The 144179-nt window shown below is 39.4% G+C and overlaps 9 protein-coding genes and 1 long non-coding RNA gene across 10 annotated transcripts; 5 read left to right on the forward strand and 5 right to left on the reverse strand.

Moving 5' to 3' along the window:
* Positions 1–1533: 1533 nt before the first annotated feature.
* On the reverse strand, positions 1534–7745 carry GlcAT-I (Glucuronyltransferase I). The gene is made up of 3 exons (XM_028305507.1): positions 7536–7745; positions 3248–3469; positions 1534–1829 (listed from the first exon to the last, which is right to left on the reverse strand). The coding sequence occupies exons 1-3, from the start codon at positions 7743–7745 to the stop codon at positions 1665–1667; spliced, it is 597 nt and encodes a 198-aa protein (XP_028161308.1). The 3' UTR covers positions 1534–1664.
* Positions 7746–8033: 288 nt separating this feature from the next.
* On the reverse strand, positions 8034–14716 carry LOC114353480 (dnaJ homolog subfamily C member 16-like). Its single transcript, XM_028305508.1, has 7 exons — positions 14100–14716; positions 13608–13784; positions 13159–13248; positions 12390–12670; positions 11103–11283; positions 10311–10512; positions 8034–8288 (listed from the first exon to the last, which is right to left on the reverse strand). The coding sequence occupies exons 1-7, from the start codon at positions 14276–14278 to the stop codon at positions 8034–8036; spliced, it is 1365 nt and encodes a 454-aa protein (XP_028161309.1). The 5' UTR covers positions 14279–14716.
* Positions 14717–17522: 2806 nt separating this feature from the next.
* Positions 17523–24478, forward strand: LOC114353490 (sugar transporter SWEET1). The gene is made up of 5 exons (XM_028305518.1): positions 17523–17658; positions 21813–21992; positions 22284–22563; positions 22782–22901; positions 23407–24478. The coding sequence occupies exons 2-5, from the start codon at positions 21823–21825 to the stop codon at positions 23518–23520; spliced, it is 684 nt and encodes a 227-aa protein (XP_028161319.1). The 5' UTR covers positions 17523–17658; positions 21813–21822; the 3' UTR covers positions 23521–24478.
* Positions 24479–24833: 355 nt separating this feature from the next.
* LOC114353493 (2-oxoglutarate dehydrogenase, mitochondrial) lies at positions 24834–32142 on the forward strand. The gene is made up of 21 exons (XM_028305523.1): positions 24834–25027; positions 25157–25273; positions 25495–25579; positions 25679–25767; positions 25862–25997; positions 26075–26153; positions 26302–26478; positions 26559–26707; positions 26789–26874; positions 27026–27205; positions 27519–27699; positions 27971–28189; positions 29760–29953; positions 30061–30189; positions 30269–30390; positions 30484–30596; positions 30696–30883; positions 31000–31096; positions 31227–31419; positions 31639–31935; positions 32025–32142. Exons 1-21 carry the CDS (start codon positions 24959–24961, stop codon positions 32122–32124), a joined length of 3000 nt encoding a protein of 999 aa, XP_028161324.1. The 5' UTR covers positions 24834–24958; the 3' UTR covers positions 32125–32142.
* Positions 32143–32710: 568 nt separating this feature from the next.
* Positions 32711–35583, forward strand: LOC114353475 (SAC3 domain-containing protein 1). Its single transcript, XM_028305502.1, has 7 exons — positions 32711–32820; positions 32909–33070; positions 33188–33349; positions 33465–33737; positions 33807–33944; positions 34367–34556; positions 35347–35583. The coding sequence occupies exons 1-7, from the start codon at positions 32711–32713 to the stop codon at positions 35425–35427; spliced, it is 1116 nt and encodes a 371-aa protein (XP_028161303.1). The 3' UTR covers positions 35428–35583.
* Positions 35584–35739: 156 nt separating this feature from the next.
* On the reverse strand, positions 35740–57746 carry LOC114353476 (transmembrane GTPase Marf-like). Its single transcript, XM_028305504.1, has 8 exons — positions 57739–57746; positions 48995–49119; positions 47840–47947; positions 47458–47547; positions 47218–47298; positions 45828–46024; positions 38624–38831; positions 35740–37154 (listed from the first exon to the last, which is right to left on the reverse strand). Exons 1-7 carry the CDS (start codon positions 57743–57745, stop codon positions 38630–38632), a joined length of 810 nt encoding a protein of 269 aa, XP_028161305.1. The 5' UTR covers position 57746; the 3' UTR covers positions 35740–37154; positions 38624–38629.
* Positions 57747–58630: 884 nt separating this feature from the next.
* Positions 58631–62492, reverse strand: LOC114353481 (uncharacterized). Its single transcript, XM_028305509.1, has 4 exons — positions 62489–62492; positions 61755–61956; positions 59528–59666; positions 58631–59050 (listed from the first exon to the last, which is right to left on the reverse strand). The coding sequence occupies exons 1-4, from the start codon at positions 62490–62492 to the stop codon at positions 58733–58735; spliced, it is 663 nt and encodes a 220-aa protein (XP_028161310.1). The 3' UTR covers positions 58631–58732.
* A 178-nt stretch (positions 62493–62670) lies between these two features.
* Positions 62671–68715, forward strand: LOC114353477 (kelch domain-containing protein 4-like). Its single transcript, XM_028305505.1, has 6 exons — positions 62671–62814; positions 64767–64982; positions 65443–65519; positions 65838–65941; positions 66632–66844; positions 68475–68715. The coding sequence occupies exons 1-6, from the start codon at positions 62794–62796 to the stop codon at positions 68609–68611; spliced, it is 768 nt and encodes a 255-aa protein (XP_028161306.1). The 5' UTR covers positions 62671–62793; the 3' UTR covers positions 68612–68715.
* A 1196-nt stretch (positions 68716–69911) lies between these two features.
* On the reverse strand, positions 69912–78530 carry LOC114353482 (uncharacterized). Its single transcript, XM_028305510.1, has 6 exons — positions 78364–78530; positions 77345–77947; positions 76836–76992; positions 76150–76328; positions 73976–74092; positions 69912–73611 (listed from the first exon to the last, which is right to left on the reverse strand). The coding sequence occupies exons 2-6, from the start codon at positions 77895–77897 to the stop codon at positions 73304–73306; spliced, it is 1314 nt and encodes a 437-aa protein (XP_028161311.1). The 5' UTR covers positions 77898–77947; positions 78364–78530; the 3' UTR covers positions 69912–73303.
* Positions 78531–108590: 30060 nt separating this feature from the next.
* On the forward strand, positions 108591–109398 carry LOC114353489 (uncharacterized). Its single transcript, XR_003655936.1, has 2 exons — positions 108591–108625; positions 109230–109398. It is a non-coding gene; the product is annotated as an uncharacterized LOC114353489 (long non-coding RNA).
* The last annotated feature ends 34781 nt before the right edge of the window (positions 109399–144179 follow it).

Here is a 144179-nt window from a genome sequence, read left to right on the forward strand (position 1 = left end):
AATAATCTCCAGGAAAACCTTAAAAAAATAATCCAAACTTCACCCATAAAGGGGTTAAACTGGGTCCACGCGTAAGAAGTCGCGGGCGGCCGCTAGTATTTTCATAATAACCTTACTTTTCCAAAGACGTAGACCATTCGACTTTACCTGTAAGAAAAGAAAAAATATAGAATTAGAGCTTATTTAACAATAACTTAGTTTTTACATAATTAAAACTGTCTACACAATGTAATACAAAGTAGAAGAGTAAATTAAAATTGAAAATTCATAATTTCTCTTTTATCACCGAAAATCTAATTACTTTTTGATTGGAGAAACTTGTTACAAATGCAAATTTCTGTTTACTCTTAATTTAAAACTAAGAAAGTTTTTTAGTGTGTTGTACTAAGTAGTTGTAGGTAGATGTTAAGTAAAACTCGGATGCCGTAATAAGACTGAGATATTTATTTCCAAAACCAGGGTTCTTATATTATCAAAAATGTATACAGGGTGGTTATACATATGGAACGATAAGTGATCTCACTCGATTATTTCTAAACTATACAAGATATCGAAAAACTAGTTACTGATTCTGAAAGTGCTTCACGAGCTCTTTCAAATGGTACCAATAATAGGTTACAGATTATAGAAGCTGGTAACATTGAATTTTTGGATTTTGTAACTTCTCGTTTCCACCCTGTATAATCCAGGCTGTATATCCAGGTCACCTAGATACATTCCATAGCAGCTGTAATAGACATTTAGGTACATACATTTACCAATTTTGGTGATAAATAGGCATTTTGTATTAGTTTTTGTATAACGCCTGAACAAAAACAATGGGTAATATTTTGGTGTTATACATAGATTTTAAATATAAAAAATATATAATTTAACTAATTAAGACATGACAAAAAAACTGAGGTATGTCTCGTTTCTGTCGGGCCTGGGTCACAGATGACCGTTCTTCTTTATTGAATAAAAACTTAGCCTAGATACAAAAAAAAAACTTTAATGGGACTATGAAATTATTTGGTTAGTAACAATATTTTATGTTAATTAAGGTAGTATACCTAAACTAAGCAAAAATGTTTGCCTGTGTTTTAGGTATCCATACTTATTATGTAAGTTAGTGCTTCGTTTCAGCCAAATGACGTCCACTGCTGGACAAAGGCCTCCCCCAAGGTTTTCCACAATGAACGGTCCTGCGCTGCGCTAGTTAGTGCTTATTAAACAGATATTATAAATAATTACACCAAAGCAATGTCAATGCGCCCTTATCACTAATCAACTCGGGTCGATTGACCGCCTGAACCTCATCATCATCATAACAGCTTTAGTGTGTTGTACTAAGTAGTTGTAGGTAGATGTTAAGTAAAACTCGGATGCCGTAATAAGACTGAGATATTTATTTCCAAAACCAGGGTTCTTATATTATCAAAAATGTATNTATAAGTCAAAAGAAGCTATAACAATAAATTATATGACTAAAATCATTTCGAAATCTGCCAAATTCTCGATTTCTGCATGAAAAATGTGACAACGCTCTTAATACTTCAGAGCCTTTGACGTTTTGACATCAAAATGACATGTCAAATGTCAAGTATTCGATTGTCAAAATTTTCAAATTCCTCAAAAGAGGTTGCAATTTCGATAAACAGTTTATGGCATTATTTATTACCAATTCAAACCTCGATATTGTCGTCCGGAGTGATAGGAGTCTTGAGCTTCTTCGGGTTGAGTATGGACGGCTTCTGAGTTCGAGTGTGCCAGACGTATACCTTGGTGCAGTTGTCAGCTAATGGTTCCAGTTCGCTGTTGGTCGTGAAATACTTTAGTATTTCGCTCTCCTGAAAATAATTTCAAATTGATTAATTACTTTAGTTGTTTTTATTTGAAAAATTGTACCTTTTACAGTCACAAAACAAACGCCTGCATTGTTTATTCCTACAATATGGGGTCTTATAATTTATAGTTGTAATAGATAATAATAGAAGATGACGATTAGGCGACTGCATAAACATATTTTTTTAAATACATATGTGCAAAAACATGTTTTATTGGGCGTAAGTATTCTTAAATCATTAATTTGTAGTAGTCTTCATTCATTGCGCCAAATCAATCGTCTATTTACTAATTATTAGAATAGTGAGTGTATTTTTATCAGTAGTTAACTATGAACATAAAAATACATACAACATAGTTTTAGTGATTTGAATGCTGATTGGGAATGGAACGATAAATAATAAAAAAACATTGTTTATTTAGGCAGTGAGTTTAGAATGTCAGTCAAGGACAGGACGAGATAAGCAATATCGTAGTTAAAATAATTTGGAAGTTAAATACGATCAATATTAGTTCATTATTATTGCAACAATGAGTTTAACGAAGAATGTGCACCTCGCAAAACGAGCATAAAAATAGTGCGCATTTTTCAAAGTGCACAATCTACGTCAAACCCGCAATAAAACAAACAATTCGAAAGTCAGCATATTAATGTTGATAGTCATCAGTGGACTAACAGTACGATTAAAATACAAATTATTATTATCGTGGGCATGTTATGAATATAATAACGTTTGTATTAATGCACGTTATGATAAACTGAATCCATTTTTTACGGTCGCGGTATGTACCTACGGACGACAGCATGTCTAAATACAGTGGCACAAGCCCTACGTTCTACCAAAAAGTTGCATCCAATTGATTCAATCAAATGACGTCCACTGCTGGACAAAGGCCTCTCCCACGGATTCTACAACGTCTGTCCCCAAGCTGCCCTCCTAGACAAGTGCAAAACGTGTCAGTTGCAACTTCGAAAACTATTCTCTTCCTATTGAAACTATTCCTTCGCTCCGTGAAACGATTTAGAAATTATGCGTTTAATTGTTGTCACGTTTTGCCACTTGTCTACGGGGGCACGTGCTTCAGCGATCCTCACCTTAAATACCGGGCTTAGGCGACGTTTCATCCGAGGATGAATTGTCTCCCTTTCAAATTATTAGGTCTCGAATCATCCGCAAAATATGACCTTTCCATTATTAATATTTAATTACATTAATCATATTTCGGATGATCTGACACTTTCAAGCCACAGTTTCACGGCGATCATACGAATATTTGCGGATTTCGATACCTAACAATTTGAAAGGGAGAAAATTTCTTCCTCTGATGAAACGTGACCTAAGTCAAATACCGCAGTGTCTTGGATGGCTAAAAACAAATAATCTTGTGTAAATGAAGTACAGAATACAAAATTCCAACGCACCTGAAATCCGGACTGCACTTTCCTCGAAAACTTGGCATTAGGTACATCCAAAAACAGGGTTGCGTTGATGGCGAACCCTGCCATATCGATAGGGAAGGGTCTGAAGGGCTTCCACGCGGCGTTGTAACCGGTGACCTTCCCATCTTTGACTAAGGGCATCTCCACTCGCATACCACCGACTATGCCTACTGGCCACACGCCGACTTTCTTGACTTTGCGCATCTGAAAAATGTTTAAAAAATATTTTTACTAACTTATTCACTGTTGAAAGTATTTTTTAAAAGTCTTTATTCTGTCCTAGAAATAGAAAAAAATATTACAAAGGCAGTAGGCACCCTATGGCTAATGTGAAGAATCATGGAAGAAAATTCCTATAATAATGTAGTTGTGCGTGAAAGTCAAACAAAAGTTTGTAAAATATTATGTTTCCTAAAAAGATTACTTTGTAATGAAACTACAGAAACCTACAAGAATTTACAGTGACATGTCATAAAATAATAAATCGATATTTTGACTTTTCGATTAATAGAGTTCGATCATTATTTTGATTTTCGATCGATTGGCATTCGATATAGGCGTAAGTAACCCGATGTTTTATCTAAGTAGGATAGTTATAATTAGACATTTCAATGTCTGTCTTTGTTTCCATGGCAAGACTGGTACCTCTGTTATATCAACTGATCCATTGAGAAATTGTTTAGGCATATTACGGTAAATGTATTTACAAATAACATTACAAAAGTAAATGTTTACAAAAGTGTAAATAAATATACGAAACATTTGAAAGAATGACATTTCATGGGTAAAAATAACGCGCAAACGAACACTAAGGTCAGTGCAGTTACTACTAATAAAGTTGCGAAGCGACGCGACTCAATCAGTGTCAAGGTTGATCTCATCTCTATCAATGGCAATTTAAATATTTATTGCAATGCAGAAATATTTTTATAAGTACTTTCCCTGCCTATCTAGCATATTTTAGCAGAACTAAGCTCAGTCAGCTGAATTCTCAATAAATAAATAAAAGTAAAAAAAATCTTTATTCACAGTCTGTTAAATAAAAGTGATGGTGCATGATGGACTCAGGGGGATATTTCTGAATTTACTTCGCATTTTAATGCTATTAGTGATGTCTTTAGGTTAATAATACAAGGAATAATTGTTAATAATTCAAACTCTATTGTCACAAAACCGAAAAACATTAGTTGAGTGACTAATTATGTGCGGCGAACCGAAATTAGTCAATTGTTTTTACGCGTAATAATGTCTTTTTCAGGGAATTCCTCATCATTATATTAATTTGTACTTTATCCTACTAATAATAAATGCGAAAGTTTGTATTGAATGTTTAATACTCTTTTATGCAAAAACTACTAAACGGAACTTGATGAAACTTTACAGTATTGTTGTTTACACAATAATTTATAACAATCTGTGACAAGCTGAATTTCATGCAGGCGAAGCCGTAGGCAAAAGCTAGGAATCCATAAATTATTATGAATAAATGTTCACCAAATCTCGCATTGTACAAGTATCCAGAAATTGGAGAGCATTGTTGTTTTAAGATATTGATAACTTTACAACACATCAATTTGATGTTTGCATTGTTTCACGATGATAATAAACAGTTCTCAAATAAACACAATATTGATAAATTGCTCCGTTTGTAAATAAATGACAAGTGCATCCTGATTTTATATCAAAGGAAGTTTGTTGAACTTGTTGAACTTTAAAATAAAGTTGTAGTTATTTATATACTTACCAGTATAGCTAGAAAGTAAAACTGTGATGTTAGTCAGTAAAAAATATTTTACAGAAGAAATTAGAGGAAGGATGGACTTTAACAAACTTATTAAATACTCAATTACTCAACAGGACTAATCCCACTTTAGTGTGTTGTACTAAGTAGTTGTAGGTAGATGTTAAGTAAAACTCGGATGCCGTAATAAGACTGAGATATTTATTTCCAAAACCAGGGTTCTTATATTATCAAAAATGTATNGACCCCGGTAGTCATAGCTATAGAGTATAGCTAAGACTATGACTACCGGGGTCGTTGAAACACTTTTTCCCATCCACCCCGTTGACGGGGCAGATCCACCGGGGCCGTTGGGACTAACCCAAAATAAAGCATCGCATAGCTCGCTAGTGTAGGTAGGCCGCTGCAGCTGAAATCTACGCCACATAAATACGGCGCGTGCCCGTTGTCTCGCTCAGTGCACGGCAAGGACTCGTACGGGATGGTCACGCCGCTGCTCTTGCGCATGTGACGTCACCCATCGCCGGCGCACGTAAATACCGCGCGCAGCCGCCGTTCGCGCCAGTCAGTCTCAGGCGCGCGGCGCGTGCGGTCAAGCGGTGGAGCAATATTGATGATGCGATGACGTATGAGCTAGGTGGCTACAGTGGGTTAATTTAGACTTCTCTCTTTCGTTTCTTGGACAGTGCTTGATGCGGTAAGCGGACGGCGGGCCACTAAAACGGCATTTTAGGAGCGCGTTCATATTTTCTTAACATTAACGGTTCGCCTTGTAATCTAGTATGATTTCTTTTTAGTTCAATGATCTTTATGGAGGGTGATTGTTACATTGAGTTTCTTCCATCCTTTCCATCAGGTTTTTATTTCTTCACTGTTTCGTGGATATTTTTAATTTCTTTTAGCACTTAAATTATTTTCCGATGTCTTGAAGATATCCATGAATTGTCTTCTCGAGGTAAAAGACAGTGCTAACTGCCTCGTTGGATTAGGTTTTTATGCTCTTGGTGAAAGAATGTATTCTCATTGAAAAGATCTTATTAGATTCAAATTTTCTGGTTGAAATCCGTTTTCCGACGAGGTTATAGAGCAGAGCTTGTTGAGCTGTATTTGTACACTGTAGGTTCACCTTAAATTGCTTGCAATCTGCAGTTTCTTATTGGAATACGTAGTTTCTGCAATCGATTTGAATATTTTGTGGTTCCTATAGAATTTCTTCATTGAATAGTCAATGGCAAGGTTTTGGTTCCAGTTTTTTGAGTTTTCTTGCTATCAAATAAGTTTTTTAGGCGGAGTATCTTTCTTCTGTCTATGATGAAGATCTTTTCCAAAATTCCTTGACCTTCTCTGTGCATATAAGTCTCTTAAAACTGTACTATGTTCGGTTACTCTTTCAATTTTCCGATACCGGTAAGCTGATGTTCTGTTGATAGTATTTGTCTACGCATGTATAAATATGGCAGTAATCCTGATTCTTTTAGGCTCAANAAGAGAGAAGACCTCTCCATTCGCGAAACGAGACATGCAATAACGAAAGGCTATTTATTTTTGGATGCTTCTTTGGTAGCAGTGGGCGGGGCTAGCCTTTAGCAGAAAAGTTTTCGCGTAACGACCACGGAGCGGAACACGTAGTGTAAAGTTTTTATTCGGTTGATTGATGTATCTAGTAGTAATGTACGGGGTTGATGTGTATGTGATTTGATAGTTGATTTGGAATGATAGAAATGTTTATTGTACACTGTATTAACTTGTAAATTTAATTTGTTTTGAGACAAATAAATACTATCTATCTTTAAGGCCGCGGGAAGCACCTGGATGCGGGCAGCACAAGGCCCTATTATTGTGGAAGGCCTTTGTTCGGTCTATTCCACTTTGATCACCTGGCTTTGATGACCCAGGTGATCAAAGTGGACTTCCAGCGACAATTTCACTAAATTGTATTGTAAAGGACACTCCTTTGATCACCTATTAAATAAATTATGCCTCTGAATAGTCACATACATGTCCAATTTGTTTGTTGCGGTTTTTAGAAAATATCACAAATGTTACAAAACAAAATATGTAAGTACAACAACTGGACACGTGACTATTAAGAGGAGGTGTTATTTGTATTAGGTGATCAAAGGACACTAAATTAATTATTTAACTGGAGTTCTAGTGAAATAGACCGCCTCCAGCAGTAGACTGACCTGCGCCGGCGGCGAGCGCGGCCACGAACTGGTGCTGCGCGTGCGCGTACACGTAGGCGTAGGTCAGCCGCTCGGGCGCCGCCGCCGCCAGCCGCCGCAGCGCCACCACCCATGGCCATGCCAACCTTGCGGTTATAACTGGCCGAATCGCGGGAGATGCGCGCGGAACTGCGTCTGCCGTAGCAGGTTGCACTCTGCCGCGCGCAACGCTTGACTCCCTACAAATTCTTTGATCTATTTCCTTGTCCCTATATATGCTACTCTCCCCGTTCTGGGGCTGCGACTATCACGAACGACGTGTGGCACCCTATGGCGCCGAGCTGTTCGGTGCTGCCCTCCTCACATGCCACTTGTACGCAAACGCCTTGAGCCGTTTGAAGTTCGCCTCTGACGCAACTAGATCGGGGTACCAAGCGGGGCCGTGCGTCTCCAGCACGACTTTCTGCAGCAGCTCCTCGCGTGTGTCCCTATATAGGGGACAATCCCGCAGTATGTGGTGACGGTCCTCCTCGAGCTCGCCGCAATCGCAGCTCGCACTGTCCCTCAACCCCATATTGCACAGCCGCTCGTTAAAGCACCCATGCTTGTCGGCCGTTTGGTGTAGTGGTTCAGAACGGACTACTATGCCGAGAGGTCTCGGGTTCGATTCCCGGCCGGGCAGAAATTGAAATGATGAATTTTAATTTCTGTGACGGGTCTGGGTGTTTTCTATGTATGTATTTACAAAAAAAAAAGTATATAAGTATGTTTATCCCGTCGTCTAGTACCCATAGTACAAGCTTTGCTTAGTTCGGGACTAGAGGCGCAGTGTAAAATGTCCAAGGATTATTTATTTATTTATTTATTTATTAAAGCAGCCGTGCCCCGTAAGAACCTGGGAAGCCCGATGATGAGACTGACCTGCGCCGGCGGCGAGCGCGGCCACGAACTGGTGCTGCGCGTGCGCGTACACGTAGGCGTAGGTCAGCCGCTCGGGCGCCGCCGCCGCCAGCCGCCGCAGCGCGCGCAGCCCGCCGCCCGCGCGCGCCACCAGCACGCAGCACAGCCGCCGCCGCGCCGCGCGCCACTCCACAGGGCACACGCGCTCCAGCACGCTCTGGGCAACAAACGAACGTCAGCAAGCGGCCATGAGCGTGCCCATAGCAGAGTAAATACAAATGAGTAGTAGGTCATCTTCATAGAAACGCACCGAGCGCGGATTGTGAGCGCGCCAATACGTATGTGAGCGCGCCAATACGTATGCGGCGCGCACGTACACATTGACAAAATTCGGCGCAACACCCTGCTAATGCACATACAAACCGCGCTCGACGCGTTTCTAAGAAGATGAGCTACTCATTTGTATTTACTCTGGCTCGAAACAGAACGGGGCAACGAAACAGAAGTCAGCAAGGGCCATGGGCGTGCCCATAGTCCTAGCCTAGGGAAGGGCAAGTTATAGCCAGCGTCTTTCAAGGCGAGAGTGAATAGGCACTTGCAGGGCAGATATGTACCATCCTAGACTGCATCTCACTTAACATCAGTTGCGTTTGTGGTCAAATATCTGCCTTGTTACACATAAAAAAAACTGAGGAGTGCAGCAATAAGTCCGCACTCCACCGGGCACACGCGCTCCAGCACGCTCTAGGCAACAAGCGGGAATCAGCAAAGGCATTTACATTAATAAAGCCTAGTCTGGTCCGGGATACGGTTGCCAGGTCCAATATCAATTCATTCATAATTTGGCCGGACATTTTACCCTAAAAGCCGGACATTATTATTATAACACTTTATTGCACAATAAAATATACTCAACATCAAATAAACCGCACCTTCCGCGACGCGAACTTTAAAGATTTTCTTCTGACACAATCATGGTGCCCCAACAATGATTGTGGTGTGAACTGAGTTACGAGCGTTGGAAGTTTGATAATTTACATACTAGATTTGCTTTTTGCGCGCAAGTTTTGTAAGAAATTGCAACAAAATAGTGACATTGTATAATAGTGACACACAAACGCATGCACGTTTGATAAGTGCTTGTCGCGGGGGTGCGATTTATTTGATGCCGAGTGTATTTTAATTGAAATGGAACGCGAAAGTTTGAAATCTTATACAACGAAAAAGAAGTCAGCAAAGTCAAGTGCGTGTCGTGCCACGCGCAGTTTAGGGGTTCCGTACTTGTCCTTCGTTACCACAATATATTTCAGAAGCAATTACTTCATGTAAAGTCAGCAAGGGCCATGGGCGTACCCAGACTGACCTAGGGAGGTAAGTCATTGGATATCCAACTTCTGGCCTAGGGGAGGCAAGTCAGATTTTTATGATCAGATAGTTTGACTTATGCCTATTTTCACCATAAATCCCTAATGTTTAAGTGACCCCTATGAAAAAGAAATGTCTGTTAAATGTTGTCATAGGAGTCACTTGAAAATTAGGGATTGATGGTGAAAACGGGCATTAGTTCCTTCAAAGCAACTTCCAAGGTACGTCCTCTTGCCCCTCCCTTGAACGCCTATGGCTATGACAGGGGAACAACACGAAAACAAGTCCCCACTGGAGCGGAGCCGTGAATATGTGATCACACACTAATCTGAGGAGTGCGGCAATAAGTCCGCACTACAACGTGTACACGCGCTCCAGCACACTCTCTGGGGAACAAGCGAACGTCAGTATGGGCCATGGGCGTGCCCAGTCTCTGGCCTAGGGAAGGGCAAGTCATAGCCAGCTCCCGGACTAGGTGGACAAGTTAGATTTTTAAAGACAGTTTGACTTAGTTCCTTCAAAGCGACTTCCAGAGGGCATCTGANGACAGGGGCACAGCACGAGTCCCCACTAGAGCGGAGCCGTGAGTGTGTGATCACACACTAATCTGAGGAGTGCAGCAATAAGTCCGCACTACAACGCGTACACACGCTCCAGCACGCTCTGGGTAAGAAGCGAATGTCAGTATGGGCCATGGCCGTACCCAGTCTTTCCAAGGGAGGGGCAAGTCATATCCAGCTTCTGGCCTAGGGAGGGAAAATCTGATTTTTAAAGCCAGATTGACTTACTTCATTCAAAGCGACTTCCAGTTTTATGAGTTTTTGTCAAAAATTGGTTATGCATTACAAATACAGTAAAAAAATAAACTACAGACCTGTGAAGACAGTCTAGGCAGAGTCAGCATCTGATTAGCTTCAATCAGCTGGTGCAGCGTCTGCGTTGGAATCTCGGTGGTGCTGACAGTGGCTGCTGGTTCCTCACTGTCTTCTTTAAGGAGAACCATAGTGTCGGTTTGTCTCTGGACCTTGTATCGCGCTGTCACGTTCTGGGTATCGCGAGCCGTCATGTCAACGAAGCTGAGAAAAATGCAATCTTGTAAATGTTGATTTCATTTACTAAACATGATATTCCTTGATTCCTGTTCTTGCCAATGTTTGTGGTAGTTAGCTGATAATAAATAAAGGAAGTACAAAAGTGCCCAGGTTTCTTCCACCACCATTTTTCAGCACCAGTGGTGTTTTGTGTCTCAGGGGTGTATTGTAATATTGGTCCAGTGGTGGCAGGGTAAATGCGCTAATGCAGAATTTGAATTTTATCAGTTTACCTAATACCTGTGCTTTACTGAGAGAGGGCGCCTGTCACTATACCTGATTTTGTTATCATCGTCAAAAAAGTGCCTCTTCTAATTAGACGATTATCACACTGCGCCGCGCTTCGCCGCGGTCCGTGTGATTATTACATATAAAAAATCCCGCGCGCAGACGCGTTGTCAGTGTGTTGTGCCGCGCGTGTTTTCTATACAAACTGAGGTACTTGCATGGAATGATTAAATCTGTCGTCCCGCGTACCGCGGCGGAGCGCGGTGCAGTGTGATAATCGCCTTATAACGTCTGTAATGTAAGATCATGGTAAAGCAATAAAGAATTAGAATTAGAAAGTGTCTCACCCAAAAGCAACTCTGTCTCTATAGTGGAAGGCGGCGATGAGGTACCGCAGACGGATGGTGGCGCGCTCCTCGAAGATCAGCGCCTTCACCTTGTTGTCCTCGAAGTCCGACACGAAGGCTTCCGCGTTGCCGTTGTTAATGCCGCGCACCAGCTTGTACGGGAACTTCCAGCGGATGAACTCTGGAGACGGAGGACAAATATTAATAGTTTTGTAGCGTCAGCGTATACTGCATTTGTTTAGTAGACACAATATAGTAGGTCGCGCGTCACGACTGAGGGAGGACTGACGCACATCAGTTAATAATTAATAAACTGGGCTCTTAATTATCGCACACGCATCCAGCTGTTTCATTTGTCGTCTCCCTGCTTAGGAGCCAAAATTTGTATTGCAAAGATTACTAATAGTCCCGTCTAAGCTAAATATTATATCTGTGTGGATTAACCACAATAGCCCCAGCAGTGACATATTGCGAAATATCTCCCTCTTAACTAATCTGGAACAGGCAGTCCGATACCAAAACCACAGGGCCATTGTTACCTCATTCTAGCCTCACCTCGCCATAGACATTGGCGGAATATTAAGTCCAGAGTGGCGAAAAAATACAAGTTTATCGCCATTCACAAAAGAAGAATGCAAATCCAACAAAAAGTTATGTGGCGATAGAATCTATGACGCCTTGCGACTAGAACTTGCATGTACAGATAGGTACATCTACATATTATACTCACCTAATATCTTCGGCAGTGACGACAGTCCCTCCTTGTAAATGTACACATGTTTATCCAACACCAGTGTGAAACATGGTACGCCATGCACGCCCACGCGACGCGCTAATCCCGCCTCATGACCCGCATGGACTGTCGCTAGCGTCACGCCCAATAGCTACAGTGTACTTATATCTACGTCTACTCATCTAATATCTTCGGCAGCGACGACAGTCCCTCCTTCTAAATGTACACATGTTTATCCAGCACCAGCGTGAGACATGGCACCCCATGCACGCCCACGCGCCGCGCTAATCCCGCTTCGTGGCCCGCGTGAAATGTCGCTAGCGTCACGCCCAATGTCTATATCACACTTAACACCAATATCAACTCACCTAGAATCTTCGGCAGCGACGATAGTCCCTCCTTATAAATGTACACATGTTTATCCAAACACCAGCGTGAGACATGGTACTCCGTGAACGCCCACGCGCCGCGCTAATCCCGCTTCGTGGCCCGCGTGGACTGTGGCTAGCGTCACGGCCAATAGCTACAGTGTACTTATATCTACGTCTACTCACCTAATATCTTCGGCAGCGACGACAGCCCCTCCTTGTAAATGTACACATGTTTATCCAACACCAGCGTGAGACATGGCACTCCATGCACGCCCACGCGCCGCGCTAATCCCGCCTCGTGACCCGCGTGGACTGTCGCTAGCGTCACGCCCAATGGCTGCAACGCATCTACAAGTCGCCGCCACGCCGCCGCCGAGCGGACGCACTCGAAACACCAGTCGGTGTAGAACAGGACGATAGCCGGCGTGTTGACGCTCTTCTCGATTATGTTGTTTTCGAAATGGCTGAAGAAGCCATAACCAATTAAAAATGTATAAAATGGTAAGACCGCCACCACGCCTCGGCAGAGCGAACGTACTACCGAAACAGGACAATAGCCGGCGTGTTCACGATCTTCTCGATTATGTTGTTTTCGAAATGACTGAAGAAGATAGTGGCCAATTTACAATGATGATAATATAGAAGCATGTAAGTAGCATAGCAGTGCTTCAGCGGTGGATTATCAGACACCAAATTTAGTCTCATCAGAGTGGTAAAATAGAGCTAAGTGTGTTTTAATATTTAAAGTATGTATTGAATGGACCACAAGCCTGAGGCAGATAAATAATTTCTACACGTTTACCAATACACACTGTCTTTACCAATACTGAGATTTGCTTGTAGACCATTTTAACTATTACGATTATTTTTAGATGAGAGCTTTATTAGATGCAACAGCAATTTGTTATATTTTAAAATCCTTAATGCAACTCTAAATGTAGAAGTGACTCACCGTGTTGTCACAGACAGTTTGTGAAATAATGTAATATCCTGATCTTGTGTTCTGAAGTGGGTGCCAAAGAATTCCTCAAATGGGTCATTGCTGAAATATGAAAATTTTGAATCATTCATGGAATTCCAATTATTGTAGATCACTAATCATTCTCTTACACAGTAGTAAACACAATTTGAAGTTCTAATGCCTGTAGTCTGCACAATCACATTTTACTTTCTTTCTTTGCAGTTAATGAAACTAAATATTAGGCAAATGGAAGTTTTCTCTTAATTTTTGCATTTACCATTTTAATGAAGAATGAAAATACATTAAAAATTGTATACCTAAACAACAAAAAAATTGTATAAACATACATACTATATAGCTTACTGATAAGAAGATTTAATATTTATAAAATAAAAACATCTAGATTTTATACTTCACATTAATGAATTAAACAAACCAACCTGAATCTAGCATACTGGCTGTAGTCATGCCTTGGTTTGTACATGTGTTCGTCTTCGTTCGTAATGCCATACAGATCATACGCCTGCCGTCTCTCGGTGTCTGACAGAAGCTCATACGCTTGTTTAATCTCCACAAAGCGAGACTCTGCATTCGGATCTTCATTTTTATCTGGGTGCCTAAAACATTGAGGAAATAATAATGTTATCAGCATATTAGCAGTTTAGTTGTTTAGCAGTTTAATATAAATTATTAAAAAATTACAATATGTGTATCTTTTTTATCCACAATGAGGAAGCTCTTGACCTGTATCTCACCTGATGGTATTGATTTTATCACACTCATAATTAAACTTTTCTATTCTATTTATTTTAATAAACAGTAAGAAACTTGTGGGATTTGAGTGACAAACTTCTGTCTTAGAAAACTGTACACAACAGTACAGAAAATATTACTAGGCACAAGGATCTCAAAATTTCATGAACAAAACATACCACTCTTTAGCTAGTTGCCTGTAGGCTTTGCGTATTTCGAACAGGGTGGCCCTGCGGTGTATGCCAAGAATCTTGTACGGGTCACCTATTTTTTGCGCGAGAACCAGTGGGCACAGTGCGATGGCCACCAGGACCCACAGCCATCGCCCTTTCCATCCTTTCTTGCCGTTCCATAGCATATTATCCACTTAAAATCGAGTTCCACCCTTCCAAACGACACTTCGCACTATTCATAGAATTAATTTCATAGCGACATCAAAACAGACGCAGGGCACATGACTGACTGCAAATTAACACAAAATACTAGAAAATGTTATCAGTCATGGATCTTAAAATAGAATAGCTGAAAATTTAAGAATCCTGAAAATTTCACGAAAATTACAAAACGTCAAACGAGCCGAGCAACCATAGTTGAATCAATATGTTTTTTAATTTGTTCTCCACTGCGCAACATGTAATGAAATAATCATTCATACATCTTCAGATTAAATTCTATCCAACCTCTCTTTCACTCTTAACTCGTAATCCCATAGTGTATCTCACTCTAATAATAAATTGTAGCCAGCTTGATGAAGGACATCACTTATTTTGGTTTGATGATCATCAAAATATTACTTAGAATGCATTAAAACCACAGATATGGATTAGAGTAGATACAGCAAGTTGATCGTCAAAGCGTGCCATTCCGATATGTCCAAATGGACATACATGGTCGAGTGATGTTCATGTAATCCGATTACAACAATCGGTTACGATGATTTTACGAGGACAGTAGTACGAACACGGGAGAAAGAAGAAATTATTTACGGATTGAGAATTGTAATTAACAGCACAAGTAACAAATAATTAATTAGAATAAAGTAGCAGTAGAAGAAGTATAAAGTAGCATTGTTTTTAATACATATCCTGCGATGTACTCTTAAGAGTTAAAACCATGGTCCCTGTATGTGGTGCACTCATACCGATCCCAAGGAACCGTACTTACTCATAACAATAAGACACACACTGATGCATGTATTCATGCACTTGACAAATTTATGTTTTGAAACGCTGGTAGGGTAAAAAAAAAAACACGTTGTTAATTGTAAGCCGATTACAACAATCGGTAACGATGATTTTACGAGGACAGTAGTACGAACACGGTAAAATTAATAAATTATTAACGGATTGAGAATTGTAATTAACAACACAAGTAACAAATAATTAATTAGAATAAAGTAGCAGTAGAAGAAGTATAAAGTAGGATTGTTTTTAATACATATCCTGCGATGTACTATTAAGAGTAATGTATGTGGTGCACTCATACCGATCCCAAGGAACCGTACTTACTCATAAGATTATGACACACACAGATTCGTGTATTCATACACCAGACAAGTTTTTGTATTGAATCACTGGTAGGGTGAAAAAAATAATGAGATTTGACGATTTGTAAGAATTAATTTATTTAAAAAGAAAAATAAAGATGTTTTTGGTTTTGTATCGGGCCCCCGGGAAACCCCTAGTGCCAGACTTTTTCAAATAGACAGAGTAGAGGCATCTGCCTAAGGAAGTTCTATAATTTTGCCATTACCTTTTTTATAAATGACGGCGGAAGAACAATTTTATTCAAACCTTTTGATTTGTTTTGATTATTTTATAGGGCTTGTCTAAAGCACAATACTATTCATTGCACTTATAATATAATTATGAAGAAAAATCTTTTGTGTTTCATTTTACTTCCAACGTTTTTTACCACATTGAATTTTGTCGTTTAGAAAAATCTTCAAAACTAGGTACCTGACTTAGCTTTATGAAACAAAACGTATTGGCAAAAATACGCATTTTTACATTTATTAAAAATAAAAAGTTTGAGTGAATAGTCTTTATTTTATGAAACTAGGCCAGGTACTTACTAGGATATTTAAAAGTATGGAATTAAGTATGAATTACTAGTAGAACTATTTAACATAATGGAAAAACGATCATTACTTTCATAAACATTAGGCACAACAAAAATAAATAATGTAGAATAACGTCTACCGCTACAAAATTATTTTAATCCACATTCAGACTAGCTATAAATTTAATAAAATGTCAGTTTTATCGGAATTAATTAATTTTCGAATCGAGTCATACGATATCATTCGATGACTTTGCGAATGCAGTACGTTGATTACGATACTTTTACGTTGCGGCAATCACTAAAATTCGCTAAAATGACACTAATGACGTTTAAAAAGTGGCACGCTCGGCTTCATACAATTTTTGACACATGCTTCATCTATTCATATCTGTGATTAAAACTGTCACTTATTATTTGTATCAACATTCATTCTGCAGTCTTCAATTTTTTTTTATGATTATTGGGTGAAAAGGAAAGGTTTATCTTGGACGGAGTTTTGACGTTGACACTGACAAACATCAGACAGCTGGAGCCAGGGTGAAGAAACTTCCATACAACGGTCATTGAAGTGAAACTTGCTTCCAAACAGCGACATCGGTGAATAAATTCAAATACTTTTTAACTACCCTAAAACGCTCTAGATGTCGCTGCTCCTGTTTCCTTCATATTTTCATTTTTTTCTTAATTAAAATATATTTGAGAATATTGTTAATTACAATGTGAAAACTTTTTTTAAATGAAATTAATTTGTTTTAATTTAAAACTGAACATTGACATTTTTGTTATAATTTACATAATAGAGTAGTAGAAATTACTATTTAACATATGGCAACTTTGTTTTTCCTCCAAAATGGCCGGTGTTGTTTTTGTTAGGTTGAATTGAATGCATTATTGTTTTCTTAGCCATCGTTTATGAGTTCTGTGGCCCTATTAAAGTATTGAAGAGTCGAGTCAAATTCAAGTTCATTCCTTCGTACCTGCTGCTGTTCTGGTTCATCGGAGTTTTGTTCGTTCCTTCGTGAATCGCGAAGAAACTTTCTGTTATGTTCACAAGTGATCTGAGTTTTTTCAATGTGCTGTGTTCTGTGTTTAGTGTTGAAAACTTTGCCAAAAAACGCTTTTGGTGTCTAATATTATGTGTGTTCATAAATAAAGTAAAATTATTAAATTCAAAAGTTTTTGTTAACTTATTTGCATTTCCATGTGCAATGTAGAATTTTTCCAAATACATTGTTTTGAAAATACGTACACCATAAAGATAAATATTTTCAAAATAATGGATTTGAAAAAATTCTACATTGTACATCATAAAAACAATAATTCTTTGAAGGTTATGAGGGCCTATGTGTGCGTGAACTGTGTGTATGTGTGCGTGGACTTTATGTATGTATGTGTGCGTGTACTATGTATGTATGTGAGGGTTACGTACGTAGGTTAAGTACAGGGAATTTAACACCAGGCTATCAATTAGTAGGCTCAAAAATTTGACAGAGAGGGTTCTCTATTTCCTATGTATTACTTTTCTCTATGGCTGGAGCTATTTGACAAAATCGTAATCAAATCAAACAGAAATTCATTCGTTGTGAAATACAGACGTGTATCGTGTAATCGTGAAAGATAAAACATTTAGTTAATTTTTCAATTCATATAGTTTTCAAAGAAAATACAACTCGGGTAAGTTTTTCGAACAATGTCGGTAATTAAGGTTATAATGTAGGGTGGCTAAGTTTTCAGATTGAGATCCAGGACACTACAAATTTTATTTTATTTATAAATTAATTGGCTTATACACGACTGAAATTACTTTGATGTCTTAATGTGGATATTTTCAAGGTTTAGCACATATCCAGAGTTTCATATAATACTTAGAAAAACCCATTAGCCTGTTGCATCATCAAAATGAAAATAAAGTTCTCCTAAGTTTCATTAACAAAGTTACGATGTTCATTACATCATTTTTCGAGTACGATTAAATTACGATGTTTTTTTTAATTTTTAGACAAAAACCCGCATGATGATCAAACAAAATACCTGCGTGAATTCTTGAAATCCAATCACACTTCTATGTGTTATGCTTGTCTCTTGATGTTTCTTATTTAGTTTTATTAATAAAATTTCTAACTAACTTGACATACCTACCGTGGTTGTCTTTTGGAGATAATATTATTGTGATCTAATTATGTTTTTCAAAGTGATTAGGTGTTCATTAGTAGAATACATTTACTAAGAGACAGTATGCCGTGTTATCTGTGCTAGCTAATGTTAATCATCAAGGTTAATGCTTTTTGTTCTTCTTAAATTAGTCGATGCTTCCTTTAATTAAATTTAGGTACTTAGCGATATTTTTATTTAATTCTTGTTTATTTGTAAAGTTTATTTTGATCTTATATTTATATTAAATGTTTTATAAATTATGGGGTAGAATTATTGTGCCAGTAAAACTTTTATTTAATAATAATATTTAAGTCCTACAATCGTCTGCCCTTAAGACTAAGTTTAGTGACTGTCGAAGTAAATTCATAAAGTTTAAAATAAAACAGGATAAAAATAAATGTTATTATTAAGGGTCATCGTCCGTTCTAATTGCTTTAACCGGTTATTCCAACAGATAAGGTAACATTTACTAAATTGGTAACATGTTTTGATACTTAGCATGACAGTTTTTGGCAAAAAAGCACTACATTACTTTTTTGTTTTTTATGTACTTTATTAGGGATTTTTGAGACATTTCGACCGAAATCGCTAAAATGTATTCAATTTGAATCTTTACGTTTTAGCAAATTCTTATACATTTGAGAATAAATGATTAGAACTGCCTTTATTGTTACTCAAATGAATTGCTCCGAAAAATACTTGAGATAACTTTAATTTAAAAGTAAAATTTTAGAAACGGCTCGTTTAAAGATAAGTTTCTTGGTATATCCGACAAGGTAATAATATTAAACGAACTGTGACGCACAGTAATGTCGGTAATTGCGGTGGGTGTGTAAGTGACGCTTTGGAGCCAATTGGAACCACTTACTCTAATACACTCGCGAGCAAAAGTATGGAATCACTTACATGAAGTTGTTTCCACGCGATCTTGTGTACTAACGAATTTGTTAGTAACAAAAAAAGTAGCACCATTTTAAAGATTAAACTTTTAACTTTAAATTGATACCAAATTCATTTAAATCACACCGGTATTTAAAAAGATATCCCGCTTGATGTGAAGAAGTAAGAAAAAAGACATGTACCAACTGTTTGATACGTCGCGAGTTGCGGCCTATTTATCCCCTATAAAAGCACGTGATTTCGGATTTTTGCGTTCACACGTTGATCCATACACATCTCGGCTTCTTTTGACACTTTACCTGGGATTCTACACCTACAGAAGCAGCACAAATTGTTGCACTGTTGCAAGAAGGGCTCAGCCAGCGGGCTATCGCACGTCAGCTCCACATAAGCCAGTCCTGGGTTTCGAAAGTTTTAAGACGCTTTTGGGAGACTGGTGGCTTTATCCCCAGACCAAGTTCTGAACAGCGCCGGTGCACATCGCAGAGGGATGACCGTTTTTTCATGTCAACCTCTCTATGAAATCGTCATTTGACTGGCATCAACGTCCAGCAAGAGCTCAGAAATGTTCGAGGGATAGCTGTTAGCGAGTGGACAGTTCGTCTAAGATATGAGCAATAAAATTTGACTCCAAAAAGGCCTGCCACAGGCTGGAAACTGACGGCAGGTCACCGACAAGCACGCTTTCAATTAGCTTGCACTCGGAAGACGAGTAATGGAGGCGAGTTTTGTTTTCCGATGAATGCAGACTGTTTTTGCAGTGCAGCAGTCGAAGAGGTCGGGTCTATAGACGGCCTGGGGAGCGATTTGTGCAGTGCTGGTTCGCTAAAACATTGGCTTATGGGGGTGGCTTGCTCGACTTCCCATCGAGATGTGTAGGAGCAAATTGAAAGCGTGCTTATCGGTGACCTGCCGTCAGTTTCAAGCCTGTGGCAGGCCTTTTTGGAGTCAAATTCTATTGTTTATATCTTAGACGAACTGTCCACTTGCTAACAGCTATCCTACGAACATTTCTGAGCTCTTGCTGGACGTCGATACCAGTCAAATGACGATTTCGTAGAGAAGTTGACATGAAAAAACGGTTTTCCCTCTGCTATGTGCACCGGCAATGTTCAGAACTTGGTCTCGGGATAAAGCCACCAGTCTCCCGAAAGCGTCTTAAAACTTTCGAAACCCAGGACTGGCTTATGTGGAGCTGACGTGCGACAGCCCGCTGGCTGAGCCCTTCTTGCAATAGTGCAACGATTTGTGCTGCTTCTGAAGGTGTAGAATCCCAGGTAAAGTGTCAAAAGAAGCGGAGATGTGTATGGATCAACGTGTGAAAGCAAAAATCCGAAAACACTTGCTTTTATGGGGGGTAAATAGGCCGCAACTCGCGACGTATCAAACAGTTGATACATGTCTTTTTCCTTACTTCTTCACATCAGCCGGGATATCTTTTTAAATACTGGTGTGATTTAAATGAATTTGGTATCAATTTAAAGTTAAAAGTTTAATCTTTAAAATGGTGCTACTTTTTTTGTTACTAACAAATTGGTTAGTACACAAGATCGCGTGGAAACAACTTCATGTAAGTGATTCCATACTTTTGCTCGCAAGTGTAGATCACAGGAAAGTGATTGTTTCTGATTGTAGATACGCAACTGAAACTATGATTGAACCTTGTGTGAGGTCACTTGTTATTTCCTTTTTATTCCACCCTAAGCGAAATAATTTAATGAAAATAGCTAACTATAGTATCTAACATTAGATTTCGACATTGATTGAATAAATTAGAATGAAAGGGAGGTGTGATAGTGTTGATCGGCCATGGCCGCACTTTACATTATGAAATTGTAAACTCACGTCTTGGCGAAACAATATTTATTAATAAGGGGGATAGTGTATAAGTTACAAGTTAGTTACTTTTAAACGTATAATGCTGGACACTAACTGTATTTATTTTGCTCTGTATTCGTTTACTAGATAGGATAGGCAAACAGATTATTATTATTTACGTCGATAGAGATTTGCATTGTTAAGCTTTAAGTAGGTACTTATGATTCGCAGTTAAAGCATATTTTGCCTAGTGTAATGCCGATTCTTATTTAAATGAATATTGTTATATTGCAAGGTGGAAGTTTCTTAATATGTTTGACCTTCAGTAAACACCTTACTGTAGCTAGCTGTAGGTGTAGGTATGACGTGAATGAACTATTGTTTAATCCGTCACACGTGCACAACATTTATTTTGTCAGGCAGGCGTGTGCATCTGCGACAAGCGACACAAGTAAGTCGCGTTAAATAGTTTTATCAATTAATTTTAAAATGAAAAGTTATGAATGAAAGTTACCTAAATAGATAGTGAGTAATTTTATTCTTTAATAAATATTTTTTATGTATTTAAATGCCGAAATTACACATTACGTTCATGTTCTTGTTTTCGATACCTACATTACAACTACGCGCGCTCAAGAAAAGCTTACGCTCGAGAAACGCCAGTCGCTAGTGTGAATTTTGTGATATACTTGTAGTCTTCATTTCATTACTTATCTATTTCCGTGGCTGTTAGTTATTAGCTACCTAGTGATAATTGATTGATTAAAATTTTACGTTTTACAAACCTTATAATTATCTACATAACCTATCAAATAAATATCTATTATCATCCGATTGAAACTTATGATAGTGTTATAACGTTGATTAAATGAACCGCCGTTTTTACCGCCAATCTCGTAAAGTTTTCCGTATAATGATACCATTATATTAATTAAATATTAATATCCTGACTCCAGAACAAACAAAATGGACGCCCTAGCGGATATCCTGCAGCCCCACAAGGAACTGATCGGCTCCATAGCAGCGATCGTGACCATCGGTCAGATGTTCTCTGGCAGCTTCATGTGCTGGGACATCTACAAGCAGGGGAGCACAAGAGGCGTTACTATCATGCCGTTCATCGGTGGTGTGGTGATGTAAGTATTTCGTACAAATTCCAGTTGGGCAAGAAAACAAACAGTATAGTACCTAATCCTCATCATTTTGAACCTTAATTTATGACGTATAAAAAAACGTTATTGAGATTATGATGCTTACTGATAATCTTATACTTCAACAGAAAGTGTCATCAATAACAAATCTGAGCTAAGTAGATTTGCGATAACTCCAACCAAAGTATGATGAAATCCTTATAACAATGTGCAGCAAAAGTATGATTAATAATGATGAAGCATTTAAATCTAGTAACGACTTGATTTTTTCTTTAGGAGCATCCTCAATTTGAAGTATGGGTACATCCTACGTGACGACACAATGATCCTGGTTAACCTGGTTGGCCTGGCTCTCAATATCATCTACGTGATGATATACTTCCAGTACACTTCGGAGAAGGTTAAAGTATGGGCGCAGATGGGCCTGGCGGGTGCATTATCTGCTGCATTGATTGGATACGCACAGATGGAAGATCCGAAACTAGTGGAAAATAGATTCGGGTTGATTATTACGGCGCTGATGTTTTATTTGATAGCTTCGCCCCTATTTAACTTGGTAAGTCTTCTCATTCCTTTTTGTTACTTGATAAAAACAGATAATACGAGTACATAGCTGTAAAATTTACTATCGTCCTTCAGGAAACAAACTGTTATTGTTACCACGTTAATAACTTAAAAACATCATGTTATTTAGTGACGACTTTTGAATCATTAATATCCTCAAAAGGTTGGATATTGCAGTACGAATTCTAACGTTGTACGGTTGATTTTCAGAGTGAAATAATCAAGAATAAAAGTACGGAAGGCATGCCGTTCCCCATCATTCTTTCGGGTACTGTTGTCACCTTTATGTGGCTGCTCTATGGGATCACGCTGCGCAATTCATTTATTGTGGTGAGTACATCTTTAAAAACGTTCAAGTTATTATATCTGACAATAAATAATAATTAAAATGTCAAATATTGTAATACTCATACATAAATTCCATTATCTTATCAAAGAATGATTGTTATCTTAGTATTGTTTCCTTTATTATTCAATAACGATTAATTATTTATCGAATTTCATTTTCTATTAAATGAGACTTGGAATTTTCAAATGGGTTATTATATTTTTGAAACTACTAACATTTTGTAACCCATTTGTGCACCAAATGTCTCGTAAGACGGGATACTCAATTATTTAAAAATTCTGTATAGCCGTTTCAGTATGGTCTGCGATCTGCATTGAACCTAAATACGCGTCTTAATTTCATACGACACTATATTATTATTATGCTTCTATTAGACACAATTAATGATAACTGCCTCTATCCAGTATGACGGCAGCATTCCTAGACGAACTTAAGAGACTAGATTTACTATTAAGTGTTTTCTAAACCTTATTATATCCTTTTCAGATTCAAAACATCGTCGCATTTGTCCTGTGTGCAGTGCAGCTGTCGCTATTTGTGATCTACCCTTCAAAACCCAAAGAAAAGTCAAAGGCCAAAAAAGCAAAGAAAATTGACTAAATTGTAACTCGAATATTAACCACAATGATGCCTCACTAGTGTGTAGATAACTACGAACTGTGAAAAACATACAGTAATCATGGTATTTATTTTTAAAAGAATAGTGTATTTTTTGGCCATTGTACTAATCGATTCCGATATTTTATTGTACAAAGTAACAAATAGACGCTACAAATTAGCAGTTGGTATAATTGATTTTACTATAAATTACAACAAAATTAAATAATAAACAAACAGGGCAAGCTAAACAAATCCGTTTAGAAATGAATGGGATCTCCTATTAAGACAATTCCATTTAGCATTTTATATTTTAATCTTTATGTAAAATTATTGTGCAGGTATTGCATTCAATAAATTGTAATTAATTTTTAATTAAAACATTAAAAAGAACCTGATTAGTACCCGTAACAGAAGGTACAGTATTTAATTTTAGCCTTATCTGCTAGTTTATAGCTCATCCACATCAAGCGTTATGGTTGCGATTAGATAATATTTTTACGGATGGTTGACTGTTATGAAATGATAATATTTTATTGAGTCGAGATGTACGTAATGAATAGATTTAAGATTAAGTGCCCTGTTACCTATCAACGTAGTATTTTAATCGTTTTCATTTTTTGATATTTTATAATGCTTAACTAAACAATTTTTATTTCCGTATGCATTATTACTTATAGTTTGTTTAATTATCTTATCATACGACATTCCAACTCGATAGTCATTATTGTAACTCGTGTTTAATCTAATGTTCATTTGTTTTTGTTAAAGCATTAACATTTTCATGCTATGAATTTCCTTTTTATTGTATTAATCAACAGTTTATTATGATGATGTATTTATTTTAATCAACCCCTGAGAAATGCTGTTTGTGATAAGATGCAAACGTTGTGATGACATTTGTTAATGAGAATATTGTTAAGCTTACCGGTGAATAAATTTTTATAATGTTTTATTCTTATATTGTTGTTTCTTTTTTAAGTTTTTGTCTTTTGCGTAGATTTTTTGGCATGTTTCTAGGTAAATTTAACCCTATTAGTTAGTAGGTCATTATCGCTCGTTTGGTGAAATAATTTTCAATAGTGTATGAGTTGTTCACTGATTTTTTTGATCATTATAATGCTGTTTATCGTCATCGATAGAACGATATACAATCTTCTTTCTGATCAGTGTCATTGTCGGAAGAGTGATAAGTCATAGGCAGACGGAAAATAAAAAGATATAGCTTTCAGTCAGACAATGTCATTTAGAATTTTTCCAGAAATGACTCTATTAATTTAATATTTTAAAATCTTTATTTTATCTATTATCTAAACTATAATAAGAACAAATGTTACGAAATTCCAAACCACAATCTTACTTTGTTACTGTTTAGTTCTAATACAAGTTTATTTAGGATTTTTGGCTAAAATTCTTGTTCAACTTTAATTGGACCACAAACATGATTTCCTTGGGAAGGTCGTATTTATTAAGATCTGCGAGAAACACTTGGCTATCATGTAATCCCATGGTACGTAAGAATTTACTCTGGAAATCCTGTCAGTATTTTGATGTTTGGTCACCCTAGTCACCGCGGAAAACATTATGTAGTTTAAAGGGAAGTTGTGTTGTTGAAAATTAATGTTTCTAAATATTTCAGTACATTATGAGCCTTCAGGCATCTTCCAAAGCAGAATCTTTCCTCAGCGGCACTAATGCCAATTTTCTTGAAGCCCAATACTTGGACTGGGCGAAGGCTAAAGGAGCCATTGATAACGTAAGCGACAACCACTTAATTTTTGTATTTTTATATCTTAAAAATACTTGATATTATTATTATATCTATAGGAAAATAGAAAATTCCTTGTTGAAGTCGTTTGTGAACTTTTGGACCTTACTTTACCTAACTAAACAGGTGTTATTTTGGGAGGTACCAGGGTTCCAGTCACCTTGCATAGATTTAATTTAAATTATATAATTTTAAACGTGGTGTTACAGTCCTGGGACAATTTTTACGATAGCCTCAACGGGCCAGCACTGAAAATAGAAGAGTTCGAAGATGAATTCAGTCCGAAGACTGTCAGTAAGTTTAACTTAATAAGTAGTAATAGTTATTTAAATTAAACTTGTCGCTTGCATCCAAATTAGTAAATTACCTATTATTACGTTATTTACATTACAGAACCACGCCAAAAAGAGAAAAAGGGTGAAGCCTCGAAAGAAATCATAACTCTTCACCTAGCAGTACAGAATCTTATTAGAAGTTACCAGGTCAGTATCTCGCTGTGACCCTCTTATACCAACTTCAGAATAAAGTTTTTTCAGTTATTTTGGAGAAAAAATGACACTTTTTATATGCTATTAGGCGCGAGGTCACCTGCTTGCTAAAACCGATCCCCTGGGATTGGCCCTGGCGGCAAGGTTCATCAAGAAGCGAACCACGGACGAGACTAAAGGCGTGGATTGCAGGATCGTCTCCAGGGAGCTTGGAACTATATTGTGTATGTAAATACTTGTATACACCTATACCTACTATTTTCAGAGATATAAAGTTTCTAACTGAACCAAAATGTTGCAGGCGAAAAGCACATGGACATGGTGTTCGAACTTCCTGATAGAACATTTATTGGAGGGAAGGAGAAATCTTTGACTCTTCGGTTAGTTAAAATCCTTTCGTTAGCGACATCAGTTAACGTTAGAAAGGTTGAATTATTATTGTTTAACTTGAGTATCATTGCCTGAGTGACTTTAGTCATGTGCTCTTGAGTCGAAGTTTGAGCAATTCAATGGTTTTTCCAATTTCAGAGATATCATCCACAGACTTGAGACAAGTTACTGTGGTCCAATCGGGGTGGAGTACATGCACCTCTATGATTTAGACTGCATCCAGTACATCCGGGAGCGCATGGAGATGCCGGGGGCTTTTGACCGCAGTGTCGAAGAAAAACGGCTCATTATGAGGCGTCTCACCAAAGCGGTCTTGTTAGTTTTCACCATTTTGAAATTTGATAACGATTTTTTACCAATTAACCTACCAATACCTTCCTTCTTCTTTATATTAGCCTAGAAAAGTACTTCGCGACCAAGTGGCCAGCGGAGAAGCGTTTTGGGCTCGAGGGTGGCGAGAGCATGATTGTGCTCCTGGAGGAGATCGTGGACTCCGGCACCAAGCTCGGCGTGCAGTCCATCGTCATGGCGATGCAGCATAGAGGTAATGACAAAGGAGATAGGATACGTAAACATAATTAACAGTATTGTTATTGTCAGCGTACAATACTTTTATTTTTGTCAGGTCGACTAAACATGCTTGTGAACGTTTGCCGCAAGCAGCTGACGGATATCTTCGCACAATTCAAACCTATGGAGCCCAAAGAGCCGGCTAGTATTATCTTTTCTTTCAGTAAACACATAGCATCCATTATTTAGCTCTTGTATTTTTTTTATGCAGCACAAAACAGATATTTGGTATATGATAACTGAATTTAAAAAATACTCCATCCATATTCAAGGAATCACGTTTATGGTACAGGGTTCCGGAGACATCAAGTATCACTTGGGGACCTACATCCACCGGTTCATCAGACGCACCAACAAGTATATCAAGGTCTCCATGAGCGCGAACCCCTCGCATCTGGAGGTGGTCTCGCCTGTCGTCGTCGGGAAAGCTAAAGCAGAGCAGTTTTGGAAGGGAGACAGCAATGGTGATAAGGTGCAAAGTTTCACCATTCTACAGGCTTACTTACATAACTATTGTAGGTATTTTTCTCTCAGTACACAATTATTATCATCGTGAATCATGTCGTCACACTCGTAGATCGCATTTAGTTGTAAATGTGTCTAGTCATGCTTTATAGCGATTCTAAGCTTGCTAACATCGCAAAGTAGGTGAGTAGGTAAGGTATTTACGTTCGCTTAATTATATGACTTGCACAAAGTAGACTTTTTTAGGCATTAAGTAGGTAACTACCTACTCTGTCTAAATTGGTGTTTATTAAAGATTTATGCCTCTGATGCTGATATAGGTGATGGCAATAATAATGCACGGCGACGCGGCGTTCTCTGGCCAAGGCGTGGTCTTCGAGACGATGCACCTCAGCAACCTGCCGGATTTCGACACTCACGGCTCTATCCACATCGTATGCAACAACCAAATCGGGTACACCACGGACCCTCGTTTCGCGAGAAGCTCGCCATATTGCTCAGGTCTTAATGATTGTATTTTATCAGTAGTTGAGCGTTGTAGACTGTAGTGTAACACAAGGCTTTGGATTTAAACTCATAATAAATAAAAGATGACACTGTATAATATCGGATTCAGCTTCAATTTAATGATAAAATTCACTCATCAGGATTCTCGATTAAAAGGGTTCAGATATTAAATTCCTATTTCCAACGTGTTAGTAAAATCTGACACCTCAATTTATGCTATTCAAAGCGCCCTGCTTTCATTTTATTTGCTTCTACCGTCAATCAGACGTGGCCAAATGCGTGGACGCGCCCGTGCTGCACGTGAACGCGGACGACGCGGAGGCGGTGGCGCACGTGGCGCGCATCGCCATCGAGTACCGCTGCAAGTTCAAGAAGGACGTCGTGCTCGACCTCGTGTGCTACCGCCGCTTCGGCCACAGCGAGGAGGACGAGCCCAGCTTCACGCAGCCCTTTATGTACAAGAAGATCCGCAGCATGAGCACCGGTTAGCCCTTCATATCTGCAGCCTTTGAAACTGCTTCATAGGGCCCATAATGTCACCATAGCTACCAAATCGCTACGAGTGCATTACCGCAGCAAAATTTATATAAATGTTGTGCTTTAGAGAGTCGAGAGTATAGCAGATAATTAGTCCATCGTGAGCAGAAATTTGTCCACTAATAGCAAAATTCGTTCAAATTATAGTTTAAAAGTTATTAGGAAAAAACAGATTTTGCTGGGGTAATGTTTCAAACATTACCCCAGCAATTTTTTTTTTTAAAGTCGTTCTATCCCGGAACCAAATACATGGATAGATAGCTTTTGTTGCGAAGTAATTTGTCCACGAATAGCAAAATTTGTTCGTGTTCCGGTTTTCAAGTTATTCAGAATTTTGCTGGGGTAATGTTTTGTGATGTCCTAGATCTCGTAAATGGCTCAACGCAGAAGTTTGAAAAAAATACCACTGATAGACCTTGATATGTCCAAATTAGTTCAAGCATTAGTCATTGATTTGAATGATAAACACCAGTGTAATTAAATGATTTCGAAAATCAGATAAAACGGTTTTGTGAGTAAACCAGTACTCTTACAATCGAATAAAAAAGTGTAGCATGTACCCTTGGTACACCTTTATAACCACAGTAAATATAAATGATGTGGCTTTGCGCAAAAGAGAGATTTCAAGAAATTCAATTTATTTTAACAGTCTTACTTTCGTGGCCGAATACGCAATTCCCTTATAACAAGGGAACATGGCATACAATGGACAAATTAAAATGTTCCTTGAATAAGCTATCCTGTTAATTTCAGCTTTATATTACGGCTTATAAGAAAGTTATCGGACTGCAAAAAAATATCAGGAATTCTTCTATAAGCCGACCAAATTATAAAGGTCACAAAAAAGCGATTTTTATTCGATTGTAAGAGTACTGGTTTACTCACAAATCCGTTTTATCTGATTTTCGAAATCATTTAATTACACTGGTGTTTATCATTCAAATCAATGACTAATGCTTGAACTAATTTGGACATATCAAGGTCTATCATTGGTATTTTTTTCAAACTTCTGCGTTGAGCCATTTACGAGATCTGGGACATCACAAAACATTACCCCCGCAAAATTCTGAATAACTTGAGAACCGGAACACGAACAAATTTTGCTATTCGTGGACAAATTACTACGCAACAAAAGCTATCTATCCATGTATTTGGTTCCGGGATAGAACGACTTTCAAAAAAAAATTTTGCTGGGGTAATGTTTGAAACATTACCCCAGCAAAATTTGTTTTTTCCTAATAACTTTAAAACTATAATTTGAACGAATTTTGCTATTAGTGGACAATTTTCTGCTCACGATGGACTAATTATCTGCTATACTCTCGACTCTCTAAAGCACAACATTTATAAATATTTTGCTGCGGTAATGCACTCAATCGCTACATTTTCGGTTATCAAACTGATACCAGGATTACCAGCTGAGGTAAACCGTTTTAAACATTTTGTAGGTCCCAATAAGATGGCTCTAAGTCTTGCAAAGAGATGACGTCATAATTCTGACTGCATATTTTTTTCAGTGGATAAAATATACGCCGATAAGCTGAAATCAGAAGGGGTAGTGAATGACGGTGACATTAAGCAATGGGAGAAAGAGTACATGGACACCTTAAACAAACATTTTGAACTTGCCAAGAAGGTTACCAAGCTTAGTATCATGGACTGGATCGACACTCCGTGGACTGGCTTCTTCGAGGCCAGGGATCCCAAAAAGGTGAACGTTTTATCTACTTTTTAGATACCTATATTAGATTCAATAAAATACCAATCCATCGCAACAGGTCCTGTACCTATTACAATACCATAATTTTTGTTCCTTAGATCGAGGATACAGGCATTAGTGACGCCACCATATCAACGATTTCGGGACATTTCTGCAAGCCTCCCGAACCATGGGCATTTGAAGTGCATAAAGGTGTCAATAGGATCTTGGCTAATCGAGAAAAAATGGCGAGTCTTTTAATAATTTGCTTGTTGTAAATTATAATCATAGAGTGTTAGAACTTATTGCCATGATTGATTCTTGCAGATTAAGGAAGGTATTGCTGATTGGGCAATGGGTGAGGCGCTGGCAGTGGGCTCCTTACTTCGAGATAAAATACACATTAGGTTTACTGGTGAAGATGTTGAGCGAGGCACTATGGCTCACAGGTAAAATCATCATCGATACTCATAATAATATCATGGATGGTTTTGTATTTTGTGTTTTAAGACCTCTCCATAAATTCTTTTGTTGATGTGTAGGCACCACGTGTATCATCACCAAGCTGTGGATGGTGCAACGTATCGTGTAATGGATCAGCTATATCCAGACCAGGCACATTATAGTCTTCACAACAGCTCACTTTCAGAATTTGGTGAATATTTTTTTGAATAAATTGCTGAACTAGATCTAATTATTTTTCTTCTCAATATTATAGTAGCTCAGCATTTGTCTTAATTATTTTATTTTACAGGAGTACTGGGTTTTGAAGTAGGCTATTCTTACTCGAGCCCTTACCTTCTGACCATCTGGGAGGCGCAGTACGGCGACTTTGCAGACACAGCGCAGCCTGTGTTCGACACCTTTATACAAAACGGGGAGAGCAAGTGGGTGTGTCAGTCTGGCATTGTAGTGCAACTGCCTCATGGAATTGATGGCGCTGTTAGTATAATCAATAGATGTTTTTAGTTACTGTTTCTTCAACTAAAAAGGTACACGAGTTCTTCAGTTTTTCTATAGAATGTTTACTTCTATTAAAGTTAGATGCAACATTTTAGGGCCCGGAGCACTCATCGGGAAGAGTAGAGCGGTACTTGCAGGCAGCTGATGATGACGAAGACATTATTCCTGACCTTGATGACAAGGATATGGCATGTAAGTGACCTAATGCACGTCTGTTATTTTATCAATTGTCTTTATTTTCCTCCACAACTAGTAGGTAATCGTCTTATAAATATTTATTCCAAACTACATAGTACGATCAAAAAAAAATTTTTTTTTTCAGTAAAACAACTCCGCGCCGCCAACTGGATCGTGGCGAATGTGACAACGCCGGCAAACTATTTCCACTTGATACGGCGGCAGGTGGCGCTGCCGTTCCGCAAGCCGCTCATCCTCATGACGCCGAAGGTCGGCCTCAAACATCCTTACTACAGGTCCAAGTTCGCGGATTTCAAGCCGGGGACGTCATTCCAGAGGTAAAAAATCAATAATTACCACTTGGTCTGCGATATAGTTTAGCACACTTCTTGCTATTTGCTTATAAACACCTATGTCATTAACATTATTATAGAATCAGCATTTGCCTAGGGAGTGTGCATGATCCAATTCTCGTAATAGCGTCACTTATCGGATGGTCTGTCGATCAAACATCATCTTTCTTAAAGTGAATAATTCTCTTTTACTTCAATTTACAGAGCAATACCAGAAATGGGACCTGCCTCCCAAAAACCTGAATGCGTGAAGAAGCTCATCTTCTGTTCGGGTAAAGTGGCTATCACGATAGACGAACTGCGCAAAGAGAAGAAAATGGAGGACAAGATCGCTATGTGCCGCATTGAACAGCTCTATCCGTTCCCGTATGATGTGGTTCTGCGGGAGTTTTGCAAGTACGAACAGGCTAAGGTGTTCTTTTGCCAGGAGGAGCACAAGAATCAGGGCCCGTGGGTATTCTGTCGCTTGAGATTGGAAAACTTATTTGGGAAAAAAATTGGGTTAGTTTTTCATCGAAATGTGCTATTAGTAGTCATAATATTAAACAAACTAAAAAATACCTTTATAAAATACTTTATATTGGTTTCAGGTGTATTACTCGACCCTCCAGCCCTGCTTCGGCTACTGGAATCAAGTGGATACACGCAAAAGAACTGAAGGAGCTCAAAGAAAAAATTATTCAAATATAGTTAATTTAATAAAATTATAAAAATGTACAAGTCTTGTCAATAAATCACCAAGTGGAATTTGTAACATTTTGCATTTTATTTCACTTTTCCTTTGAAACAGTCTCCTCGCGGGTTGATTTAAAAATATTTCACTTATAGGTAAGATATATACCTATTTAGTCATCATCATCATAATTATTAATTTCAGCCACAGGACGTCCACTGCTGAAACTATTTAGTGCGCCGTGTTAATTGTATTGTTGACTTAATGCAATGTGGCATTTTCTCCCAGTCAACCTTATTAATGTGTATACTGTATTTGAATAGGAGGTGTTTAGAAAATCAAGCGCATCTTTGACTTCAAACTTATGTTGGTGATTTTCACGTTGTAGGTACTTATTTTGAAATGTCCTGAAAAAATCTGTAGGTATTGTGGTCACCTTGCTGAGTATGTACGAATAAATTCGGACTACAGTTAGTGGAATTCGGACCGGTTTTATAGAAATGTCAATGTCAAAAACATATGGTTCACTTCACTTCATTGCGTACCTGTCAGTCAATCGTTTGAAAACAAACATCGAAAAAGTGTTTTAGACTATACTGAATCATGTCTTACTTCGACTTTTTTTGTAATAATATTGAAAATAGTAAACCAGATAACTCAGAAAAAATCAAAGGAACTTGCTACTCCATGTGTCCGCAAGCTGAAGTAACTTTGTAAGTTTGCAACTTTTCCTAACCTACATTTTGTGAAACTACTTAAAATGTTTATAAAAAATTTGCTCTATTATCTTGTATTTTGTAGACGCGAAAGAGAAAAGCTAGTTCACGTGTTGGAAGTGGTTGGCGACTCTCGAAAACTGGTAAAATGCTACAGTCGGTCAGCGGCAGATTCTAACATGGCAGTACCGCATTTATTGCGCCCTTACAGTGTGCTAAAGGATACTGTGCAATATTTATTGCGTGAGTAAGTAGCAGATTAAAGAATACATTAAATTACTAGTCAAGATTTAATTTACTATTGTTTATTATCATTGGAAAATTTGTGTCTTGTTTATATTATTTAGAGATTCCAATATTTCAGTGTAATAAAACGCAAAGGTATATCTTCACTGGTGATGTACGACTTCCTGAATGACCGTCTGAGAGCTGTTCGACAAGATATAACTATACAAAGGTTACCAGCAGCTGAATGTGCCTGCCTCCTAGAACCTATGGTCAGGTTTTATGTGTATTTTGGATACAAGTGAGTTTGCATTCTACTTCTCAAGATAATTTTGATCATTAAAATAAATTGAGAGTATTTTCAGCGAGAATAATATCTACAAATAGCTTGATTCAACTCTATAATATTTTTTCAGGTTTATCAATCTCAAGCCTGGAGATTTTGACCAAGTGCTCAATAAGAAATACCTTTTGGAAAGCCTGAAATGGTTCCTGTACTGTTGTGATGTCATAGACCAAACATCCAAAGTTGAAGAAGATTCACTCAACAGTTTCATGTCAAAACTAGACATAAACAAACAAAGCCCAGTCTATGACAGGGTATTGATGGAAAGTCTGTACATTTTGTGCAATTTGGATGATATTCATCCACTCTTGAGATACATAGGGCTCCCTAAAGAACTGAAAAGGTAATGGGCATCAGTCATCAATAAAGTTTCTATGTATCTTAAAATTTCATTGAACATTTTCTGTTTCAGGAATCCTACTTTAGAATTAGCTTATAAAACAGCAATTGCTAACTGGAATGGAAACTACATGTTTGTATGTAGTATGATTGAGAAACTATGCCCACTGTCTTTCTGTGCATTGAGCTCTTATCTTCCAAGCATACAAAGGTAACATTCTGAACCCTGTTAATTTCTAACTTATGTATGACAACAACACAGCATTGTTGCATTAACTTATGTAGCTGTAATATGTGGTTTTACAACAAAAGTGTATATTCAAATGGGCTGTCACAGTACATGATCCTACTGTTCTATTTAATCAATGACCCCTACTGTAACTGTACTGTACTTCTCCCTCCACAAGAACCTAGGTATAGATGACCCACGCTGAACTGTCCCACCAAACTCAATTACAGGGGAGGGCTACCATCGTTCAACTATATGGTTTCCAACATGGCAGAAATCGGAACCAGCGATCCGGTATTGACGGTGGCGCCCCACTGTCAATGTCATGGATAGGACAGTTCAGTATTTTGGAACTATATGTACTCAATTATGCTCTATGCCTGTAATTATTACTTTTTTACCAGGCTTGGCCTGCGAGTGATGAGCCATGCCTACAGCAGTAAACAGCTCACGGTGCCCGCGTCAATAGTGCGGCGCTGGCTGTATTTCACCAGCGACCACGAAGCCTTGTCTGTCTGCAGACACTACGGCCTGAAGACCGAGGAGACCCGCGTGAGGTTCAACAAAATGGACTTTAGGACTGATGTGACTTTGGTAAATTTCCAACCTAACACCGTTTTTATTGCTTGCCAGTTACTGTTGTTGTAGATTATGTAGATGTTTCATAGTGTTTTGCATCCTTGATTCTTGCTTTGCCTGCCTAATAGCAGTGGATTGTATCTAAAAATATGCGACGTAAGGCAACAATAAAGGCGTACACAGTAAAAAAAAATCAACGTGACGTGGCAGTCTGTATAAATAACGTACAAAAGACTGATCTGGGGAAGAAAAACAAAAAAATGCACATACCTTTAGCGCCTGGTGACATGTTACCAACAATGCGCAAGAGCACATAGGCGGCCACGGTCAGATGTAAAATACATTACATAGCCCTCTTTTTCAGTACACAATAATCACAAGACACACAAGTTCGATGGATATCAATAGCAATATTACACAAATAACACAAAATATAGTGAAACACAAATAATTTACGGGAGCGGTACCGATACTACCCTCAACTCTGCTTTGCCACCGAAAAACTTAACCACAGATTAACGGAAGAACAGCGACATCTGGCGTCACTGCAAAGCCACTTGTGGCGCCGCCATGTCGATAGGAACAGGAACTCTTTTTATGGATAGGAACAGGATGAGGAAATTCATTCTGTTCACGGATTACAGAATCGAATCAAAATAAATACTTACTTATAAATCGTTCATGTTAGGTATTGGATTGGCGCAAGTGCGCAACCAGTTCACTTATTTGTTTTGCAAAACTATTAAAAATTGTTTAGGTTTTTTTGATATAGTATAAGAACGAAGCCTTCTTTTGTTTGTTTCAGCACCAACTGGAAAAGCATTTACTTCACAATGAGAAACTTAATCTTCATAACATGGAAGAAATCTTTATCACTTGCCAATAAGATTTAAATTTTTTATATTAATATAATAATTCATAGTTGATTATTTTTATTACCTAATTATGTGCAATTCTGATCTCATTTGTGTTAATTAATGTTAGTGTAATTAAGGTTCCTAATTAATATAATTTTATATTGAAATAAAAAAACGAATTTATAAAGGAATCCTTTATTTGTTTATTTACATAAGAAAATTCTCCTAATTATGCGATAACTAATTACAATGGACAACAAAAACTATCTAATATCAAACAGTTGTATGGCGCCCAGCTTCAATTGAAGTTCATTGCCACTGTGCCATGCGGACTGATGTACGTTGCGTATAAAATAACATCGCGTCACAGTTGCCACTAAAAAATTCTTTGTTACTCGAGAATACATAACAATATGTAAAGTGAGAAGCTGAGTCATCTAATTTTATGATAAAGTTGGCGACTTGTATTGCACGTTTGGATTGCTAGAGGAACATTGATGGGCCCTAGAATACCAAATAAATTTTCGAGACCAACTGCAATAAAATGGCATAAATTATCCCAATTTATTATCTAATTTAGGCATCTTGAACCTTGATAGAATAAAGGTAACATGCAATATCAAGTCGCACAACTCTGAAATGTAATGCACAATAATAAATTAAAACTTAGCGAGTTCAACTACACCCCTGCCGACTGTGAGTGTACGTCTGTAGATGAAGGTTAGTACATGAGCTTTCAAGACGAGGTTAGAAAAACAAACAGTATCACAGTTAACTTTCTCTTCCTAGTTTTTTTTGTCCCTGGACGAATAGAATGAGTGTGAATGTAAACTCACAGCCGACAGTGCATTTGGTAACTAAAGAGACAGTAACTTCTGTAGCCCAAGTTTGCTAAAATGCACATTTACCCTAAAATAAATAACCAATATTTGTATTAGAAAACAAGCAGAAACAGCCATGAATACAAATACTGAATGAATAACGCAGGATTAGAAAGTACATCGAACAATTTATAAAGATAACTCCATTACTTTAACAATTTCTATACATCTCCGTATCTAAGAACGAGTTCCAATGTTTGTTCATGAATTTTGCCGTTTTTATACATCCCATTGGTAGCACCACGTTTGTAAAAAGAAGGTAAACATTTTCAAAATTAAAATAAAACAGGAACATTTAATCCATAAAGAAGCAGTAAATTATAATGTCAGACAGTTAATAAGATTTTAGTCGATTCTACTCGTGATTTCATCATTATAGAATACATAAAAAAAGTGATAAATAACTTTAAAACAACAACAACAAAGTACTAATTTACAGGAGGTATATCAACGACTGTACAAGGTCTATACATAATGTTTACCTTCGAAGCTGGCCTCGGCGGGATGTCCCGCGGACTGTCATGTCGCTCAGGAGGCGAGTGGAACGTTTCACTTAAAAATAAAGTACTTCGGCGCCGCCCGTCACTTCCGATACATGTAAGTGTAAAGCGGCAGGGGGCTTTCTTGAACTGAGCTAAAGCCCATTCATTCTTAAAGAACAAATTTGTGAGTAGCGATCTGTATATGAATGAATCGACTTTAGGCCGTGTGAAGCGGCCCACCGCCGCGTCTCTAAGTCCCAATATAGATACAACGATACAATAATAGCTGGCGTATGCCTATGTTCTATTCCAACAGACGGGCGCGCCCGCAAAGGGCCGGCTTCGGACTTCGAAGTTTCGCGTCATTGTATGAAGTAACCGTTGCAAATATTGCTGTGGACAATGAAACAAAAAATATATTTTCACGTTAGTGTCCTCAGTTTATTAATTTATAACTGTTCTGCTACCGTTTTTGCGTTCACTAGTCGGCGCCACTGGCGAGGGAAGAAGGAAGAAACCTAGTCAGCAATTACTGGTGAGCGCAAATACCGTAACCCTTGTTATGTCTTGGTAGACTTCTTGTAACTTTATGGGTTTATCCTTCATCCGGATAGAGTTGAAATACAGCGAGCCAGTCAGATACAAAAGACTCTGCGAGTGGAGACACGGCCCATGCAAACCGCGTTTTTTAGGGACCGTCTCATTGTAAGTTGGGTTACGTTAAGGCACAGAATAATAATAAGTACTACGTACAGAAGTTTTACTTCGCGAAGGTATTTAAAAAAATGTATGCTCAATGTCATTAACAATATGGTGTAATTTAGCCTGTCTCAAGAGTCAAGCACCATTTTGTTGACAAACGTCAGTGATCGGCAATGCACCGAAGCTATAGTTCCAAAATACTGGACTGTCCTGTCGATGACATTGACAGTGGGGCGCCACCGTCAATACCGGATCGCTGGTTCAGATTTTTGCCATGTTGGAAACCATATAGTGGAACGATGGTAGCGCCCCCCTGTCATTGAGTTTGGCGGGACAGTTCAGCGTGGGTCATCTATATAGGGCTGACTTCGGTAAAATGATGTGACGTGAGGTGCCAAACTGCGGAAAATGGCGGAGTAAATACATGATTTAGCATGAATTATCATGAATAATATTAACTACTTATTTACCTCAACCTCTCAGTGTCTTGAGGCAACTTAAAAAAGTACATTCTGTGTTTTTATTATTATTTAGGCAGTTAAATACTGCACAGTATTTAGTACACCATTTTCTTTATTTTCTTCCATCATACACAAGAATACGCGTGCGTGAGTCAATGTTCGATCGTATGTGAGGCCTTGTCGAATATTATCCTGTAGGTGGGCCATCGTGTGTGTTTTGTTTTCGATGTAAACTCGCGGAGATGAACAGGCCTGGTTAAGGCTCCATGCCCACGGCGACTTTTTGTAGTAAATGACGCGCGTTGGTCGCATTTGTAACGCGCTACAAATGTGATGCCAACGCGCTACAGCATCGCGACAGTATCGATGAAAACGCGCGACCGTGTCGGATGATATCGGGGAGAGAACGGACATACAGCTAGCGGCCGCATGGCGACTGTATCGATGCGAACGCGTAACAGAATCACTACTGCATCTTGGCTACAAAAAGTGCTGTGGGCGAGGGGCCTAAGGCGATTATCACACTGCACCGAGCTGAATTGCGACAGATTTAATAATTGTATGCAAATACCTCAGTTTGTATAGAAAACACGCGCACAACACACTGAAAACGCGTCTGCGCGCGGGATTCTTTATATGTAGCCACGCGGACCGCGGCGGAGCGCGGTGCAGTGTGATAATCGTCTAAGTCTCGGTCACCTCTGGCTAGTTGTGCTTGAGGAAGGAGTCGTCGAAGAGCTCGAGCTCGTGCGAGAGGTAGTTGGCCTTGTTGCGCAGCTTCTTGGCGGACGTGGACGCGGCCTCCAGCAGCTTGATGGCGTCCTTCACCTCGCTCAGCTCGCCGTCCATCTCCGTCGTCGCCTCGTCGATCAGCCGGCACAGACGCGCGAACATCGTCGACAGCTCCCTGGGAAGGTACAAAATAGAATGGAGTACTTGTCTACTCACGGACATTGCCCGCGGGCGGCGTGACCGGAGGGAGCGGCGAGCGTTCGGCGAACGAACGAGCAATGTTCGGTTCGCGAGCGAACATCGAAGAAGACGATCCTGACGCACTCTCTTCAACGACTTTGGACTAAACGGTCTCAATATCATTGTTAATTTGTACCGAATAGACAATTAATTGTATACAGTCCACTCTTTCATTTTATTAACTTCCACTATACTCACTATCGAAGTAACAGTACTTGTCAAAACAAAGCCAAGTGCTTACTAAGTTAGCGGCACGGGAGGGTGTTTTTGTGCCGTCAAACATCAGCGAAACTTCAGATTTCGTTCAGATTTGTATGTTCTGTAACATCATAATCCCTGATCTCATTTCTTTTTGTATTTTGTAGACAGCAGTTATGTATCTAGAAAACTGGACCGAAATTGAAAAATTTTACTCGACTTGGCGGTTGCACTACCGTGCCTCCAAATATTTTAGTTTTTCCTTGATTCATACACCAAACACTACTTATATTCCAAATTTGAAGCTTCTAGGTCTGCTAGAAGTGCCTTAGAATTTTGATGATCGGTGAGTTAGTGAGTGACAAAATTAAGAAACTTTGACCCGTTATAATTCTTAAACTACTGGTTCAAATTGAATGAAATTTGAAATATACCGTGTCTTTACAATGCCTGCATAGCTAATGAAAATTCAGCCTTCTAGTTTTATCCACAACGAAGTTACAGGCGGTCGAAAATGGCCTGAATTGCTTCGAGAAAAGAAAAGATAATATGTCAATGCGTTCCGTTCCGCTCCCATACCTCAGGCACTGACTGTGTTAAGCGTCAGGCCCAGAACAGACGGTGAAATGCAACTGCAACGAAACTGCAACTTTATAATGATTCTGATGAATGCAACTGAAGTTGCAAACTGGTCGCGTCGTGTGTGGTCTCTCAACGGACGCTATGGCAGAAAGTTAGATGCAACTCAAAAGTAACTAGCAGTTGCAGTTTCGTTGCAGTTGCGTTTCACCGTCTGTTCTGGGTCTCAGACCTAAAAGTATTTGTGATCTTGAATGGAATTTTGATATAAATACCTACGAATGCAGCAGTTATTTTCTGAAACTGGTACAGTATGGACAACTCTCACTGCTACGCCTTATGTTTGCCAGTGTTTGAACGCAGTCGTATAGCCTAGGGATGTTATGGATATGTGATAGCGCGAATGCGAAATTATACACAAATAAAGAAATATAATAAGTAGTTATTTGTTATAATAATAATTAATTTATAATATTTTCTATTATTATATTAAATTCATTTACTGTAATTAATTATTCACAATATTGTTGATTTGTGAGTCTTAAAACACTACGTAATATTGTAAAGAGAAACAAAACGAGCGGCTTGCTGCAAAACAACACCTGCACTAAAACAAGTTTACGTTGCACGTGCAAGCCCCACCTTGGGGGAGACTCGTTGTAAAAGCGGCAAGCCGGCCGAATTGATTCATTCTTATTACGGACACCGAACTGTGAACATCTAATAAAAGTATCAAAATGAGTCATCGTTTTACTGGCGCCCTACGTCGTTCACGATCTCAGTCACCTTCAGATGGACTTCCATGTACAACCCTCACCAGCTCCATCTGGTTGGACGGATACCCGTCCAGCTCTAACATCAGAAGAGAGGAGTGAAGAACCTACTACCCGCCCATATGCTGAAGTAGGAAACCCTGACCGACGCACACCTGTTCTGATGAAAAATCCAAGTTCCAAGAACTGTAATCAATAAGTGTCACTTCTCCGGACACAAGTGGAATTGCCAGACTGCCGACATACGCAAGATTTTCAAGAGCTCTTCAGAGCGGTCTTCAGCAGTAATATTTCCTCGGGAACCTGACAGGTCTCATCCCTGGTGAAGAATTCACGCATCACAGCCACTCAAGTTCAAGAAAAGAAGATTTTTACCGATCGACCAGCAAGTTGGACTTTGGACCCGTCGACTGTTCAAGGCGAGGAAACGAACTTGGATCGGAAACCGGTTTGAGTATTTTGTGAGTTCGTTCCAATTTATTTCCTTTTCTTTTCGCTACAGAATTGCTAATATTAGTGCATAATTTTCATTTCCTTGCAATTTAATTCTTTTATTTTTTTATTTTATCATTACATAAAAAGTTTATGAACGTCAAAGTGCATCTTCTGAATAAAATACTAAATGTGGCCCAATCAAAGGAACATTAACGATTACCCAAAAAACGTAGCTGTTTAAAATCTAAATTAACCATTTTCAATAACTGGACTGAACTTAGTCAGGAACAATACCTGGAAGGGCGTTTAAACAAATTTGATGCCATATACCCTATTTTTGACGATTTACAGATTGACATCGAGATGCTTACGGACGATTCCGACGCTGAGATGAAGGAACACGAGCTGTTTGAAGACCAGTAGCACAAGCTGGCTGCGGCCGCGCGGGGCTTGCTCAGCGTGCCTCGCTGCCAGCAGCGGGATAACGGTTCCGTTTCGAGCAACAATGATGTTCAGCCACCACCAATTAATTTTAAAACTGTCAAAGCAAGACTGTTCCATAGATTTTGTATGGCAATATTAGACTGTAACGTCACTATTTTGTCCACTCAATCAAACATGTTTTGCAATTGCAATTCAACCCAAAATCTTACTTAATCTTATAATGCAACCTAAAAAACATACAGATAATTTAAGATTAGTTAAGTTTTTAAGACCAGAATTAAGTTTACCTACTTATTTTTTGAAAATGTTGAACTTTAGAATTGTTGATAAATGGTGTCAAATACCCAATTAGCAATTGACAATATCCATACAAAATGTCATTATCAGAATGACCGAACAGTCTTCTAAAGCATAAAAAACGTTTCGGTTCCTTTGCTAAAGTTATTTTACACAGTGGTCTGGTAATAATTTGAGTCCTAAATACTTAGAGCCGTATCAATCAAATCTTAAAAATTATGGACAATGATCGATATAAATAAATAAATAAATCATTTATTTTCTCAGAAACATGGTAACAAAATGGTCGATAGAAAATGTCAAATCCAACATGTTTTGTCCGGGAGAGGCATGCAACTTTTACAAAATTAGAATCTATTAATATTGCATAAATTTAGTCTTGGATACATTATTAAGAGGTTATTACAACTCAGCCATTTTGCAACTTTATCTACCCTATTATTAATGTCAAATTCAAAAATTAATAATGTCATTATAAGTGATAATAATCGAAATGTCATCAGTAAATAATATTGTTCGAAATTCAGTTACATTAGGCAGGTCATTGATGTAATTAGAAACAGAAGTGGCCCTAAAATGCTTCCTTGAGGTACACCGTATGAATTTATCTTTGGACATGACTTAAAGTATTTTAGTTTTTTAGATTTTTGATCGACTTTGAATATTACTATGGTACTTACGGTCGGTAACTACTTAACCATTGCAGTGCACGACTTCTCAGGCCATAAGACTCAACTTCCGCAGAAGTCTCTCATGGCAGACATAATCAAAGGCTTTGGTCATATCAAACAGTACCACCGCTACATGATCTTCTTTATCAATTGTTTCCGTAATAGTTTTGATCAAATTAAATGCAGCTAAGGTTGTTGATTTACCTTTTTGAAAATCATTTTGATTATCTTTTATAACGTGGTGCTTTTGCAAAAATACAAAGAATACGATGCCAAGTACAAAGTCTCCATATACTGTTATATCTCATGATCACGTTAGGATAGTACCGAATCCGAATCTTGAATGAGCCGTGATAGCAAAATAATAAAATGACCATCACAATAATTACTTGTCAAAACAAGCCACAGAATAGCCTCTGAGTTCAGCAGACATTCCTGGAGCGGGAATTTGTCAATCCAAGCCAAGGGCCTCTGAGTTTGACAAAAGTTCCGTATTCCTTAGTGCAGTTGAAACAAGCGATGTGTTTGGCCGCTGAGTTTGACAAACCTTTAGGATAGCAAATTACCTGTCAAAACAAGTCACGGAATAGCCTCTGAGTTCAACAGACACTCCTGGAACGGGAATTTGCCAATCCAAGCCAAGGGCCTCTGAGTTTGACAAAAGTTCCGTATTCCTTAGTGCAGTTGAAACAAGCGATGTGTTTGACCGCTGAGTTTGACAAACCTTTAGAATAGCCTCTGAGTTCAACAAACATTGCTGGAACGGGAATTTGCCAATCCAAGCCAAGAGCCTCTGAGTTTGACAAAAGTTCCGTTTTCCTTAGTGCAGTTGAAACAAGCTATAGCAAATTACCTGTTAAAACAAGTCACGGAATAGCCTCTGAGTTCAACAGACATTCCTGGAACGGGAATTTGCCAATCCAAGCCAAGGGCCTCTGAGTTTGACAAAAGTTCCGTATTCCTTAGTGCAGTTGAAACAAGCGATGTCTTTGACCGCTGAGTTTGACAAACCTTTAGTCAGAAAAAGCTTATGTTAAAACCTCTGAGTCTAGATAAAAATAAAAAATGTTGTCTTTTTAGATTAACGAGACCGCTAGCTCGAGCACGAGCTGCTTGTCAGCATGGCCGTGATAGCGCGAATGCGAAATTATACACAAATAAAGAAATATAATAAGTAGTTATTTGTTATAATAATAATTAATTTATAATATTTTCTATTATTATATTAAATTCATTTACTGTAATTAATTATTCACAATATTGTTGATTTGTGAGTCTTAAAACACTACGTAATATTGTAAAGAGAAACAAAACGAGCGGCTTGCTGCAAAACAACACCTGCACTAAAACAAGTTTACGTTGCACGTGCAAGCCCCACCTTGGGGGAGACTCGTTATAAAAGCGGCAAGCCGGCCGAATTGATTCATTCTTATTACGGACACCGAACTGTGAACATCTAATAAAAGTATCAAAATGAGTCATCGTTTTACTGGCGCCCTACGTCGTTCACGATCTCAGTCACCTTCAGATGGACTTCCATGTACAACCCTCACCAGCTCCATCTGGTTGGACGGATACCCGTCCAGCTCTAACATATGTAGTTTCAGTTATGGATACGGTTACGGATATGGGAATAATATTATACCGGTTTCGGTTACGGTTTTGGATATTTTTTTATTTCGGATATCCGAAAGTTTCGGTTACGGATATCCATAACATCCCTGGTATAGCCAACGCCTTCGCGGCGTCGACACTGCGCAGGGCTGGCGAGACGAGGACATTCGAAGCACGTCAGTGTGGACGACGCCTATCTCTGGCACGACCAGAGCCCCGATTACGGTAATTTTTAACGTCTCCAATCCAGACACGCTTCTCGATTCTGCGATACGATTGGTCGTTCAACAGCGTACGTCAGCTGTTTCGACCAATCGTATCGCAGAATCGATGAAGCGCGTCTGGATTGGAAACGTTAATTTACCGTAATCGGGGCTCAGCTGGGATACTCCATACAAATTATATTTATACTTACTATCACTTACTATCCACTTACATACAAATTATACAGGGTGTTTGGCGCATCGTGTGCCAAAATGATTTGGCGGATAGAATGGGTCATTTCCTATATTTTCAGCCCCCATAACACGTTCCATGTCAGGCGGCTACTTTTATATTAAGTTTTTTTAGTAATTTCACCAAAATACCCAAATCGCATCATTTAATTTCGATTAAAAAAAAACTACTAAGCGTAGCCTCAAAGTAAATATTTTGTTTTGACGTGCATTGACATAGGGTTGCATCAAATCTAAATTTACTGGCAAATATCATCTAGTTTTTTTTAATTCAGCTTTGAACTTTTCCGAAAAGTTAAAAATGGACTGAACATTTAAGTTTACAAGGCTATAATTTTTTTTTTAAAAGAGATAGCGATCTTCGGATTTTATCAAAACTTCTCTAGTCTATCCCCATTCAAACGGTATACTAATCTTGTTTAAATAATAACAACAACTTCACAAATTCCCTAAATTAGTGCATTGACTCTATTCGGACTGATTTGCGAAATTTGTGTTTATAGCCCCTTTTTGTGTGAATAACACGTTAAATACCTACAGGTAAAAAATATTTATCTTATGCAATGTAAAAAACCTTTTCTCTATCGTTTTTCAATGTAGATTTCTTGAAATTAAAGACGAAAATTGAAAAACGATAGAGAAAAGGTTTTTTACATTGCATAAGATAAATATTTTTTACCTGTAGGTATTTAACGTGTTATTCACACAAAAAGGGGCTATAAACACAAATTTCGCAAATCAGTCCGAATAGAGTCAATGCACTAATTTAGGGAATTTGTGAAGTTGTTGTTATTATTTAAACAAGATTAGTATACCGTTTGAATGGGGATAGACTAGAGAAGTTTTGATAAAATCCGAAGATCGCTATCTCTTTTAAAAAAAAATTTATAGCCATGTAAACTTAAATGTTCAGTCCATTTTTAACTTTTCGGAAAAGTTCAAAGCTGAATTAAAAAAAAACTAGATGATATTTGCCAGTAAATTTAGATTTGATGCAACCCTATGTCAATGCACGTCAAAACAAAATATTTACTTTGAGGCTACGCTTAGTAGTTTTTTTTTAAATCGAAATTAAATGATGCGATTTGGGTATTTTGGTGAAATTACTAAAAAACTTAATATAAAAGTAGCCGCCTGACATGGAACGTGTTATGGGGGCTGAAAATATAGGAAATGACCCATTCTATCCGCCAAATCATTTTGGCACACGATGCGCCAAACACCCTGTATTTATACTATAAATAAGTATAAATATAATTTGTATGTAAGTGGATTGTTTATGTATAATAATAATATGTATTTTGCTAATGATAGTTAATTAAAGTATAGTTAAGCCTTTATTTCGCCTGAGATACAGGAATAAATTTCCTAGTTCAGGCACATGGTATAATTTTACCTTTTGTAGCATAAGATTAGCCTAGAGTTTAAACTGTCAAATAAGTTATACAATAAAGAATTTACTCACTGCTGCACCTGGTGGCTGCAGTTGGCGGAGGTGAGGTCGACGATGAGGCGCAGCTTCTTGCTGGCGTGCGCCACGTACTGCTTCTTGAACACGCGCTCCTGCGCCGCCGCCGTCCACGTCAGCCGCTCGTACGCGTACAGCGCGCCGTACAGCACGCCCGTTACTGCTACTATGCGCCAGCCGACGGTTTTTAGGAGCTGTGGAAGTGAATTACAGGTAAGTATGAAATTCAGAAATGAGGAGATCCGCAGGAGAACCAAAGTAACATAGCAGAATTGCTAAAATCAAGTGGCAGTGGGCGGGGCACATAGCTCGTAGAGACGATGGCCGTTGGGGCAGGAAAGTTCTCGAGTGGCGACCACGGACTGGAAGACGTAGCGTGGGCAGGCTTCCTACTAGGTGGACCGACGATCTCGTAAAGGTCGCGGGAAGAGCCTGGATGCGGGCAGCGCAGGACCGTTCATTGTGGAAAACCTTGGGGGAGGCCTTTGTCCAGCAGTGGGCGTCATTTGGCTGAAACGAACGATGAAATTCGCATGCTTTGAGTTTGTACCCACTAACGAAGTGTCTTAACGCCCGTATTCACAAACATTACTATGAGGTCTCATAGTACGCGTGGACGCACCGTACAGCACGCCCGTTACTGCCACGATGCGCCAGCCGACGGTTTTTAGGAGCTGTGGAGGTGAATTATAAGTAAATATAATCTGAACGTTTGCGTGCTCTGGCGCACATTAACGAAGTATCCTAAGTCAGCGACAAGACATGTTCGACTGTCACCCAGCAATAAGGTTAGGACCAAAGAATATTTTTTTCTGCTTTAGGACTGATTTTCCAATCGTCAGATATCTTTTAACTGAAGAATATAATTTTGTCATATTTCCCAAACAAAACTGTCAATGTGCCAAACTTATTCTTCAGTTAAAAGTTATCCGACGATTAAAAATCAGCCCTTATTCAAGTAACGATAAACACAAAAGCTAAATCTAAACGTAAAGTGAAGGGCCAAAAATACTGTGAAATGTTTTAATGTTTACGGTTGTTCACTAATGAGAGGATCAGTTCGAGTTAACGCCCGTATTCACAAACGATACTTGCTTAAGTGAGGCAGCAAATCGAACGCACAGCGTTGCATAGAGCACTGTGACTGATTCGTGTGTCACCCTATGCGTCCACGCGCACTGTGAGACCTCATAGTAATGTTTGTGAATACGGGCGTAAGTTTACTCACCAAGCCAGAGAGCAATAAACCGCCCATGGTTCCCTGCGAGGTGAGCGCGCCGAGAGCGAACTTGGAGATGAAGCCCCACTCCTCGGCGCTGAGCGGGCCACTACTAGCGTCGGCAGCGGCGGGTTGCTCACAGACTGAGGGATCATTACGTGTACTCACCAAGCCAGAGAGCAATAAACCGCCCATGGTTCCCTGCGAGGTGAGCGCGCCGAGAGCGAACTTCGAGATGAAGCCCCACTCCTCGGCGCTGAGCGGGCCACTTCTGGTGTCGACAGCGGCGGGTTGCTCACAGACGGAGGGATCATTACGTGTACTCACCAAGCCGGAGAGCAATAAACCGCCCATGGTTCCCTGCGAGGTGAGCGCGCCGAGAGCGAACTTGGAGATGAAGCCCCACTCCTCAGCACTGAGCGGGCCCACGCCCAGCGGCCCATTGCTGCGGGCCACCTCGAGAGTCGGCAGCGGCGGGTTGCTCACTGAAGGAGGGATCTGGAAATGGAATAACAATAATAAAATATGAGCCTACAGTTTTTGTCGTACACAGCTGGAAAAATGGATCTTCTATAGGTTTCCACAGCGACAGGTCCTGTGCTCTATACATCTAGTTGTTTTCCGTGACATTCATCAGATCATTGGTCTACCCAACGGGAGGCCTACACACACTGTTTTCCGGTCGAGAATTTTTCTGCCTTAATGTCTATCAGTTCTATGGGCTAAGGGCCCGGTCACTGCATTGGGTAACTGCGGGCTATGTCGGTTACTTTAATTCAAGTATTATTACCTGTGTGTAGTTTGGTGGGTTCTTGAGAGCAATCTTGTTTGTGTTTTTACCCTGGAAGCGCTGGATTAGCGCCGTGATGCCGTACGAAAAGCGAAAACTGAGGTCCTCCTGGAAAAAAGTTATCGGGGATTAAATGACTTTCAGACGCTGTCAAAGATACTATAGGAGCGGGTGTGTGTGTGTAAATAGCCAGTGTGAGGAGGCGGAATGAAACAACCGTTTTCGAGTGCGTTCTAAATGCGACTGTCTATTGTATACCTTACATACCCCTACAATACCATTGTAAATAGTCCACTACAATAAGGACTCCACTAAAACGAGAGCGGGCACTCGCACGCGTATCTGTACAGAAAAGTAGTATAAGCACCGCATGCGCGTGACGTTTCCAAACACGTGGAGGCACGCCGCGGGCTTGGGTTTCTATGCGTATACCACAGTGTATAAGTGGACGCACACGCAAGTCTTAACATAGGCTCTACTAAGCCCGTGAAGTATCGTACCGGGATACGGTTATAGCTAAGGCGGCCAACCGTGCCGCATTCTGCGGGACCGTCCCGTAATGACAGTTGCAATTCCGCATTGCAATATTTAATAAAATAGTCCCGCAAATCGTCCGAGGCGTCCCGTATGTCCCGCATTCCTCGTTTCGCATCGTTTTGCTCGCATAAAAGTGTTCCACATCAAAATACAAATGACTTTTGCCTAGCCATCGTCCAGTACCTACTCTGTTTGCCAGGAACAAACGCTCCTACGAAACGAGTTTTTTCCTTAATGAACAGCTTATGGACATCCGAAAAGTCGTCACTAAAAGTAGAAACATTACGTACAATGCCAATTATAAAATTCAATATGGGCAGCTGTGAAAACTTTTTGGACATTCTGAACCAAAACCCAGACCTATTAAAAAAATGCTACTCATGTGAAAAATATGATTTTAAAAATAAATGTTAATTCGGTAGTAGTGTTGTTTGTTTCTAATTTAAGTACACCATTAACAATTCCAACAAATCCTAAGTCTTATTGTGGATAGGGGTGGGTGTCCCGCATTTACTTATTATAAAGTTGGCCGCCTTAGTTATAGCACCTCTCGTTCTCACTGTTCTTGTTCAGCCAGGATATTAAAACAGTTTATTTGAATAAATAAACACAAAGTACCTGGAAGTCAGCGCACAGGTTGTCGCAGTTGAGCCGGTAGAGCACCTCGAAGGGCTGCTGGTGCGGGATGATGTACGAAGCCGCGGCCGCGCGCTTGTGCATCGGCAGGATGTTGTACATACGCTCTGAAACCGGACAGTTTTATATTATGCACATAATCATAATCATTTATTCATTCATAAACATGGGTATTACAGGATGTCACATACAAAATATTCTTAGGTACAGCCACGATTCACCTTTATGGTATATGAATATAAAATTGTCAGTTTGAATATTATACTCTTAGAAATCAGGAGTGGAATTCTTTAAAAAAAAACAAAACTTACAAACCGTTATTTATTAATTTTACTTAAAACAAAAATCACAATTTACACAACCAAAAAATAACAATTTCCTTGATCAGAGAAACAGAATCAACTTATTTTACGTAACTTCTAGTATGCCTAACTATGAACTAAAACACTTCACCACCGATGTGCACGCTCCGAACGCTCGAAAAATAGTGAGCGCGCGGCGGCTTGGCACTCCTTTTATAAGCGGTCAGGCGGGTAGTTCGATCGCCTATAGGGGCGATTGCTTATACGGCCTCTCCTGACATAGTGTCGTCCTCGACACGAGCTTCATGTGTGACGGTTCGGCGCCGTCTAGATGTTCCAGTCTTCGTCCAGTAGGGGCATTGATGGTCCGGGCAAGCCGCTGGGGCCAGCAACGTCAACAGCTTCGAGGTCTGGGTCTGCGTCCAAGGAAGGCATGGACAGACCAACCCCTGAAGGTGGCGTGCCGTCCAGTAGCGGCATTGATGGTCCGGGTAAGCCGCTGGGACCAGCAATGTCAGCAGCTTCGAGGTCTGGGTCTGCATCCAAGGAAGGCATGGGCAGACCAGCCCTCGAAGACGACGTGCTAACCTGAGGCTCACTTTCTTCTAGGTTTTCGTCTGAAAGCGGGATTAGGTTAATAATAATCTAGTCTAGTCTAGATTTCACACATTCAGTCTTACACATCAATCTCTCATCATCTCTCAATCAATTCAAAATTCATCTATCACACATTCTTACACCTAATCACACATACATCACTCATTAAATAGTAACAGAGACGTCTCATAAAATGCATATCAAACCAATCCTAGGCCTTTACGGAACTTCAGTCAGATGACATCTGTAGCGTCGGTCGGTAAACCAACGCGCGGTGAACTGCTCTCATATGTTGCACTGCCTTGTGTGATGCAACATGTAGATACCTGAAACTGAATAGGTTGACGCCAAGGCGAAGTACGCCTGAAGTCTATTACGGAACGCCAAGGCTACGTGGCCTGAAGTTCCTCTAACGAACGCCAAGACAACGTGTCTGTAGTTCAACGAACGCCAAGACAACGTGTCTGAAGTTCAGCTATAGAACGCCAAGGCATCTCTGCCTGAAGTTCAGCTATAGAACGCCAAGGCATCTCTGCCTGAAGTTCAGCTATAGAACGCCAAGGCATCTCTGCCTGAAGTTCAGCTATAGAACGCCAAGGCATCTCTGCCTGAAGTTCAGCTATAGAACGCCAAGGCATCTCTGCCTGAAGTTCAGCTATAGAACGCCAAGGCATCTCTGCCTGAAGTTCAGCTATAGAACGCCAAGGCATCTCTGCCTGAAGTTCAGCTATAGAACGCCAAGGCATCTCTGCCTGAAGTTCAGCTATAGAACGCCAAGGCATCTCTGCCTGAAGTTCAGCTATAGAACGCCAAGGCATCTCTGCCTGAAGTTCAGCTATAGAACGCCAAGGCATCTCTGCCTGAAGTTCAGCTATAGAACGCCAAGGCATCTCTGCCTGAAGTTCAGCTATAGAACGCCAAGGCATCTCTGCCTGAAGTTCAGCTATAGAACGCCAAGGCATCTCTGCCTGAAGTTCAGCTATAGAACGCCAAGGCATCTCTGCCTGAAGTTCAGCTATAGAACGCCAAGGCATCTCTGCCTGAAGTTCAGCTATAGAACGCCAAGGCATCTCTGCCTGAAGTTCAGCTATAGAACGCCAAGGCATCTGCCTGAAGTTCCCATAACGGACGCCAAGGCTACCAGCCTGAAGTCCTGAACAATGAACGCCAAGGCTTTAGTAAGCCTGAAGTTCAAGTAAAAAGAAAAACTCGTACATACCCTCGAAAAAGGCTGCACATGACTCCGGGCACCACTCGCCGCGCCAGGGCACCATGTACTGTGCCGCTGCTTGCGTGGTCTTCCCATAACTGCCACTGAGCAACTTGAGCTCGTACCGTCCATTCGGTAAAACCTTCATGACTCGATAAGGGCCTCGCATCCCCGGATCGAGTTTTCCTGTGGACTGGGAGTACTTGATGACGAACACCAGGTCATCGAGTTTAAACTGGCGAGGTGGGCGCCTAAGTCGGTTAGCATATTCGTCTTGTCGTTGTTTATTGGCAGCCATCAGCTCGCTAGCCCGGCTCCGGCAAAGCTCACGCCACGCTTCTCTGTTAGGGTTTGTACCCTCAACAGCAACATCACGAACCAGGTTTTGGATAAGTGGCGTGGTTCCATCGGTGCCAATCATCAAGTTTAAGGGTGAAGCCTGGGTAGTTTTCTGCTTGGTAATGTTGACAACCAATTGCAGCTTCCACAATGTTTCGGACCAGGAGGAGGCTTTGTGGTTCACCTCAATCCGCAGCATGTTAAGAATGGTGCGGATGTATCGTTCCGCCTGACCGTTCGCGTGGTGCATTTCCGGTGTAATGTAGTGCAAATCACTCCCTAACTCAGTTATCCAGGTCACAAATTCTCCGGACTCAAACATTCGTCCCCTATCGGTAACAATCAACTTTGGGACTCCAAATAACGATACCGCTTGCATAAAAGCCCGTTTAAGCTCACCGACGTCTTGGCGGTAGATTGGGTATAACAGGCAAAATTTAGTGGAGGCATCCACTATAACCAAAATGAACTTGTACCCATTAGACACAGGGAGAGGACCCAAAGCGTCCACGTGAATCGTATGGAAAGGGGAATCGGGTTTTTCCCAAGACGTTATGCTCTGATTTGGGGATCTCGGTACTCGTTTCTTGGAGATGCACACTAAACAGTGCGCCACGTATTTGTTTACGAACTGTCGGAGTCCCGGGAACCAGAAATGTTTAAGGATCAAGTCGAGAGTTTTGTCGGCATTAATATGCCCGTGTTCGTCGTGAAATATTCTTAAAAGACTGAGCCTGTGCCCCTTGGGAATATAACATAGCAGACGAGCATCTTCGCCAACAGGAGAGTATTTGTAATACAAAAGGTCATTTTGCGTAACGTAACGTGTCGAGTCTAATTCGCCATCCCGCAACTGTTGTATCAACCCCTGTGTCTCATTATCCGCGGATTGTGCTATCTGGGCCCAATTACGCGGTCTTGAGACTTGGTTTGCTACAACAACTGAGGGGTTGCGGCTGAGGTAGTCGGCGTGTGGCATCATAATTCCCTTTCGATAGTCGATTGAGAAATTAAAATCTTGGAGGTAAATCCACCAACGCGCGACACGTGGCAGCAAGTCCTTTTTGCGCTCGGTGGCCTTCAAGGCATTACAGTCGGTAACTACTTTAAACTTTAGACCCACGAGGTAGTGTCGGAAGTGCTGCAGTGCCTTGACGACCGCCAGCGTTTCTAACTCGTATGAGTGGTATTTACTCTCGGCACCTTGAGTTGCCTTACTGAAGTATGCTACCACGTGCTTGCTACCGTCGCTGTGTGTTTGTAACAGGACCGCGCCATACCCGACGCTGCTCGCGTCCGTATGGACTTCAGTTGGTAACTGAGGATCGAAGACTGCAAGGACAGGTTTGTTAGTAAGGATGGTAATCAACGTCTGACGGACATTTTCCTGATCTGGGCCCCACTTAAACTCGACATCTTTTTTGGTCAAACGGGCAACACATGCAGTTAGTGAGGCATAGTTTTTAATGTAACGACGGAAGTACCCTGCGAGCCCCAGAAACTGGCGTACTTGTCGTACGTTTTGAGGAACAGGCGAGTTCGCAAGGGCCTCGACCTTTCGTGGACTCGGCCTAACCTGACCCTGACTCACTACTCTCCCAAGATATTCGACCTCTGTTGCCAGAAACGTACACTTCCGCAGATTTATGGAAAATCCAGCGGCAGTGAGCGTCTGCAGAACCTCTTTCAGAAGAGAAATACCCTCGGAGACGGTGGAGCTCATAATCAGTACGTCATCAACATAGACTAGCACTTGACCTGCCTCCACAAAGCGTTGCAAGGTCTTGTTGATGATGCGTTGATACACAATAGGTGAGTTCGTCAATCCGTAAGGCATTTTGACATATTCATAGTGCCCTTCCGGCGTAACGAACCCAGTGAGATGGATTGACTGCTCATTTATCGGTATCTGGTGAAAACCGGTGGCCATGTCTAGGCTGGTGAAGTATTTATAGTTCCCCAGCCGATCAATATGGTCATCGATCAGGGGTAGAGGATACCGATCCTTGAGCGTCAATCGATTCAATGCCCTGAAGTCAACGCACAGACGGTCCGAACCATCCTTTTTCTTTACGAGTATGATCGGACTCGCATACTCAGATTTGGATTCTCTGATGATTCCTTTGTCCAAGAGATCGTCAATTATTTGGCGAACTCGAAGCTTTTCATCGTAGGAAAGTTTATAAGGTCGGTAGACAACCGGCGCGGAGCTTGTCAATTTTATTTCCATCTCACCCGTATTGACCGTGGTGGTGGCGGTACCAGCGATGAAAAACTCCGAGAACTCTCTTATTACTCCCATTAAGGAGTCGTAATCGTTTCCCGTGAGCGGCGTGTTAACTTCGGGAGATGGTTGACTCTGAACCGCGTTAACTTGGACTGAGGAGTCGTCAGACCTTGCCAAAAACTGTCTGTCTTTCGTGCGAATATACACGATGCCGTCACGATTAAGTATATCCGTTCCTACAATTATGGGCGCGTTCATGCATGAAGAAGGAACTACGATTAAGTCTGCTTCGATTGAGACTTGACTAAACTCAAGAGTAACGGTCACGTACGAGTTAGCTATTATCTCCTTGTCACTGACACCTTTTAAAACGCAATGAGTAGGTTTGGGTTGGCAGGAAAGGTATCTCAACACGTCGGATGAAATTAGTGACACGTTAAGCGCACCACTATCAATAATGGTATCCATGGGTATGCCATCGACCACAGCCACGACAACATCACTGGTACTTGAACATTTCAAATCGTTCTCCGCACAAAGGTTGACATTTCGTTCATTTCGTGGTTGAGAACGATTTTTGGCAAAACAACTGTCCTCGAGGTGACCTGACTTCTTACAAAAAGTACAAGTGATGCCGCCAGCAGCGGCCGAAGTGGAGGGCCTCTCCGTATTACGTTTCGCGTGACAGTGACGGCTGATATGACCCTTCCGGCCACATGTAAAGCACTTTTGCTCGTTTCGATTTAGAATAGGTTGGGATTGGCGCTTGCTTGACGTAGAAGCTTGAGCTTCAGGCCTAGTTCGAGTCGGTTTGGTGTAAATTGACAAAAACGATACTATTGTCTCAGGGTTCAAGTTAGCGTTTGCCGCGGCTGCTCTTATTTGGGGGTTATCAATACCACGAATCACTATCAAGGTCATAAGGTCATCACTTAAACCGTTAACTATCCGTAAACGCAATATCGTACGGCGCGCGTATTCTGCGTAAGTTACGTATCTATCCGACGTTGTATTCATCGCCTCAAACAGTATATTGGCGTAGTCCAATTTACGTGGACATAACGGCTTAAATTCGCGCTTAAAATGTGTCCAGGTGCGCTCAGTGGTGACCCACTCGTTTAACCAAATCTTTGCGTCACCCTTGAGGCACGATCCAACACGCGAAAGACACTCGTGATCGCTCCAACCATTAGTCTCCTGGGCACGATCAACCTCTTCGCACCACACATCTATGTTGTGAATAGAGGGATCAAAATTTGAAATAAAATAGTTTTGTTGAGATCGTACTGGTTGCAGCGATCTAAGAGCATCAACAAGAGCCTTGGTTGGGTCGGTCATGCTCGATTCTAATTGATTTACTTGTGGTGTCGAAGTATTTGGCAAACTGTTAGTTGTTCGTGTCTCATGGGTACGTACCTCAGGATCCGGTGTGCAGCACCTCGTCACATTTAATTGGGACGTATTCAACTCGCCCTCGACGGTATTGCTCGTGTTACGGGGATCACAACGCACTATCGTATCACCGGAGATGTCGGTAACGCGACTATTTTCGATTGAAGTTAAACGGTTCATTATTGAATTCAACGTGTTGTGAATCGAAACGTCCGTAACATTTTGCCTATTAGCGGAGCGGGACCTATCATCGCGACGATGACCACGACGTGACCGATCACGTCTTTCATCACGATCACGACTTTTACTGCGTGTCCTGGTACGACGCCGTGATCGTCGTTTTGGCGTTCTCAAACGACTGCGTGAGCGGTATCGCGACCTATCACTAGAGCGACTACGAGAACGGTGTCGCGATCTACGACTGGATCCGCCAGCCATAACCAAAACACACGAAAACTAACCCGTGCACTAGATTCTGTTCCTCTTTTCGTGGGCTTGAGGTTTTATTATCCCACTTCTGATCTTAGAAATCAGGAGTGGAATTCTTTAAAAAAAAACAAAACTTACAAACCGTTATTTATTAATTTTACTTAAAACAAAAATCACAATTTACACAACCAAAAAATAACAATTTCCTTGATCAGAGAAACAGAATCAACTTATTTTACGTAACGCCTAGTATGCCTAACTATGAACTAAAACACTTCACCACCGATGTGCACGCTCCGAACGCTCGAAAAATAGTGAGCGCGCGGCGGCTTGGCACTCCTTTTATAAGCGGTCAGGCGGGTAGTTCGATCGCCTATAGGGGCGATTGCTTATACTATAGTTATTTTGTTCTTGTAGTCTTAAGTATATGGGGGTGGGATGTTATGTATGTAGGTATACTTCGCACCGCTGCGACGGTGCCCGTTGACGTTTGAAATAAACCAGTGTGAAACTAGCTACCGTGTTGTTCGTACGCGCGCCCTTCCTTCGCCTTCCTTACGAATCTAACATCTACATACTAACACTAATCGCAGCCCCTCCCCCAGTATTTTATGGCAAATTCTCGATTTGACAGCTTATGAATATAATTTCATGGTCTACCTCTCCCCAGATGCCTTTATCTTCGAGTAACGTGTAGTTAAACTAAACTAAATTTCAGGTGGTAGCCCCAAACGGTCCGTCGTCGCGCTCCGGCCACCGCATGGCGCTGATAGGGCGTGCCCTTATAGTGTTCGGCGGTTACAACGACGATGGACGCGAATGCCGCTACTTCGACGACTTATATGCGTTCTGTCTGGACACAAGAGTATGGAGCCGTGTCAATGTGGCCGGCAGAGGGCCGTGCGCGCGCTCGGCGTGTCTCATGCTGCCTGGCGCTGATAGTGTGAGTATGATACATTACTAAAGCCTGGTCGCCGAGCACGTAGAATTTCGTCCAATGACCCCAAGCATTACTAAAGTCCGGTCGCCGAGCGCGTAGAATTTCGTCCAATGACCCAAGCTACCCATCCTTATCGCTCGCGCGTAATCATATTTCTGTCGCGCTCGCACACTCACTGCGGCCGCCCGTCGCACATTCGCGGCAGCAATATAATTNTTATAATACAAATTTCTTACAGGAAAAAAACAATGTTTTACATCTTGTCATCAAAAAATGTTCTAATGTCATAGTATACATTTTCAGTGAGGAAGCCATTGAGCGCAATTTTAAACCTTTTAATATCATTAATTGACCTGATATACAATGGGATTTTATTATTAATTTTTGGTGCCATGCAGTTTACACTCATTCTTCGGAGAAGGGTTTTGCATTGATGAGTAAATTTCACAGTATGATTTAAAAAAACACCACAGATTCCGTAAAATCATTTGTGCATCGGCAGGATGTTGTACATGCGCTCTGAAACCAGACAGCTTTATTTTAGGCACGACAAGACATAAAAAGAAATAATTTTTCGCCACAGATTCCACGAAATAATTTGATTTCAAGCGAGGGAGAAGAATAGTAAAGAAATGTTACGAAGCCTGTGAAAGTCGTAATCCCTGTGTAGTCAATGTGGAGGTCCCGCTTTGTGGCGTTCTTTGGGCTTATGTTAAATTACTGGACTTCAATTAGCACTTATCTCGCCAATGACGAGAAAGCGACTAATTATTATCAACTATTTTTTCTAGCTCATGTCAAGTTGTCAAATCAAACAATAAGTATAAGCGACAGCGCACACTGGGCGACAATCGCGGCGACCAGGCGTAGGCGTCTAAAGGCTCGCCAAATACATAGAATGCCTATCTATCGCCGCTTTATAGTGTTAATAGAGTTGCAGAGCGTTGCCTTCTGCTAGCGCCGGCTAACAACACAATGAGGGCTATCGTTTTTATACTTAACAGTTGGCACCCCTGGCGATTGATAGGACCTTACTCTACAGTGGCGCCATCTTGATGAGTGCAAATGCGATAGTCCTCCTACCACTTTGGCGCTCGCCAGTTGGTGCCACTGTCTTCGCTACTAGCAAGTGACAGGACCTTACTCTACAGTGGCGCTAACTGGTGAGCGCTAAAACGATAGCCCTCATTCGTCAATATACCGCGTCTTGTACGCCTCGAGCGCCGCGCGCTCGCTGCGGAACTGTCGAGTACTAGTCCACTAGCGCGGTACTACAGTAGCGCGACATACCAGCCATCTCCTTCNTGTATATCTATATCTGTGATCAATCCCAAATTTTTAAGCGACCCATATGAAAACAAAATTCCTATTATGTGTTACCATATGCGTCACTTATAAATTAAAATTGATGGTGAAAACGGGCATTAGTCTCAAATACAGAAAATCCGATCCTCTAGTCCACTGAAGTCTGCACTCGCTACACTGGCCAGACAAACTGTCGCCCATAGACACCCGTAGTCACATGACAAGAACATTTTTTTTCTTTCATTTGCCTTCTATTAGTAGTACACTTATTTGCATGCCGTGGCAGCCTTTAAGTAAGGCAACACCACATAATGTTTGATGTATTAAGGTTATATTAGATAAGGTGTATGCTTTGTTGGCTGTCCTTAAAATAAATAAATAAATAAACAAACAACATAACTCACCCATATGCAACGCCTTGGGCACGGCACACAAAGCAAGGGTGCGCGCGCTACGCGGCGCCAGCACTCGGCAGCAAAGTGCTCGAGCGCCTACACTCCACACCGCTAAGAAAAACATTTGTTTTTACACACGGTCGCAAGGTTTTATTGAAATAAAGAAAAGTTAGTTTTTATTATCTTAATAGATCGCATTAAACGTTGCACAAAATAATGCAGGAAACCCTTTTAAATAAGTCAGCTAATGCTTTGAATTCGACACAATCATCATCAACATCAACAACATAAGGAGACATGTAAAGTGCCCCATAAGGGCTACCTTTTTCTTTTTTTATTATTTTCTATTGACGTTCATAAGTGCCACTTGTGGTCTAAACTGAATAAATATTTTTGATTTTGATTTTGATTTTGATCACGCTAGGATCTGATAGTCCAGTATTCATCATCATCATTTTAGTCACAGGACGTCCACTGCTGAACATAGGCCTCCTCCCCCAATGATTTCCACATCGCCCGGTAGTCTATCTTTATAATCACCCAAAAGATCACATGCAATTAATTGGTTTTACACTCTACACTCTTTACACTCGAAACTTACCTATAACGAGGGTAGTCAGCACGTCTCCCACGTACAAGCTACCCTCCGCCTCCCTCAATCTCTCGCAACAGTCCACATAAAGCAGCGCTAACGCCGACACCCGCTCTATCGTCCTCGGGCACTGTAACTCGCGCGCTTTCGCATCTCTCTCATCCCCGCTCTGGGAAGCTGTTGTGACATCTTTAACGCTATCATGCGAGCGTCGGAAGCGGGAATGTATGGCGCCCGCTGTGAGAGGGGGCAGCGTGCACAGGGCGGACCACAGGGACGGCCCTAGCGCCGGGATGGGGGCGCGCCCGCACTGGGGACAGTTTGCAAAATACACGACTACCCGCACACATTGACAAAGCATCAACAATGGCACAATTATTTTAACATTGAGTTGGTTTCGACTGCTACACAGACACCCGATAATTTTGCATGCAAATTCACGAGTGAGTACAAATTACAACACAGAAGAAAGTAGCACGTAAGTTAAATTTACGGTTCATCCATCTACAACACTGACATTTTAATTTATGATGCGACGGTCAGCTTCACAAAATGTCACAAGCAGTCTTAACACAACAATTTGGCTTTATTCAGAGTTGAGGCGCGAGCGTTTCAATGTATCGTAAAGTTTATTTTATTAGCGTCTGTTAGGTGACTGGTGATGATTCAAAGCCCGGAACACACCAAAACCCAAGGGCCCGCGCTTCCACTCTGAATGAGGCATGGAAGAAAATGGCACAATAAGCAGTCTTAAAACAACTTAAATGCAACGTCCGAGGGTACTCACAATAACGAACATAGCAGCGGGCGCAGCAACAAGCGACGCGACGTAACTACCCGCCAGCGCCGCCAGCGCCGCGCCCGCGTCGCTACACGCGCTTAAAGACAGCCATGCACAAGGTGCGCCTACGCACGACACCAGCGCTCTGAGGAAAAAGTACCAATGGGTAGTAAAGATACAGTATGAGCGCTTTCACATTTAGGCGATTTAGCAGTGCGACAAACACGCGACAAACGCGCTGCCGAAAATTTCATACTATGTGACAGCGGATGCATGCCTTCACATTATGGTGCGTCCAAATTGACCATGTCTTTCGCAGCTCTGTCTGTACGTGGATTAAAAGACAGAAGCCACTGACCCCTTAATCAGCCTGGAATCCACTCCAGCATCAGCTAAGACCCCCGCGACCAATTTATCGCGCTCACGGCGCCTCAGCAAGAACTTAAAGCAGTGCTAGCAGGTATGAGAGGTAATCTAAAGACAGTGCGTGGAATAACAGGAGCGACTGACCCCACAATCAGTCTCGAATCCACCCCAGCATCAGCTAAGACCCCTGCTCTAACCGCAGCAAGCGCCGGCGCCACTATATGCGCAAGGGCCGCGCTGATGGCGCCCCAACAGGCAATACACGCAGCATAGCAATAAGTATGAGAGGTATTCCATCTTTAGCGACTCTATACGAGGTATAAAAGTAGCCACTGACCCCATAATCAGTCTCGAATCCACCCCAGCATCAGCTAAGACCCCTGCTGTAACCGCAGCAAGCGCCGGCGCCACTATATGCGCGTGCGCAGCGCTCACGGCGCCCCAGCGGGCAGTAATTAAACACAGAAGAGCAGTAAGTATGTGAGGTACTCTGTCTTCAGAAGCTCTGTACTTACAAAGATGAGTCAAAGAAGAAGTCATAATCAGCCACTAGTTGCCAAAGATGATTCAGTTGCTTCTTGCGCTGCTTCTTCTCAACACTCGCCCATTTATTGTCCCGAAGCAATAGTAGGACTAAAGTGGGTATAATGAGACGTGTAGTAGCGCTTTTTAAAAGCCTAGAAGCAAATCACTCTACCAATTACCCCATAATCAGTCTCGAATCCACTCCAGCATCAGCTAAGACCCCTGCGGTCACCGCAGCAAGCGCCGGCGCCACTATATGCGCGTAGGCCGCGCTGATGGCGCCCCAGTGGGCAATACACGAACCATAGCAGTAAATGTGAGAAGTACTCTGTCTTTAGCGGCTAAGCGGAGATGTGTTTAGGTTCCCTGCTGCCTTCTACCCGCGTCTCGCACATCCAAAAGGATCATTTCAGCTGCTTTTGTGAAAACCATGCCTTTAGCGACTATCTACGTGAATGAAGCATAAAGTTAATATTCCTCTTTATGGAATAAAGAGAAGGAACAACAGCTGTGTTGATTAAGAGAAGACACTGACCCCATAATCAGCCTGGAATCCACTCCAGCATCAGCTAAAACCCCTGCGGTAACCGCAGCAAGCGCCGGCGCCACTATATGAGCATGGGCCGCGCTCACGGCGCCCCAGCGCGCTTAGAACTACAACGTAGCTGCAAGGATGAGGGGTACTGTGTCTTCAGAAGCTCTGTACTTACAAAGAAGAAGTCATAATCAGCCACTAGTTGCCAAAGATGATTCAGTTGCTTCTTGCGCTGCTTCTTCTCCACTCCACTGACCCCATAATCAGTCTCGAATCCACTCCAGCATCAGCTAAAACCCCTGCTGTAACCGCAGCGAGAATCGGCGCCACTATATGCGCGTGGGCCGCGCTGATGGCGCCCCAACAGGCAATACACGCAGCATAGCAGTAAATATGCGAGCTACTACATCTTTTAGTGGCTCTATACGAGGTATAAAAGTAGCCACTGACCCCATAATTAGTCTCGAATCCACCCCAGCATCAGCTAAGACCCCAGCTGTAACCGCAGCGAGCGCCGGCGCCACTATATGAGCATGGGCCGCGCTCACGGCGCCCCAGCGCGCTTAGAACTACAACGTAGCTGCAAGGATGAGGGGTACTGTGTCTTCAGAAGCTCTGTACTTACAAAGAAGAAGTCATAATCAGCCACTAGTTGCCAAAGATGATTCAGTTGCTTCTTGCGCTGCTTCTTCTCAACACTCGCCCATTTATTGTCCCGAAACAATAGTAGGTAGGACTAAAGCGGGTATACTGAGACGTGTAGTAGCGCTTTTTAAAAGCCTAGAAGCAAATCACTCTACCACTGACCCCATAATCAGTCTCGAATCCACTCCAGCATCAGCTAAGACCCCTGCTGTGACTGCAGCAAGCGCCGGCGCCACTATATGCGCATGGGCCGCGCTGATGGCGCCCCAACGCGCGGCCTGACGAGGCGCCGTCGCGCGGCGCCCCGCGCAGAAATACACGCAGCATAATGGCAGGTAGGAGAGGTATTCCGTCTTTAGCGGACCTGTATGAGAAATAGGAATATGTAGAAAGCTTATGCACGATCGTGCGGTAGCAGTCTTCAAAACGACCGCGCACGTGCGTGCTTGAACGTCTAAATAAATAAGATTTTTTTCAATATTTTGAGTAGGGTCAGGGAGGCAACAGTGACTCACTTTTTTTTCGAAGCTTAATAAAAATAGTATTAGAGGCCGGTAGATCTATTCTCATAAATAAAACACTGGATACTTAACTTTTACAGTATATTGCCTTATTTTAGATACAATTCATCACTTAGCACAAAAGCGCGCGGAGTCGTCTCCGCGCGTCCCTCTATTCTGACGTTTGATGCTCGTGTGACATTGACGTATTGTCAATGTCACTATGACAGCATCTCATTGGCTATAACGATACCGCTATTTTAACGTTTTATATTTTTCACAATTAACAATAGATATCGCTTTAATATTGGCCTAAAATTTGCTCACATTTTAGATACACTATTGAACTGTAACTGAGCACTCATGATTCTACATTATTTACTACTTANAAGCTACCCATCCTTATCGCTCGCGCGTAATCATATTTCTGTCGCGCTCGCACACTCACTGCGGCCGCCCGTCGCACATTCGCGGCAGCAATATAATTACGCTCGAGCGATAAGGATGGGTATCTTGGGGTCATTGGACGAAATTCTACGCGCTCGGCGACCGGACTTTACAGCTTCCTATAGGGCGGTCACAATGAGGACGGCCGCGAGTGCCGCTACTTCGACGACTTATATGCGTTCTGTCTGGACACAAGAGTATGGAGCCGCGTCAATGTGGCCGGCAGAGGACCGTGTGCGCGCTCGGCGTGTCTCATGCTGCCTGGCGCTGATAGTGTGAGTATGATACATTACTAAAGTCCGGTCGCCGAGCACGTAGAATTTCGTCCAATGACCCCAAGCTACCCATCCTTATCGCTGGCGCATAATCATATTTCTGTCGCGCTCGCACACTCACTGCGGCCGCCCGTCGCACATTCGCTGCAGCAATATAATGAGGGCTATCGTTTTCATACTTAACAGTTGGCACCCCTGGCGATTGACAGGACCTTACTCTACAGTGGCGCCATCTTGATGAGTGCAAATGCGATAGTCCTCCTACCACTTACGCGCTCACCAGTGGTGCCACTGTCTTCGCTACTAGCAAGTGACAGGACAGGACCTTACTCTACCTACAGTGGCGCTAACTGGTGAGCGCTAAAACGATAGCCCTCATTACGCTCGATAGCTTGGTCATTGGACGAAATTCTACGTGTTCGGTGACCGGACTTTACAGCTTACTATAGGGCGGTTACCATGACGACGGCGCGAGTACCGCTACTTCGACGATTTATATGCGTTCTGTCTGGACACGAGAGTATGGAGCCGCGTCAATGTGGCCGGGAGAGGACCGTGCGCACGCTCGGCGTGTCTCATGCTGCCTGGCGCTGATAGTGTGAGTATGATACATTTCTAAAGTCCGGTCGCCGAGCACGTAGAATTTCGTCCAATGACCCCAAGCTACCCATCCTTATCGTTCGCGCGTAATCATATTTCTGTCGCGCTCGCACACTCACTGCGGCCGCCCGTCGCACATTCGCTGCAGCAATATAATTACGCTCGAGCGATAAGGATGGGTTGCTTGGGGTCATTGGACGAAATTCTACGGGCTCGGCGACCGGACTTTACAGCTCACTATAGGGCGGTTACCATGACGACGGTGCGAGTGCCGCTACTTCGACGACTTATATGCGTTCTGTCTGGACACAAGAGTATGGAGCCGCGTCAATGTGGCCGGGAGAGGGCCGTGTGCGCGCTCGGCGTGTCTCATGCTGCCTGGCGCTGATAGTGTGAGTATGATACATTACTACAGCTCATAACATGTCGGAAGGTCTCACTATAGCACATACTAAGGCGGTTGATTTTGGTTACCATGACGACGGCCGCGAGTGCCGCTACTTCGAGGACCGTGCCTGGGGCTGATACGGGACCATTCCCATCTCTCGTTCCCACCACTGCAACTCCTGTGTAGCCAGGAACTACAGCTTGACCGCCATAAAAACCCAACCAATGAAGGTCAAGTTGGGGCTGATAGTGTGAGTATGGTACATTATTATAGCCTACAATAAGATGGTCACTATGTATTAAGGACTTATATTGCACATAATAAGGCGGTTACCATGACGACGGCCGCGAGTGCCGCTACTTCGACGATTTATATGCTTTCTGTCTGGACACGAGAGTATGGAGCCGCGTCTCTGTGGCCGGCAGAGCGCGTGTCTCATGCTGCCTGGCGCTGATAGTGTGAGTATAATACCATTACTAAAGTCCGGTCGCCGAGCACGTAGAATTTCGTCCAATGACGTATTTACAAGCTTTATTTATCCCATACGTTTGTCGTCTAAAATCATTGATAAGATTTTATCACGCATCCTAGCCCGGCTACACGTCCTTTCTGATGAGGGACAAGGAAACCTTTTTGGTTTCGAATTTCGATGTCCCACTGACAACTCATATAATCCCTCTGTCTACCAGTGGGAAGATTTTACCACTGGCAGGCATCGGAAATGGACGAAATATTTGTATATTAATTTTGTGATATTGACTGTGTTTTATAATGTATTTAGTTAAATTAGCCTAGCTAACAATCATCATCATCATCTCAGCCATAGGACGTCCACTGCTGAACATGCTTTCCATGTTGCCCGGTTGGTAGCGGCCTGCGTTCAGCGCCTTCGTCGTCGTCATGATGTCGTCGGTCCACCTTGTGGCACAGTGTGTAGCTAACAATACTCCTTTGTAATCCCCAGCTAATAATCTACGGCGGCTTCTCCCGAGTCAAAGAAGGTCGCACGGAGCGCACTCACACGCACACGGAGTTATTCCGATTGGCCCCCAAGAGTGGGGGCGGCGGCTACACGTGGCGCTCGCTGACGGGGGGGCCGCTGGCACCGCCGGCTAGAGCGGGACAAGCGGCTGCTGTTAACGCACATAGTGGGAGGGCTTATGTCTTTGGAGGAGTCAGTGTGAGTATCATGTTCTAGTTTTCATATTTTTTAGCTATAGACTACAAGGATGACTGTAGGGAAAAAACAAGTTTGATTTAGGACTGATTTTTCAATCGTCGAATCACTTTTAACTGAAGAATATGTATGTTTGGCACATTGACAATTTCAGTATGTGAATGTATTTGACAAGTTTATTCTTCAGTTAAAAGATATCCGACGATTGAAAAAACAACTCTTATTTAGTTAACTTAATGAAAATTGACAGAGATAAGCACACCAAAGCTGTGGAAATGGAAGCCAGTGTCGTCACTACGTAGTAAAAGTGTAGCACGATGTGACGCACATTATCAAATAAAAAAATTAATGTGAAGGAATTTTATTTGACAAAATGTAAACAATAGCCAAGCAGAACTAATACCCAGCTCTAAAGTTACAATTTAAAATGTTATAAATAAATAAATTAATTATGTTACTTTAGGACGTAGAAGAAACAGAAGAAGAGCTTCGCGGTGAAATGAGTGACGAGCTGCTCATGCTAGACCTTGAAAGCGGCAAGTGGCACAGCGTCACGCTACGGACCGAAAAGCAAGCCGCGCCCGCGTCAAGCTCGCAGGAACAAGGCGCGGAGACTGTTGAAGAGGCGAAAGAAATTGTCACTGGTAAGTAACTATACATTTATCATTTCAGCTAAAAGACGTCCCCTGCTAGATAAGTCTCCCCAAGGATTTACATAAAAAACGGTCATACGCTGCCCGCGATCGTCGGTCTACAGTCGGTTTTCCGTCCCTGGTCGCCACTCGAGAACTTTTTTGCCCCAATGGCTAACGGTCTACGACCTATAGTGGGTTGATAGCTAGACATTGCAAGCGGCAAGTGGCACAGCGTCACGCTACGGACCGAAAAGCAAGCCGCGTCAGCGTCAAGCTCGCAGGATCAAGGCGCAGAGACTGTGGAAGAGACGAAGGAAATTGTCACTGGTAGGTATAGTGCTACAACCAGGCCTGTTCATCTCCGCGAGTTTGCATCGAAAACAAAACACGCGCGACTACCCCGCCTGAAATACCTAATCGACAGGACAATCACGAGCGAGTATTGACTCACGACGTATTCTTCACTCATTTGCATTGTAAAGACAATAAACAATATATAAAAACGGTTTTTTGACTGCCTGAATAATATTAGAAACACAAAATATAATTCATGTTTATTCATGTATTTCCTCCGCCATTTTCCGCAGTTTGGCACCTCACGTCACACATCATTTTACCGAAGTCAGCGCTATGGCTTCGGCGCAGTACCGATCACTGACGTTTGTCAACAAAATGGTGCTCGACTCTTGAGACAAGCTAAATTACACCATATTGTTAACGACATTGAGCATACATTTTTTTAAATACCTTCGCGAAGAAAATCTTCTGTACGAAGTACTTATATTATTCTGTGCTACAACCTTCATGATCCCTCAAGGATTTCCACAATGATCGGTCCTGCGCTGCCCACACTACGAATAGTGAATACTACGAATTCGATCCGGTTTGAACCCCCTTGATCTTGAACCTTCTGCTTAAGGTGAAACCTTTTTTATAGATAGATGGATCAATAACTTTTTTGCTTTAAATATTTTTTCTTTTATTTACTAATTTCAATATAGTACATTTCCATTCCAGTGGTAACAGACGAGGTGTTCACGATGAAGTTAGGCGGTGCGCCCGCGCCGACCAACGCCGCTGATGACGTCACCGTCGCAGTCAAAACTAAGACGGGTCCTTCAGCACGAATGTCGGCCATGATGGCAGTTCAGAGATCCACCCTGTATCTGTATGGAGGCGTGCTAGAGAAGGACGACAAGCAGTTCTACCTTGGAGATATGTACAGCTTAGGTAAGTAACCTCATGACGTCATATTTCTGTCAAAAATTAGACCGAGCCCTTGGTTCAAATGTTGGCCATGACAGCTGCAAAGGTCCACTCTGTATGGAGGCATATTAGAAGGACGATAAGCAGTTTTACCTCAGCGATATGTACAACATAGGTGAGTGTGATGACGTCACCGTCGCAGTCAAAACAAAGACGGGTCCTTTAGCTCGAATGTCGGCTATGATGGCGGTACAGAGGTCCACTCTGTATTTGTATGGCGGCGTGCTAGAGAAGGACGACAAGCAGTTCTACCTCGGTGATATGTACAGCTTTGGTGAGTTACTTGATGACGTCATAAACACGGTGGTTGGGCGGTAGTCCCGCGTCGTATGTACCACGCCGCTGATGACGTCACCGTCGCAGTCAAAACAAAGACGGGTCCTTCAGCACGAATGTCGGCCATGATGGCAGTACAGAGGTCCACTCTGTATTTGTATGGCGGCGTGCTAGAGAAGGACGACAAGCAGTTCTACCTTGGAGATATGTACAGCTTAGGTAAGTAACTTGATGACGTCATCATTTTTGTTAAAATAAGACCAAATGCTCGGCGCAGTTTATCGGCCATGATGTCAGCAGAGGTCGTAGAACTGACGGCCGCTGGGGCAGGAAAGTTCTTGAGTGGCGAACACGAGCCAGAAGACGTAGCGTGGGCAGTCCTCCCACTAGGTGGACCGACGATCTGGTGAAGGTCGCGGGAGGCGCCTGGATGCGAGCGGCGCAGGACCGGTCTTTGTGGAAATCCTTGGGGGAGGCCTTTGTCCAGCAGTGGACGTCTTTCGGCTGAAACGAACGAACGATGGCAGCAGAGATCTACTTTGTATGGAGGCATATTAGAAGGACGATAAGCAGTTCTACCTCGGTGATATGTACAGCTTAGGTAAGTAACTTGATGACGTCACAGTTTCTGTTGAAATAGAATTTGGTCCGGTGGTTAGTACGAGACTATTCCCACCTCTCGTTCCCACCGCTGCAACTCCTGTGTAGCCTGGATCTACAGCTCGACCGCCATAAAAAACCCATCCAATGAAGGTCAGGTCCGGTGTTTAGTGTGTCCTTTATGATTGCAGCCGAGGTCTGCTCTGTTCTCTGTATCAGTATTGGTGTGTTATAAGTTATAAAGACGACCAGTAATTTGACCTTGGTGATATAAACAGCTTAGTTGGGTCACTTGATGACGTCAACTTTTAACACGTGTCAGAAAGGGACGCTCAAGAATAAATGTATGTAGGTAATAAATCACGATACACGGCTTAGCCGTCATTCTATTCACAGTGCGGATCGCCCGTCGCACTCGCACGTTCTAGCTTCACCCATGCAATGTGTTCTTACAAAAGAATAACAGCATCTACTGAGGGCTGAGTTTGAGTTTTTTTGTGAGCGCGTCAAAAAATGACATTAAATGTATGACGGATTGTAACAGCGCCCTTAGCGGGAAACTATCAAAAACTACAATTTTCATACATTTTTTAAACGCGCTAAGTGAGAAACTCACATTCAGCCCACTGGTTTCGTTCTTGATCCATCTGGAAATCATTGGGGAAATCCTTATGTTCTTGTGACTGAAATAATGATGATGAAACCGTTAATTCCACAGATCTGCACAAACTAAACGAATGGAAGACCATAATCGAGCAGCCTTCACTGCCCGACTGGCTCGGCTCCGATTCTGAAGAGTACGAGACCGATTCGGAAGAAGATTCTGAAGACAACGACGAAAGCGACGATGAGTGAGTGCAAATGTAGACTTTATGTTGTTTAAGAGTAAGTGCTATTTTATTTGTTACTGTTCAAGAAATATTCCGCTAAAAGCGGTAAGTTAGAAAACCACAGATTAAAATATCACATGGAGTACGGTTGAAGTTTCGCTAGAATATATCTGAAAATTATGATTTATTGTAGTCAAATTACTTGCGTTCAATTGGTTCTACATAATTTTCATTATGAACCTTACTGTGTTTAAGATATAGTGCTGTTTCACTTACAAACTTGTAATGTTAATTTCTGATACAAAATACTGAGGGTAGCTGTCCTTGTAATTGTCTATTTGTCTATCAAATGATGTATGAAATATGTGATACAGAAACGTCATGTTTAAGGTAAGTGTACATAGAATTTATATACTTATTACGTAAAGAATATAAAATCGAATTTATAATTATGTTTTATTTTATTACTTTCCTCTTTATTATTATAACTCAGGTTTTATTATATTGTATTAAAAGATAAATGAAACAACAAAATACATGTTATTTTTTTATTTATGTACACAAATTTATACCTACATAATATATCTTTATAAAAATTTAGTTAGTCTACCGAACGTTACACTCTATTGCTCTGAATAAATCAATTTTGCCTCAAAACGTTCCAAAACTTTAGATTTGCACAATTTATTTGGTAATTGTAATAATATACTAAAGATTATAAAACATTACATGAGCTTTTGAGTAGTATACAAATACATTATAAAAATCATTATACAGCAACATTAATGAAAAAGTATATTTTGATATCTACAAGCTGTTATAAGGGCATCACCACACAAATGATTACAGTAGAACTGCCAATAAACTTACGAAATCGAACTGTGAAACGTATAAAGCACTATTCACTTGAAAATCAACCATCTTTATTTACTTTTATACAGTTAAAAAATCCAAATATCCAAGGAAGAATGTATTAGGAAGTGGCAACACTGCACTAAAAATCAACAAAGCTCTTGTAAGTTTTCATTGGATAATTCTACAGTATTTGGAAGTATACATTGCATCAAGGCCATCGTCACAAGAACTGGGGAAAACATACGCCGTTATATCATGCGACACAGCACCTCTAACCCAACACATCTGACTGACTAGATTTTCCCCAAGAAACTTGTCACGTGATAGCTCAAACTTGTGAATTGCCATTGCAAAAAATATCGAATAAACAGTAACTAAGAAATGAGAAGTACATTAAGAACAGATTTTATTTTTAAGTTTTAAAACGGGTAATTTAAAAGCACAATAATAATAATTTCAGACCAGATTACTAAATAATATAGCAATAAAACTTCGTATACACTGTGGCACTATCTGAGACACGTTACCTCAAGTATCGTGCAACTTCGGGCGATAAGTTTGGAAACGTCCATATGTAAAAAAATACATGACATAAAATTGCCGTCAGACAACGCCTACAATGAATACCAGGCTTTACAAACTATCCTGCATTAAATAACGATATATTCGACGTTCATTATCTCATATTCAAACCGTACTGTGAAATCGTGGCAGTGATTCAACTATTTACCCTGTCAAACTACAAACCGTATAAAAACTACATTCCATAGTAACGTTTAATGCATTGGATATATAATCGGCTTATATAATCATAAATAACAACTTCGTCTATGCCCCATAATATTGGTAAAATATGTTCTAACATTCTCTTACGAGTAAACCATGTATCAAAAACAAAAAATATCGCAAATGAAGCTAAGTCTTCTTTTCTAAATTTGTTAAACAAGCTAAATAATATTTACAACGTCCAAATCCATTAATTTTTTTAATTTATTTTGAAACATCAAAATTCCATCAAATATATAAAAATAAAAGCACGATCCTACACACTGATCCAGTATACATAGTTATTTGACTATATACATTCAATGATACAGCTTTCAAATATTCTAATTCTTGTGCTCGATTTGAAACGAAGGACACAATAAATATTTTCAAGTTGCACATTCTGTGACACCAATCTCTAAATTGAACCCAACTATGATCATGATCAATATAGGGTATATTTCCTATCACCACATACTTAAATTACGTTCAAATGAAACGTGTCACAGAATGTACAATCGTGTATTGTTTATGTACGTATACATACATACCCTAAAGTAGATGGCACATCGCACTGATAAAATTGTTTGGTCCCCGTAGCTCGCACGATTATTATTGCAAGCATGTGAGTCATACATAAATTAAGTCAGCAACATCGTATTTCATACATAACTTCAATATACTTTTATATTACTTAGCTCGTGTCCCTTTAACAGAACGCATGTACGGAACTCGCCCCGCAAGTGTGAACATAACTTTAGAAATAGGGATGTCGCTGTCTTACTCTATGACTCGATTTATTCTACCTTTTGCCAAATTTGTTCTATAAATAGTGCTAAGGTATATCTTTAATATGACCATGATTTGATATAGGTACTCAGTGCATAATCTACGGGCCTAGAAAACTATTTAGTCCTGAATCCCACTGGAAAAATATCAAGTTATCTTATTGTGCGCGTATTTATGCATATTTGCATTATAACTTGATCTGACTATAACATCTATACGCAACTATACTAGCACTTAGTGACTGTACATATTTTCATTTCTTACAGATTTCACACTATTTCCGAATTATAGCCGAATACAAACATGACCACTCCATCCTAGTTTGACGAGACCGTAAACAAAGTGAAGTCCTACCAAGACCTTATAGCCTACAGGTTTTGTAATTTTCAAAGTACGATATGTAATCGCCAAAGAATCTGATTGGTCATTGATTGATTTCTCAAAAAATCTGCTGGCAACAAGATCTTGGTGCTAAATACTTCCATTGAGTGTTCCATTAGTTGATTTATAATGTGATTTTGCCATGAACTCTGATTGACTAGTCAAAACAAGAGTGCCTAAAACGTACTTGACTATAACACAAATAAACAAAAGATCCAATTCTGAGATTTTCACTAAACTCTCAATATTATAATCAACTTCTGTACGTTGTGTATTCGTTTACTTATAATTAAAAGTTTAGGCGTTAGAAAAAACCTCAAAATGGAGCCCAATTCTTTACACAACATATCTACTTCATGGCAAACCATTACGTACACTGGGTATAACAATATTCTGAATGAGTGACTACACAGCACCCGGCGTGTTAAACTAACTTTATGTCTCCAAGCTAACTGCAATACAATGATCACAAGATCTTTTCTTTAGTGCGTTAAGGACCGTTACGTGTAAAAAAAGATATGATGGTCGTGTTCCTATAGTGTGATTTAAAATTACGACTTAAAATCGTAGTCATACTACTTACGATGAGTTTCAAGATTTTTGTCAGTATTTAATTTTGATCAGTATTAAAGTTAGCCTGGAGCACATAGCTTAACCAATAATATAAAATAGAATAATGTTCTCTAAAACAATATTAAACTAGCAAAGTAAAGCTGAAGCCAAATTTGTTTTTATAAATAACAAGTGCTACCGAAGGGCGATTAGAACGAATTAAAGCAAATATGGCCGCCGGATTATTTAGATAAATACATAGAAAGCACCGATTTAATCAATTAAATAAGTTAATATAAAATACTCGATATCCGATCCGGCATTTAGTTTTGTTATAAATTATAATTGATCAAGAAATCGCCCAATCGTTAAACATAATAATAAACTAAAAGCATTATTATTACATAGTATTACATCAGTCGATTAAAAATTAGACGATAACCTAACTCGAAAAAATAGCTATAAATTTTTAAACAAACCATGTATTTGAAAGCAAATCAGTCTCTTAAGTTTAAGCGCTATGTCTAATTTTATGTACATTTATTTATTTATAAACATTCAATGCGATCTTAGGTGACATCACGACGATAACGTTTAGAGACAAGCTTTCAAAGAAATAAAAATATTTCTTGAAAATAAAATTAGTGTGACATCACTCGCAGACACCGTATAAAACGCACATACATCATACATACCCACGAAAGATTAACGTAAATTCACTATCTAATTTAATTATATTTTACAATTATTTACAAAAGGAAAAGATCATTAAAATTTAATAAATACGTAAATTTGGCTGATTGATAATTTTTCTTGTAACAACAACGTTGCCGATCACAAAAATAAGTCCAATGTTATTGTCGTCCACGTGTATGGTAAAATAACTTAATCACTTCACCGAAACATTAATTTGTTGATAGTTCGTCCAGTTCCGAAGTCACTCAACTATATCACAGTGGCGCGGCTTGTCCGGGCTCTGACTAGGCTAACTACAACGCTACGTCGTTTGTACGGAGATTTCGAGCCAAAAATCGTGTTTGAATATGTGGAGTAATCTTCCATTTTCTCTTTTGATTTCAATTTATATCTAGCTAGTGCAATAGACTAGTTCGATCATCTTTATGACTTCAATCATCAGATACCTTGACTATAAAAGTGTATCTTTCAATATTTGATGCGTCCAACATAAGAGAAATTACTCTTATTACATCGTCTTAGATACTAAATCGTCATTATCTACTGGAGCTAGTCTGACGTATTTCTTTTTTGCGATTAAAGGCCTTTTTCCAAACAGCTTTTATCGATCCTTTGCTATCAAACGTTTGATAAATGTTTAAATCCGATCACTCCACATAACTCCGTACACCGTAGTCCTTTAGAACAGATCCGTCACTATCGACCCGAACCACGCGCAAACAACCGGCAGAGCATACGTGAACAGCGCTTGCCTTAGCGACGGTCGGTCTGCGGAACCGGCCACGGGCTCGTCCCGTGCCGGCACCGGCGCCGGACCGGCGGCGTCCGGCGCCGGCGGCTCCTCGGCTCGACCGCGGATGTTGACGTTGCTGTTTGGAGGCGAATCGACCACGCCGGGCACGAAAGGCGCTTCTGGGACCGGCGCCGGGCTTTGTTCTGTTTCTGTGTCAGACGTGTCGTCGAATTCTGGTGGAATGTGACCGGAACCTGGAAGAGAAATTATTGGTTAGTATGGTTAAAGTTAACGCGTTCGTACGTAAGCGATAATGTAATATTTGCCGTACTCTTTGCGGGGTTTATGGCCTTTGCCAAACAATGAATTGAACCTATATTACTAGACGCGTTGATACTTTGATAGGTACTTTCTGGAGATGGCATTTAGTTCGTTGAATTTGAAGCATCACATTAAAGCATAGACCACTGAGGCTTTAAGCGATTCTTTGTGTCGCCACGCCCCCTTGACCACGGTACCGCCCCTAATGCCTTTTGCACGTAATCTCAATCTTACCACATCGGACTTAAGACTCATATTCCAACAGTAAACCACACACAACCATCGCTATCAGCTTACCTGGCTCAGGGTACTCGAAGTCGTCGTCGCCACCGTCGTCGTCGTCCTCGCGGTCGCCAGAGCCCGAACCCGAGCCGTCCAAGAAGTCCTGCCGCGGCTGTGATAGCTGTGGACTGTCTGTGGGCAGAAGAGACATTGACGGTGTTAGGATATTGAAAAAGCTTTTTCATTAAATATGTGTGTGTTAAAAAAAGTTGTGTGGTCCACACAGTCACACAGGGAGGAATAAGATCAACCCCACTCCGCCCGTGTTAATTGAGGGGCAAATATGCGAGCATCAGGCCTCTCTAACTTGGCAGGGCAAGCTATTTCTGGGACGTGTAATATGTGCATCTGAAAAAGGGCCCACATTGTAAGTAATAAAGTAGAGCAAATTAAGTAAAAACGGCGGGACAAATGGTGGTGACTAAATGTCCGGATGATGATGAGTACTCACCAGTATCCCTCCACTGCACCTCCACCCAATTATAATCGTCTTTCATATGCGCAGTCAGCGCTCGCAAGCGTTCAGTCTATTTACTATTATAGGCTATGATGATATGTCTACTCACCAGTATCCCTCCACTGCACCTCGACGCCATTGTACACGTCTTTCATGCATATGACTGCGCATGCAGTCAGCGCTCGCAAGCGCCTGCTATTGGCACTAAGCAGACTGCTATAGGATGACGCAGTTGTTACCACTCACCAGTATCCCTCCACTGCACCTCCACGCCATTGCCTCGGTCGCCGGCCGCCAGCTAGGCTAATGATATTGACAATGACGATGATATCGATGTGTGTCTTACCAGTATCTTTCCATTGCACCTCGACGCCATTGTATGCATCTTTCATATGCGCAGTCAGCGCTCGGTATGCGTACGCGCGCCAGCCGCCAGCACCGCGAGGATTACTAATGATGATGATGTGTACTTTATGTACTCACCAGTATCCCTCCACTGCACCTCCACGCCATTGTACGCATCTTTCATATGCGCGGTGAGCGCTCGCAAGCGCTCGGTCTCGCGCCGCCGGCCGCCAGCGCCGCGAGGATTACTAATGATGATGATGTGTACGTTATGTACTCACCAGTATCCCTCCACTGCACCTCCACGCCAATGTACGCGTCCTTCATATGCGTGGTCAGCGCTCGCAAGCGCTCGGCTCCGCCGGCCGCCAGCGCCATGTGGGCTAAGATGTTATCTACTCATCAGTATTATGCACTCACCAGTATCCCTCCACTGCACCTCCACCCCATTGTAAGCATCTTTCATATGCGCGGTCAGCGCTCGCAAGCGCTCGGTCATCAGTATTATGTACTCACCAGTATCCCTCCACTGCACCTCCACCCCATTGTAAGCGTCTTTCATATGCGCGGTCAGCGCTCGCAAGCGCTCGGTCATCAGTATTATGTACTCACCAGTATCCCTCCACTGCACCTCCACGCCATTGTAAGCGTCTTTCATATGCGCGGTCAGCGCTCGCAAGCGCTCGGTCATCAGTATTATGTACTCACCAGTATCCCTCCACTGCACCTCCACGCCATTGTAAGCGTCTTTCATATGCGCGGTCAGCGCTCGCAAGCGCTCGGTCATCAGTATTATGTACTCACCAGTATCCCTCCACTGCACCTCCACGCCATTGTAAGCGTCTTTCATATGCGCGGTCAGCGCTCGCAAGCGCTCGGTCATCAGTATTATGTACTCACCAGTATCCCTCCACTGCACCTCCACGCCATTGTAAGCGTCTTTCATATGCGCGGTCAGCGCTCGCAAGCGCTCGGTCATCAGTATTATGTACTCACCAGTATCCCTCCACTGCACCTCCACCCCATTGTAAGCGTCTTTCATATGCGCGGTCAGCGCTCGCAAGCGCTCAGTCTGAGCACGCGCCGCCGGCCGCCAGCGCCGCGTGGGTTACTATAGGATAATGATGATGATAACAATATCTCTACTCACCAGTATCTCTCCACCCCATTGTACGCATCCTTGCGCCGCGTGGGCTACTATAGGCTAATGACAATTATAACGATGATGACGATGTGTACTCACCAGTATACCTCCACCCCATTGTACGCGTCCTTCATGTGCGCGGTCAGCGCTCGCAAGCGCTCGGTCTGAGCGCGCGCCGCCGGCCGCCAGCGCCGCGTGGTCTACTATTAAAGGCTAATGATGTGTTGATGTGTGTCTTCTTACCAGTATCCCTCCACTGCACCTCCACCCCATTGTAAGCATCTTTCATATGCGCGGTCAGCGCTCGCAAGCGCTCGGTCTGAGCGCGCGCCGCGGCCCCGCCGGCCGCCAGCGCCGCGCCGCGTACCTCCGGGTTGGACGCTAGTGCCGCTGTGCCTTCTCCTGCTGGTGCTACGCTGTAGCTGTGGAAACAGACGATTCAGAATATTAATTGAGCAGTTGACAATATTACTATTGGGACTATGTAAATAGTCCTGCCCTCCTAGACAAAATGCACTTTTTGATCAAGTCGAAAATCAAATCCGTCAACGTCATACAAAAAAAGGCGTTTCGACAACTTTTCGACTGGATTGCGATTGTAATGTGCACTTTGTCTAGGTAGAGGGAAAGAGGTGGGATTAGTTCCGTGGTCTACACATTTACGTTACGTTGGTAACAACTAACAATCCCGCGAAACCATGACAATGACACGATCAGTACACATCTCTGCATTGCTTTTCGTTTCAAATGTAGGTAAAATTTGAAGGATGTGTAGGATTTTTGGATGTTAATTAATTCTACTACCTCATTTATACCGCGTGGGAAAGTTGGAAAACTTGACTTTGTGATGCTAACGCTGGTGCATAACAAAGCGGGCAGCGGGCAGGGATACTTAACGCTAAAAAAGATGGGTATAGATAGCCCCTTACCTGCCAACAGCGCTCCCATTGAAGCAAGGTGCAGACGTGATGCTGACACTAGTACATAACAAAGCCGGCAGCTGGCTCCAGTAGCGCCGCCACGTGCGAAGGCGCGCGCGCGTCTCTCGCACTAATCGCTCCAACGCCACGCCTCCCCATTCTGAACCTGGAATGACACGTGACATTGACAGTTATATGATTATGATGACCGTAGGATTTTTTTTGAATGATGTTGAACCTTACAAAAATGTTAAGCAGCGAAAATTAGGACGAATGTAAAAAGATCAGTTTCAAGCAGTGCGAGGTCACGTTATTTTAACGAATACTATTACCTACCCTAGTTCAAATAACGTAATATGTTATAGGATCAACACGAATCTGTTCATTTATTAGCTCATTGACTAAACAAAATCTCAAAGCCTATGTCTACTTGCCCTGTGGACTCAGACAGTTGATAAGCAGAAACTCTCATCTAAGAACGGATCTTGGGACAGATATTAGTTAATGTGGAAACTCACCGTGAACATCATCGGTCTTAGCAGACGTCTTCTTCTTCTTGGAGCCCCTCTTGCCATCGAACTCAAACGTCCTGAAGTCAATTTCCGAGCCGGCCGGCGCCGGCGCCGCCTCCGGGCCCGGTTCGGCCTCCCGGCGAGTACGGTCGTGCTCCTCATACTCCTCGTACTGCTCCAAGTCAATATGCCCGCGCATGTATTGCAGAAAACGTTCCCTCAACTTGGCTTGCTCGGCCATCTCTTCCGTGGCTTTCTTGATCGCAGCGGACGACTTCAACCCAAGAAGGGACGGGTCATCGTTCAACACGCTCTCAAACGAAGCCTCCACCTCAAAATCATCCACGTCATTCGCCTTCGGATTCCAATCGAAGTCCGGTATCGATCGGACCGACCGGCGGGCCCGGTCTGGCGCGAAGAAAGGACCGGCAGCGCCGCCTCCGCCGCCGAGAACCGGTTTGCCGCAGCCTGCGAAGATCTTCTGTGAGATCTCCTGGTTGTGCTCCTGGAAACTCATGATGGCCTCCGAGATCTTGATGTCGATGGGTTCGACTACCATGGCGATGTTGAACGGGCCGAGGAGCCGGTCAGCTACCTTGTCGACGGCCTCTGCAATGACAGATATAGAGCATTAGGTAAGCAGGCAAAAAATATTCAAAATGAGCATGTTATTGTTGTTGACCCAACTAAGTAAAAGAGGTTTTGGAAAGGCTTGTAGAATGTTTCATGATAGGTCAAAAACAACTCGTCAACTAAGTATTGTTAGCTACTCGTATTCAACAGTCTGTTTATTCAGTTCAAGATTCCTATAAAGCTTTGACAGAATCCTCATTGTGTTTCATCCGCTCCTCGTGATGGCATTCTTCATCATCATCATTTCAGCCATAGGATGTCCACTGCCCAATGATTTCGGTAGCTGGCAGCATCCAGCGCCTATCAGCGAATTTAGCATTGTAACAGAAGGATCTGAGGCTGCACTCGTGACAGAAAAAAGTTTGTAAAAACAAAAGCTAAGAACCACTCACCGACATACGCATCCCACTGCTCGCCCAAATCGGCGTGTGCAGGCAGACAGCCGCGGATGACGTTGTGACAGTAGCGGCTGCAGGCTGGCGTCTCGTCGCCCGAGCAGCCGCCGCAGAAGCGCAGCCGAGCCCATGCTGTAACACACTCTGATGTCACGCCCACCTGGAAAGCAAGTTAAGGATATACGTTTTAGAACACGGCTGTATCATCATCATCAGGTCATTGTCTTCACTGCGGGATCACGTCACGCGCGACACTTTAATATACTAGAGCCAATTGGAAAATTTGGCCTACACTCCCCGCATTGCCCAGATGGGTTGGGGAAGCAGCATACAGTATAATTTTCAGTATACGGTAGTACAGGCATGACCACGCGCCGTTACAGACTTTGATGTCATGCCCACTTGTAAAATGAGGTAGGGTGTAAGTTTGAGTACACCGTGCCCAGGCTCTCACGCACTTAAGGCCGATGGGGATGGCCTCGGTTACGTGGGGCTCTTCTAGCCAGAAATACAGGGCCTCCACGAAAATATGTCCAGTCGTCCTCAAATACTTCGTGACACCTAAAATGACATCGTCCTAATCTGTCTACATGCATCGTGACACCTAAAAAGGCATCGTCTCAGGCTAAGACTTGTTTTGGAGTGAGCATCTTTGTTTTCGAGGGAAATGGTGGATCCCCTCGGGTCGTCCGCTAATAGCGCATGAACAACCCTATCCTATCCAATCCAAGGTAGATAAGTTAGTCTATAAGTTTCAGTACACCGTACTTGTGAACTGAATGTGGCAATAGTCCTGTACACTGTGCCCAGAGGTTTCCATCCTAACATGGAAAGTATGATGATCGATTTTCATTCAATGAAACCATTGATCGATTCCTTATTAAACTGACACGTATTCTGATGTCACGTCGACCTACAAGGTGTGTGATCATACCACGTATTTTTTCAGACGCCGGCGCCTCTGGCGAAGCTTTTTTTATGTGATACGAGTCAAACGAGCAGACGGATCACCTGATGGTAAGTGATTACCACACCCGCAGTCTCAGGGGCGTTACTGGTGCGCTGCCGACCTTTAAGGTGAAGATACGCTCTCTTCTTAAAAGCTTGCAGGTCGTATCCGTCCGGAAACACCGCAGACGACGACAGCTCTATTGCGGTATGTCACAAAATGTTTACAACTCGCTTTATCCCAACTAATATTATAAATGCGAAAGTAACTCTGTCTGTCTGTCTGTTACGCTTTCCCGCTTAAACCTCGCAACCGATTTTGATGAAATTTGGCATAGAGATAGTTTGAGTCCCGGGAAAGAACATAGGATAGTTTTTATCCCGGTTTTTGAAACAGGGACGCGCGCGATAAAGTTGTTTCTGTGACAGACAAAATTCCACGCGGGCGAAGCCGCGGGCGGAAAGCTAGTTTATCATGAAAAGCAAAATTATCATAGGTTGATTGTTTCTTGACCCTTCTTGATTATTGTTCACCCAACCTTGATTGTTTCTCTCCATCTGAGTACAATAATCTTTACTCTTATAAAATTTATTTATTCGGCCACTCGTCAATAAATCTGTAACCGGTTTCGGCGGCTTTGTACAACAATTTGTGTAATTAAATCGAAAACTACGTACATTTAAACGTCTCGATTTTATATGCATGAGGTGATAAATCAGAATGAATCAGTGGAGCCGTGACATCAGCGCTGGACAGAAACGGAGTCGTATTGCAATTTATAGACCTTATGGCGTGGACTTAAGAATTGAAGACGAGGATGTATTTGAAGAATAATAAAATAAATATTAAAAGTTATTCCAGACGCCATGCGTAAGTGCAGTCCCCAATAACAGAACTCTTAAGGACGTCATTATTAAATTATGGGCATGTTTTTGCATACTTATTTTAAGGGGCAAACTTGGACACATTGTAACGACTCGAATATTAGTATAGGTTGACTATTTAATTTATTAGTTAGGGGATGATACGACACCTACCGAGTGAAAGTGTCTTAATAAGTAAGTGGTGGGGGAAAAGGCGAACTTTGGGGCGAAGTAAATATTCACATCTGAAAATTATTGAGGACAAATATACGGTTTTATAAATACAATAATGCCGCCCGCACTTTTGGGCCAAGTAAATTATTATTTTTATGCGTAGGTGGAATTAATGTAGGCAATTAAGCCTGGAAGTGGTATATTCTCACGCAAAAAAATACGTATCAAATGTGGGTTTATGGGTAATGCCCTTGGTGTTGCCTATATTTCCTGAAGGCTAAATTATTTCTTAATTATAATATTTTGTTAGTTCCACAAAGCAGGCCAGCATGTATGGTAAATTTTAGAAGCTTTTATGGCCTTTAATTTGTGACTGAAATTACTAAATTATTGTTACTTCAGGAATATATCACCAACCAACACTGTTTTATTCGTCTATCGACCGCAGTGGAAGGTGTCCCTGGTTCGATTCCAAATACGGTAAATTTATAAAACGAGCTTTTTACTTGATTGGGTTTTAATTAGCTAGTCAAATACTTTGTTAGGTTACATCCATATAAGATAACTATAATTTATGTGTGTTTTTATACATGTAAAAATCGTCCTCCGTCCTGCGTTCTTTGCCCTTAATAGCTCTCGCGCGTCGTCAGGCAACCTGAGACGGTGGTTAGCCATCGCAGGCACTTGCCTAGACGAGTCGCCGACGGCGACCGAGATGTGACTAGTGAGGGCATCGATCGCGTGAATAGTTTCGTGAGGCGAAACTATATCGTCGGGGATTGAAGACAGTTGTGGGCTCTGACAGTTCCCAAGTTTTACCTTGAGTTTGTCCCAGTCCACAACTGTCTTCATAGTGGGTGTAGACTCAGGAGAGCCTAGTTGTAGTACGACTGGGCGATGGTCAGAAGTGAGCGCGTGCATGGTTTCTATAGAGTGTAGGCGGAGGCCTATATTCTTTAGAATTGCCATGTCAAGAATGTCGGGCCGATGCTTTTTGATTTTGATTTTGATTTCAGAGAGTTCGCTTAACATGTTGCCATTGGCAGTGGATGTTACGCAATGAGTGTGTTTGCTATTAAAGTCGCCGCCAAGAATGACTGCACTATTCATAGCAAAGAGGGCCTGAAAGTCGCTCCTTAAGGGAGTCTTGTTCGGGGAGAGGTAAACCGAGCCGATGAGGATGGGCTCGTGTCCAGTCATGGCTAGCCGACAGAGTGAGACTTCTAGGTTAGAGAGAGAAGGGGGATCAACTAAAGCACAGTGCAGAGAACGCTTATAATAAATAAGCGTGCCGCCGCCACGTGTGGGCCTATCGTGTCTGATGATATTGTAGTTCGCTATCCTAGGATTGCGAATAGAGGGTGTTAGGAGGGTCTCTTGAACTAGAAAGATGTCGACCTGGACACTTGACCTTCACTGATTGGGTTTTTATAGCTACACAGGAGTTGCAGCGGTGGGAACTAAAAGTGGGAATAGTCCCGTTTTGTTCTAGCCTAGGCTCGTCGCATCTAACTTCTGGCAATGACTTTACAAGTGGTCACTCCACCTATCGTATGCACATAATATACATACATATAGGTTTTTATTGCAATAAAAATCATAATTTATGTACGGAACCCTACAAGGAACTATTTTTACGGTAAAATCCATCAATTGGTCTATTGGTGAACTGTGACCTTAAGAAATATCCAATTTATTACAGGTAAAAGCTTCTTTATTTGAAAGAAATTCCTAAAAGTGTCCAAGACATGTCATTCTAACCAATTATACCCAAAAATGATTAAAAGTTAAAGTTCAAAGAAATATTTCATTCAGACGTCGAAAGTTTTAATAGTTTTTCCTGTAGGAGAATTTACAAGAGTCGATTTTAACTATTTTGAAGCATTTATACAAATATTATATTCTTCTTTTCTGAAGTTCTTTTTAAAATAATCATAATTATTATTATTATTTATTACTCACATCAAATTATTTTTAAACATAATAATGTTTAAAAATAATTTAATGTGAGTAATTTACCTGTGTCGAGACTAATCCATACTAGTAGGAGCTCAACTAATATAGTTAAATGTTTGACTTAACTTAGCTTGCCTTTGCCTAGTCTCTAGTTAGCTTTACCCCACTGAAAAACAAACAAATACCTTTAAATAATTCTCAAAGCTATTCATAGCTCAACTTTAGATATCTACATCGAACTAATTAACACCTAAAATATTTTAAAAAAGCCACCCACAAACACCAAAGCCATATTTCATTGTTTTATTCTGTTTTGTAGTGTTGCAAGTCTCTATTAATTGTTCTCCCACTATAATAAAACATTGTTTATCGTCAAAAAAACGTATCATGTAAATCCCATGTCATGACATCGCGACAGTACAGTCGACAACAATATTCTTAGTTGCAAAATAGCAAATAGCGTCTATTCTACTACGTAAGATACGACAGTGTCACATACGTACAGTCAGCATCAAATAGATCGTGACACCCAAAGTAGCCAAAAAAATCGCAACACGTCTTTGTTACAATTGGAATAAGGTTGTGTTGTCAATTTTTTGCCCGCTTTAGGTGTCACGAGCTATATGACGTTGACTGTACATAGTGTACATACATCTCCTTGGCGGTCGTCCAAACCTTTGATGTGCCGACTATTCATAATCGCCGGAGTAGAGTGGCGTAAGTACACTTACGACACTCTAGTTTGTAACTGTGATTCTGTTTGGCCATCCTCTGAGATTGGATGATACGGTATTCTACTTATAAACGCCTGATTTGGCATAATCTTTTTTTTTTTGTTAAAAAAATAGGCCATTAGAAGATTTAGAAGCAAACTTTAATACAAACTCCTTTTACAGATCAAAAATATATTTCATGGTTTTTTTCACTCGTAATTATTAAATTAGTTAAGTAACAGTTACAGTTAAGGCTGGGTTGCACCATCTCACCTTAACTTTAACTAACGTCAAAAGTTAAACTCCATACAAAAAACGCCGGTTACAGTTATAGTCACGGTTAAAATAAAGTGGTGATACTCAGTCTTAGAAGTTCATTTGTGTAAAGATTGTTCTTTGGTCTCGTTGTTTTAAAATACTGACCAAAATTCCACACAATTATGTTTTCGGCATAATACTTTACTTTTTTAATTTACTTTAGGTTTTTTTTGTAACGATATGAACAATATTACAAAGTTATTCGGAATTTCTGTTTTAAATTGTGACTTCAAACGAAACCACTTGTTAGTTCTGAGAGCCTAAGTTAAATTTGTTTTTGTTAAACTTCAGCTTTGCCAAAATTAAAGTCTATCAACCTAAGCAAAAGCTAATGAAATCAAGCCTTGCGTGAATCGAGTAAAGTTTTCAGGCTGCATAATCACAAAGTGCATGAAATAAACCTAGCAAGGTTTTTTAAAGTTAGGTACCACTATAGTAATTAGTGGTACCTATTAGAAATTACATTTATTTTTTTCCTCGCTGACCCATCCAGCTTACCTAAATAAGCTTGTGTTAAGAATGGGTTCACCAAAATAGGTAGATGGAAACGATATAAGTGATCTCACTCGATTACTTCTAAACTAAACAAATCCTGAAAGTGCTTCAAAAGCACTTTCAAACGATACCAATAATAGGTTACAAAATACAGTTTTTTTTGTAACTTATTGGATATCCCGAATGGAGACATTTAATTTTTAGATACATCCACTTTATTCTGTAACTTATTTGGATAGAGCTCATGAAGCATTTTCAGGCTCAGTAACTAGTATTTTGTTATAGTTTAGAAATAATCGAGTGAGATTACTTATCGTTTCCACCCTGTATCGTCCGCGGTCAGTGATCGTAGTTGCGACTTCTCAATTCAGCAAACGGAACTGAAACTGAAATTTGAACTATTGTCGTCTCTAATAATCCCACTCCTACTGTGAGTGAAAACGGGCTTTTATAACGTAGAAGAAAAAACATAAAAGACAAAAATGTAGACTGACAGTATTGATTGAATTTCTCGCGCTGCTTCTTTGCACCGCAATTATTGTCTTAATGCACTTTCTAAAAGCCTTTTTCTTTAATGACTTGAGAATTTATCAATCCTGAGTGAGAGATGACTCAACCTTACCTAAAACTGGGATCGAACCAAGGACTTGCCTTATCGTAGTACTTATGCGTAAGTACCAGCTGTTCACTATCGGCAACCAGTGAGTGCACTATGCCTAATTGTTTACCCGACAACAACGGTGTTGCATTAAGCCTCAGATACACTAGAACACAAAAATATTCTCGAAAATAACACGGATAGCTTCGTTTTCACTATCTTGAGGTTTGTAACATCTAAATTCACAGCCTTGGTGTCAGATTTAATGAATCACCATAGGCATACGTTATTTGTAGTATTCCTTGAGAGGATCTTACACCCAAAAGTGGACTATTGGCTAAAATGATGATGATTGAGGCACATCCACAAGGTGGACAGACGACCTGAGGTTGCCGGACGACACTGGACGCAACCGGCCCATCATTTGGGACAGCTTAAGTCCAGTAACGATGACGATTAGGCGTTATTGTATAAACCGGGCCTTAATCTGCGTTAGGCCACCGGCAGTTAGTGGCACTATAGCATTATGGCATGGCATAGCCATAGATAAACAAATTGCCTAGAACACTTAGCAACGCGATAGTGGCTGGGTGGGCCGGGGCTTGACTGGGAGCGGATAGTTTTAAAGTGGATTTTGAAAGCCCATTTGGAGTTAAAGCCATAGGAATGTTTAGATATACGATTAAAGTAAGGTTATTGGATCTAAATACTTCTTGTCTGACTCATGCTTACTAACGCCCGATTCCCATATTCAATCCTTGTCCAAATCCGGATTACAACTGTCAAATTGAATTCAGTTTTAGATTATATTTCCAAAATTTTCGATGCATTTACACTTTAATATTGTTTAAATAGTCTTACAATAAACAATAACTTAATAAACAATATAAAAATGTAAAAACATCAAAAACCGCAGTTATTTTGGCCAAAAACATATTAAAATTTGACAGTTGAGAATCCAAATCCGTATAATTTGGATTAGGATTGAATATAGAAATCCAGCATAAGTGTATTTGTTAAAATGGTTATCAAAATGCAAGCCAAAGTAGATTGCTTAAATTCACACATAAGTGTTGAATTTTCTTACATTTGTGAGACAACCATTTTACCTTTTGAAAATCACCAGTACTGCCAGTGGTACCTACTAAGTCAGATAGGTAGTAAGTCGTTTACTGAGGTTGCTAACAAACTGATATACAATGTAGGTATTATTGAAAATTTTCGTGTAGCGAAAAGAACCACACAATACCAAATCAATCACAATATTTTTTTATATTTTTTTATAAAGATTATTAGCAACTTGTATTGCCCAAATTACTAATAGTCCCGTTAGCCACTCGTGGTAAGCTAAATAAGCTTGTGTTACGAGTGGGCTCACCACAATAGTCGAGCGGCGGTGAGATTTGAACCCGCGTTCTTCGGATCTCGAGTCGGCCACTCCGACCCCTTCGGCTATCGTGGCTATAAAAATGTAAAAAACTGGAAAAAGACTGGTAGAGCATGTGAAATTGATGAGAAAAAATCCATGCATATTTCGCGAAAACAAAAAAATTTTTGCATTTTAGTTTCCTCTTCGCTTCTTAGCTTGTCATCGCTCCCAGTCAAGCCCCGTCTCTGAATATCACGGAGGTTCAAGTGGATAATGCATTTACTGTGCTTTGGGTCACTGTAGTGCGGTACAGTTTCCACGAGAGGGTCGTAGGTACACAGTTAAAATTAACTTTTATGAGCGTGCATATTTTCAACCGACTTCAAAAAAAGGAGGAGGTTCTCAATTCGACCCGTATGTTTTTTTTTTTTTTTTTTTTTTTTTNCGGAGCGCAGCGCATGCGAGCGGGCGGGCGAGGCGGAGCGCACGTCCGTACCGTGCGAGCGATGCGAAGCGAATCTGTAGCGATTAATCTCAATTTAACAGCTTTATAATCATAAAGTTGGCTCGAGCGTAACTATGATCCTGTCACTTAGAAGAGACACTGAATCCTTCTAAAGACACATTTTTGGGGACCAAACTTTCCTTTAATGAAATAAAGCTGAGAAGTAGGCTTTCAAATGATACCAATATTGGTGGGAAGGGCGTATGCATCCCACGCTTGAAAGTGTTTGTCGCGGGAGGTGCGATTTATTTGACGCCGAGTGTATTTCTTCGCCTAACTGAACGAGCATACGAAGCAGTTTGAAACAAAGAATAATACCATTTGGTTCAGCGTATGTAGCACGACATTTTAATGGATTCAACTAACCCATGAATATGTTACACGTAACAACAGTTTATTGTTTAACTAGTACTATTAGTGGAACACTAAAAGCTAAATGGTCTAGTCTAGACCAACTTGGCGGACTAACTTAAGCTGAATTAGTCTATGTCGAGCCAGATTAATCGTTTACAAGTTTTAAGTTATAATTAGCAGAAGTTGGTGCAGTTGCCAACTGAAATAAGTATTAAACTTCTGACCACCAGTATTTTTTAAGAAAGATAATATTAAAATTAAAATTATTATTTTTGAGTAGATCTATTTTAGGACATACAATTGTAGCATGCCCTAACAAATTATCAGCTGATGCCGAGAACAAGTGATGGAAGAAAGACAATCGTATCAGTCAGCTTCTTATTTATTACTGAAATTATCATTTTCAAAGTATTTATAAGTGCGAGCTAGGAAGGTAAAGTATATAAGTTCTTACCTTTCAATGAATCAGTTATTAAGAGCTTTCAAAACGCAATTTCTCCATTGATTTTGTAAGCAATAGGTTTAATATAAATTATATTTCATCATGATTCAATTCTTATAAAAGTTGATAAAGATTTGTATCCAAACTTTAATAACACAGTTTCGAGCCTTAATTATAGCAAAATAAGGTAGCTTTTCAGTCTTATAACATTAAAGTAAAGAAGATTACTAGCTAGCTCCAGTTCAAACCGGTTTATCGGGCTTGTAAAAGCGTTAATCCCAGCTGCCTTTGAATCTGGAGCCATCTAGAGCAGTAATAGCATCAACTTATCAGGCTGGACGTGCAGAGTTGCATTCTCTTTTACTCTTTGACCCTTTAAATTAAATGTTTAATTTCGCGACTGTGAACGGTTTACGCTACATTTAGTTTTATTAGGCCGAGTTGCACCACCTAACTTTGACATTAACCGGTGCTTTTTGTATGGATTTACACAGATTTTTGACGTTTGTCAAAGTTAAAGTAAGATGGTGCAACCCAGCCTTAGTTTTCTTCTGTTTTGTCATTTTTTTTATACTGAACGTTAACCTTTAGTTAGTCGCGCCTAAAAACTTACACTATCAGTCGCGTGGGGCCCGACGGACCCCAGCATTTATTTTTGAAAAAGTAACACATAAAATAAGTGAATAATATGATTGCATCGAAATTAACAAAAAATATAAGATTTCAAGAAAATAACCTAAACAATATAAGCTTCTAAAATAATCATCAAAATTGTGTGTACTGTGTCAGCAGCACTTTATTTTATTACAAATTAATTATTATTTTATTACATTACAAAATTATAAGCACAAGTAGGTATCACGATTGCCTTAAAGTGGGCATTCTAAGTATTTTTTTTCTAACACATACGGTTTTTGTTTTTCTATTGTTAGACCCAGTAAATTTACTGAATAATTTTTGGCAAGAATGAAGCTTGAAAAGGGCTTGACAGTGCTTTATGACAAGCGTAATAATTTTGTACAATTAAATTAGTAAACTTTTGACAGTTTAATTCAGTTTTGCGCTGATTGCTTTCATGATAAAAATAAATACCTTGCTCTGATTTAATAAAACTTACTAAACTCAATTACTGTACAGTTTAAATTATCAAAAGGTTATGTAAACTTTGAAATTTGCCTTTTTAAAACAATGAAAAAAGAATACAAAAATTAATAAAAAGTCTTAACATTCACGAAAATACTGTTTTTAAAGTGGTACACTTAGCAGCATGTTTACTATAACAACTAGATGAAAGTTAAAAACAAACATAATTAAAAAACAAGATGTAAAATCTTAAAAAACAATGCACCAACGTTTGACCTCAGTGTGAATACGCGAAACACGGTGCCAAAAAATCCGAATTTGAATCTTATTTGCACAAATTTGAATGAAAGCGACCCGTAACTTGTTCAATGTTCATAGCCTGAGTTTTCAAGTAGCCGAGAGCATAGACAATACTCTTGACTAATCAAATTAGCCTGGCCCAGTTTACTTTGGCTTCGTTGTCACTTTATTTTTATTCGGGCAGAAATGCTCTTCGTTGTTACTTATTTAGTACCAGTGACCTGATTTGAATTGGTTTTTGTAACTTTTTTATGCCTTGTTGTAACTGTACCATTTCTTTTACTGCCGACTGTTGAAGTACATCAGACTCTACATTCATGTTGCAAAATAACACCTTTAGCAATTACATTATGAAACAGTAGTTTATAACTTGATAAGCCGTCGTTTGTGCAAATAATTTATTGCGATCATCAGAGAAATCACATTTTAATAGTAGCGTAGACTTTACTTTTTTAAATCTTTACTTCAAAAGCTAACATAATTATGCGATCATCATAATATTAAAAGGTCATCTTTTTAATAATAACATAGACGCTACATTTTTAAAACTTCAAATATGTAGGTATTTTGACATTGTCTTGATTTTAACTTGCTTTTCAGTCGTTATACAAAATTTACAAAAGTACTTCGTTAACTACTAAGCTATTTTGAAGAAATACTTAACTAAAGGACACTCACGGTTACTCATTATTTTTATAATGAGTAACCTTTATTCAAGGAAAGTCCCTCACGTAGGTAATGAAAGTACAGAAGACAGCTCGTCTGACTATACGAGTACATATTAGTTGCGAAATCAACCCTATTGCAAATACATAAGAGCCCGCAATGTTTAGCTTGACGTGGTGGTGTCTGTACAAAAAATCTTAGGCTGAATTGCACCATCTTACTTTAACTTTAACAAACGTGAAAAATCTATCAAAATTCATACAAAAAACACCGGTTATCGTCAAAGTTACGGTCAAAGTTAGGTGGTGCAACTCAGCCTTAGTGTTTTCAACATGCAACCCCTTGTTGATTTCGTTTGATAAGAAATGTAGAACTTTGCTTATACTATTTAACCTGATTTGAAGCTAATATGCACTTATAAACAGCTACTGAGTAACCTTTAAAGTCACACGAAACTCATAATATTCGTCACTTTATTAATCAATGGGACCCATATATGCAAACAAGAACCAACCCACAGCAGGGTGGTTTCGAGAAAATGAGACTTTTGTAAAAAGAGTGCGCAAAATGCATACATAATATATAAATGAATGATTACTTGTTANGGTATCCCAAGCGCAGCCGCGGGCAAGCCACGTAATTGTGACAAAACACCACAGAAACAAGACTCGCAGAGCGAGGGCGATAAGCTCGAGGAACTCGGAGCGCAGCGCATGCGAGCGGGCGGGCGAGGCGGAGCGCACGTCCGTACCGTGCGAGCGATGCGAAGCGAAATGAGTGAGTCAGTCAATCTTTCCGCTTTTATAGATGTACATACAGGGTGTCCCAAAATTAGCACGTTACACTGAACCTGTAGATAAGTGCATGTGATTATATTTTACGTTGTCTGCATAGTTTTAGAATATCATACAGATAGAAGACACTGAACTTTCTTATTGGTGTAGACTGTACTGGCTCTAACTAGTCGGTGTAAAGCGCAAGTTTGGATGCCCGCTGGTCAGGTGGACAGATGTCGCTTTGGGCTTGTTATCAACTCCCATTGTTAGAGAAGCGATTAGTTCTTGAGTTTCGATACCATTGTCATGATATGAGCTCCTGGACTCCTGGTACTTTGATCCAAATTGCTTGGAGTTGAAGTTGGATGCTAATAATTCTACTAATATCTAAGGAATGCAGAGAAAGCGTCTCGTAACACGGATTAAGACTTTTGGTTGAATTTTATTAATTAGACCAACCACAATTGGATCGAGTTTTAAACACAAATATTTTGTCGATTTTAGTTTTTTTATACACTCTCCGGGCCCAGGTAGGTACCAAATAAAATAAATTAATGGACATTAACATTACTTATATTATAAAAACACATAGAAAACACCCTGAAACTAGTCTCAAACTACAAAGGCATTCTTTTTGATTAATTAAAATAGAAAATACTTTTTTTTTTGTATTTAGCAACAATTAAAACAAGCTTCAATCATAATTATATTATGAAATGCTTTTATGATACGCTTAAATGGATTATATTCCTAATTAAAGTAATTAATAAGTCACGTACCTACAAATATTATAATGTCAAGTCTAAACATGACAACAGCCACATCTCCCCGCAAGGATGTCCTCGAACTTAACTGGTGCATAATTAACCAAAAAATAAATTAACCCGTAACACCTCAGTTAACGAGTTGTCAAGTCATTGTTTATTAACAATACGAACCCGATTAAGCGAAGGTGGGTTAGGCTGAAAAGTTACGAAATTGAAACGATAGGGTCGCAGAAACCAGCAAGGTTGATAACATTTGTGCCTTAAATTAATTTTATTTTTGTTATTTTTGATGTATTTTGTATGGTGTACTAACAGTGATCTTCATTTACTTTTTTCGCATGTACAGCTTATATTTATGAAGTTTTTACTGATCTTTAGTCTTTATGGAGAGCTAAATCATCACGCTATATCATATTTTGTTTCTCATGAACAGCAATTAATTGAAGACGACAATAGCACAAATTGTTGGAATGCTTATACAAGGATTGGCAGTTCGATCCCCGTAGCAAGTGTATTAGTAATTTGTGCAATATTTAAAACTAGCTGACTTGGCGAACCCCGTAAAAGGTGGTGAGGAAGGAAGGAATGGTGAAAGAATTTTTCGAATCGGTCCAGTAGTTTTGGAGCATATTCAATACGAACAAACAATCGTATCTTCCCTCTTTATATTATAAGTGTAGATGTAAAAAAAGAAAAAAAAACGGTTTTTTTGTATCTAATTTTTTCAGCTAGTGGTAACCCTGGCATCATTTAACCGGGCGGCCTGTTAATCATTCAGGGCGAAGGAACGGCGACAGGGAAATTAGACTTTGATGTTGCCGAATCGAGGCGAGCGTGTGACGCCGATTGGCGGCTACACGCCATCAGCTTAATTGCTATTTAGGTTGCTGTGCAATAATAACGCGAAATGAGACGTAATTAAAGTCGAAAATCACATTTTTAAGATCATTTTAGGTCATACTTACCAACATGGAAAGGGATCAACATCGTATCGACTTTGCCGCGCGGTCAACCGAGGCGGATAAGTGTGCGTTGCAGTATGGTTTCATTCAAAGAATACTGACCGCTTCGAGTTGATACGGTAACGATCCATTTCCGAATTGAAAGAGTGCTTCGCCTGAGTAAGTCATCTCATGACTCTATGAGAGATGCAGGCTGCAAAAGAGGCATATGAAATGAAGGCTCCATAATCGTTAATTTTAATCCAAATAGGCTAGTTGCCTAAAAAAATTTTTTTAGTCCGTAATGTTTAATATCAAAAAATATTGGACACATATATTTTTATTTGTCAATCTAACAAATAATTACATAGTTATGGTGCGTTGAAGTTGCGCACGACGTCACAACGTGCGGCATTTTTAAGCAAGCGTTGACGTCACGGGCCTCTTCTTATGAACTTTGGGGCGCTTTATCTCTTTAAATTTTCATTAGTTTGAAAAAGTGAAAAATACGTGTAGAGTATTTTTTGATAAGTTAACTGACGGACTAATTAAAACTCTTGCTTTTTGACCCAGGCAACATCCCCATTATCAACTCAAAGCTTTGCGCCTCTAGTTTTCAAACTGACGCCCGTATTCACAAACGATGCTTGCTTAAGTAAAGCAGCAAATCGAACGCACAGCGTTGAATAGAGTTCTGTGATTGGTTCGTGTGTCACCCTGTGCGTCGACGCGCACTGTGAGACCTCATAGTAATGTTTGTGAATACGGGCGTGAGTTTCTTGCGTTGCTACTTCTCAGCACTGGCCCAGTTACTAACCCGAGGTAGTGGTGTGGTTAAAATAGTACTAGAATTAGTAAAAGCGCTTTTTAATAGCTTATTATTAGCTAAGCATTGAATTTTATGACTTTAATAAGTCGCATCCGTATTCGGATCAGCCCAACAATGGTCAGTTATCCCCTCAAAACAAAACGCGACATATTTCATTTGAGATTTTCAGAACTTCACCTTCAGACGGATCCATTTGAATTTCAAAGAGAACAACGCGGCGGACTCGACACGTCCCCGTCTTGTCGCGGCTCTAAACTGCTAGTGGGGATTTGTTAGACAAAAACCTATGCTGATATAAAAATAAGTTTGTCTGAACCAGTTCTGAATGGACCTAAATGTCCCACATGAACTTAACAAAAAATAAAGCTCTCGCATCAGTCTCGCAAAACGAAATTCTGCTAGAAACAACTCATTTATAAGATCATCATCATCATCATCATTTCAGCCACAGGACGTCCACTGCTGAACATAGGCCTCCCCCAATGACTTCCACTTATAAGATCAGTAGGTATGTAATTACTATGTGGACAACGCAAAATTTCCTCGTTGACCTGCATGAAATTAGACCTAGAATTACTCATATGACCCAAACAGGCTTACGCTGGATTGACGATCGCAAATCTAAACTTCTAGCAGGGATTTTTTTTAAACTTACCCATTTTCAACATGAAGAAAGAAACCCTACCAGTTTGACTGCTGTTTGTAGAGGATCAATATCGAAAAATAAATAAAATAGCTCCTAAGACTCTACATTTATTATTGGTTTGACGATATTTCAGTCAGTAAATAAGTATACCTAAATCAGATTTAGTTATTTCGTATTCCCTAGTCAATTCGATACCAAACCTCCTTGCACTTTAACGACATCGTACACTTAAGTGCGCAACATTTTATATCCACTACGTTCACTAGGTCTACTTTGAAAGACCATTTCGACACATTCGACTCTACCTTTCTCTCTCTCACGCCGTAAAATTTTTGCGTGAGGGAAAGAGATGTGAATATAGATTAATCGTGTTACAGAGTAGACTTTCTGCACTTTAATTCATCCCCACGAATAAAATTCCCATTAGAATCGCAATTACTGCAACTGAGCGTCATTTTATGGACCATGTCGTTCACCTGTCGAATCTATTGAGGAGTGAAAAACGATTACTAAACTAATCACAAGGCAATAGAGTTCGATTTAAGATGCATGTGGAGGGCAATAAAAATTAACTCGTTAAAGTTTTAGTAAGATTGAAAAATCGCACGTTGCATTTAAATTGATCTTGTTTTTGTTATTCTTACATTTATCTAGTCACTAAAGAAATCAATAAATAGCTTCAACAATATTTCTTTACAATCACTTGCGTAATGGATTTGGATAAAACTTGCATTTACCTACTGAAACCAACAGGTTTCTTGTATCCCATGAAACACCTCTTTTTGTCATAGTCGAGCACAGACATTCGGTACAGAAAGACAGTAACTGGCAACTTAAACATAACTCTTTTGGGACTTGAACCCACGAATTTAGACTGCCCTGAGAAGATTACAAAATTTCCGAACTGTCAACAATTTTGATACCTAACTAAAAAGTGAAGCGCTGGACGCAGGCCGCTACCAATCGATCAACGTGGAAAGCATTGGGGGAGGCCTATGTTCAGCAGTGGACTTCCTATGGCTGTAATGATGATGATGATGAAAAAGTGAAGGTTAATCGTTTGATTTTAGAAAGCAGACAAAGCTGATAATGTGTTGAAAATTGTTTAACAAAAGAAGCTGTAAAAACTTAGGTACGTAGGTATTAATAGTTATGTTCGGTCACACACACTTAAGCTGTAACTCTATTCAAAGACTTTCATTTGCGTCCTCATTTCCATTTCACATCCAAACAAAAGTGAACCTTTTTGCCAAATTTCCATAAAAATAGCTGAACATTAAAAGATGGCTAAACACGCCGGTTATGCAGCAATAAAACGAAACGTTGGCAGCGTCGCCTTCCGGTCGGAGGGAACAATGAACGACTTTATTTAGTTGTATTAAAGACTATTTTTCAACAAAAATGTAGAGTCGGAAGTGCTAGCGACTGTACAGTCTACCAAGAAAAAGTAGCCAATTATGGTCTTTACGACTTTTGATGTAAGGACCAATGGTGAATCAAAATGATGAACAATTGACCTTTAAAGTACTTTTCCATTTACCAACTTTTACACTCTTGTTGTAAGGGTCAAAATTAGTTGGACTTTTTGAGGCTGACTGTACTTACGATTTCTCTCTGTACGTAATTTTAATGCCTCATACACGACTAGCGCAGATTTAATTTCGCGGAAAATGCCGACACAATTGAAAAGAATTAGCGATATTCAATAAGTTTCTGAAAAATATTGGTCGTTTATACGAGTACCAAAATATGTAGATAGATACCCACCTAAAATTAAAAGATGTTGATCAATCTATGCAAAATCAGTAAAACTAAGTTAGTTCCTTTCCGCTAAATGCCGTCAACTGCTAGACAAATGTTTGATCCTGCGCTGCCCGCGTTCAGGTGTTTCTCGCAACCTTCACTATATCGTCGGTCCACCGAGTGGCCTGCTGCTCATGCTAACTATTTTCTATCTGTGGTCGCCACATAGAGAAATTTTCTTCTCCAATGGCCAGTTCTACGAGTTTTATCTGAAACTAAGTGACTTAAAGGATAATGTAACGCTTACATTTTCCGTTTGGTATCTTGAACAAGTTTGTCCCTTACACCACTCGTAGTACACAGAGCATTACAGTAACGCAAATGTCTTTAGTGCTAATAATGTTGTAATTGCCGCTGAAATATGAAATCGTAACTGAAGACCGTAATTGCACCTGTTATGCTCATTTGGAGCGCGTTCTGGAAACGCGGTTTAGCACTCATTAGGGTAGTATACACTTTGGTAATGTTATGATGCTTAGTTAGAAGGATTTTAAATTAATCTTTAAATCAAAGGCAAAATTGTAAAGCCCAAGGCTTAATTTTTTTTTATAATTAACTCTTTTTTACTATAAATATTTTTAGAAAAAAAACCTTAATAAGATTATCTATATTATATTGTAAGATAGAATTTTAACAAAAAAAAAATAGAAATGAAAGGGCATATTTTGGTCTAATATAGTTATTGCCGATCACCCTTTTCAAAGTTGATTTTTACGAAATAGGATGTATAATTTTTAACAATTTTTTTTTACGAATTCATCCATCATAATAAATAAAATCTCTTCAAAGGTGAGCGTAATTTATTCTGACATTATTTGCCTACCCAACTGTCAAGTTTTGTCATAACTGGAACCCAAAATAAATCCTACCCCAATGGTCAAATTACCTCACCATTGCAATATGGCCCTTAATTTGCAAGTGGTAGAAGTCACAGTAATGACTGGTGTCAGGTTGACCAGCTCACTTGTCATTCCGGTACAGTCAGCGTCATTTGTAAAGGCATTATTTGCACCTGGCGCTCTGACCGCGAGGTGAGCGGTATAAATTAATATGGGGATTACTGCATTTTGCGGTTTGTTAAAATGCTGCTGAAATTCTAAATTTAGAGTTTTTTTAACCAAAAAAATATGAAAATCGTGGTTGCAGTAGACTTTTTTTTTACAGGAATAGGTTAGTGCATCTGATACAATCGCGAGGCTCTATTTACCTGACTGCGGCAGAAGGAGGGTTATGTTTTTTTATTAAGATTTTTTAAAACGTGACACTAATATCCTTCAAAAATAAGGATTTATAAGGTACCAGTTACAAAATATATTGTTCTACGTACATTCAGATTTTGACGTAAAAAGAATCAAACGCTGGAATTCGCTACCTGCTGCTGTCTTTCCCGAACACTATAATCCGAACAGCATCTCACATAATATTTAAGATGGCGGTTAAATGTATGTCTTGTTTTGCATAAAAAACACATTGGACGTATGTTATTTCCCTCGTTAAAGTGTAAAAAAAAATAAGCTTTTAAAACTCAACGTTGTTCTAAAAAGTGAAGCGCCATCTTAGCCCCTCGTCACCCTAACGCTCGAGCGGTCATCGACCGGCCTCAGATGCTCGTCTGTAGACCTCAACGAGCTACGGTGTACAATTAGTTTCAGGGTAATAGAAACTTTCTAATGTCTAAAATATTTCAGGAAATATCAAATAACTTGCGATCCTAGACAGAAATAAGTAAATCTAGGAGATTAATGCCCGTTTTCACCATCAAACCCTAATGTTTAAGTGACCCTTATGAAAACAAAATTCATATTATTTGTTACCTTAGGGGTTACGTAAAAATTAGGGATTGATGGTGAAAACGGGCATAACTCTATTTCAATCAAATTCAATGGTAAAAAATTATTTTCAACATTTTATGTAAGCTTTGTATATTATGTTAAATCTATCACTAAGCATAAGTTTGCTCTAATCAGTATTCACGTATTTTGTCACATTTTGATGTCACACGACGAGATTTATTTTCATAGGAGACGTTAAAATAAATCTACACAAAGTAAAGGAAAGAAATGTGTCATTTACATCAGTTTTTTCAGTAGGGAATTTTACGGGTTTTCAGCTAAGCAAACCTGTCTTTTACATTCATAATAATAATTAGTAATTACCATGTTATCATCAGATCCTTTAGTCTCCAACCCTCTCTACCAGAGGCAAATGAATGATTTGGCCTACTCCCCACTGGCCCAACTCCCCAGTCTGGCCAGTGTTACCCTTTAACGTGTTCGGGGTGATAATCTGTGCACGACGGACGGCCTCCGAAACATGATAGTTGTAAAATAGTTTTCGTTTTGTTTCAATTTTGTATCGTTTTTTATTTTCGTTTACATAGTTAAANTATCATATAATATTTTGCCATAGTTTTTTTATAGGCTTGAAATTTATTGAAATCCAATTTAGTAACCCTGTGGTACAAATTATCGAACCGGTTGGCTAAATTGGACCGAAGCTCTGAGCTCGTATTTTGTTGATTTGTGCTAAATATACAACAATCATGTTAATTAATACTTATGAAATAGTAAGTTGAATAATTTATCTTTTATTATATACCATGGACATTAGCAAAAACAAAAGAAAACTATGTGTAAAATGGGATTGAAAAAAACTGGTCCAAATTAGCGGACTCTCCCTTATTAACTGCATTGCAGGTGTGTATCTTATAAGCTGTGAGCTAATGATAGGTACTTACATTCGACAATCCATCAGACTACTGCTAGTTTCATGAAAAAAAAAAACGTTTAGTCCGTCAATTACATTATCAAAAAATATTGGACACGTATATTTTTATTTGTCAATCAAACAAGTAGTTACGAAGGTTATGACGCGTTAAAGTTCCTCGTGACGTCACAAAGTACTGCACTTTTAAACACGCTTTGACGTCACGGGCATCTTACTTAGAATTTTGGCGCGCTTTATCTCTTTCAATTTTCATTAGTTTGAAAAAGTGAAAAATACGACACGTGTCGAGTATTTTTTGAAAAGTTAACCGACGGACTAGTTCAAGCTCTTGCTTTTTTACGCAGGAAACATCCCTATTTTTGTTGCAAAATCGGAGCTATTACCCGTTTTTAAGATGCCGTGCCGTCAAAGCGTGTTTAAAAGTGCAGTACTTTGTGACGTCACGAGGAACTTTAACGCGTCATAACCTTCGTAATTACTTGTTTGATTGACAAATAAAAATATACGTGTCCAATATTTTTTGATAATGTAATTGACGGACTAAGTAAAAAGTCTGTACGTTAAAAACATAATTAACCTACTTGGAAATAAAATACTTTACAGAAATGAACCCATATAACAAAGTTGAAGGTATAACATTATTAATTATCGCACCCATTCCCTCAGCAATTTGTTCCTCAGCCGATTATCCTCTTGGCACAAGAGCTCAAAATGGCCGCCGCCACTCCCGCGTCGCCACTTGGAACCTCTTTACGGCAATTTTCAACTCTGGACCAATGTAGGAGTGATTCTACAAGGAATTATAAGTACTTCAGCCGGCTTAATGAAGGAGAAGAGGGTTTTAAACCTACCGACTCAGCTTATTGATGTTTTGAAATAGGTTACCTTAGTTACTAATCCGTTTATGATCGTTTGAAGATACCGATCTCCATGGCTCTTATAAACATCCTGAGGATAAAAACCACGTATGTTGAGGTACGAGTAAAGACGAATCAAAATGAAAAACCCTACAGAAAGTATGACAAAGGGATTCGGAAGTTATTTGTATGATTTCAGATGCTATTATGCTGCTGAGTGCTGTGATCAAGGTAAATGCGACTTTGCAACCAAAATGTCTGACTGATGTAATGTCGACTCCCTTGATTTTAAAGATCTATGGAAATACACACAATTTTTTTTTAAATTACATCTTCTTGTATTTTATTTAATTACGATTAATTGATTATTATTAACCAAATATTAACTACATCCCCTCTAAGCTTGTTAGCATAATAACGACATAGGAATGCATAAACATAAAATAAATGTACCCAAATCCAAAGCGAACACCCAAGTGCCTTTATCCCTAAACCAATATTATCCGAACGACATTTTTAACAAACGCATACCCGATTTAACGGTAAACATTTATTCGTAAATCACCCCATTATGGGGTGCCATAAATTCATTGCAACACCAATCGCATTCCCTCCTTTCGCCTTTCCAAACACACTTTTAGCGTCAAGCTAGCTTTGTGGAAATAATGTTCCTTAAAATTTATCGCCATAATAAATGTTTGGACCCCCCTTTTTCTATGAAAATAAGTTGAAATTTACTGGTTCGTGGGGTCAACTTGTGTTACATTTCATTTTACAGATGTTCTTTATGATTCTACTTTGCATGCATATGAGTTCACGGTCTTGCTCGCTTTCTAAGTGGAGATTTAGCTTAAGTAAATTGTGAGTTAAGGTTTTTGGGAAATGTTAGTGTTAAACGAAATTAGTTTGAATGAATCTTCATATTTTTATCAAATGTAGGTTCATATTTTTTACCAAATAAGTAAATAAGTACTGGTAAAGGTAAGAAAAACATCAATCTTTTAAACTGCGATCTCCAACCCGCCTGCCTAGCGTGGAGATTATGGCAAAACCCTCCACTATAGTGGAGGAGGCTCATAGTCCAGCAGTGGACTGTAAAGGGCTGTTGATGATGATGATGAAAGGTAAGAGCCTGGATGCGGGCAGCGCAGGACCGTTCATTGTGGAAAACCTTGGGGGAGGCCTTTGTCCAGCAGTGGACGTCATTTGGCTGAAACGACGAAGTAAATTAGTAGAGTCAATCATTAGGGTGTCCTAATAATTAAGTATTGTGACATTATTAGTGAGATATAAGATTATACATTTTCATGAAAATCATCAGAAAATGTTTGAATAAACTTTTTTTTTGACAGGGTTAAAATCAATTGGTGACCATGGGCCGGAAGACGTAGTGTGGACCGACGATCTGGTGAAGGTCTCAGGAGGTGCCTGCATGCGGGCGGCTCGGATCAGTCGTTCAGGACCGGTCGTTATGAAGATCCTTGGGGGAGGCCTTTGTCTAGCATGATTTGGCTGAAACTAACGAACGAAATATTTTCCTGACTCTTAAGTTGCTAGCTATATGTATTATAATTTATGTAAACAAAAACAACTAAGCTTGTCTAAGTGACGAAACATCGACTGACAAACGAAACAACGCTGTCAGGACTCTTTAGCCTCCAAAAGAACTTTCAGGACTTACTCGTAAGTCTCATTAAGTAATCAAAGAACAAAACAAAACAGCCGATGTGTTCGAAACAAAGGAAAACTGTTAAATTATGTCTATTAACTTTTGAACTTGTATCCCGGATTCATTTGATCCGGGATGTTTGGCAGATTTGAAGGCAAACAGAACTTCTCCCCATGTGATTTTAATCGGCGAAGGGTTGAGGAGTTTGGAGAGTAATTAAAACTTTATTTCGTGATGTCAATATTTAAAACGCTCGCTTTGATCGCGGTGGCTGGGTAATTAGGTAAAGATTCTTAGAGTTTTCATGACAGTGTATAAATCGGGAACAGATTTTATAACATAAATTATTATTTACTTTTGACCGATCAATATTAGCACTGGTGATTTGTTTAGACAATTTTTTGCCACCATAGGAGGGGTTTTATGGCTTAATCTGACCTTTGCACATGTGTATCAATCTAGAGTAAATACTTAGAACAAAAACTACTCATTAGAGGTGCATAAAATCGGGGATCACGATACCTATTTTGCATAACGAAGTTATTGGTGTATGGTGATTTGATTCAAGAATCTATACTTTCTGCATCCCTATCATCATTCTACAGTGTGAGTCACGTTAAAGTGTACATATGAAAATATATGAAACTAGACCTATTTTTATCGACAAAAAAGAGGTCAAAAAATTTTTGAGATTTTTTTTTAATTTTTTATAGAATTTTTTTTCTTCCAATTACTTATTGTAAAGAAAACGTAATAACTTTTAAACTAAGCGGCATATCCTGATAAAATAAAAACAGTAATAATGCTAAATAACAGGCAATACTAAAAAAATACATAAAATACACAAAAAATGCCAACAAATAATAAAAAATTATACTTTTTGAAAAAAAATCTGCTTTTAAATTCGTGTTTTTTGGTTATTTGATAAATTTCTCCAAAAAATGCCCCTATAACAGGCGGTTTTTATTACTTTGTATTATTCTCTATCGTATTATCTTTGTAAAACCAAAAATCGCATGTCTCTATCCCTATCACAACATTTGCTATGATCGTTTGAACAGAGGCCTGTCACAACATTATTCTCCGCTACATGTAGAGACAATTTTAATTTTAACTAAAATGCTTATTTTACTTCGAAATCTTTTGTTTTTATTTGAAATCTAACTTGTCTTTATCAAAATGACAAATCTAGAGCCATTTTCAGTTTCGTTGTTAACGTAGCGTTGAATGGCGCGCCCGGAGAGGCTTAGTTCAAACGATCATTGCAAACGTTGTGATAGGGATAGAGACATGCGATTTTTGGTTTTACGAAGGTAATACGATAGAGAATAATACAAAGTAATAAAAACCACTGGTTATAGGGGCATTTTTTGGAGAAATTTATCAAATAACCAAAAAAACACGAATTTAAAAGCTGATTTTTTTCAAAAAGTATATTTTTTTATTATTTGTGGGTCTTTTTTGTGTATTTTATGTATTTTTTTAGTATTGCCTGTAATTAAGCATTATTACTGTTTTTTTTTTATCAGGATATACGGCTTAATTGAAAAGTTATTACGTTTTCTTTACAATAAGTAATTGGAAGAAAAAAAATTCTATAAAAAATTAAAAAAAAATCTCAAAAAATTTTTGACCTCTTTTTTGTCGATAAAAATAGGTCTAGTTTCATCTACTTTCATATGTACACTTTAACGTGACTCACACTGTATTTTTAGTCATTTATTTTTTTACTTTTTTAGAGTTGACTTAACTACTTTATAAAAGTTCAGCCCACTCACAAAATAACTGCATAACACATGATATTCATGACTAAGCCATTAATGTAAAAATATCAATAGCTTCATATCGATAGCAATTAGCGAACCCCAAACTCCCTAATCCCGAACATTCGAGTTCCCTGCAATTTCAAACGTAAAAAATAAATTGCGAAATAATATCGGCGTGCACCCAAAATTCATCTGCTCTAGAAATGAACTCATCGAGTCGTCCCAAGTCTGGCACGGGAATTTAATCCGGCATAAAGAGTATCGCATCCTATGGGATGTACAGGGCACATCAAGCTTACAGTGTTCTTATTCAGTTCTGATAGGAGCTATTTTGCTAGAGAATTGTGTAGCCAAATGAGCTGACTGTACGTACTAGTACCCTCAAGTATTGAAGGGTGATACGAAAAACCGGACAACTGCGGAAAATAATTCTTAACTTTTTTTTTATCCACAACGAGGAAGGTCTTGGCCTGTATCTCACCTGATGGTAAGTAATGATCAGGCCGAAGGTGGAAGTGAGCTTCACCCGGAATCCTTAACCACGGAGGAACTGGCTATCTTACCTCTAACTGCCGGAACACCACAATGCTGTTAACATTGTTGTTATGGCGATAGACTTACGTAAGATGGTGGTAGCTAGCCAGGCGGACTTAGAACAAGCCCTACCACCAACCAAACTGAAAAGAAAAATCTGCCCCACTGGGAATAGAACCCGGGACCTCTGCGTCTGAAGCAGGTGGTCTTACCAGTAGACCACAGAGGCGGTCAACGCCTCCATAACTTTTTTAGCGTTTGATCTCCAATCTGATCTCATAATAAGATAAGAAGTTATCAGCAATGAGCATGCTTACTTAGTACCTACTCTATAATTATGTTACATTCAGTCGATGTAACATCTGAGAGAAAATTCATACTTTTAACCAGATAAGATCTTTAATGTTTTAGGTTTGTTTCCTTTTATGTGTGTGCTGCTAACATAGTACGTAACATATTAACAAGACTTCACCTTCTATAATTGTCTGTAGGGTAACTTCATTGTACTTACTATCTTAATAACTAACGGCCACCCGCGACTTCGAACGCGTGGATCCCGTTTTACCCCCTTAGGGTTAGAGTTTCGTAAAATCCTTTCTTAGCGGATGCTTACGTTATAACATCTACCTGCATGCCAAATTTCAGCCCGATCCGTCCAGTGGTTTGGTTGGGCTGTGCGTTGATAGATCACTTTGTCAGTCAGTCAGTCACATTTAAGTTATAAAATAATATTTAGATATTTATACTTTAGGTAAAATCATGAATCTAAAAATGACACTTTATCTGTTTTACGTCGCTCCCCGATATTTCGACCGTGTACCCGGATTGTCCCGGGCCGGGTTAAATTCCGTCGAGTGGTCACGTGGGGGATTTCCTTGTTGCCCAGAATTTTCTTTCACAATAGCCGGTTTTATTTTGGAGTTGGCTTAATCTACATATTTTGAGGCAGTTGTGACGTCATCTTTTTAAGAGAATAGGGCTTGTTCTCTCGCTGTTGATAGCTTATTCGATTTTTGAAATTTTCTTTATATTTTTACTTTATTTACGATTAGTACGGTATTTCTAAACTGTTACGGAAAATTATTTCGCTTCACTAAGTCTCATAATACTAATGGATTGCTCAAAATTCCTACTATTAAGCTAAGTAGACTTCATGATAAAAAAAAAACATTTAGAATAGAAATGTTTTTACTGACTCAGATTTTGGTCGATTTGGTATTTTTTTTTAAGTCTGGTAAATGTTTCATCATCGTGTAAGGTGTAAGGTGTTTTTATATAGGTATATTCGACATATAAGTACAGTAATTTATCAAAGCTGCTACTTTTTATCCAGAAATATTTATCTAATAATCATCCACTACCTACCGTACATAATGACAAAATTACCAACAACGCTAAAAGCTAGTAACAGTAAAATTGCAATCTGCAAACAACTACCAAAATTGCCAAAGCAAAATTTCACATCCGAATATTTGCTGTTGAAATTGTATCAGGCGTTGCAATGCACCCAAAGTCATTTATTTCCATCTGCAAAATTGTCGGCCGACCAAAGTGTGGACAGCTATCAGACATACATTCTGGCCAGGTCCCTGTGGACCAGGTAAATAAGTCTGCCACTAAGTGAGCCCACACAATAGCGGTGGCTAATTTATTAGGCAGCGCGGGATGACAGTGGGGCCAGGACAAAAGCGGTAAGGTGCAAAGGATATTATGGTAAGGAGTTAAGATTTAGTCAAGTGTGAAAATAAGAGATGGGAAAAAGAGCTTATGAGCAGGTAAATAAGTTAGTGCTTTAGTTGGATATACTGGAATTGTCTCTAACATGCAGAATAAAGTACGTTTACCAAGTCCCAAATAGGTGCTAACTTCGGCCCCAATGCAGGTTTGTTTTATTATTTAGTGAGATTATAAGAAGAAAACTCCAAATATAACTTAATTCTCCCCATTGCTTATTAACTTTATTAGAAGTTGTTTTTTTTACATTGTTTCTTCATGCAAAATTACTTTGTGATCCAAAGACGCTTTCTTTTCTAACAACAACACATTTTTCAAAACAAAATTGACTCTAACTCCTAAAATCCGTTTATTTCTTTTTTATAATGACATCACAACATCAAGTTTCTCATCTCAGTTTTTAAAATCACTAATCCACTTCACTCGGCACCAAACAACTTCGTTGGGAGTTTATTCGGGGGCAAACATTTTGCGGGCTCACACTAACGCGATTAATCTAACGTGTCGTGGCCCCGCCCGGCGGGTAGTTGGTGAAATTTACACCCGCCCTGCCGCTCTTAAGGCTCGCGTATTTTTAACGCAATAAGGTAACGTGGTTAGATATTGGAGATTCTGTTTTGATTAGAAAATTAAGAATTTTATAGTGAACTAGCTTTCCGCCCGCGGCTTCGCCCGCGTGGAATTTTGTCTGTCACAGAAAAACTTGATAAAGTTTTTCTGTGACAGACGCGCGATAGCGCGCGTCCCTGTTTCAAAAACCGGGATAAAAACTATCCTATGTTCTTTCCCGGGACTCAAACTATCTCTATGCCAAAGGACAATGTTCGTTCTCCATACATTGTTCGCCTAAAAAACCAACAATTTTGACATATTACTACCCGAAAGCGAAATAATACGATTCTGTGTGTAAGAACAATGATTCCTGATGGACACTTGCCATAAAATTAATGATTAAGAATATTAAATCACAGCGATTTTATAATATGTCGTTTATGACAACATGGCGTCTAATGTATTGTGTGAATGTATGAACACCGATTCGCGAAAAATGTTTTGTATTGTCGTCACGCCGAGTCNAAGCTCGAGGAACTCGGAGCGCAGCGCATGCGAGCGGGCGGGCGAGGCGGAGCGCACGTCCGTACCGTGCGAGCGATGCGAAGCGAATGACCCTGTGCATCCACGCGCACTGTGAGACCTTATAGTAACGTTTGTGAATACGGGCATCTTATGTAGTTTTATTTTACATAAAACGTTAAATACCTAATATGAGTACCTATCGCCTTCGTTCATAACAAAAACACTGCTTAGAGGCAATGATATAGGTACATACAATTATTAATAAGATTTATGGATATTTATCGATCGTTAGTTGTATTGTTCGTCATGTTTAAAAGCAGTCACTAGTGTAATGCCATGAATTAAGTTTAATCAAAGTTAACAGTAGGTTCAATTAAGTCACTGACTTCTACAATAAAATATCGTTTACTGGGTAGACTCTGACTGATTGCCTCAACAACGCACACAGGACTATGGAATGCAAGTCATGCTTTTGGTCGTTATATTCTGATTTCAGGATAATATTACTTTGGGAAACCACACTAGCGAAACAAAATAGTCCAAACTAAAAAACATCAGATACTTCTTAGCAAAAAAAACTAGATCATTAGGTCCCATTGAGTCATCTATTGTAAGGCACATATTTTCGGAAGTCCCTTTCACGAGACTGAAATTTATCATTCTATCGCATTAGACCACACTCTATCAGTATCACAAAAAGATAACGGAGGAAAAATTGATGGTCCTGATCCCAATAGCGATTGGAGGGGAAGGCGTACGGGTTGACAAGTATCTTGGAGTATCTATGAAATGAAAAGCCGCTTGACTGATGATATCAGTCTTATCCTGATGGGCAAGGACATTTTTCGAAGGGCACGATTTTAAATAAACTCTTCCTTGATGGGCTACCTCCTCCTGTAAATATGTACGTTGTTTATGTATAGACGATATCATATCAAGGTTAACATTGTGGCATTTTCAGCAGTTGTAATGGGGGCGAGTTCGCCACTATTTCATGGAGCGATCCACATATTTAGTGACTAAAGATTTATGAAAATATGCACAGTTTTCCATCACCCAAGTGTTTCTACCTCGAACCGTTTTCGAGAAATCAAGTTTTTCTATTTACTAAAAAAATTGGCTTACACTATATAGGTAGGTAAGTTCGATAAACATCCATTATTGTTGCACATATTTAAGCAAGACACCAACCAGTTCCTTTACCTTAGTAAAAAATATGTAAAAAAGATGTTTATGCCAGATTCTATGAAAACTATATTCACTCTCAAAAACAATATGTGTATTCATACCATTAAGTAACGCTAAACACACGTGACAATAGCTCCACAGAGTAAATGCATTTTATTTGCGTTCCATTATTTAAAATCGAATAACGAACACAAGAATAGCGTCCGGAATCGAGCGTTCCCGACGTGAATTAACCCGATTTCGCGCTCAGTTGCCGGGAAGCGGCACAGATGCATATTGACAAGTAAATCTATTAGACTATGCAACGGTGAACTGCACTATATTGAATATATTTTAAGTAAAAAGTGAATATAGTGGCAATATAAAAGAGCATTTCGAAGTTGTCAAGAAATGAAACTGCTGCTGAAGGTACTGCGAAGAAAAATTCTAAACAATTTTTGTTATCATAAAAATAACCCAGAAGAAAAATACATTTGTATTTAATTGCTTTAAAACTTTTGCTTACAATTTTAACACTGAAAATCGATTGAAAAGTACCAATCATTTTTTTAAGCCACATAGTTTTTGACAAGATCACTTACTTACACGTGACAAAATAAAACCTCATCGTGAAGTATCTTATTTTTTTTACCGAACTGAGACAGTCCGGGAAAACAGTTTTCTTTGATACATAAAGGCCGTTGTTCACCAAACATCGTTGTGTATTTGAAGACTTATTGTTGGATACTATAACGAAAAAAGTACCTTGTAAATTGGGGAGTAATGAAAAGGAATGTGTAAAAAACATTCAGCTTTCATCTTAGGGAAAATTAATATTCATAATATTGATAGGGACTTAAATCTGAGTTAATAATCTTGATATTATGTTTAATAATCTTGCCAGTTACCATCCTGTTGTTAGTTGCCGAACCACCCACGTTCGTTAATCTTTTGGTTAAAGCGGCATGCATCAATAAAATTGCTTTCTGCCTATTTTATGAGGTCTTCCGTCCATCCAATAACATTCTGCCAATCGGTGAAAAATCTGTTTTCCTTGCTGGCCTTTTACTGCCACTTTAGGTCACTTTGCTGATGAGGTTTCTCATTGAACTTTGTTTTTCTAGCACTTTATTTCATTTTTCGACCATAACTGCAGAGTTGAACTACGTATAACTCCCACGCTAGCAACTCTGCCCTTTATGAAAGGCCACAACTGAGTGACATTAATTGTACCCACTACAACCGCTTGCATGCAGGGTCTTGCAATTTGATTCAAGTAAGTTTAACTGAAAGTTGTCATGGATAATTGAATGATCAAACGAACTTACCAAGTGAAGTTCGATCTAAATTATCCTGTTTTCGCCGAAGAGATTTATTTTACCATGTAGTACCCCTGTACGACAACCCAATCCGCACACAATATTCAGCGTAGTAGTATTAAAAAACAAAAGAGCGGGCAACCCCACCCCTACCACGCTGTGGGCTCGGTGTCCGAGCGGTCTCATTATATTTAGAGAAGAGATGACATTGACGTTTACCTCCAGGGAAGAAGNAAAGGCGCCTAACTCTAGTCCCCCTGCCCCTAAGGCACCGGCCCACAAAGTCCCGGCCCCTCAGGCCAAGCCCCAGCCTACACATTCACCTGCGGCTGACATTAAATTGGTCAGAGACTTCTTTGGCCAAATTAATGTCGGCGAGATGTTTGTGATCGCCGCAAAACTGCGCGCGACTAATGGCGAAGGCAACATCATGGAAAGGTTATCTATCCTCGCCGAACACGTAGACTTTTGCTACGCTATCTCTTCTTTCCACGCTCCGTAATGGCTAATCCCACCGCTAGGATCAAACCCCGGTCAATCCTATTAACTATTCTGTAACCACCTATTTATGGCAAATAAATTATTAGTATTATTCCTCTTTATAATATTAGTAGGTATACATACATAACTTGCTGTTCCAAAATATTCGTCATTCGTTTTCGTTTCATCGCTAAAAATAACTTAATTTTATTTTTCATTACGTCTGAAATATAATTTGTATACGTCTGAAATATAATTTGTAGTAAAAATAGACTGTAATGAAAAATATCAATAAAATATTTTAATTACCACGTGATCGCAAAAACTACCACCAAGATTTTTCGGANGGCGTTTAACTACGCTTGTTCGTTATCACCGTTAGGTATCCCAAGCGCAGCCGCGGGCAAGCCACGTAATTGTGACAAAACACCACAGAAACAAGACTCGCAGAGCGAGGGCGATAAGCTCGAGGAACTCGGAGCGCAGCGCATGCGAGCGGGCGGGCGAGGCGGAGCGCACGTCCGTACCGTGCGAGCGATGCGAAGCGAAAAACTAATCGATGTCGGCTTGCGTATTGTAATTTATACTGATATTCACATCAATATTTTGACAAAGTGGTTACTAATATTTAAACAATAACTGTAGAAATCAATTCTACAATGAATATTCTTTATTTTGGGATACTTTTATTGCAGTTATTGCTGTGTTTTTAAATAAAAAACCACGATCAAAATGTGACGTTAATCTTCAAATTTGCCAAATTATTTTTAGATTTTACTCAATAATGGTAATGAAATTCAAGAATCTATTTCATTAATGGACTACAAGAATATATGTCCGATGATTACTATATATTTTTAAGCTTATTATATGAGCATAAATAATAGATACAGGACTTTGAAAATGAGTCTGCGGCAATTTTTCCGTAAAATGGTTGTGGGAGATGGGGCACTGTGAATTAAGCAAAANTTCGTTATCACCGTTAGGTATCCCAAGCGCAGCCGCGGGCAAGCCACGTAATTGTGACAAAACACCACAGAAACAAGACTCGCAGAGCGAGGGCGATAAGCTCGAGGAACTCGGAGCGCAGCGCATGCGAGCGGGCGGGCGAGGCGGAGCGCACGTCCGTACCGTGCGAGCGATGCGAAGCGAATCGGTTGCGGCAGCGTATTTATGTGTAGGCGCGGGGACCCCGCGCTCCCCCGCCGATGCGCCCTCTGTTGTCATCACTAAACACTGATATAGACAATGACAACAATATGGGATCATCTTTAATATATCTGTCGGCTGCAAATTATTATTGATGATTAATAGTACCAATCTTAATATTATGTTATCTGTAAATCTGTAGAGCGGAAGGTTTGTGATTCCTAAACGTAACACCCGACTGATGCGCAGAAAAAAGTAACTGTCAATCAGTTGTGTCATGTCAAGTGTGAGCAGGCGGCTGCGAGGTTATAGTTCCAAAATACTGGACTGTCCTATCGATGACATTGACAGTGGGGCGCCACCGTCAATACCGGATCGCTGGTTCCGATTTTTGTCATGTTGGAAACCATATAGTTGAACGATGGTAGCGCCCCCCTGTCATTGAGTTTGGTGGGACAGTTCAGCGTGGGTGGGTCATCTATATCTTATAAGCGTGTTGAGTTTGGTGGAACGTTAAATTGTAGGAAAAGTGATTGTCAACCATCCAAGATATTATCTCCTTGCCCGTTAACCNCTGACTTCTAGGCCGGCTCGCACGCCTTTTATAGCCAGCCGGTGAGCGCGTGTGACGCACGCGGCGGCGTGCAGGGTCTCGGGGCAGGGTAAACCGGCTGCGCGCGCGCGTAGATCTCGCTGTGACGTAGTGGCCGGCTCGGCGCTGGTCGCTCGAAGTAAATAAAAGGGCACGCCGTGTTACAGTTTAAATTAAACCTTATCACGAGACCAGAATAAAGCGTAGAAAGCGGAAATAATTCGCTGTTGTTTGTTTTGGACGAAATTGATGTAGCAATCGCTGGTCGTCGCTGCTGTTCATAAGGATGACCGAAACTGAAACTGCTGATGTGTTTTGGCACTCAAAACCTAAAGGTAGGATTACTGCTATTAAATATCTGATATATTTTATAATTTATGGTTAAACAANTTCCTCGGAGCAGTGGCGAGAGCTTGGTGTTGTAGCTTGTTGAGGAGAAAACGCGGAACTGACTGGGTCCGGATGGCACCCCGATATTTATTTACTTTCATTAGAGCGAGAAAACCTAGTTGCCTCTCGCTCTAATGAAACAGCAAATCTATTGCCCTCTCTTTCTAATTTAGACCCCCCTTGGGCGGCAATACCGTATAGAGAGCCTGTTTTTTATCTATTCGTTGACCTATTTTTTAACTATGACCTTGACCTAATTCTTATCGGATTCTAATTAGCTCTTCCACTATTCTTCGGAATCTATGTTATTTATTTTCAGACAAATTACTTCTTACTATTCGATAGGAAAATAAAGGTACACAGGTACAGGGTTAATTACTAATTAAGAATTTGTACACGAAATAGGGCTCATTTGGCCACACGATTTTACATTAATTGCCTTTATGGCTAATTAAGATTATCACCAATTAAAAGTAAATAACTATAAGGATCTACACATAATTATCTATCTAATATACATACTATAAATACGACTCGACATACATAACTATGCGAAATTACAGGTTTAATCGATATACATAAAACAAAGGGCTATCAAATTATACATTTCCAACGTCCCACATACGCCTATTAATCAGTAATTAAGGACTCGACACATTACTAATTGAGAACCAACTAAGAGAAAGTGGACTGTATTACGAAGTTATCGACATTTAAACTATACAAACTTTATAAAACGAAATAAAAATGAAACAACTATGAAACAAAAACGAAACAATTATTTACAGCTATTTTACGTTTTCTATTCGGAGGCCGTCCGTCGTGCACACTAGTAGGTATTAAAAAATAAAATAAATACGATACAGTTTCTTTAAAGTGAATCCAGATAGCGTTAAAAGTACAAATCAAATCAAATCAAAATCAAATCAAATCACTTTATTTGTAAAAATGTGGGTAAAAATGATGACAATTAATATGGAAAAAAGTACAAACACATTTACCATTACTGGCATACAAATATTTTATGGTATCGAATTNCCGTTAGGTATCCCAAGCGCAGCCGCGGGCAAGCCACGTAATTGTGACAAAACACCACAGAAACAAGACTCGCAGAGCGAGGGCGATAAGCTCGAGGAACTCGGAGCGCAGCGCATGCGAGCGGGCGGGCGAGGCGGAGCGCACGTCCGTACCGTGCGAGCGATGCGAAGCGAATTGTTTTATACAATCTTGGTTTGTCTATATACAGGGTGTTAGGTAAATGGGTATATGAGCCGACACTAGCCCATGTTAACATGGGCATATAAATGGTATGGTGAAGTCAGAAATTTGATATCATCATTTTAATTTTTTTAATTTTCATACAAAATAAATTTTATGAAATACGATTTGTATGAAAAATAAAATAATTAAAATGAAGATATCAATTTTCTGACTTCACCATACCATTTATATGAACATGTTAACATGGGCTAGTGTCGGCTCATATACCCATTTACCTAACAACCTGTATATTATTTTATAGACCAAGTAAATTTGACATCGAAATTGACATTAAAATCTAATAACATTGACATGAAAACTAAATCAAACATCAACTCTATTTTTATGATTCCAACTTGTGATCTAGAGGTGCGCAGCGTTATCTGTTCCCTGAAAAACACTAACAGCGTGGGCTACGATGAGTTAGATACAGCGGCAATCAAATGTTGTGCTGATTATCTGGCTCCACCATTATCANAAAGTAGAAAAATAATTACTAATTAGGTACCTACTTATTTATTAGGACGAATTATTAATATTTATGTAGGTATACCATGATTGATACTTTTGGAGTCGGTGCAGGCAAACTTTACATGTTTCATAATCTTGGCACCGACTCCAGAAGTATCAATCATGGTACACCTACATAAATATTAATAATTCGTCCTAATAAATAAGTAGGTAATTAGTAATTATTTTTCTACTTTTTTAGTGTAGGTTTTTTGGAGTCGGTTTTTTTGCTAGGAAAACTGTATTCACAAACTGTTGGTCTGGCGCTTAATTAAGTCAGTGGCTCAGGTGTGGAAGCGGCACGGGAGGGGTGACATTGACATTTATGACGTGACAAAGGATACAAATCTGAATGAAATCTGAAATCTCGCTGACGTTTGACGTTTCAAAAACACCCTCCCGTGCCGTTCCTATACCTCAGACAAGAGATGTTATGGATATGTAGTTTCGGTTACGGTTACGCATATTTTTTTATTTCGGATATCCGAAAGTGTCGGTTAAGGTTACGGATATCTGTGCTTTAGAATGCAATTTGCAATAGGTAGTTGTACAACACGGTTCATTCATGGCCGCACACGCTACATCGAATAAAAAGTAATAAAAAAATAAAAATTTATACTAAATGGCATTATAAAGGTAAATCAGACTGTTATGCCTTTACATATATATAATGCTATACAAAAAATAATTTAAACTGCCTACATCCGAAACTATCCGAAACTTTTGAATCGGTTACGGTTACGGATATTTTTTTATTTCGGATATCCGAAAGTTTCAGTTACGGTTACGGATATCCATAACATCCCTGCCTCAGACACTGACTCAGATAAGCGCTATTATAATCTACAGCTCAAAGTTGACACATCTTATTCAGTTGTATTAGATGCCAATATGCAACAAATATGGTATAGATCTGACATAGTGATGGCTGTACACGCTACTTATTGTTACGAGTAGATAAAGCCCGGTCCCCGATCACGTAGAATTTCGTCCAATGACCCCAAGCTACCCATCCTTATCGCTCGCGCGTAATTATGTTGCGGGCGCCGTCGCACAGTCGCGACAGCAATATAATTAGGCGCAAACGACAAGGATGGATAGCTTGGGGTCATTGGACGAAATTCTACGTGCTCGGCGACCGGACTATAGACCAAGTCAAGTTTTCTAAATCCGTTCAGTTTTGAAATGTACTGTTACTACATAAGTTTGATCTTCGATAAAAATGTAATATTAAACATTCATTACATTATCTGGGTTCTAAAATAAACTAATTAAATCACTGCATAATTGATATTGTTGCAAAAAAATACCACTCAAAAACAACATTCCAGTGTTTCTTAATCTACAGTAAAAACAAAAACATTAGGCCTTCCCCGACTTAAGAAAACATGCATAATTGATTCATTTGCATCGATATCGCAGGAAGCGAGTGAATGCATCGAATGAGTTTTCATAAATGGTAACATCTGAACCACAGTGTAAACACATTCAGTGGTTTTACTGCTATTGAATCAAAAATTCATCATCCCAATAATGTACTGGCTAATTAAAAAGAGATAGGAACTGTCTTTATGTCCATAAGTAGATTAATAATAAGTTACCTCTCTTCAATTAAAAGATGAACAACAGTAAATAAGGTAAAGCAGATTGGTAGAGTGTTGTAACAGCAGCAATAGCTTTTTTTATCTAGTCACTACCACTTGAGGTCGTCAGTTTATCAAACACGTTTTCGTGAGCTCAATGTAAAAAATAATCTTTAATAGTTAAAACATTATAGGAAATGGAATGTTACAGGAAAGCATGCAGTGAAAGGATTTAGGTGACATGGCATCGATGGCAAGTCAAGCTACACTGCGGTGTCTTTTATAGTTGTAACAGAACCGATTTTTCAATTAAAATATATTTCTGTTGTGCTGTCTTCGCCTACTGTGCCCACCTGCACTGTGGCTCGTGCATAACAAGCGCATAATTAGCTCAAAGGATGACATACGCGCGATAAGATAATTACGACAACCGGGCTTGCTTGTAAACACTTTTTGAGAAGGCCATTTTTTTAAAGAATATTAGTAGGGAATTTCAATTTGTATTGCACAAATTACTAATCGTCCCATTGACTCGTACTCTATGGCTGAGTTGCACCACCTAACTTTGACCGTAACTATAGCGATAACCGGTGCTTTTTGTATGGAGTTTGACAGATTTTTTTACGTTTGTTAAAGTTAAAGTAAGATGGTGCAACCCACCCTAAATTGAGTATGGTTATAGCGGTGATGGGACCTTGAGTATTTTGAATTAGAATTTACTTTGAATAAATAATGTAGGTAATTATTTACTGTTTTGTAAATATTCAGATTAATGTTTGTCAATAAATAATAATTAACCTGGATCAAATTAAACAAGACAATATTTTATCGATTGTTCTTGTACGTTACTTCCTTAGCAACGAAGGTTTACTAAGGTATTTATTCTTCAAGTAATTTAATAGGTATGATCGGAAGAAATTTGATCGGGTTTGTAAGATTATACTTTACGTATTTCCTGTTACTACGTGTCTAATAGTACATACATACCAATCAATATTATTATCAATAGGTACAACAAAAGTCTGCTAACAGCAAAATAATAACCATAAAATTATAAAACACTGGGCGATCATAAGTAGGTACCTACTTAGTTGTAAACTGCTATTTGAGAACAAAAATAATTATTGGTCTGAGATGTTATCGACTGTAGGTACGTACAATACATAATTTTAACATGATTGTCATAATATTAATATTGAATAAAGTTTGCACTGCAGACCCGCTACCAACCGGCCAATCTGGAAATCACTAGGGGAGGCCTATGTCCAGCAGAGAACATCCTGAATCCTGTGGCTGAAATGATGATGATGACTGTATTAAGTCTCCACTGGAGGCTCAAGACACTCTTTAATTTACCAGAGGCAAATGGCGGATTTCTCTCCGAAGGGACCCCGATCACATCCCTAAGCAGGCTCTGGATTGGAATCCCCAAGGAAAACGCAAACGTGGTCGACCCAGGCAAACTTGGCGGCGCACTGTAGCGGACGAGGCGAAGAAGATCGGCAAGACCTGGAGCGAGATCAAGCGAGAAGCTCAAGACCGAACGAGATGGAGGACTGTTGTGGACGCCCTCTGCCCCATCTAGGGGACATAGGACCATAAGTCAAGTAAGTCAAATGGCTGATTTGGCCTACACAAAGTACACAATATCATAATATTACATTAGTAATAGCTTTCCATAGACAAAGTCAAACGCGGTGGAAAGGCAATAGTTCGGAAGAGCGGCCTGGTAATCCACAAACTAACTAAAGCAATTCAATTAATCTAGCACATTCCCACGTGGATATCCTTAGTTAGCCGCTAGATAGGTTTCCAAGACAGTAACCATTCTACAATCTAGACTTCATTGCAGCAACCTAAATATCAAGTAGGTACTACTATCAGTCCGGCTGGACCACATTTGACAACTTTAAACTCATCCATATCGTTCGTTTCAGCCGAATGACGTCCACTGCTGGACAAAGGCCTCCCCCAAGGATTTCCACAAAGACCGGTCCTGCGCTGCCTGCATCCAGGTACCTCCCGCGACTCAGCAGATCGTCGGTCCACCTAGTGGGAGGCCTGCCCAAACTAGGTCTTCAGGCTCGTGGTCGCAACTCGAGAACTTTTCTGTCCCAGCGGCCATAATCAGCTCTGCGAGCTTTGTGCCCACCCATATAAAATAAATAAAAATTGTATTTACTCTGGTATAAAGTAACAATAATGACTTACCGCCATTCAAAAATGTACTAACGACGCGTCGTAAAAGCAAATTACGATTCTCGTTTTTAAAATGTCAATTATTCGCCTAATACAGTAATTATTTCGACACCCTGTCTACAGCTTATCGCATCTAAATTTTAACTGCCTTTCGCGAGTTATCATAACTCAACCTGCTAGGCTACGATGTGCGTCGTGATAAAATTTTATCCATGATACGACAAATGTATGGGCTTATCGCGAGAAATCGATAAAATGCCTTGATAAAGTTTATGTACAGTAGTATACCTTAATGCTATCTAACAAATAAAAGCGTTTCTGATAACCAGTGACTTTAGACTTTCAAAACGGAGAAAAAAGTTTCACGAAGCGCTGGTAGGATAAAAAGATCATGAGACATGTAGAGGCTCCTTAAGAGCAAAATGAAGATTTGTAAGAACTATTTATTAGTCTAAAAAAATAAAGAAATTTTGACTTTGACTTTGACACGGTTACTTACAATGAGTTAATTCATGAGACTATTCTTCCATCGAATGCTCAATCAGAAATAGGAAAAACTAATGTACCTAGTTTAAACATAAGAAACGCCACAAGAAACTTGGTTTCCATTAATGAATGGGTACAGAACTACCACAGTGGAAAGATCCAGTCCATTGTTTACCGTTTACACTGGTTAATAACCAGTTGTGTTCGTTTATTGGCAGTTTCTCTCTATACGACGACGGATATAAACAAACTGTCTGGATTTACACAAATCACATCGGCGTTAAACTGAACTGTGAATCATTTTCTATTCGGTCAGACTTTAAAAAGAAGATTGACTCCTAAAAATATATTTTACACTAGCTTTTGCCCGCGGCTTCACCCGCGTGAAATATGGTTGTCACAGATTGTCATAAATTATAGCCTAATGTTGTTCTGGGTTATAAACAATAATACTGTAAAGTTTCATCAAAATCGTTCAGTAGTTTTTGGGTGAAAGAGTAACAAACATCCAGACATCCACACAAACTTTCGCATTTATAATATTAGTAAAATATTTTAGTAGCTTTTTCCGGAGGCTTTACTCTCCAGAGTTTTGGTTTTTCATAGAAATACTATGTAGGTTATTCAATTGTGCGCGTGTTCCCGTTTCAAAAACCGAAAAAACTATCCTATGTATGACCTTTACCGAGACTCAAACAATCTCTTTAGCAAATTCAGTACAGTGGTATAAACGTAAAGAGGCAGACATTTTCGCATTTATAATGTTAGTTTGTATTAAAAAAAATCAAAAAGCAAAAGCTTTCAATTCACAAGTTTCATGCGACATTGTAAATCTTGAGATAAATAAAGATCTTCAACCGTAATTGAAAATAAATCAACTCTATCTATACCAGCTCTCCCATTAGAGCAGTCAATCAGCCTGGCTAATGCCCTCCTGTGCAGACGATGAGCCAAGCCCCCAAGGACATGGCGTCTCGACCCTTAGAAAAGGCTTAGACTTAATTTATTTCTGAATTTTTATTTACTTTTACTCAACATTATTGAATCAATCTATACTTTAATAATTCTGTAGAGAGGTCAATTCTGTAAGCTATATGAAATATATTTTCAAAATAACTATCAGGGGGTGATTGATTAGTGAACGATACTGATGCCAAAAATGCAATCAGTAAAATTTTTGTCTGTCTGTCTGTCTGTATGTTCCTTATACTCGTACAGTGTGTCCGGGCATGTAGTGATCAAACTTTAAGGGCGTAATCTATGGACAATTATATCGGTGAAAATACTTTAAATTTGGGGCTAGACCCATTTCTCGCATATTTACAAGGATTTAAGTTTTTAATTTTAAGTTTTCACATCTTCCTTCAAAAACAAGTGATAGCGTGGGTAACTTAACATTAATAAGCAAATATTTTATATCATGGGATAGCCAGTAAAATTATCTTTTAGTAGAAGTAGAAAACAGACACAAGTTTTGTACATTTTAAGGGAGTAAGAATGGATTTAATTAGAAATAAACATGATTTTTTTCACACCTTTTTCAATAGGTAATAGACGTAGACTAATAAATTTACATTCGTTTTGTAGAATAGCTCAAATACTAATAATAAAATGCAAATAAAACATACCTTAACGACCTGGTTTTTCTTGTGTTGGGAAATAACTGAAAAGATGTGAAAAAAATCGTGTTTATTTCTCATTAAATCCATTCTTACACCCTTAAAATGTATGAAACTTGTATCTGTTTTCTACTTCTACTAATAGATAATTTTATTGGATATCGCATGATATAAAATTTTTGCTTATTAATGTTAAACTACCCACGCTATCACTTGTTTTTGAAGGAAGAGGTGAAAACTTAAAATTAAAAACTTAAATCCTTGTAAATATGCGAGAAATGGGTCAAGCCCCAAATTTAAAGTATTTTCACCGATAAAATTGTCCATAGATAACGCCCTTAAAGTTTGATCACTACATGCCCGGACACACTGTAGAAACAAAAACTACTCGGCGGATTTTAACGGAACTTGGTACAATTATTCTTCATACTCCTGGGCAGGTTATAGTATACTTATAAATTCCCACGGGAACGGGAATTAGCGGGAAAATCCAACCGCGTAAGATAGATGAAGGGGGTAAAACGGGATCCACGCGAACGAAGTCGCGGGCGGCCGCTAGTTTCATACTAAGGCTGAGTTGCACCACCTAACTTTGACATTAACTATAACGATTACCGGTGTATTTTGTATGGAGTTTGACACATTTTTGACGTTTGACAAAGTTAAAGTAAGATGGGGCAACCCAGCCTAATTAAAACAAATTGTGCCCGCGACTTCATACGCATTAAAATTGTTTGAATATTTTATCAATTTTTTGCAAAATTCTTCAGCTTGGTCGTTGCGTGATGTTATAAAGTTATACTAGCTGTTCCCGCGACTTCGTACGGGTGAAAATTGTAGTTTGAATATTTCCCGTTTTTGCGACATTTTTCTTTACTGCTCCGCCCCTATTGGCTGTAGGGTGATGTTATTTTTAGTCTAAATCCTTCCTCGATATAAATGGGCTATCCAACACAAAAATATTCAAATCGAACCAGTATGTAGTGAGATTAGTGCGTTCAAACAAACAAACAAACTCTTTAGCTTTGTAATATTAGTAAGTATAGATTTTACATCAGCTCGATCACGAATACGTCCAAGTTTGAAGCATCATATTGTTTCTTGCGGTTTTCTCGCTGCAAGTTTAAAGTTTTCTCAACAATATCGAAGAAGCTCCATAATAATTTGTAATGGAGTTAGCTTAACAGGACAGCTTCGGGCTGAATGAAGTATGCACTTCAGGCACAGCATAAATGTATGAGCCAGTGCATAAGGTTTAGGTACATTGATGTTTTATTTTTGTATTGACACAGTATTCTTCTTCTTCTTATCGTGTCGACAATAAACCTACACAGTGTGAGCCCAAAACTCCGCTACAAGAGTGGCGTTGTCAGCCAGCTTTCATTAAAGCCTCCTGAGTGCAGTTGCTCGGGCACTCAGGGCACGACATCATGTGCTTCATCGACTGTCCTGACCAGATTGTCCTTACTACGGCCAACCTGCGTCCGAAGTCTATTACACAGTATTGAACTACGACGAAGCAAGGATTTGCACTATGTGCAGTGCATACAGGCACTCAAGCAAATGTCTAATTGGGGTAATATAGATGAAAATCAGTATTCTTTTTATAATTTCATGGCGAATTAAACAGCTTTGTGTGACTAGAACTCTGTCACTAAAATACCTAACGTTCTTTATGGCTTTATGACGAACATGGTGAGCGATGGTAATTTTTGCGCAGCAACGCCTCACTTGCCGCCACCATCAATTCTTCACCTATCTGTCACCATGAAATTGTTCTGACATCGAAAAATCGCGTTTACCAGTCTTTTACGGTTTTATGAAAATCTGTATTTTGGAATTTTCCTGCTACCTACATATTCCCATCTTTTAAATTCAAAACTACATATAATGATGCTTTAGTGGTCTGGCTGTTCTGTCTGCGCTACGTAGAGTAACTACAGCAACAATTTAATTAGGATCGTGCCAGAGATGCGATTAGCGTGCCGGCGGAAAATGGGCTTCCCAAATAATTGGGTGACATACTTATTACGTAAGCTTACTTATTGGAAATAGATAGTTTCGTTCGTTCGTTCGTTTCAGCCGAAAGACGTCCACTGCTGGACAAAGGCCTCCCCCAAGGATTTCCACAAAGACCGGTCCTGCGCCGCTTGCACGAGCCGGAAGACGTAGCGTGGGCAGGCCTCCCACAAGGTGGACCGACGATCTGGTGAAGGTCGCGGGAGGTACCTGGATGCAAGCGGCGCAGGACCGGTCTTTGTGCAATAGATAGTTTAGTTTTAGCAAAATATGAAACTAAGGTATAGTGTTTAAGGCCCGATTCGACCAAACTTTTGTCCGAGAATAACTCCTGGTATAACTGGCACATTGGCAGTTTCAGTATGGGAAATATGTCAAAATGTCGATAATCTGACGATTTATTCTGAGATTATTTAATATTTACTCTTGTTTGGTCGAATCCACCGACTGTTAGTACCTACAGAACTAAATATCTAAGCAATATGTTTTAGTGCTCGACCGGTCTTAGCCAACATTAAAAAAGATAACAAAAACAGATTATTAATACGATTATTGAGGACTTTCAAGCAATTTAAACTTTATGTTTTTAAAAGATTTGAAACATTAATTTTGCAAGCGTAAAATTACGGGAAATTCTTTCAAAGTAAAGATGTTGATACAGCCAAAGAACACTTTACAAAATAATGTCCCTAAAGTTGTTTCATCAAATCTAATCATCTAAGGCTGGGTTGCACCACCTAACTTTGACGGTAACTATGACGATAGCCGGTGCTTTTTGTATGGAGTTTGACAGATTTTTGACGTTTGTCAAACTTCAAGTAAGATGGTGCAACTCACCCTAAGATCATAGAAGTTAATTTGTCCCGTTCGCGAGAGCTTTCAAAGCTTAAACCGATTTCGCCTTAACGCTAACCCTTTATAAACAGGAACTTTATAATTTGGTATAATAAGCCAATTTATGTTAAAATTTAGATAAGACAAAGACGGAATTGAGTATTTGGTAATTGTGAAATAAATTCGAAACTTTATTATAGCGGGTTTATTTGGTTATCTAAATGTTTTAGTCTTATCGTATGACGTTTTTCTTGGATTATTGGGTAGAATGTACCTTTTATAATACCGCATTTTAGTAATTATTGAAAACATATTTTAAAAATTCAACAACTACTTTATAATTTAGGAGTTTCATAAAATGTATTAATTTTACGTAGGTACTAAGAAGTAAACTAATATCAGTTTAAGATTTGATTTATCTTGTCGGCTTCTGCCTGATCAATGATGATTCAAAAAGTCTGACTCCCAATTGTTGATGTCTGACAATTGGATTGATGGACAAAAGATTAATTTAAAATCTTGATAACTCAACATCAACTTTTCCAGATTAACGTTATCTTATTAACATCAACTAAAAATCTAAATATATAAAAGGAGAAACTGACTCACTGACATATCAACGCACAGCCTAAACGGCTAAACGTATGCACTTGAAATTTGGAAGGGACGTAGCTTAGGTACCGTAGAAGTGCACTAAGAAAGGCATTCCCGAAATTCCCACGGGAACGGGAATTAGCGGGAAAATCCTTTTGTATGAAAAATCTAAACCGCTTAAGTTAGACGCTTGAAATTTGGCATGCCTTAGTTTACTAAATTTAATTTACTAAATTTAAAGTTTAGTTACAACAGGATATTGCAAAATTCCCACGGGAACGGGAGTTGGCGGGAAAAAACATTTGAATGAAAAAATCTAAACCGCGTAAGATAGATGAAGGGGGTAAAACGAGATCCACGCTGCACGCGTACGAAGTCGCAGGCGGCCGCTAGTATTGGTATAATAATATGTGTGTGACCCCTGTTATACAGCCCAAACAATAGAAAAAGCTAAATTGATTGATATCAAAAGCGAATTAGTATTAATCTATAGGCTTATACGGTTAAGAAATCCATTAGTGGAAGAACGAAGATTTAATTTTATTCTGATTAAATCATATCCACACTAACTCCGTCACGTAAATTCATTGAAATAATAACAGAGCTCTACTTGTTCATAGAAACACTTGAGTGAAAAATAAGGCTTCTTATAAAGGATTCGAAGGAAAGTAAGCTCTGCTTTGAGCTGATATTAGAAGAGTTTTCTACCAACGCACATTGCTTCGTGGAAAAATGAAGCTATTATAATAACGTTATGAGCACGGAGTATTTAAAATGTTCATGTTTTAAAAGCAAATATGCTGGTTAATTGTTTTAGGACATTTATTTATTTTGTAGGTATATTATGGTGCATAATAAGGTGATAGGCAAGAAGGCACTTTGAAGTACAACTTATATAAAACTAGCGACTCGCCCCTGCTTCGCACAGGTACAATGTATTTATACTTAAAAACCTTCCTTTTGAATCACTTTATCTATTAAAAAAAAGCATCATTATCAGTTGCGTAGTTTTAAAGTTTTAAGCATACATACGGACAGACAGCAAAAGCGACTTTGTTTTATATTACGAGTATGTAGTTATAGTGATACGGGTGTCTTAAAATATCCTGTAAAAGAGCTACAGGTAAAAAATCATAGCCTCTTCTCCCCAGTGACCGGTTACTCCTGTAAAACCAGGATCTACAGCTTACCTTAGAATCCAAAACAGTGGAGGCCACGTTTGTCCCAGGGGAAACTTAAATGTCATAGGATCAGCAGGGGTTAAGTAGCAGCTTAGAATCTCCCAGTACAAAGCAGATGACATGACAAACAAAATATATACCTTTAAGATAAATGCCCTATAAACAGTAATCCCCTTTAGGTACAATAAAAGTTACACGCGCCTTGAATACTTAGTTTAAAGTGACTTTTAGTATGGAAAGGACATTTGAAACTACTGTTCAACGCGTGTAAAAATGTTCTTAAAAAATCTTATAAAACTCATTTTATTTTTGCAAGTAGGTAGGCTTATGAAAAGCATTTTTACACGTCCTAGTATTAACACTCAGTCACTTTGTCAGCCTATACAGGATGGAATTTTGTAATGCCACCTGGAGGGAAAGTACTCATAATACTGTAGATAGAAAATTTTACTAAAAGAAAACATTCCTTTATTTTTGAAAAGAAAGAGAACTGCATTCAAAGATTTTCTAATTTTTTTCGAAAATTCACCACCAAACCATAAAAAAAAAGATTTCATGGGTTTCCTTTCATTTGATTTATCAAGTTTGTTGAGAGATTTCATCCTTATACTTAACCCTAACGATCGATGCAATAAAAATACAGGGTGTAATTTTTAACAAATTTTAGTTAGTCCACACCACGCAAATTTTTAGAAATCTTTGAATGCAGTTCTATTTCTTTTTCTAAATTAAGGAATGTTTCCTTTTAGTAAAATTTTCTATCTACCGTATTACGAATACTTTCCCTCCAGGTGGCATTACAAAATTCCACCTTGTGTATATGAAGTCTTTAAAATTAGTAAGAGATAGAATTTTATTTTCATTACTACGGCTCTTGATTTAAGAGTAAAAGAAGTCAGTTCAAGAAAGTAAATACTCTTGATCTAGTTAAATAAAATGCTTAGTACCTTATTTACAAAACTCCCTCAAGAATTATTATTCAGCCAGACGACATTTCCTTCTACATTTGTCAAGACAATTTTTACTCTCACGGATATTGTCCTAATTACACAAGCTGGTCCCGCGGCGCCGTCTGCGCGCGTTTTTCCTGCGGCGTGTTACTTGTAGCTTGTAATATGCAAATTGAGTAATTCTGAACCTTGGCGAAGGTGTGACGTCTACTGGAATGCGGTAGTTAATTAAAATTTCTTGTCTTCTGTAAGTTAAATATGAGAACATTTGTTAAAAAGGCTAAGTTTGTAACTAAGAAGGATAGATAAGCGTTTTGCTAGCTCTATTCTATCGCGAATGGGCATTTTAACTTACGTTCTATGGCGGTTAAATAATGAATAAGCAGCTATTAGGCCTACCCCGTCGTCACCTTATGAACTAGCGCTAGTTGATGCTATTACTACAAAAATATATTGTCGATCGAAACCACCCTGAACTTGTACTCAGCGTAACAAGTTTTTCTTTACGCGTCACAGCTATAGGAAAGTAGAAACATAACAACCTCTACATACATACAGGGTGGAAATTTGTAATGCCACCTGTGTGCTTACCACGAGTTTACGTTAGGTGTGCTCGCTAGCGACTGCGTAAAAAAATGACATTTAAATGTATGACATATTGTGCAGCGCCCCTAGCGGCTACTTTCAATAAATAAAATCTTCATAAAATTTTTTGACGTATTCGCTAGCGAGCTCACCTAACGTAAACTCATGGTAAACAGTGGCGTAGCTTGGGGGGGGCAGGGGGGGCCATGGCCCCGGGCGGCATATGAAAGGGGGCGGCGGATAAGAAAAAAAACATTGCATGAACAAGAAAAAAAAAGGTCGACTATGTCTACGTTGAGACTAACAAATCTAGCTATACTGGCAATTGAAAATGAGATACAATTTGATATCGACGATTGTGTAAAAGATTTTGCTTTAAAAAAAGCACGAAGAGTACATTTTTAGTCTATTTTTTTAAGTAATAGTAACAAAAATATTTAAGGAGTTCCTCTAAAACTTGCGCCACAGATAATCTTTCGTGATAACCACTGAGCAAGTAACTAATAACTATTTACAAACCATTTTTTTAATTTCGGTCTATAACAAAAGTAATCAAGAAAAAATATGGTGGCGCTGGTTAGCTAGGGTACAACCCTTAATATTTTTTAAACACCAACTTTTTTGTCTTTGGTCCTGAATTTTTTATTTTTTAATCGTTGGTTGAGGTTGCCAAGGTGTGTTCAAAAAATTGAGAAAAAATTAGAAAAACAAAATGGCCGCGCCGCCATCTTGGATTGAAAATGCGATTTCAGGGTGTTTTTGGGGAGTCGTAACTTTTTGATGCGCAACTGTTTTTGAAAATTTCTTTTGAATATTTGTGACATGTATAGTCTTCTTAAGAGCCACATTCACAGATTATCAAAAAACAAGATGGCGGCTGAGCCGTCGGCCATTTTGTTGCGATCAAAAAATTCCCAAACTTTGGTAGCAATTTTCTGGCAGATGGCGACACCGGAGTAGGGTACAATGTTCCGGGCGATTGTTGGTCTGTTATTCGAGTGTTGCCATGAATCGGAAAAATCCATTTTGGTAGAAAATTTTCCACCACTGCCCCGGATAGTAGAAAATGGAAATTTCCAAAAATTTCAAAAACTTGGTATGCAGTTTGGTGACGTTTGGGGACCCGAATGACATTTCACCATTTTTATGAAAAAAGTCTGGCAACACTGAAAGTTACGGGGAAAACAAATTTTCGCGACATGGGTGTTGTAGGCGATGTAGGTCGATGGGTGAACGATGATATGAATAAATGAAATGAAAGTCCAGTTTGTAAGTGAAAAAACCGAAAGGCGCGTCCGGGGGTGCGTACGTGCGTTCGCGGAAGTTGTTGGATCACGACTGGCGGCTCTCGGCCCCGTGTGCGGCGCGGTGGGCCGCGAGTGGCTTCTGGCCATAAAAGGACAGAGGCCTCCGGCCAATCAGCGGGCCGCATCGCTAACGGCTAGCTCTAGCATGTTCTAGGCGCGCGCGACAATATTATTACCTACGCGCACCCGGAGTTGCGTATTATTTATTGATCCCAAAATCAAACAAACATTGTAGGTAAACAACCGTATTAAACATTCGGATATAGGTAACATTATAGTTTTGTAAGAATAGATAATTGCACATAGGTACATATAGCATTTTAAAGACATACATTTCAGTTACTGAAAAAGGCAAATCTAGAACAGATAAGTTTCGTAAACGAAACACTAGGTCAATTAATAATTATTTTAGTTACATTACTTTACATATATCATCTCAAAGCATATAAATACGTAGATCTAGCTACCTAGTATCTACTCTTGGTGGCCATCGTCAACATCCTCCCCCNCCTTCTCCGACGATGACATCACAGATCTCTCCGAGCCGAGCTCGGCAAGGTCGGCGTTCAGCTCCATATCAATGAGCGACTTGCGAATTGCCGCTCTTTTAGAGGCGGCTTCCGCGGCAGCTTCCGCGGCGGCTTCCGCAGCGGCTTTTCTGGCGGCTTCTGCGGCTTCGATGGCATCCAATTCGATTTCCGCCCTCTTTCGTGCAGCTTCAATAGTGAGTCGCCGTGCTGCAGAGGACGTCCGCGTGGACCGGCTGCACTCACTTTTCAGCCTTTCACTCCCCACTTTCACTTCAGTGCCAACCTTGAGTGTCTCGTCTTCGTCCTTCAACTGTCGGCGTGTTTTGACTCCGGCGCCGCGGGGGGTGCGAAGCAGAGACATGTTGTTGACGTATCACTGAGTTCACAAATCGATGATCCGGCTCGAAGGACCACTTTGTAGGCGATGTAGGTCGATGGGTGAACGATGATATGAATAAATGAAATGAAAGTCCAGTTTGTAAGTGAAAAAACCGAAAGGCGCGTCCGGGGGTGCGTACGTGCGTTCGCGGAAGTTGTTGGATCACGACTGGCGGCTCTCGGCCGCGTGTGCGGCGCGGTGGGCCGCGAGTGGCTTCTGGCCATAAAAGGACAGAGGCCTCCGGCCAATCAGCGGGCCGCATCGCTAACGGCTAGCTCTAGCATGTTCTAGGCGCGACAATATTATTACCTACGCGCACCCGGAGTTGCGTATTATTTATTGATACCAAACCAAACATAAACATGTAGGTAAACAACCGTAACATCCAAATGGGATGTTAAACATTTAGATTTATTAGAATAGATAAATAATTGCACATACATGTAGCATTCTAAACACAAAATAATAATTAGCTTAAAATAGGTAAAATCAGATACACATTATAATCAAAAGTAAATATAGTAGGGAAGATATGTAAATCAGTTTAATTGCAAGTAAAAATAAGTATCTTACGTAAATCTATCGGCTACTATACCTACTACTGGTGGCCATCGTTAACANTTACTTTACATATATCATCTCAAAGCATATAAATACGTAGATCTAGCTACCTAGTATCTACTCTTGGTGGCCATCGTCAACAGGTGTCTTTAAAGTTAGTGACGTACAGAAGGAGTCGTGGCAGAAAAAAAATAAAAATGAGGTTTGGTCGGATATACGACCCAGATTAGGGGAAAAATCCGAAATGTCAGAAAATCAAGATGGCGGCAGCGTGGGCGGCCATTTTGTAAAAAGTTGAAAATTTCGAAATTTTGGAATTCATTTTTCGATTTTTCGGCAACACTTTAGAAAGTCGAATTGTATGAGGCAGTTGTGTGTCCTGTCGAGAGGTTTCGCTTGGGTGAAGAAATTTCTCCAGTGTTGCCATACCTTAGGAGATTTGGTCCAATAATGTCGAAAGTAGAAATAACGACTTCCGGTCAAAAATTTGGAAGACGCCTCCTGCAGAGAGGTCGTGCAAATGACATTTGACCATTTTCGTCTCGATCATCTGGCAACACTGGGAGCTACGGGGAAAAGTATTTTTTTCGACATGGGTGTCTTTAAAGTTAAGGACGGATAGAAGGAGTTATGTCAGAAAAATACTGAAAATGGGGTTTAGTCGGTTATACGACCCAAATTATGGGAAAAATACGAAATGACAGAAAATCAAGATGGCGGCTGAGCGGGCGGCCATTTTGTAAAAAGTTTCAGTTTTCTGATTTTTCCAATGCATTTTTCGGGCAGTTGGCAACATTTGGGAAAGTTCGGTTATATGGAGCGATTATGTAGTTTCTCAAGGAGTATCGTTTGGAAATACAAAAATTTCCAGTGTTGCCATGCTTTGAGAAATTTGGTCAAAAAATGCAAAAAATGGAAATAACGACTTCCGGTCAAAAATTTGGATGACGCCTCCTGCAAATAGGTCAAACTAATGACATTTGACTATTTTTATCTCGATCACCTGGCAACACTGGGAGTTAGGGGAACTCAAAGTTTTGGGACAAGGGTGGTTTTAAGGAATTGTTGAAACAAATGAATTAGGGATTGGGTGAAGTTAGAAAAAAAGTGAAAATGGGGTTGGGCGCGGAAAATGGTCCAGATTAAGGAAAAAATGCAAAATTTTGGAATTCCAAGATGGCCGCCAAGCGTTCACCCGTTTTCCTAAAGGAACTAAATTCTCCATACAAATTGTATGCAGGGGGGCTTAGCTAACGTAGAAAAAGGCGAGGCCGAAGGCCGAGCGATAGTTTAAAGCCTGTAAGTCGCCATAGATTTATTTTTAATGCTAGTGTTACATAATAAAGCTGAGCTATTTAAGGTAGTTTATTTTGACTTTCAACAAATAAGGTGAATAGTGTACTTGAAGTCCATTCAATATAATATTTAAACTTTAAAATATTTATAATTAAAATAAAGGGCGGCGGATTTCCGGACGGCCCCGGGCGGCGAAAAGCCACGCTACGCCACTGGGTAAGCACACTGGAGGGAAAGCTTAGTACTCTTAATACTGTAGATAGAAAATATTACTCAAAGAAAACATTCCTTTATTTTTTAAAAGAATGAGAACTGCTCAATGTCGTTGGAGGCCAAACTATAAATCATTCTTACACAAGTTTCATTGGTTTGAAACAGAGGAGCAATTTGTTCCATAAAAGTCATGCTGATGCTATATCCCGCGATTCTTACTTGCCCACTATACATTTGCCTTAACCCACCCCCACATTGCGCCAGTTGTTATGAAGTTGCTCGCTGTTCACGAAACGACTGCATTATTAGCTTCGTACCTCTTCAACTTGTTAAGTTGTACGTGAACTTTAACGTATAACTAACTAGCCTTTGCCCCTTTCTTCGCCCATTTTTGTCTGTCCCAAAAAACTTCATCGCACGCGTCCCTGTTTCAAAAACCGGCATAAAAAACTATCATATGTCCTTTCCCTGCCAAATTTCAACAAAATCGGTTCAGGATTTAGCCGTGAAAGCGTGACAGACAGAGTTACTTTCTTATTTATGATATTAGTAGCGATTCAGGCATAATTTATTGTGTGAAAGTTACTAAAATAGTCATGTTTCAACCAAAAGACGTCCAATGCTGAAAAAATACTATAAGGCTTCTCACTGCTCTCCTGCGCTGTGCTTTTCGCTACCTTTCACCAGATCATCGGTCCACCGAGTGGGAGGACTGCCTATATTACGATTGCCGGTCCGTGTTACATAGTGTCAAATTTGAATTGCTTTTGGTTTATAGTCAGGTGGTTTGTAAATGCAGTCACATCCTTGGGATAAATCTATTTGTCAGTATATTTCCTAACAGGACCCTGAGGCGATTAGTATCAATATTGAGTTCAATTGACCAAATTTATGGTCACTGCAGCCGGCTCACACCGCGGCACCGCGGCCATTCAATGATAGGGTGTCTCTACTGTCTTAATAGGAATAGGACACTGATAACTTTTTAATAAAATATTATCAAATCTATGAAAAAATCTCTGATTTGATCACAATATCAATAACAAAATTTAGTATTAGCTTTTGCTCATGAGTGTCATGACTCTCTGCGTAGATTACTTTATAAAGCTTATCATTTTAAAGTTTAACCCAAATCCGTCCAGCAATTTTTCCATGAAAGAACTTGCATCATAAACAGCCAATGCATTAAAAAACACATACAAAAACAAAACAACACATAGTTTTTAGAAAATAATTTATTTTCTTGCAAGATTGTCAGTTTACATTAGCGGACTGTTCAGAATTTAGGTTGTCCTCATAAAAAAGTTTTCATATGCGTTGCAAATCAGTTTTCCCTTTTAGCGGAAAATCGGGTAGTTGGAGTTTTATGGGGAAAGTTATGAGTGCCACTTAACGAAATGATCTTGGGACGGCATATGGTAATGTTTTTTATTTATTGTACACCTTTTAGGACAACTTGTATGTAAATCAAACAAAATGATGAACACTAAATAAGAAAATAATACCCTTTTTTTACTTTCGCTATCTAATTGTGTCTTTTCCTTGAATTGTCTAGAAGAAAAAGCTTTCTAGTGATAATTATAATGACGTTTATTTTAAACTATTTTACAGTTCATATAGTTAGTAATAGAATTTATATTCAATTGGTCTTAAAAGTACGATAAGACCTCTTAATATTATTATCTTGACTTTTAGTTTTTTCTTGTAATTGTATTAAAGGTTAAGAAAAGTAGGTATCTGTCTGTATTATTATGTATAGTACATTGAAGTAATATTACTACGTATGGAACAGACATCGCGAACAAAATATGTACAGTACGGGGTGCGGGGCGGGAATTTGACGGACAGCTGTCAGTCAAATCCATGACTATCAAGTTTCATAATTTATGGCGATAAAATCTGCACCAGAAAATGTCGTACTTCATTGATAGGATTGCACGAATAGTGACGTTCCTGCGGTCGCCTCATCATAGACATTGTGAAACGATTGTGAAAATAAACAAATCGGCTAAATTGTGTTAAATTTTCATGGTGCTCAATAGCAAAAAGGTTCAGCTACTTACATTATTTTCTTTTATTATATTGTGCGTTTCCTGTAATGTAATCTAAGCTCCCCTCCCTTAGACTAAAATTAGCCCTCCTAGACAAGTGACAAAACGTAGCAGTTGAAACATTCGAAATCACTTCGCTCTGCCGTTTTTTGGTGTTAGTTACTTCACTCAGCCCACCCGTAACCCAAGCTTATTTAGCTTAACACAAGGGGCTGGACGGGACTATTAGTAATTTGTGCAATATAAAGTGCTTATAATCTTTAAAATAATCTTTTTATTGCTGTATTTAACCTTCCTTTCGTATACTAATTTATGCGTCAGTGTCAAGTCTGCGATTTTTATTCTTTGAAATTTTCGTAAAATGGCTGCCGCCGCGGTGACGCCTTGTAATTAACAAATTAAAATTAAATTAGTGTTTCAAAGTGCATAAATGTACAACTTAATGGTAAAAAGTCATTCCTTGATTTTTACTTAATATGTATCTGGAGTTATTTGAAAAGTATTTTCGTCTATAGGATGGCATATTTCAAAAAACAAAACTGCACTCAAGCGTGTTGTCACAGCAACCGCTGAGCACATACTAATTGGATTTCGGTCCGTGGACCTATTTACGTGCCTGAAACAGTCTAGTTGACATGTCTTCTCTAGTACGTAGTACATTATAACTCAATGGTATAGTATAAGTTTATTATGACGTCTATAAAAATAAACATTTCTTTGTAGTATAGCAAATAATACTTCTAACAATATAAATAATATTATGCTTGTTTATCTGTGCCCATGCCAACATTCAAATACGAAACAACAAACCCGTCTCTGTTTCGCGGCGAAAAAAAACAAACTCTACGTTTAAAGCAAAGACATAATTAATCTTAAGTCCTGTAATTCACCGTGAATCCAACAAACAAGTGGATAACAAATCGTAGGCATTACGATCATAGTTTCCTTTGCCTGTTGACACGAGGAAAAAATGTGCAAAAAACAAAATGGCCATTAACACTAAAGCCTTGTTTGCATTAGTCGAGTAATTTAGTATAGATCGTTTCATCCACGAAGACGCGCCCCACCAATTTTCGGTCGAGGGAAGCGCGGGGTGCGGGGACTTTGATCCGAGCAATCCGAGCGTCATTATTGTAGTGTGCGTGTGCATGGATAATTTAGCGTGTACCGATAACACTCAAACATTAGCGGAAGAATGGTGGGGCGCGTCTTCGTGGATGAAACGATCTATACTCGCCACTCGACTAAATCGACTAGTGTGAACAAGGCTTTAATAGAAGTTAAATGGAGCAACACAAGCGTGTTCATAAATTAATGAGGCATTCATGTTCATACAAATATGGATGAAGCCATTGAATATGACAAACGCGTTTATTGTGCATCCCACATGATGTGAGTAATCCTCAGATTCCATATTTATGCGTTACTAGCTATTGTCTATGACTTTGTCCGAGTTAACAGACTTCTAATTAGTATAGTACCAGATGAGCTGTTCAGAATAAAATTATGACGTACCTACAAAGGGAGACGAAAGACCATAAGGGCCTGGATGCGAGAGGCGCAGGACCAGTCTTTGTGGAAATCCTTGAGGGAGGCCTTTGTCCAGCAGTGGACGTCTTTCGGCTGAAACGAACACAGGTTGTGATTGGATGGTTGTGAACAAAAAGTAATTTAGTCGATTGCAAGGAGAAGAAAGGACCTGTTCAACTGTAACTAACACTAAACTAATATTGATAAATGGGACTTGCAAGCGCATTTTTTTGTGATTTGAAGTTAATTATGTTCTGCCCGAGCTCTGACACAATTTTGATTTTATATATTTAATTTTGGTATTATGTATTTGGAATTATGTTATTAATACATAAATGTTTCCTTGCGTATCTGAATGCTAACAAAGGAAGATTATTCTCGCTCTGGATCGGTACTGAAAACTCGATTCAAACTCAATCAAGCTTTTGATTGGTTTAATTAAGATATAGAGGCTTGAATTAACACTCCAGTATCTATTCAATGTATTTTCAGAACGAAAACATTCCTCAAATAGACACAATCATCATCATTTCAGCCACAGGACGTCCATATTGACCGGTTGGTAGCGCCCTTGTATGTCAAGTTTTATCTCACAAATTTTTCAAACGTTCAATTACAAATTAAGTCAATCGCCTCTGTGGTCTAGTGGTAAGACCACCTGCTTCAGACGCAGAGGTCCCGGGTTCGATTCCCAGTGGGGGTAGAATTTTGTGTTCGGTTTGGTTGGTGGTAGGGCTTGTTCTAAGTCCGCCTGGCTAGCTACCACCATCTTACCCAAGTCTGTCGCCATAACAACATGTTAACAGCATTGTTGTGTTCCGGCAGTTAGAGGTAAGATAGCTAGTTCCTCCGTGGTTGAGGATTCCGGGTGAAGCTCGCTTCCACCTTCGGTCTGATCATCACTTACCATCAGGTTAGATGAGATACAGGCCAAGAGCTTCCTTCGTTGTGGATAAAAAAAGTATGAATGCAAAAATAACACAAACATACATAAACATAACATTGTTCAAATGTAATATGAATGGAGATATACTCGTAACTTTACAACTGGTAAATGAGATGTGACGGCTCTATCAATTTAGCACTAATGGTAGGTCTTACAAATTGACTACCTTGTGTTGGTTTTAAATCTAAATGCCAAGACGCTTTGATATGAGGGTGATGTCATCTATTTTGTTAAGGCAAGTTACATTATAGTTCCAAAATACTGAACTGTCCTATCGATGACATTGACAGCGGGGCGCCACCGTCAATACTGAATCGCTGGTTCCGATTTTTGCCATGTTGGAAACCATAAAGTTGAACGATGGTAGCGCCCCCCTGTCATTGAGTTTGGCGGGACAGTTCAGCGTGGGTCATCTATATTAGAATTAGATTCACGGCAGATAATAAGTAGTGTACAAAAAGGCTACTACATAATACTAATATGAATGCGATGATGTGGTAAAGCAATAAATGATTTACCACTTTGTGAAGATTTTATAGAATGCTTGAAAATTGTCCAAGGCTGCTTGCCTCTTTACCTCGCCAGTGTGTATTAATATTGAACTATCTGACCGTTCTTTGTACTGACTATGTGCATCAAAAATAATGTAGAAATCGAAAAAAAATAATTAAAAAATATATGATGATTATTATTTAAAATCGGTCCAGTAGTTTCGGAGCCTATCCAGTACAAACAAACAAACCCCTTTTTATAATATTTAAATAAGTGAGCTTTTACTTCTTTTATTATTAAGTTTAGTAAGTAAAAAAATAATAACTCACGTAGTCAATAATTGTTTCATAAGGAATACCTACCTACGTTTATGCAAGATTGATTTCAAAATTTTAATTAAATATTTATTATGCATATAAGTTAAAGTAATTTCCAAGCCAATTAGTTTGGAGTAGCTTTGGACTATTACAAATAATGATAGTTTAATTAAAAAGGGGATTAAAATGATATCGAATAATACCTTAAGTTAACGATATAGGTAGAGAACTTAATTTGAATAATTATGTTATACCAAAATAGTTATAATTTTATATTTTCTCAGCTAGTAGTAGTTAGACCTAATAGTTAGGTAATAACTTTTAAGTAAGTACCAGCCAAATAGTTAATTAATATTATTATTATCTGAAGAATAATCTTTTTGAATTACATTCCATCAAAAAAGTCTACTTAAGTATAATACTTATGCAGCAGATAAAAATATTTTTATACAAATATGTTACACGACTCATACGCTTGAATTTCATAACAAAGTTAGTTATTAGGTAAAAATATAATTTGCAATATGAAAATAGACTGCGAGTATCAAACTTCCAATCCAAGTTATACTTCCAACTAAGTGTAAAAAAATATTTTATATCCTTTATACTGAGAACACTATGGTCACCCTATCCACGTATTTGTTTTGCCGGTGTCCTAACGAAGACACACGAGGGGTCCAGTCTAGGCCGGAAGGAGAGCCAAAGACATAAATATATCAAAATAATACTACTGACCGAGTTTTTTCCTTGCACGAGACCACAATTACATTTGATTTTAAGTGAAGATAAAAAGTAAAGTTTGAATTACAGAACGATACTCAAATCTCAAGCATAAAATGGGTCATCATCACAAAAAAAAATGTTTTTTCAATTAGCACCCATTCTTTTAATTATTTTTATGAATGTCAGAATAATAATACTCATTTAGTCCTTGGCGGCACATGCTGAGCCACCTCCATTTGCTTTTTCTTTTAGCTTTTAAGTTATTTTAAGCTTAATTTTGTTTCTTGTAATTCCTTTTATATGTAAAAAGCAATAAACGTTTAATAATAATAATAAATAATATATTTATATTTATTATTGCTAAGAAAGGATTCATTGTGCTCGTGCCCCCGGGATAAATACCAAGGTTCATCTAAATCGGAATAATGGTTTAAAAGCATAAAAGAATAACAAACAATTATTTACACTAGTCAATAGTTATTAGTCCATTTTCCATTAGCAGAATGAATTCAAAGCGTAATTAAAAATCCATTAGTCATTGAAACGATCGATTTTATAATATAGGGTTGTCTGGAAGAGATCGCTTCATAGCGATAAGACCGCCTAGTTGTACCTTGTGTGTTCCTTTTCTTTCTGTTCTTATCTTTGGTGTGCAATAAAGTTTTTATTATTATTATATAGGCTGTGTTTCAGTTATGTATGTTGGTGGGAAGAAAAATATGAACATTACCTATTTATTTGTATTGTATCTGGGAGTTTTATATAGTTTAATTTTATTCCTAATTATAATCAGGAATTTTAGAACGTAATTATTTAAATGTTTCGAGGTATCTAACATGTCGGTATAGACGATGCCACTTCAAGGCAATCATTGTGGTATATCATTTATTTATTTATGATCCTGTAATAACAACTATTTTGTAGAAAAAATTCCGCGTCGTTTTGACTGAATTTACGTTTAATTCAACTTAATTTTTTAAAAATAGAGCAGTTTAACGTTTAAGGAAAACAGAACTGAATGACTTGAGGAAAATGTTATACATATTATTAAGTTATTAACTAAATCATTATTTAAATACCTGAGTGTTTTAAATGGCATATAATCGATCCAATTTAAGTGTAAAATAGTTACTGTTTAAGTGGCTAGCTTAACTAGGTATATCCAATGGCATAGTGGTTCAATTCTAAGTTTAATTTATATAGGTCTTGGGTTTGATTCCTAGTCAGTTCAAAAAATACTTGGATTTTAATTTCAGTGTGTTAAGAAATCCCCGGAGAGTCTATGTATTTCTTACTAGCTGTGCCCGCGACTTCATACGCGTGAAAACCCGTTTTCGCAACATTTTTCATTGTTGCTCTGCTCCTATTGATGGTAGCGTGATGTTGTATAGCCTATAGCCTTCCTCGATAAATGTGCTATCTAACACTGAAATAATTTTTCAAATAGGATCCGTAGTTCCGGAGATTAGCGCGTTCAAGTAAACAAACAAACAAAGTCTTCAGCTTTATAATATTAGTAAGTATAGATAACGAGTTTTTTTTTCTTAATAAAGAAAATTAATGTTAAATAATATCCGTAATAATCTGTATTTATACACTTAAAGCACTGAAGCTTTTTTTTAGTAAATTTTGTAAAAGATAGCTTTAGACGCGGGGAAAAAAGAAGCATAGTTTTTGTCCCGAGTTTTTGTAGGTTTTAGTATCGAACTGAAATTCACGCAAGTGAGGCCGCAGGCAAGATATAGTGGTATAATAATCCTACTAATATTATAAATGCGAAAGTTTGGATGTCTGGATGGATGTTTGTTACTCTTTTCCGCAAAAAGTACTGAACGGATTTTAATGAAACTTTACAGTATTATTCTTTATAACCCAGAATAACATATGTATGACGCGGGTGAAGCCGCGGGCAAAAGCTAGTTATAATATATTATTACAAAGTTTCATACATAAATCAGGATCTACTTTTTACCTACTCGTGTTTATTGTTCCCATTATTAATTTAAATCATCCTACTGTTTGGTTATTCTCATTATTAAGTGTAATACACTCGGCTGACTCTCTTAATTGGGGCCAAACAAACGTTAAACAGTAGGGAAAACGTCCTTTGAAGTAATTTACGTGCTTTCTTATGAAATTAAATTTCTGGATAAACACCTTGAGGACGAATAAAGTTGGCCATTGAAATTAAATCAAGTGAATTTACTTAAATGTATGATTAATTCCTACCTTAAACCTTTACCTGGTAGTGGCAGAATTGTTGCCACCATATTTTGAACCTTATTGAGAAAACATAAGGTACAAAACTAATGAAAAATATTTTTCTACTAGCTTTCCGCCCGCGGCTTCGCCCGCGTGGAATTTTGTCTGTCACAGAAAAACTTTATCGCGCGCGTCCCTGTTTCAAAAACCGGGATAAAAACTATCCTATGTTCTTTCCCGGGACTCAAACTATCTCTATGCCAAATTTCATCAAAATCGGTTGCGAGGTTTAAGCGGGAAAGCGTAACAGACAGACAGACAGACAGACAAACAGACAGACTAACAGACAGACAGACAGACAGACAGACAGACAGAGTTACTTTCGCATTTATAATATTAGTTGGGATATACCAGTTAAAGGGTTAATGCCTTAGTGCCTTAACCATATAATAATGAGTATTGCCTTAACCTTAACTATGTAAAAAAGCAAAAGTAAAGTAAAATATCATTTATTGCCAACAAAAGGTTAAAACAATGTTTTACTAGCGGCTGCTGCACTAAGGTGCTTGTGTCGCGGCAGCCTTAACAGATTTAAACCATACAACAAATTAAAAACCTCATTATGTATTTTAAATACTTTTTTCAAATACATCGCACTAAATATCGTATTCAATATCATTTCTTTATTTAAATCTATGCTCTAAAAGATAAGTTATAGCATTCTCAGCTATAGTCGATACTGAAGCTAGCCAAAATCGTATACGCGTAGTCACATCGATTACCTTAAACAAATGACTGAAACAAAATACCTACTACAAGGCAAGTGGAATTTAGTTTAAGAATAGCGTAAAGGGGACCAAGGAGATATTGATGAACGAATGATAAGGATCTACACTAAGAGCTAGTGAACGCCTAACCTACGTCATTTTATAAAAGCTGAACGTTTGTCAGCGTATGCTCCCTATAGGTTAGAATGCTGGTGCATCATGAAGTATCAAATGAAGGAGTTGGAACCATTAGAAGTTGTTTCTCTATCAGTCAGATAGTTTTGACGGCTCCAACTCCTTACCAGACAATTTTAGAGTAGCTGCCAAAGCCACGATGACCCAAACTTCATGATGCACCAACATTCTAACCACACCATATTTTATGGGGATCATACGCTGACAAACTTTCAGTCTTTATAAAATGACGTAGGTCTGGCGTTCACTAGCTCTTAGTCTAATCGTTTTGCGTAAATTATACCTACGCTATTCCATACCAATATAAACCTATAAAAAGTACACAGGCACCTTTGTGTACATGTATAGAAGTATTTTTTCAGCACTAACAGCACTTAACGTGAAAGAATTGTGTAATGGTCCGGACGCGTAGTTATCGCGACAACTAACCCAAAGGGCACTTCGACCGGGTCGACGACCGGACAGGGAAAGATGATAAGTACAAATAAACACACTCATGTGGATTAAAAGAATGTAGCTGACTGAAAAGAGTAAAAAATAAGATAAAATATTGCAAAGTTGCTACTTGCATTCTAAAAAACCTTCCTTAAGTTTTTTACTTTTGGATATCGTCTCTTTTTACAAATACATACACGTGAGGATTAAAAAGAATGTAGGTACCTAGCTGGTTGAAAAGAATAAATCATAAGAAAAAAAAAATTCTAGTGCATCTTGAAAAACCTTCCTTATGTTTCATTTTTGGACATTATACTCGTAAAATGCAACGGATCGACGACCGAACAGGGAAAGATGTGTATGTGTGTAAATACACTCGTGAGGATTGAAAAGAATGTAAGAATAAAAGATAAGAAAAAGACATTGCAAAGTTGTTTTTGCATTTTAAAAAAACCTTCTTTATTTTAATTTTAGGCATCGCGATCGTAAAATAGCACAACCTCCTATATTATTTTTTATTCAATTTCAAATTAGAAGTAATGACCTTTTTCAGGGCACATTATTACACGTTTCATATACCTACATTTTGCCCTTCGGACTAAATTATAAATTTTTCAACCGTTTATTATTTTTGTGTTTATTTTTTTCATTCAAAATGATACTTGAAATTTACATTTTTATTATTTTCTTTATCTTAACTTTCAATAATGCGAACGTAGAGCTTTTCAAGAGTAAAAATTTTATCAAACAAAAAAATATAACACAAAAATAAAATACAAAAGTTCTCCTTTTCTTTAATTCGTGTCCAATTAGCAATAATAAAACTACGGACGTGCGGCGCAAACATAACACTGACACAATTATCTCAATACAGTTTTACGACTGCAGTTAATTCTTACAGCTCACGAAAATAAAGTACTTACTGTGCGCGAAAATTCGGCCGCCTCGGATCAGCTTCAAAAACACTAAAACCCACAAATAAAACAAAACACTTTTTAATACACGTGAAATTTCCGTACGCACGATACTTCGCGGGAAACTTTGCTCTGGAGCGACGTGGATTCGACAGACGTCCTCTCTCGGCGCGGTTCGCGCGACTACTGACTGGCTGAAAGAGTTTTCCTGAGAGTTTTCATTTCAACGCCTGCGAGGGCGGGAAAGCGCGTTCGAATTATGAATCCGCTTTGTCTATGACGTAGATCTAGATGACGTTTCTGCGAAAAGAGGGCAAGGGAATAAAAACATGATGCCGAGTGAGCTTACACGTCACGTGTATTTGATACGTTGTATGAAAATGAAAATTCTAGCCGTCTAAACAGTCTTGAGAAGTGACAGAAAATTGTTTTACTAGCCAAGAATCGCTGTGGGTCGCTGAACTAGGTGAAGTAGCCACTTATTCTGTAATAACTTTTGATTCGGAGTGTGAATGGAGCGACAGTTGAAATTAATGAATTTCCTTTTGACGTTGCAAACAAGCTAGCAATTTTGAGTCGTCCGTCAAGAGCTGACGCTTTTTATGAAGGATTCTGAATGCCTGAAAAGAATGCTGAAAAGTAATTAATTTTGTTATTATTTAGGGCACGTTTTTAGGTTTAAAAGCTTTTAGAAGACGATATTCCTCAAGACATTTGCTCTAAGTCTAGATATTAATCCAAGATTCTAAATTCAGACTGAAATAAACATACCTATACAGATTACTATAACCTCCAGTAAATTAAAGATAGTCATTTGCCCTCGTGACATTTTCTCTGTCACAGAAAAACTATATCACGCGTGTCTCAGTTTCAAAAACCGGGATTAAAACTACCCTGTGTGTGAAATTTGATATAGATACCTTTTCCGAAACTCAAACTATCTCTATACCAAATTTCATCAAAATCAATTCAATGGTTTAGACATGAAAGTGTAACAGACAAATAAGTAGAGCTACTTTTGCATTTATAATATTAGTAGAGATTATCTTCAGATAAAAAATAAACTTAGTCTAAAAATACCTATAATAACTGTTAAAATTTGTTCAATCAATACAATATAATATGACTGTCTTATTAAAGTATACCTCGATAAATATCATCTGTTTATGCTACAATCAGAATGTTTACTATAACGTCGGAATAATGTCGAGATACGGCATACGGAGCGTCATTATTTATTTCAGCTTTATTTATAGCGAGAATTAATTTCATACAAGTTTCCTTAACTCTTACGAAATAAATATAACGATTTAGGTATTTCGAAAGTCGTTTTGCATAATCATAATAAAAAGTATGACTTAGGCCCAGATCATACGGTGAAACGCAACTGCAACGAAACTGCAACTTCTAGTTACTTTTGAGTTGCATCTAAGTTTCTGCCATAGATTCCGTTGAGAGACCACACATGACGCGACCAGTTTGACCAGTTCAAATCGGTTTCACCTGGAAATTGCAGTTTCGTTGCAGTTGCGTTTCACCGTGTATTCTGGGGCCTTAGGGTAAAATACACTTTACAATATTCGACGTGTTTACCAATTAAAATAATAAGCAATAATATTTTATGTACACAAAGTAGAAACATTGTGAAGATAGGAAATATTGAAAAAAATACAAACCGATCAATTAAAACCCGCAATTTCCAAACAAAACTGGGAACAATGACTATTCCTAAGAGTTACTTTACAATCTCTCTTTATTATTTGGGAATCGAACCCAGGGCCCCAGAATCAAGAAAGTCTACTCTCCAGTAAACCACAGAGCCGTTCCAATATACATACTCCCTGTACAATAAATAGCTTTATTCACAAATGTGTTTGAAGGATGATGGATGAGGTACGCGGAAAGTGCCTCTTCTTATAACCATACGACACATACCTAATTACAATAGAGTCTTCCCACACTAGAGCTTTTTGAGCGTGTGCGAGTTATTTTTTTATCATTTTTAGATTTTTTTTCAAACCAATAAGATTCAAAATAACCAATCCGCAAAGCCTACAATCCGCGCCATGATACACTTTTCGAAGTGTTTTGTCGATTTAACGCGATACAAATGTCGTCTAAAATCATCGGTAAGATTTTATCACGGCACGCATCCTAGCCCAGTTTGTTGACAAACAAAGGTTTATTAATACTTAAGAAATGATATGCACCAGTGATAACTTATGGCTCGGAAACGTGGCCTCTCACTATAGGCCTTATACAGAAGCTCAAAGTTGCACAGCGTGCTATGGAGAGGGCTATGCTTGGTGTTTCTTTGCGATGAAATGAAACACCAAGAAATGAGGAAATCCGTAAACGAACTAAAGTCGCTGACATAGCCCGACGGATTAGCAAGCTGAAGTGGCAATGGGCAGGGCACATAGTGCGCAGAACTGACGGCCGATGGGGCAGCAAGGTTCTGGAATGGAGGCCGCGTACCGGAAGGCGCAGCGTGGGACGTCCACCTACAAGGTGGACCGACGACATCGTGAAGGTAGCAGGGAAGCGCTGGATGCAGGNAAGCTCAAAGTTGCACAGCGTGCTATGGAGAGGGCTATGCTTGGTGTTTCTTTGCGAGATCGAATCAGAAATGAGGAAATCCGTAAACGAACTAAAGTCGCTGACATAGCCCGACGGATTAGCAAGCTGAAGTGGCAATGGGCAGGGCACATAGTGCGCAGAACTGACGGCCGATGGGGCAGCAAGGTTCTGGAATGGAGGCCGCGTACCGGAAGGCGCAGCGTGGGACGTCCACCTACAAGGTGGACCGACGACATCGTGAAGGTAGCAGGGAAGCGCTGGATGCAGGCCGCTACCAATCGATCAATGTGGAAAGCATTAGGGGAGGCCTATGTTCAGCAGTGGACGTCCTATGGCTGACATGATGATGATGATGATATGCACCACCATGTTAAATAGGTAGTGACGTTTTTGAATCTTATTATTGCCTTGTCTTTAAAAAAGTATTAAGTTGCTAACGTTTAACAAACTAGTAGAGGACTATTACACCATCAACTAGTTCACCCACGCGACTCGCCCTGGCAATATTTCCACTGCCATGTAAACAAGTAATCAGGTCATAGTCAATTGAAAACAAAGAAACGTATTGGATCATGGACATGGAAAAATTACGTTTGGTTAGTTCAGTTAATATACGTCACGGAATATCAAACCCAGTGGTGGGTTAAACATGATAGAATGACGTCATATTGGTAGGTTTTCAGATCCCTTAGTAGGTACTTCGGATATTATGATACGCGAACTTCCCAACACGAAATATGTGGATCAACGAGTAAATCTACTTAGATTCGAACTATTTCCCCTAAATTAATAAAAAAATTCAGAAATTTTGAATGCTGGCTCTTTCCTTGCACAAAACTCGTATTACTATCCAGCGAGGAATTGCAGCCAGCATCCTTGCCTCCTTGCCTCGCGGACACGCTTTTATTTTTGAGTAATCAATAAGTTTTTTTTTCTTTGTTTAGAGTTAAGTTTGTGTTAGTTGTAAAAATATCTGTTTATTTTAATAATTTGTAAATAAAGAACAATATTTAGAACAAAAAAATCATAGCTTCTCACCAGTACTAAAAGTCATAGAGCTCATGGAGTGTCTGCTCCTTCTCAGCACTGGCCCTCAATGTTGTCTGAAGCACTTATTATTTTTTCATTAGGTCATCTAGTCTTCACTACAAGAACACGATCCCCTCCAATTTACCAAAGGCAAATGCAGGATTTGGTCTGTTACTACTGACCCCTGCTACTACAGGAGTCTAGGGCGACGGTAATCATTTACCATCAGGTGATCCGTCTGCTCATTTGACTCCTGTCACATAAAAAAATACTACCCACGCTCTGGCCAGATAAATTGGGGGAGCCTGATGTTCGCATGTTTCTCCTTTCTTGGAATCTTCGAATCACAATAGAGTAAGATAACATTTACCTATGTAAGCATTCACATGGCAACATTGTCTCGCTATCTGTACCACACCTTGTGGCTTCGACGCTTGACTGCGCTACAATATCTTCAGTGATCTTGAATAGCAACAAGCTATACATGCTTCCAAAGTAGTTGAGGCGTGTGATTCTACTACACGAACGAAGGAAGAGCGATATTATAGTTCTAAGCCTTCCTATAAAGGTATATTTGAAATACATACTATAAGAGTTATTCATGCACACAAATGTTTGTTATAAGACTAACGAGCTGGGATCGAACCCGCGACCTCTAGCATAATTTAACGGTATGCAAACCACTAGGCCAAGCGGCCGTCATGCGGCAGTCCACATATTTTTTCTTGTTTTGTATATTTTTCTATTTATTGTTACCTATTTTGTATTTGCCTAATTATTTAGTAGGTATATTTAGTCTGTCACTTGGGACTATTCCCACCTCTCGTTCCCAACTACTGTGTTCTACTGTTTGACCGCCAATAAAAACCCAACCAATGAAAGTTAAGTTTGTCCCGGGGGAAAGTTAAACTGTCATTGGACCCGCAAAGAAATTAATCAGAAGAACATAGGAGGAGTCTGCCTTTGACCCTCTTCAATTCTAATATCGTTTGAATCGTCTAAATATCGGAAAACATAATCACATCTATTTCTGAAACATCGCTTCCGATCTAGGCGTCGGAGATGATCGATCTGAACGAACGTTTATATTCGACGAACCATATCGCAAACAAAGCTTGATCGATTGATATTAATTACTATGTATAAACTCGCCTATAAAAATAAGGTTACGGCTACACTACACTAATAAAACAGGTCGTTGAACTCTTTTGTTAGTTTATATATTTTCAAAAGCTTTTAAATATTAGTTGTAAATAAATCATCTGAGAGCCCATTTAACCATCAATTTTTAAATTTATCTGTATAGTTTTAAGATTAAGTCAGTTTTTGTTTAGGAAATAAATAACGCACACTGTGCTTCCATTGATGCAAACCGTGATGTAAAAGCCCGCTCTGCTCTGCGCAAATAAAAGGATTCCATTTCAGAATTACTAGGTATTTCTTCCTGATAGTGTAGGGTTAGGACGTCCACCCACAAGATGGACAGCTGACCTTATAAGGTTTCAGAAAGACGCTGGA

This window comes from Ostrinia furnacalis, unplaced genomic scaffold (assembly GCF_004193835.3).
Source record: "Ostrinia furnacalis isolate ACB-3 unplaced genomic scaffold, ASM419383v2 OfSCF1700, whole genome shotgun sequence".
Classification (NCBI taxonomy): Eukaryota; Metazoa; Arthropoda; class Insecta; order Lepidoptera; family Crambidae; genus Ostrinia; species Ostrinia furnacalis.

Coding starts and splice junctions, on each gene's coding strand:
- GlcAT-I (XM_028305507.1), bottom strand. CDS start 7,745: ATGGGGTTGAGGGACAGTGCGAGCTGCGATTGCGGCGAGCTCGAGGAG. Junction 3,470..7,535: donor CGTTTGCGTACAAGTGGCAT/GTGAGGAGGGCA, acceptor AACATTTTTCAG/ATGCGCAAAGTCAAGAAAGT. Junction 1,830..3,247: donor AAGTGCAGTCCGGATTTCAG/GTGCGTTGGAAT, acceptor AATTATTTTCAG/GAGAGCGAAATACTAAAGTA.
- LOC114353480 (XM_028305508.1), bottom strand. CDS start 14,278: ATGCTATGGAACGGCAAGAAAGGATGGAAAGGGCGATGGCTGTGGGTC. Junction 13,785..14,099: donor AGGCAACTAGCTAAAGAGTG/GTATGTTTTGTT, acceptor TCAATGTTTTAG/GCACCCAGATAAAAATGAAG. Junction 13,249..13,607: donor AGCCAGTATGCTAGATTCAG/GTTGGTTTGTTT, acceptor TTCATATTTCAG/CAATGACCCATTTGAGGAAT.
- LOC114353490 (XM_028305518.1), top strand. CDS start 21,823: ATGGACGCCCTAGCGGATATCCTGCAGCCCCACAAGGAACTGATCGGC. Junction 21,993..22,283: donor TTCATCGGTGGTGTGGTGAT/GTAAGTATTTCG, acceptor TTTTTTCTTTAG/GAGCATCCTCAATTTGAAGT. Junction 22,902..23,406: donor TGCGCAATTCATTTATTGTG/GTGAGTACATCT, acceptor TATCCTTTTCAG/ATTCAAAACATCGTCGCATT.
- LOC114353493 (XM_028305523.1), top strand. CDS start 24,959: ATGATTTCCTTGGGAAGGTCGTATTTATTAAGATCTGCGAGAAACACT. Junction 29,954..30,060: donor AGGCCAGGGATCCCAAAAAG/GTGAACGTTTTA, acceptor TTTGTTCCTTAG/ATCGAGGATACAGGCATTAG. Junction 31,936..32,024: donor TTATTTGGGAAAAAAATTGG/GTTAGTTTTTCA, acceptor TATTGGTTTCAG/GTGTATTACTCGACCCTCCA.
- LOC114353475 (XM_028305502.1), top strand. CDS start 32,711: ATGTCTTACTTCGACTTTTTTTGTAATAATATTGAAAATAGTAAACCA. Junction 32,821..32,908: donor CCGCAAGCTGAAGTAACTTT/GTAAGTTTGCAA, acceptor TGTATTTTGTAG/ACGCGAAAGAGAAAAGCTAG. Junction 33,350..33,464: donor TATGTGTATTTTGGATACAA/GTGAGTTTGCAT, acceptor ATATTTTTTCAG/GTTTATCAATCTCAAGCCTG.
- LOC114353476 (XM_028305504.1), bottom strand. Junction 47,548..47,839: donor ACCCACCAAACTACACACAG/GTAATAATACTT, acceptor TTCCATTTCCAG/ATCCCTCCTTCAGTGAGCAA. Junction 46,025..47,217: donor GTTTATTGCTCTCTGGCTTG/GTGAGTACACGT, acceptor TCACTTCCACAG/CTCCTAAAAACCGTCGGCTG.
- LOC114353481 (XM_028305509.1), bottom strand. Junction 59,667..61,754: donor GATTCGAGACTGATTATGGG/GTCAGTGGTAGA, acceptor CTTTTTCCTCAG/AGCGCTGGTGTCGTGCGTAG. Junction 59,051..59,527: donor CCGCTGCTATGTTCGTTATT/GTGAGTACCCTC, acceptor AACTGTCCCCAG/TGCGGGCGCGCCCCCATCCC.
- LOC114353477 (XM_028305505.1), top strand. CDS start 62,794: ATGCTGCCTGGCGCTGATAGT. Junction 65,520..65,837: donor CTAGACCTTGAAAGCGGCAA/GTGGCACAGCGT, acceptor TGCAAGCGGCAA/GTGGCACAGCGTCACGCTAC. Junction 65,942..66,631: donor GACGAAGGAAATTGTCACTG/GTAGGTATAGTG, acceptor TTTCCATTCCAG/TGGTAACAGACGAGGTGTTC.
- LOC114353482 (XM_028305510.1), bottom strand. CDS start 77,897: ATGGTAGTCGAACCCATCGACATCAAGATCTCGGAGGCCATCATGAGT. Junction 76,993..77,344: donor TAAGACCGATGATGTTCACG/GTGAGTTTCCAC, acceptor GTGTCATTCCAG/GTTCAGAATGGGGAGGCGTG. Junction 73,612..73,975: donor CTTCGAGTACCCTGAGCCAG/GTAAGCTGATAG, acceptor TTTCTCTTCCAG/GTTCCGGTCACATTCCACCA.